Below are 121,896 nucleotides of genomic sequence, written 5' to 3' on the forward strand. Positions count from 1 at the left end.
GCGTCACTTTACCACGTCAGTTTCGTTTCCCACGAATGGGAACCACTTCGGACATTCCCGGGATTTTACAGTACGGGTTTGGTTGGGAGCAATCGGATGTTTTCGGAGATATTTCCCACGCTTTGAATTTTGACGTCTGTCAATTCTGACGGTCATGTCAGGGAATGTATTCGTGTTGTTTTGCGAAAATGTACCCAAAATCTAACGGTCGTAGAAAAGGTATAGTATGTAACACGTTCGGTAAACTTTTTAAGTCACTCGTTTATTAAACACTCGCTCCGCTCGGTCAAATAAACTCATGAGTCAAATGCCGTTTACCGCAATTGTTGCATAATATACTACTACAGCAATGAATTTTTACTTTGATATGACAATGTCTTGATGAATATTATAACCTAAAAACTGAAAATTTGGCCCAAAAAAAAATACCGGACAATTTTATATTTTACCATTGCTAAATCGTAATTTTGGTAAAAACCTGAGAGTGTTAAAATTATGTCGTCTCATGATTTTTTTTCCAATTAAAATGGAGAATATTTTTTATATTTTTGAAGAAATTTGTTTTGAAGTTTCAGGAATATTGCTTAAAATGCGATATTTCTTTTTTAAGGAAATATGTTATGTCAATTCGAAACAACCTAATAATGGCAGCCACATAAAAGGGTGCCATGTACCTCAGGTTCGCTTTTTAAAAACTGATAGTTTTATACGGGCTTTCAAGTGATATTAAACACATTGATAACTTTTAGAAAACTTGTCTTAGTCTATATAATAAAAATAAGTTACTAAAAATGTATTAACCGTAACCGCTATAAAACTAAAAGTAATAGGAAAACGAATTGAAAACTATTAGTGCGCAAATGTTAAATCTCAATTATGCAATTATACCCTCAGTTTTCAGTTATATTTATTTAAAATTTACAATTAAATATGCCTTTTAAAAATGTACAAACAAAAAAAGTTGGAAAAACAGCCCTTTGGCGGTGGTGTTATAACAATAAGCATAAGCACAAACGCTATAAAACCTTTTTAAAACAACTGAAGTAACCCACTCCAAAGGTTTTATAAATAAAGTAACGGCAGCAACGTTTTGAATGCCATTTTATAAAACTTGGAAGTCTTACAAAAAATGTAAGGCAAATTACATTTTCTTACAAAACTATAAAAACTATTATAAAAGTTAAGGCTTCTTATAAACCTCCTTATCTTATAATAAAGCTTTAGCTTTCGTTTAATACTATTTCTAACATTGTTCTGTTTAGTGCATATTTTTAGGTTTTTCTTGTACACTAACAAAACATCCCGCGCGTGGGTAAACCGTAGTATCAATTTAGCAATGACTTATCCCGTATAAACGTGTATTTCTAAAACAACGTTAATTTTTCGACCAAAAAGAATTCAGAAAGAAGTACATTTTGTTGTTCAAATATTGTGGTCACTACAAACAAACTCAACTAACATTTTTCACAACTTAAGATTTCATTATAAAGTAAAGATACATAAGGAATTTATAAGAAACATTTTATAACAGTTTTTATAGTTTTATAAGAAAACCGTTACAAGTTTTGTAAGATGTCTAATAATTATAAAAAAGTTTTATAGGGATCTTATTATAACACTTTTACTCTTAGGCTTTTATAACCTAGTTTGTAAAACTCTTACAAATCTTAAAGCATCTATTAAATATTGTACAGATACTAGGAAACCTGGTCTACGAAATGCTTGGAACGACTGACAAAGACTGTTTTCCCAACTTCTTTCGCACAATTTTAAAAGGCAAGTTTACTTTCATTGTCAACTTTAAATATTTATAGAAAACTAAACAAACTTCTTTCAACACGAAATAAACAACTGAAGAGTGAGGTTACGAATGCATATTTGATTTTTGACATTTGCGCACTAATGATTTTCAATAGATTTGCCAGCTACTTTTAGTTTTACAGCGGTTTTGTATACTTCGACCTGAAATATAGTGTTTTTACAACCGACCCCATGATTAACTTTGCCTACTGTTTATTACTCCAAAACCGTAGCTCCTTATAGAACACCCTGTAGAGCAAACCCTTACCCGTAACAATTCCAGGACCGTTCTAGGAATTTATATACCTACACTAACAAGCGGGATATAAGTATGTTTCCAATCATTTGCGCCGAGCAATTCTTAAAAGTATCCAAAAATTAGTACAAAGTAACAATTTACTACGTTCTATTTCATTATATTTCATAATATACAAAATATTAAATAAATCGTCACTATGGCTACTGCCGTCACCTAGTTCAACAATCAACTCGGCCACTAATTTTTCACAGTTAGACCAGCTTTGTACTGATATTTTAGCTACCTCTTGCCGAATTACGTTTATGGTACTATCACGAAATTTTGGTGCAGTGTTATTTCTTCTTATATGCAGTTTCAACTCAGACTAAATCATATCAATCGGGTTAAATATACAATAATACGGGTGTAATCTCAAGATTTCCTGTCCGTTATGTTGTGCTATCGAATCGAGTTGTAGTCTTTATTAAAATATTGTATCAGGTACATAAATACGTACTTACTGCAAGGATCACAGTCAAATATATCCACAATATATACGAACATACTTAACTTAATCAAATTTAAAACGGTCCATTTACGTTTCAAATAAAAATTTCAAGTTTCTACAAATATTCGTTACGGTCCATCTCAGGCAAGACCCACTTAATGCAGAATAAACATCTGTTGGGATGAAGTTTACCACGGTCTTGCGCAGGTCTGCGATTACGGTACTGTAAACTACTTAAAACTTCAAAACAATAAATGCACTATATTTTTGGTCGTATTATAATAGTATTTTATGCAATAAGTGTGGAAACGGAAAAGTTTATCAAACGTATTGCGTACTATACTTTTTCTACGACCGTTAGTTTTTGAGTACATTTTTGCAAAAACAACACGAATACATTCTCTAACATGACCGTCAGAATTGACAAACGTCAAAATTCAAACCGTGCGGTAAAATCTCCGAAAACATCAGATTGCTCCCAAACGCGTGCGGTAACATCACAAAAATATCCGACGTGGCTCTGATCGGTGGGAAACAAAATTCATGTGATAAAGTGGCGCTTTCCGCACGCTAGATTCGTGAGTAATTAAGTATTTTACAGAAGTGAGTAGAAAAACCATATTGTAAACAAACGATATAGAAAAAGGCGATGCGAAAATGGAGCGTTTTTTGTTTGGTGCTTATATACACCTATTATAAAACCTACCTTTATAGCGATAACGAAAATGGTATTCCTTGCCGTTGTAAAACTTATTTATGGATTATAACGGTTAGTTACAAATAAATGGAGGTGTGTAAAAGTTTTGTATGAAACTAAAATTTAGTTACCGTCACATTTACGAGATTCCGCATTTAAGTTCTACAGAAGTTTTATAAGAGTAAGGCCAACATTTTGCAAATAATTGATGGCTTTTCGGGTTTTATAAAATAGATAATCGAAACTCAACCGTTACCATTACAAAATAAAAAATATTGTTCGGAAGCTCTGAGACCAGGCTTAACAAAACGAATTCCCTTTCTCTTGTGTTGTCCTTACCATAATAGGGTTGGACTCTGGGTAATTTGGATCGCCATATCCCATATTTTTTGACCACATCTACGATATCGCACACATAAAACGCCTCTTCCTGGTTGTGGTCACTGGCGATATCCCTGATAACCGACCACGTATCGGTGGTCGGTTCGAGGATGTGGATGCGATCTTCGACGTTTGCGATTTTCATTTCGATGGAATAGGGATGGAAATGTTAAATATAATTATAAACGTTTGGTTTAATAAGCAAGCTGGAACCAAAAAGCAATGCGTTATGGGTACAGGCGCGCCAAAATCGATGGGTGTGGCTACAATTTTTCAAAGAAACTTCCGCAGGCTGGGGTATACTTCTTCTGGATTTTTGCTGAGTCGAGTATTGACTGTCTCGCTGTCTCACTTTGTGAAACTAAGGGTCGATTGCTCTCTCATGCACTTTAAATAACTAACGGCGTCAAAGGACTGGGGTTTAATTTCTGCGGAGATGACTGAATACTTCACATGTAAATGGACAAATTTGAGGAACAGCTTTCGGTTCCCCACTTTTCTCTGTCATCGCGAATATACTTATGAAACGTTTAGATAAACTAGCCATGGATAAGTTCCAATTAAAGTGGAAACTTTATTATTTGGCAACATGAACAGGAATCTGAACTCCACACAGTCAAATATCAACTTCACTATCGATTTACAAGATAACACTTTGTTTATCTTGACTTAACCTTTGGTCATTCAATATCACATCACCATCCAATCCTAAACTCTTCTGTGATTAATTCCTTAGTTTTCAGAGCAATCACTGTCTATAACCGAATATCACATAAGTTAACACATCTCGCTTCACATTCGATGAAATAATACACTTCACCAGAACACATAATGATCAAATATCATAAATTCTGATAAAACGTAACATCAAAAGTAAATTCTCTATTTTTTCCAAAAAACTCTCAACATCTGCGATAGGTTAAAGTTGAAAATTATCTCCAGACAATGTGCCGTCCAGTTGTGGTCAAGAATCTTCGGCGAACAGGCCCTAGCATATTTAGGAAACGTCAGCAAGACAGAATCAATATCCGACGCAGGAGAAATCCAAAAGAAGTGTACCTACAAGTTCCACAGCCCGCGGATGTTTCTGGATGTGTCTATACTCACGAGGCAGCCCGTGCTCCAATTTGCGCGTGACGGGCTTGGAAAAAGGGGTTGTGGTTTACAAGTTAGAGTTGGGGTGCTAGCAGCCTGCCCAAGGCGGTTCGCCGTTCAAGAAGATCTTGTAGTTGTATGGAAGAAAACACCCTCTGGTCACAGGGGAAGCTTCGTCCACGTTACGACCCTGCAACATTTATGTGGTCTAGCGGATTGACATGGAACTAAGCTTCGTAATGAAATTACTCCCTTAATGGGTTTTGATTAGTTTACTTAGATATTGTTTTTTGTCTTTTAATTTTGCGACTTGCAATTTAAGTAATGTACGTTCCTACTAGGTAATTTTACTTTTAAATTTTTTACATTTAAAAAGGATTTCAAGAAATATAGGCGGAAAATGTTAATATATGGTTAAGTCAAGGATAAGTAAGTTTAATTGAGTTAATTGACGTTTCAAATTTCTAAAAAACAAAAGCGTTATCGCAGTGGGTGTTACTATCGATTGTACATCGATGACGTCATAGTTTTTAACCGGAATTAAATTAATCTCGGTTATTCTCACTCACAAAGAGTTAAAGATTATGTGTGACCTCCATTTTTCTTTACTAAAATTGTTATAAATATAATTTATATTATTATTACTATTTTGGGTCTGAATCTGTGTAGTCCCATTATTAGTCATTATTTTTGTTGCGAATTCACCGAAACCTTTTTGTACAGTTACAGTTCACTTATTCGTAGCAGATAGAGCCTCATGCATCTACCGAACTGTATATCGTAATGCTGATAAATCGCAACCTTTTTTATAATGTCTTAAAAAGCCGCGATTTTTCGTCCATAATAACGCACACTACTTATAGATAATCAATACATTCAGTGTTACTCGTCAGCAATATTTAAAAATGAGTGAATGAATGAATAGAACTGATTTTGCTACAAAAAGGAGAAATTGATAAGTAAAATCATGCTCTTTAGAAAGTCAAAAGTAGATAAAAAATTAATACAAATGTTGAAATTATATGCCATTTTATATAAATTATTGCAGGAGTGGTGTGTGATCGATAGAAACAATTAATTGGTAAATTATTTAGATTTATTCTCAAAATAAAGCTTATATTTTAAATCTCAGCTGGAACGCGGCGCCTCTAGCGGAAAGTTTAAGAGGCTTTAATAATGATAATAATATCTATTATTTCCGACAAAATCATATTAAATGACAATCAAACTTGCCCTAATAAAATTAAGCATTTACAAGATTACAAACATTTAAAAGAAATAACCTTTTAGAATAAAGTTACACACTAAAAAAAAAAAGAAAGTCCGGGGGGCGGCTTGAGAATACACCTAATAATACTATTCTGGGTCTTAAAAGCATTGATTACATACTTGAAAGAGCCCCAAAACAATTCTAATGCTAATTGCAAATATTGATTCACGTAGTTATGCCAAAATTTTCCAAACTTAAACACAGCTAACTCTCAATATAAAAGTTGCTGAATCACGGAAGGTCAAAATCTAGATTGGAAAAAAACCACCGTGAGAATTTATCGTCCGAAATAAACTCATCATGTTTTCTTTTACTAATATTAAGACAAATATTAAGAAGGCAACTTATTAACATGGACCATGCTAAAATAGCAAAACAGCAAAAGATAGAAGAGGACCCTTTTGAGCATATTCGTTCGACCTGAGACAGAATGAATCATATAGATCTCACTTTAATTATTAAATTTTACCAATAAATATTTAGTCTACTGAAATTAAGAAACCAATAATTTTAAAATCAAACTAAATCAATTTCTGAAAATGGCTTTTTATAATACTTTTTACAAAACTTCTGGATTCCTCTGAAGAAGCCAACAGGATTATTGGCGAAACGTCAGCAAGTTCGACTCGGCAAAAACCGACGCAGGAGGAATCAAGAAGTTTTGTAAAGAGTATTACAGTAGCCTGTGGAAGTTTCTTTGAAAAATGACTTTTTATAATCTTACTGATTTTTTAATCTCTTTAAAGTACTGTTTGTGTAAATGAAATATACCTTACCTTATACCTTATGAACTTTATATTATAAAGTATCGTTGTTGTTATTCAGTTTGCCACGTTTGACCTTTTTCAAACACTGTAATGTCTGATGTAAATAAAGAAAGATAACAGTTTTTAACAGATGACTCCTCAAAAATAATCAACCTAAGATAGTCCTACTTCATTGTTTGAATAAATCTTTACCAACACCGATTTTTAAAAGGGTTGAAACTGTACTTCCATACTTCAAATGAGCAAAATAAAACAACAATATAAAAAACCAAACGCATACGTATATTGTAGGTCAACGCGTATTTAAACATGTTCTAGTTTTTGAAGAGAAAATGTTCAAACATTTTAATATAAAAAGAGCTTTAAAACTTTGCCGGTATCTGCTCCCTATATATTCATAGAGGGTGTCGCATAATTAATGGTGTAGATTTGCTGGATAGAACTATAAAAAATTAGTCTGAACGTTGGTTGCGGTTGCGGTCCAAGTGAAAATCTCAGCGAACCACATTTACTGGGTATCTTTTGGGAAACAAAGCAAAGAGGAAATAAAGGCTGCTGTGATAATGAGTATGGAAAAGTAGCTGAAGAAAAGAAAATGTTAAGACACCTCTTACTAGCTAATTAAAGAGAGGACAATAAAACAAAATTTAGAAATAAAACAAAAACATTTTAAAGAATTTGTAGAGCAAAAAAAAAACAATGAACATAAGATTAGAGAAATGGAAGACGCATTTCAAAGCAAAGAAATCAGATTACTCTATCAAGAAGAAAAGAAAACAAGAGAAATAGTTGATAGGGTGGAAATAGTTATATCAAAAGCGAGTAAGCATTATTAACAGTCGAAGAGGGGTGGAGAGATTATTGAATGAACAAACTACGCCAAGGAAAATAAAGTAATAGAAATCCCCACAAAGGCAGAAATAAAAATTATCATATCGTTGACGTTGACATTCGTAGACGACTTAACTGTAATATCACGAACAAAGAGGAAATTAGAGAGAAAGGGTAATAATAGATAAAAAAAACCTACCAAAAGAATGAAAACCGAGCTAGAGTCTGAGGAAAGACTTAAGTAAGATTATTACTCCATAGTAATCAGACCTACGCTTGTGAAGTATGTAGAAACAACAGATGGAACGCTGAGACAGAAACGGTTTGAGAACATATGGTGAAGTCGGTACACAAGCAGGGTGGAGTAGGAGAACTAATAAGGAACTGGACCGGATATGACATGTTCTGTGAGAGCGCAAATGCTAAGATCGGTTGCTTGAAGCGATTGGAGAAGGAAATAATGCCGAAACTGGTACTATACTAAAATCGGACAGGGAAAAAACGAAACGGTAGGTCAAGACAGAGATAGAATAACAAAACTTTGAAAGACTTAAGAAGAAAAAAAGTTATTAGCCGAAAAGAGAAATTAAAAACAGGAGTTTTTCACAGGCAGTTTTCCACAGGCTACTGTAACACTATTTACAAATCGTTTGGATTTCTCCTGTCGGCTGTTGTTAATTAATCGAACTTGCTGACGTTTCGCCAATCATCCTGTTGGCTTCCTCAGAGCTTAACTAAAACTGGCCCGCATACTGTTCTGTAGAAAGGGGGGGGGGAGGGGGGGAGCTAAAGGAAGTGTATGAACATTGTCTCGTATGATTGATTCCCATATTAGTGAAAGGTAAAGATATGAGTCGCGGTTAAGGTTGTTTAGTTGCTTATAGATTTCCAGCTAAACTAAAATTCTTGAATGTAATCAATTCTTCTAAGGAAGATTTGTAAATACCAAAAAAGTGGAGAATAGTCGAAATAATATTAGAAAGAAGAGAACAAAACAACAGAAGCAAATAAATATACCTTTTTTTTCGTAAAAATGATCAGAATTTTAATAGGGAACTCAACTCAACTGTGTGACAATAATTAGGACAACCCGAATATTTATTTCATTAATATAAGATGCGTTGCTGTAGAAGTTAGATATCTATTATCCGGAAAAACAATAAAACGAAAAAGGAAGGCAAACATTATGCTTAGAACTCAATTTTTTTGCCGTGAATGATATTTATTAAGAGTTCAGCTTCACGCGATAACTTTTTAATATGATTTCGTCTGGGTCATCACATGAATGTCCTTAATTAATTACAAAGATATCTTATCGGATATAAAAGAACAAAGTAACATTATGGTGTTTTTTTTTTACATTTTGGGTGGCCCCCCATCCTGTAAGTAATCATATTCAAGGCAGAATCCACTAAGCAAATATTTGCCCCACTGCGAGGAATTACCGAAAAATATAAGGACAATATTAAGGAAAATGTACGAGGAAATATGGTAAAATATTTTGTAGAAATACATACACTACCTTAAATTGCTATAATTCATAGAGGATACAGTTAAAAGTTAAAAATATGGCTATTAGATAATGTGGTCCTAGTAGGGTAAACATTGATGGATTGCATGCCTTTAGATTTCACCCACTTTGCCCCATTTTCTTTCTAAACAACAAACTACAGACAATTAACTCATGTTTCCCGAATATTTAACGAGATCTGGACATATTTCGAGAAAATACTGGCGTAAAAATGCTACACCTAAACTGAAACCTTTCGAATTGATGAATTGTCAACGGCCACTTAGGTGTTGAACACCGGTAGTTAAGTTTTATTGGTTGAAAACGAGATTTCAATATTTTTTTCATTTTCAAAAATTCTTGTATCACCATCATTGTTTGTCACCAATATAACCATTACAATTCCGTAAGCATCACTCTTTGTTCGCGCAAGAAGCCTGTTAATTTCGAACTCATTCTGGAATCGACGCAGGGATATTTCGTTCGAAACGAATGGTAACTTTTAACTTTATTGGTTATTGTTTTGGATTGGCTGAGATGTAACGTTTTTGGTAGAGTAGAAGCCCATTCCATTTGACTAAAATAAAATCAAGACAACAATTGGTTTGCTTTAGAAATCAAAATTTAACACGATGAGAAGATGTTGTAATTCATAATTATTAATACTTTGTATTATTCTATTCTATTATATTTAACAAATTCGTACCTATACATTCAAAATTCAAAATAACGTAAACGGGCAGCAAACCTACACGTTTTTAAGAAATTAACAAAAAAATATGTTTCTTGACAGCGCGGGAGTCTCTAGACCACAGATTTTAGCTTGGACCATCGTCTTTTATATTTTTAATTCAGTATATCTGACAAGTATTAACTTAATTTTCAATTCAATTCAATATTTGATTTGATTTGATGTAATAACGCTGCATATAACTAACAAACACGGAGAGCGGACAATATAAAAAAAGCTATGGTGTTAAGCTAACATCTAATGAGTTATGCAACAAAATATAATCCCCTAATTAGTTTCTCTTTTTCTGGGTGTAAATTTAAAGGCTTGCAAACCTAAAGGTCCATTTTTTAACATTGTAATCCTTGAAGTATGAGAGTAAACTTAAATATACTGCAATTTTCGTTTCCCTTCTTACTTCGGTGAATATGAAGGGACCTAGTAACTTTCAGAATCTTACCTTCAGAAGAGCAGGTCCGGCTGAAGCCTCTTTACATAAGAACATGAAAAATATTGTAATTCCTATATAGACTGGCTGGTCATCAATAGAACCAGCAAATAAAAACGCACAAAAAAAAGCGAAAATTGTTAGAAAACGGCACAAGCTGCGCTGGCGCTGTAAAAAGATGCAAAAGTTTAAAGAACTCCGCATAAGTAAATGATGGTATAGCGGATACGATATCCCCTCTTCACGTTTCGAACGTTATCCCGGATAATTGATCTTTGGCATGTAAAGTATAACATAAACGACGATAAGATAAGTGAGTATATAGTGACTTCACGCGATTCCACGTGACACTGAAAGCCGAGCCAATTCTGATTTTCTCTGGGTTTTGTCCGTACAGTGTGTCAGAAATATAAACTGTTTTGGTTTCATTTTCGAATTTTTCTGGGACGATTCGCACATGAATAGTAGTAACGAAATGTTTTGTTTTATTCAGAGCTTGTTTTCTTTTTGGGTTATCTTTCTATGTGCTGCAATAAATAAAAAAGGATCTTTTTTAGCGGTAACTGTGATTTTTATTTGCAGTGCCGAATGGTTTTAATAATATTCAATCTAATTTAATTATTACATAACAAGTGATCGTAGTTTTACAGAAAATTTAATAATTTATTTTATTATTCATCGTTTATTGATTTTACATGCTGTATTATTGGGAATAGTATATTTTGATGATCCAACTTTAGGTTTATATTTTTTGTAGTATTGTATTAAAGCTTCCCGGTATGTGGCGACTGGTTGGCAACAAAGACAATGACGTAATGTCTGGTTTATGCGTTAATTTTCTAACGGTACCCGAACAATTGGAAGGAAGTATCATCAATCTGAATCAAACATCGGCAAAATCCATAGCTTTTGTTTTCTTTTTTTAATTATTGGAAATTGAGTTTCAGCAGCGACTAATTTGGATGTTAAAGCATTTTGTTAATTATTTTAGACCTTTAAGTCTTTAAGATGGAACTGGAAAAGGTAGTTTATTCCATTTTGTTTAATATTAGGTTATAGTTCACAAGTTTTATTTATTTTTGTTGTATTTTATGTGGTGATTTTTTAAGCAACGTTGTGGAACACAAACTGTAGTAAAGTGCGATAAACAAAATATAATTTCGAAAATATTGACAAAACAACGTACAAGCTGTGCTTTATATGACATACTTGCATGATGTAAAGTACTGCCAACTTTAGAAAACGAAAAACTAAACAATCTTAAAATTTTTTAGGAATAAACTGACTTGCCAATTTTGTGTAATGTGTAATGCAATGTGCAAGTAAGTATAATTTCTACATTGTATACTTGTTTTTTTTTAATATGTCCGCTCAACTAAAGAACTGTGTATAATGACTATTTTTGCAATAGATAAATTTTTATTACAGCATAAGTTTAATGTGCTGGTTTTCGACCTGCTAACGGGAATTCTCACTTTGATATGTAATAAATCTAATAAAATTAGACGAATTCCTAATGTCATAGCATTTTTCGAGTCTTAAAATAAGTTTTTCTTATAAAGTTAAAGAGCATTGATAATAAACAAGTAAATTAAAGTATTATTAAGAAAGTGCTTTTTAGTTGGTTTCCAACCACCGGTTACAATTCTCGGCTTTTATCAACCTGGTTCCCAAGGAACCACTGGATAGTGAACTAGGTAAACCCAGGTCTAATAAAATACCAAAAAATTAGTTACTTCTTAACGTTAATTAAACTTATATTACTTTAAAGCGACAATGTCGTAAGGGCTGTTATTGAATTCAGTGCCGTTCTTATGATTATTGGCGCCCTGGCCTAGTTGGTTGCCGAATGCAGCAAGGTCATTGGTTAAAAAGGAAATTTTAAAGGTCGCGCATGCGCACGCTGAATAGACCTACTCAATTTTGTCTTTCATGGTTGCTTCATAAGTTCCTGTATTATCAACAACCTTAGGCAGGGCCTCGATATCCCTAGAAGCTATATGCATAATATAGTAGCCCTACTATGGTCCAAGTTGGTTATGGTTACACGTCACCCCTCCACTGACTGCGCTGCGACGATGTCGTAATTTTTCTACAAAATTGCTATTGCTATATTGCCACAGAATACTAAGCAGTCTGTATCGTTTGTTTATAGTTTAGGCGTTTGGTTAATATTTCTGTATCTTTTTTGTGTTTTTGTCACAATAATGTTCACCCACTGGAAAACTTGTGTTTGTGATAAAAACTATAAGGAATAGAATAGAATACACGGGTAAGTATGCAAGTTAATTTAAAAGATTTAAAGGTGATTTATATAGGACTCCCATTCACAAACTTTTATAATGAGATCATAATAGTTTCTTAGATAAACCCGAGTGTAATCTATTTATTTTTCATTTAACAAACTCGGCATTTGTTGAGAAAATAGTACTGTAAAAATGCCGCATACAAACTTCTTGTCGATCTCTCAGCGGTCATGTTGGTGGTTGAATGCCACAAGATCTTATTGGTCGAAGGCCAGAATTTGCAATTATAAGTGTCATTGGTTAACAACGAATTTTAAATCTCGCGCATGCAATTTTTTTTCATAATTGCTTTATAATTTATTATTATCATTATGATTATTATTATTATTAAATTTATGTAGTTATGTAGTTGGTATGTAGTATTAATGTAGTTATGAAAAAGAAATGATGAATAAGGAAAAAGGGAGTTTTGTAAGATTTAAAAATTTGTATATAGTTTTTTACTATAATAAAGACAAATAGTGAATAAATAGGCATGCATATTATTTCCACAACATAATATAAAAATCATATTTGAACTTTTCACCGAAGAGCCTTCATATAAAATAGGGGTTGCAAAAAGATTAAAATTGATTTATCTCATTTTCGCATATGTGCACCGCATTCAACTCGTTTTTTCCGTGAAGGTTAAATGAGATTTGCGAATATTTGGACAAAATGCGGCTGAAACAACGCCACATTCATTGGTTGAAAGAGTTTTGAAATGAATCTTGCATGCTCACATTGAATGCCAGTTTCCCATGGACTTTAATACAAATGCAAACACATTGACGATGATTAACCAATAAATGGAAAAGGCTTGGACGTTTTAATAAAAGAAAATATAGAAATATAGAAAAGTTCAAAGAAAGTTCAACCTTAAGTTTCAGGAGAGTAATAAAGATCATCACGAATAGAGAGGTTAGAAAGATGGGGAGGTCTACCCATGCAAAGAACATTACTGGGGGCCCATTTTAGCCAAGCTACCTTTTAGGAGAAGGAAAAACATGTGAATCAAAACAGAATATGAAAATTTCTATGTATTACGGACTTTTAATGAGGGGTTCTTTTTAATTTTATTTTAATGTGACTCTTGGAATACCATCTCATACTCTGGATGAATGGAGTTAAAAACTTATTTAAGTATTAATACTACTTTGTATTTTTTCGAGCAGTATTTCTATTCTATTCTTCATTATCGGTTGTCCTTTTTTCGTTTTTCTCGATAATTTCTTGAACTTCTCAAGCTTTTTTCTTTTATACTCTCTAATGGCCTCTTGCTTCTCAGCCTTCCTCTTAAGCCATTCTTCCTTTTGCGCCTGTTTTCTGGCATGAATATCTTCGAAACGCTCCCTGGCATTTTTAAACCTCTTCTTTGACGTCGACTGGCTGCTGCTTTTTTCCCCCTCGTCGCCATCCTGTTCAAATTCTTGGTAGATTTTTTGAACGTCAAATTTAGAGTCCTCGTGTTTCAAGGTTTTTTGATAATCTCGCAAAACCGCTTTTTTTCGCATTTCCTCCCATTGTTGCAGTTTGTATTTGTTACTATATTTTTTCAACCTCCAAAGTTTCTTATCAAATTTTTTAGAAGTTGCTTGCGGATTCTGTCCATTGTCTGACACCACTGAATTTTTAACCGTTGATTCGGATTTTAAAAAGAAACTATCTTCCTTAGAAGTGTCGGGTACCACCCTATTGGCCCTAAATTTACTGTGACATTGGTCTTGTTTTACCGTGCAATTGAATTTCTGTTTGCTTTTAAATTTCAATTTTTGAGAAGGTCCGCTTTTTGTCTCGATTTTTTCCCGGATCTTTTTAGCCATTTTTATTGCCACACCTGCAAATAATGGCACGAGCAGAGATTATTAGGAAAATTATATACATAAGTGACCTTTACCATAGAGAAAAGGCATTTTTTCTATTTGAGAAGATTGTGAATTGACCAGATAAAAAGCTGATAATAATGAGCAAAACTGGCATTACAAATTCATTCAAAAAGCAAAGAGTAAAAACAAAGAAAATATCAATTTGGAGCCCCTCAACCACCTTCATAAGGTTTTGAAGATGGTTAACTTTTTTTTATTAAAACATACTAGTGCAATGCATGTTGTGATAAAGAAACTCTACAAAAATTTAAATCCCAAATGAAGCAATTCCACCAATGTATCTTTTCAATTATTGGTTATACTTTATCCTCCTCAAAAAATGCATGTGTAGCAGTAAAAACTCGCATTTTACGTTTTATAAAGCTTTACTTACAAAATAAAATTTGTTTTTAACACTTTCTTTGTTAACATCATACAGATACAAGAGTAATCATATAAAAAATTTTGTTCAATGATATAATACAAATTTAAAATAATGTTGAAGATATTAAATATATGACACATTGTTGATTGTACGCGAAATATGTTACCGACCCACAGTTTGGTGAGCTATAGATTACGCAACAAGTAAAAACTCAATTCAGTATTTAAAAAAGCATTATTTTAAACTGGAAATTTCGTGATTATACGGAATACAAAAATGTAATAATATAGAAAACAAATTGTCTCGTTAAATAGGTAGATAGACAAGTTGATAATTTGGTGATAACAAGCTAGCAATATTAGTTAAAATTTCATATAAAAATACATCAGTATCAATATGTAAGACGGAGTAATTAGTTTAAATTAAAAAAAAAACTTGAAATGGTAAGTATTTCAACTTTAAAAATACTAACCAATACCTTCAGATATTTCCTACCAAAACTTTGTGACCTCCAAATTATCAAAATCTTCAAATGAGCAAAACGTGACCTCGGATCTGACTCCAAATTGTGTACTTACTTTCGGAAGCCACCCTATGGGCCCAGTAAAGCTTTTTGGCGGAATCTTGACTTTTTGGGAATGCTGTCGTGTAAAGAGCACGTTGTCGCTTTGTCAATCTGCTAAATAACACATTTGTCTTCTGGACTGACGATGTAACATGCCGTTTAAATGAAAATTTTCACAAACCCCCCGTCAATTTAGATGACACACGACAACAACCACGGAGTAAAATTTGGAACCAAAAGGTTAACCATAGAATAGAATTGTAAAGATTATTTAAGCTTTGTGAAAAAATAATACGTTATTCGAAATAACCGGTAACCGAAACATATCCTAATAATTTAACATAAAAAACAAAATAAATGTGCGATTTGTATTTGGAATTAGTTTTATTTGCATGTAAATTCAAAATGTTTTGTAGTTTTCTCTTTAGTTTTGGTTAGTTTTGATTAGTTTTGTCTATACGCACTCCTCGACGGAAGTCGATAAGGGTCAAGTGTCCGTGAGTAACTTGGCCAACATACTGTAAAAATTAGAAGATATGTGATGTGACAGTTTTCAAAGCAGTTTTTCAATTTTCTAAAACTTTATCAAAGAAAAAAAAGAAGGTTCTATTTTAATGGATGTTGTGTCGATCATTATGCTAACATATTAGTACTATATCGTCAGTAGCATGGTAAGTTCGTTGAAATCATAGTCTAGCTTTAAACTGAGTTTTCTATTTCAGTCGGTCGCCCAGTTTTTAGCTGGTTTGCCTTCATACAATGAAAACAATTTCTCCAAATTTCATGTCGATGGCAACAACAGATTGTCATCCAAGAGGCCATCAGTTTATATACCCACAAAAGATTATCCCCCCCAGCAAAGTAAGACCATACATTCTTTCAAATTTTCATCTAATGTAATAAATTTTCAGTAATTGTTACAGAAAAGACCAGTATTCTGTTGAAATATATGCAGCAACATTGGGACAAAAAGGTAGCCATGAAAACATCTCCAATAATATCTCATGATTCTTTTTAATTTTAACAGAATGCCACAAAGAAGCGAGAGGTAACTCCAACAGAAGAACCAGCGCGCAAACGATTGAGGCTGGATGGGGACCATAGTTAAGAGGACAAGACTGTTGTTTTTTTTTATAGGAAAGCAGTTTACACATTTTTTTCTGTGAGCCTACATTCCATCACATTTAAGCAGAATTGTTTAAATTGGCCAAACTGTTGAAATTTTAGCTTTGCCTTCCTTTCGTATATTACTATGAAGTAACTTCATCAAAATTGTGTAAATTTGCTTAGACTGTTATAATAGACATTGAGTTTTTCAACTGGTTGACTTTTGTTGTGTATTTGACTTTTGATAGTTTTGGTTTGTGTATTACGAATAATTACACTATAGCAAACTAATTTCTTGATTTAAATATCCATTTCCACTTCCATGGCAGTATTTGTAAGATTTTGGTTGTATGTATAAGCCCTAATGAATAAATTTGTACATAAAGCTCGATATCAATTTATTTGTCTCCAGTTTCGAAGGTGTAGGACATTTTTTATTTATTCTTCATTACATTCTTAGAACTATTCACATGCTGGTCATGACTAATTGCCCTGTGATATCAGAAAAAAAACTTGTCTTGCATGTATTTTCGTACCAAGTCTATGTACCAACATTACTTGACACTGTTTTATTAAAAATTATAGATTACACTTCTCGATGATTGTTGGTATATACATTAAAGTCAAGTGTTGGGAGAGCTCTTAAGTTTTCCCAATTAAAATAAACACCTTGTGGATATTGATAATTAAATTTATTATGTAGCAAGTAAAAGAGTTTAAATATCATAGAATCTAATATATTACAAAGTTTAAAAAACATTAGGCTACATTTTTCTCTTGGTTTATTTGATAATACAAATTAATATCGAGGGTTTGATATTATACTAGCAACATAGATGTTTAAAATTAATTTGCCTTAAATAGCGGTTATATAAAGTTAACAAACAGAATCAAATATTTTTTTAATATAACACATTTGTTAATAACTAATTAAGCTACACATTTTATGAGCAATAAAATTTTAACATACTTATAAGATAATATAACATCAAAACCTCTTTCTGAATGCACCATTTTTCTCTTTCCTAATCCAGACTTGTACGTTTTTATTTTTTAAATTCATGTACAGATTTATATATGTCATAGTAGAGTTTTACCATAGCCCAAGGATCCCATGTGTACAATTTCACTTCACACAGGCGATAAATTACAATGTTGTTATAAAAGTTTTGAAATTTTCATAAAAAGTAGCTATTTCAGTTTTAATTTACTTAAACCATTTTCAGTAATTTAAAATTTGTTTTATTTTTTTAATTGCAATTGAAACTTGCCAATTTCTGCGCTATTTAATTTGCGGAATAGATTATTTTACGGTAAAAAAAAAACGAATTCTATCTGTATTCATTCTTTGTTCACTTATTCCATAAATATAGGAATTTGTTTGAGAAGTTTTGTCACAAAAAAAGCTAAAATTGTTTAGAAAACCCTTTCATCATCTTGACGTACTACAAAAAAAGGATCAAAAATTTTTAAACAGCTTTATCAATATATTATTTATCTCCTTCCATAGTTACGATACAAACTCTTGGGTTATGGCCTACAATTGCCAATTTAACACATTTAAGAAGGTTACTATGAATAAAACCACTTTTTACATGAACTTTTGAAGACGATGTCCCGAGAATATTATGACGTCAAAATTAGCACCTACAGTTTTTTAGCACCTAATTTCATCGGCCCCGCGGTGGCCCTGTTCGCTCTTCGAGCCTCTAACTCCTTCTGTTTAATCAGTTTCTTTTCTTCACGTCTTTTTTTAGCTTCCTCCAACCTCTGGCTGGACACGTTTGTCTGGTCTTGCAGCGGTTCAAACTCGGTTTCTTCCCAGTTCGAGTAAATCTCCGGTTTCTGCACATTGTTTGCTTTATTTTGTTCGATAGGACTCCACGCATCTGAAGGGGAAGTCATTTCGGCTTCCGCTTCCTAAAAAAAGAAAGTTTTACGTCCGCGAACGCGAGCAATCCCGCCACTTACTGGCTCTTCTTCTAGGCTACCCCATTCTTCGTTGTCCCAGCCATCTGTTACCTTCGCCCCCGATCCGGAAGGAGGACTAGTTGGATCGCTGTGAGTTCCTGTTATGCCCGGGCTACCACTGCTGCTCGCCATTTGCCCCTCAGTCTTCCCAAGATATCAATAATAAATCAATCAATAGTAAAAAAAAAATTATCAATAACTTACCTCCATGTCGCCCCAATTTTCGTTGTCTCCCCAATGATCGTAATCATAATCAGATACCGATTCATTACCCCTACTTCCCTCTTCATGTTCCAATGACGTCATAGAAGTTACACTGGATGTGGTCGTCGATATACTGCTACTAGATGGTTGTTCTGATATAATAGATATATTTAATAATATATAATAAATGAAAACAAATAATTCCAAAATCACAATGAAGGCATTAATCACAATACACATTTGGTATTACTAGAAATATTTTAGCGCACAATGGCAGGTTAGGTGTGTAGTGTATGCGCACGCATACAAATCAAATTGAATGTATTATACATACATTAACCCGGCAGCCACAACAATTGAACTCTAACCTTTAACCACTAGTCCATAATTCAGATTTGATTCTACAAGGAAGGATAGACACCTTCAAGGTTCCAAACGGTAGTATCTTTCGTAGTTTATAAAACTTGTAGATTAATTTCCTAACCCGTTACATACTGTACATGTTCTTTTCATGTAAAATGTTTATCAAAAATCATCCCCAAATATATAATATTGCTTTAATTGAAATTGACATACCTAACGAAGCTGGTTTATTCAGCATCCTACTGGCGATGGTATTAACAGACTTAACAGTTTCAGACTGACTCCGGTAAAATTTAGCTGTAACCGCCGTCACCGCCCAACCGGCCCACGTGGCCGCAGCGTTACCTAGGCTGGGCGTTGCTGTATTGACGTCTGCTTCTGCCAAACAATAAAAAAAATGTTAACCGGACTAGTTTTATCCGGCAACGATGCCCACATACCCATGCTTTCTTTCAGGCTCGGATCCTCCGACACCTTTTCCAATTTCCCCAAAAACCCTTTGATTGTACGAAAAACTGAGTCCCGTACAGACTTTTCCGGATCTAGGGTTAGCTGACACAAGGCCGGCAGTATCCTTTGGGATACTTCAACGAGCAAGTAATACTGCTGCGTAGCTGCCAATGCCAACACACCTTAAGAGAAATACATGTTTCAAGTACAATTTTTCACACGGGGCCGGATCAAATTAATAATTACTATTAGTCTGCTGTGGGGACTATTTCATTGCAAACTTAATTGACTATAGCTTATTAATAGCTCCAGGACACTGCGTCCATTAAGTTTTTGACTTTGATATCCTTTATATACCCATGTTGCATTTATCTAACTGTTTAGATACGGCATGTTTTTTTTATATAATTTTTGCCTCCTGATTTATGAACCACGGTTCCGACGGCACAGTGGGACGATCTTGTGGAAAACACTATGACATTTGTATTTAACAACAAACAAAAAAAAGAGTTTATAATTGAAGGCGAACTAAGTTACTCTAATAATAAAAATTCAAGCTATGCAAGATTGTAGTATATACAGGGTTGTTTTGGTGAGATTATCGAGAGATGACGCTTATAAGAAAATGTGACTGAATGCCTATAACGCGCAATTCAATTAGCAATTTAGCAATTTACATGCCCGAGAGCAATTGTAATATCGATAAACTTAACTTTATGGCGGTAATTATGTTTATTAAAGGATCTGATCTTCGTTATTTGATTGATGATTTTCTTGCGCGGCTTTTTCTATAGTTCTTAAAAAAAGAATTCAAGCATGACAATTCAAACGAGCTTGACAAATATAACAACTCATAGAAGACAGAGTATTTAAAATTTTAACGTAGATAATGGTAAAACAAAATACGTGTTCAAGTTTTATATCGCCATCATATTTCAAATTTTTAATTTAATTATGGATCAGGTGAACTGTAGCGAGAATCAATTTATTAGGTTCTTTGGAAAATTAAAATAATCCACATCACATTGTCATATACATGTCGGGAGGGAAAGAAATGGAACACAGTAATAGAATTGTACAAAAAGCATTCACTATTATGGGACCCTAAAAATCAGAACTACAAAAATGGTTACAAGAAAGTTGATGCATTACAGGGGATTTGCTTAAACAACTGATTCGTAACAACTGAATTTTGTTGCAAATTTATCGTAATACCTGAATACCTGCCATGCTATTGTTTCAAAATAATTCACGTTAACTCGAATTTATAAACCGAGAGCAAAATTAAGAAATTTAAACGCTGTATTCAATCAAATTAACTTATAATTAAACTAATCGTGTTTTTATAACATATATTTAAGGAAATATGTTTTTTTAGTTAATATTTTAGTATTATAATTTTTAATTGTAATAATATTTTCTGTGATTTAAAATGGGCTGAGTAAATAAATGTTGCAATCAGTTAAATAAAAAAAATCAAAATTATGTGATTAAAAAATTAGTTATAATAACAGCTCATCGTGCTTGCCAATTCAGAGCCTTTATAGGAAACTATATGTGCAATTCTTGTGAGAGGGCAATTTATCTGGGCCGCGAACCTAAAATACAAGTAAAAATACAAGCCATAAACCTGTAAATAATGATCCTATTGTTGATATCACTGAGCCAGAAGCAGATACAATTACAGATGATGATAAAAAAGATCCGACTTTCAAGTGTGGTAATCAATTGAAAATTGAAAACAAATTGCTGTCGGAAGTTGGTGAACCACCGACAAAATTGAGACGAGTGTCAAGTGTTGCTGAGTGTCTAAAAAAATTGAGTGGTAAAGATATTAATGATAATAACTCTGGTGACTTTCTTTTAAATAATTTCAAGTCTGCTTTTGATAAAAAAACTAGTAGATCCGAAAAAAATCAAGTTTTGACTACTCTTCCGCTGGATTGGTCCATCAAAATAACGACGTGAGTTCAAAGTGTCAAAGAGAAGCTACTAAAAAATATTAGAAAAAATTCAGGATTTGTGTTACAGCCTGACTCTAAAAAAGGCAAAAGTCTGGACAATTCAACACTTGATTGCGTGAAAAATTTTTATTTATCAGATGATGCTAGCCGTGTGATGTCTGGAAGGAAAAATTATGTTACGGTTATTAAAAATGGTAAAAAAACACAGAAACAAAGAGACTCTTACTATTTAACATACATGATTTATATAAAAAATTTAAAGAAAAATTTGCTGATGAAAAAATTGGACAGACTAAATTTCAAACTTTAAGGGAATGTTGGAATGCTGGAAACAGTGGAACAAATAATGTGTGCAAAATTCACAAAAATGTAAAATTACAATTACATGGACTAAAAAATGAACTGAAAAAAAAGGTGTTGATTTTACTGAAAGTTATAATGACTTGATTCAAAGCTCTATTTGCGCGCAACCTACATTATCATGTCTTTTTTGGGCCTGTAAAAAGTATCCAGAAGTTAATGTTGTTATTGATGTTAAAATTATTAATTGAAAGCCATGAGAAAAAGGAAATATCGTTTTGTCAATGGAAAAGTACCGACAGGTAAGGAAAAGGGCAAAACATAAATAATTTAATTTCATCAATTTGTGTAATAATTGATTTTTGTACACAATTTATTATCTAATACATTCTTTTGAAATTTTGCGGACTGAAATCGTTGAAGCGTATTTAAAGGAAGATTTTTTGCCTTAGTTGGGAAATAAGTGGTCCGATCTGTCAAAGCATGATTTTGTGGCTCAAGCGTCTTATTTCTTTAAACAAAAAGAATCTGATGATGATGGAGAGTTTATAGTATGTCTCGATTTTTCCGAAAATTATTGTTTTTTTTCAAGATGCTATTCATTGGTCCAATGATCAGGCTACACTTCACCCTTATGTCTTTTATTATAAAGCAAATGGAGAAATGAACCATGAAAATTTTCTTGTGATATCAGAAAAACTTAGTCACGATGCAAGTTCAGTACATTTATTTAATACTAAATTGATAGAATTTTTGAAAACTAGATTTGGTGCCGATAAAATAAAAAAAAAATCCGATGGAGCAGCTTCACAATATAAAAATAAATATAATTTTGCAAATTTTGTTAATCATAAAAATGATTTTGGTCTTGATGCTGATTGGACTTTTTTCGCTACATCTCATGGCAAAGGAGCGTATGATGGCTTAGCAGGGAGTGTAAAAAGACAAGCTTACAGTGCTACTCTCCAACGTGATAAAAACAACCACATAACAACCTCACTTTCCTTTTTCCAATGGGTCCAAAGTTCTTTTAAAAAAATTGATTTTGCTTTGTGTACTATTAAAGATCATGGGCTACATGAAAAAAAATACCAACCACGATTCGAACGCTTCACTACAATAAAAAATACTCGCCAATTTCATTATTACAAACCATTGGAAACTTTTTCACTAGAATGTTGGCTCGTTTCAGTGGATAAAAAAGTATGTATTAACAAAGTTTAAAAAAAAATAATAATAATAACTGACGACCAATTTACAATTTAATTATTTAAGCTTGCTTGTTCTATTTAGTATGTTATGATTGTAAATTTTATTAATAATAATTATAATAAAATAACATAAATAATAAAATTTGTTTTATAATACTATTTTGTATTACTATTTTAAATTACCACTGATAAAATCTTCAATGCAGTTCGAGATGCTCGGCAGCGCGGCGCTTCCACAGCGCTCGGCGCGCTGTCATAAATAAATTCATTTTTCATAAAACTTAAATGGATAAAACCGATAAAAAAAATGTTTTTTTTACCAAGAAATCAGTTAAATTTCCATTTGTTAACTTAAAAGTTAGTTAACAATATGAAAATAAACAAATAATTTTAAGTCGTTAATATATTCTTAAAGTATAGACCATGGATGCTGAAAATTTCATAAAATTATCTCTTATGCTTGATTTTTAATCCATTTTTTAATTAAAAGTGCTTAAAATTTTTATTATAAAAAAAAATGTTAAAATCAAAAATTTTTAAAAATCGATTGTAGGTAGTTATAAATAATATATATAGATTAAATTTTTATGATCAAGTGATAAAAACATAGCACAAAAAAACACAAATAATAATAAAACAAAAAAATGGTGGCAGAAAAATCTTAAAATAGCGAAAATATTTCAAAAACAAAAATCAAAAGGTTAGTTCTATCCCGCACGTGCCGGCTGACTATGTGGGTTATTTAAAGTGGAAGCGTATTTTTCTGCTCGGAAATTCGGCCTTGTGTGGGATAGGATTTATTGAAGCAAATTGAATTCCGCTAGTGGTTAGATATATTAACTTTATAGTAATAATACAACTAATAATATTCTTTATTGCCGGCAAAATCGAAATATGACAAAGCAACATCCCAAAAAAAGAAGTAGCACAACCTACTCAAAAGATATATTTATTTATATATACATTTAAAACAAAATTTTACTAAATACAAAATAAGTGTTTGCATTTAGTAAATTTAAGTTTGCCTATTGGCGATTTTACAATTACTATGGTTTGGATATAAACACAACATAAAACAACAAACACAAAATAAATTGCTCTGTTGATGGACGTCACTCAAGAGTTATTAAGTAATAATATTAACCTAATATTACTTTCTCATGTAAACATTTTATTCTTTAAACCTAACAAACAAACTTTAGCAATATATTTGCAACTTACCAACAAACCAGCTTTACGACTGGATTTATGAATCTTGACCTTTTGCAATATTTAATTGAGTCTTAATTTTACAGACAGTGCTTTTAATTTTTCTAGATTGAAGACGAACTGTAAAAATATAATTCAAGTTATCAGTTCCTGCTGAAGATCCAATTAAGTTTTGCATTTAATAATGCTTCGCCTTCTACAAAACACCGGTTTTCTCATTAGATTTTAAATACAATGAAAATGGATTCCATCTTAAATTGTTGCTCTTGAATCATCCTCCGCAAACCACACACAAAAAAATTAAGTAAAAGCGGCACGTTTATTTACGTTTAGGTACAAAATTTAACACAAGAAACTTCATTGGATTAAAAACTTGGTTATTTTAAAAGTTTAGATTAAAACTTTTTTAGATCGGAATTATATGAACATAACTTTGCATAATTAAGATAATTAACATCTAGTTCGTTTTGAAATATGAAACAAAAAACCAATGAAATAACTCAAATAACCTTGATCAATCTTAGTGGTAGCGGTTTATAAAGGGCTATGCGACTCTACGCAGGACGGGTCCTTGTACTATTGTTCAAGAAACGTGATAAAGTTAACAGTTGCATTTTTTCCCCTTTTATTGAAGACCCAGAGTTTTCAGCCAAACACATGTAGACAACCTTCTAATATAAAATTATCCAAGCTAAATAAAACTAAACAATCCAAGTTGGCGATTGGAGATCTAATGGTGTTAAGTTCATTTAAATAGATTAAATATGTATTTCTATGTCAAATGAAAACTTCATATTTTACCTATTCTGGTGCTGCACTTTTAACAATTAAAAAGTTTTGACAAACAAAGAATTTATGGTTACAACTGTAACTTACTCGCGTTTCTAGCAGGCGGAAATGGGTCCCTCATGGCACGAGTAAATGCCGATATCAAAACTTTTTGCCTTATCTGTGGGTGTAAGTGCTGTGCGATCTTGCCCAAACACACTGTTGTGTTGGTTCTTATTCCACCTTGGTCATCCTTTGCCTGAAGACGGGCAAAATGCCTTAGCACTTCTACATTTAAATGGTTGTAACTTAACTTAGGAGCTAGATGTATCACAGACTAAAACCAATCATCATATTGAAAACCACAAGCTTGATCAAAACAGAAATTACTTTGACAGTCTGTTCACGAATGGTTGGATTGGTATCCATAAATCCATGAGCAATTTGGGGGAAAATCTGATCGTTGACTGTGCTCGCCTGCAAGTGACCTATAAAATGTTCCAATTGTTGCAGGAGGCGAGAGCGTGTGGCTCTGTCATTGCTGCCAAACAATTTTACTACACATGGAACAATTTTCCTCTGGTATTCAGTTTCCTCTAGTAACTTGCCCAACTGCAAAATTATACCAAAAAAACATCACCAGTAATTCCCAGTTTCCCAACTATGTCATGCAAGATGGCACCTTCAGAGAGCATGTCATATTAGTTCGTAATTATAATTTTTGAAGCGTATAATTGTACAGGTAAAGTGTGTCTCAAAGTATAACGTCTTGGCTTTTGACGGATGCTCCCCCAAAAAGTAAGTACAACCTTCATACTTATTGCTACTGAGCAAACCCAACCAATGGGTAAGGGACGAGTGAGATACATGTCAGCCGCGTGTGGGCTGATCAGTGGCAGTATTGAATAACCCATTTTACCGCGCGTTTCGAGCAAGCTTCTTAGGAGTATATCATTATTTTTTCTGTTATGTCACGTCGCAATAACCTGTCATTAGGGGCAAAAGAAATATATAAAAGGTGTATGGATGCTTAATAAGTAGAAGATTCATTAAACAAGGAGCTTTAAAAGAAACTTGCGTACTTGTAAAAATGTCAATATCTTCAAAAAAGGATATTGTTAACAATGACTTCTTAAATCTCACAGTTTGGACAATAGTAAAGAAGATATGAGAAAAATAGTTTCTCTTTGTCAATATCAAATTGTTCCTACTTTGCATCAACTAAAAATATTGGTTCAATACACATGATCCAGTAAAATATGTCAAACAACACTTCACTAAAGGAAAACACATCACTATAATTCGCGCTGGTTCAGAAGAAGGATTTACTCCAAACTGCTTGCTGTTGTCTGAGAACAATATTAAGAATTTGGACTATCATGAAGATAAAAGTGCAGAACTTACACAGCCGCCTACAAAAAGGGCCAAATTTTAATAAACAAAATATAAAAAAAATAACATTTTTTACCCAAATGATGTTTATTGTGAATACAGTTACAAGAAAGGGCAAATTTTGGAAGTGTTAAATTCTTATGCTTTAAAAAAATAACATCCTGATGAGCCGCAGGCCGCGCATGCCACTAACCTAAATCTTGCGCCATTCTGTTTCTAAACAGTGATTTCCAAACAATAAACCCGTTGCATGCTATATATTAAATAAAATCAAATGCAAAATAATATGGAGCCCATTGTAATTTATCTTAATGCTAACTGAGAGTGAAACAATTAGATTTTCAATATAATATAACAATATAATGTATATATTTATTTATATATTTAGTGTCACTGTATTTTCTAGTAGTACTAATGTGATCAGATCTAATATCATCAGAGCTAAATAAACATAATATAATATTTAGTCTTCATGTTTAAAAAAAAAAACCTTAAAAGTCCGTCCCTAAGGCCTCATCCTACAATAGGGGCTGGTCAGGTGTTTTATTGCCATTGGCAGATACTCGATGTCAAAAGCCAAGGCATACTTTGAAACAAAGTATGCTTAATTCTAATGTAATGCAAACTGTGATTTATATTATTTTCTTCTTACTGACAATATGTAAGTACGTTTGTACACCATCACATGAATAAATTGATGCCGCAAGACCTACAATCTAGAGGGCTTACTTTAAACATAGGTGCTAATACAGCAGATCCAGCATCTCCATATTCAAATGCAGTTATCAGCTGGGGTAGTATCTTGTGCTTGCAGACACTGTCTGGAAAATTATCTAAATGTGGGGTCAGATTGGAGAAAAATCTGTTCTTCTCATTTTTATCTTTGATTTGTATCTCTTCCAGGAACAACAGAGTATCAACTAAGTCATTTTTGAAATAGCCTCCTAATTTCCGACATCTAGTAATAATATCCGCTGGATTAGGTCTTGCAGATGGATTTGGACTCACTAACTCAGAATAAAGGGTGATTAACTGCTTTGGTACCTAAAAAGCACATTGTCTTTGAAATAGCTAAATGGATGGACAACACACTTTTTCCAGATTTTCCAAGTTTTTCTTTTGATAAAGGGGGCCATTAAATATCTCCCATATCAAGCACCCAAGACCCCACATGTCAGAGGAACTAAAATTATTAACATTACATAATGACAATTTTATAACAACCTAAAATATTTGCCATTTAGTAATGAGACGTTGCTTTGTAGGATCATGTTTCTCAGGGGGATCATACACCTCAAGAGAATGGGTAACTTTACAAACTGTAACATGATTATCCTGAACATTGCTAACATACTCAACTCCACCTAATTTCCATTCCCCCGAGGTATTGACAAATACTGACCAAATATTAACATTATGGTGCCTAAGATTTCCATCGTTGTTTAAAAAAGACAAAGCTCTCTAAAATAAAAATTATATAATCTCTGAATTAAATTACCAATTTAAATACCGTTATCTGAAATATACCCCAGGCTATGTACAGTTCCTTTTGTGGGGTCTCTAGCGTAAGTTTCTCTAAATGTGGAGCTAATGGCTCAACATATTCTGTAGCTAGATATAAATTTTTGTCTGTCTCTAGGCTATCTAAAAAGGTTAAAACACTTGGATGACGAAGAGTTTTTAACCGCTTAATTGCAGATTTTGCTAATTCCAACTGTGCATCAGATCCAGTTTTTATGTCATACACAAACACTGATACTTCCTCGTTAGTGCCCTAAAAAACATTTTGAATTCCTTCTGTTATAAACGAAAATCAGCAGCAACCAGTTGCTCATCGGAACAGTGATTTCTGCTTCCATTACTTACTCGCTTTTTGCCCTTATGTTGGCTCCATACGCTTTTTGTTTCCAAACCGCTTACCAACTCTACGATTTCGTAATTAAAGTCTTTAGATGGATCCCGAGAGAAAAACGACCACATATTGAAGTATTACCAAAATTTAGTAAAAAACTATTGTTTTCATATTTACACTTTAACCTAACCTAAAATTTTTGGGAGGCGTCAAACGTCAAAATAGACAAAATTATACCTCTGCCACTGCCCTTTCGCAAATATAAGAAAAGAACGTAACACTAACTTAGAAATTACCTTGTTTTGAATAAGCGGTTTCAAGGTATTGTTTTATTATCAAAATTATTCAAAAAATTCAGATAAAGAGATAACATATTTATTTTGAAATTAAGGTGCCACTTTAAACTTTTTGTTCTTTGCTTCTATTACAAATTTTGTTACGCCACTGCCAGGTAATCAGCTGTGAATGAATTAGCAGCGGACCGTCCAACGCTCAAATAACAAGGGAGTGTTTTTATAAAGGGAGCTGCGTCTATTTTGTAACCACTATCGTTAAGGGTAAACTCCGTACCGTTATATTTAAAAAAAAGTATATAGTTTTCTTAGAGATATTTCATTATGGCCGACGTACGAGATATCTTAGAATTAGGACGTCCGCCCACCCCCGAAATCACAAGAGAAACAATAATTGGTTCCGAAAAACAGAAAAAACGAAACCTGATGGGTCCTAAACAGTCAAAAAGACCAGAAGGCATGCACAGAGAAGTATTTGCCCTTCTGTACAATGATAATAAAGATGTTCCCCCTTTATTTCCATCAGACACAGGTATATTCAAAAACGAAGGGGTTAAAGTCATTTTAAATTATATTTTGCAGTTGGAAATGGCTATAAACAGATTAAAATCAAACTAGGCATGCGAAAACCAAGGCCTTGGAAGTGGATGGCATTCACAAACCCAGCTAGAGCTGACAGTGCAACATTTTATCATTGGAGACGACCTAGTGACGAACCTAAAGAATATCCATTTGCGAAATTCAATAAAAAAATTGAAATACCTGCTTACACAGATGTTGAGTATCAGCAACATTTAACTTGCGAGGCATGGACAAAAGAGGAAACAGATCATTTGATGGATCTGGCACATAGATTTGATCTTAGGTTTATAGTTATGGCCGACAGGTATGACACTGAAAAGTTTACAAAACGTTCGGTTGAGGATTTGAAAGAACGGTATTATAAAATCACAGGTATACTTGGCAAGGTACTTTTTCAGGAGTGTCATTTTCTTAAAATATAAGGTTATACCTTTTAGTTAAGTGGTGAGAAAAAAATCTACACCTATGATGCTGACCATGAAAGGAGACGTAAAGAACAATTGAAAAAACTTTATGATCGTACAACTGAACAGGTTTGGTACATTGTTTCATCCAAAAAGTTGTTCTGAAAATTCGGTTTTAGATTGAAGAAGAACAATTTCTTTTAAGTGAATTGAAAAAGATTGAAGCTCGTAAAAAAGAGCGGGAGAGAAAAACTCAAGATTTGCAAAAATTAATTAGCCAGGCAGATAGTCAAAATGACACTCCAAGAAAAATAGACAAAAAGAACCCTAAACGGAAAATTGTGAATCCTTCTAGGCCATCGAAAGTTGACAGCAGCGTAAGTAGAGTTGTTTAAGAAATATAATGTAGAAATGTATTTGACAATAGACCGTTTAGTATGTGTAGCTTAATAAAAGTTTATTTATAGGTTTTGGGAAATAAGTATTAAAAAATATTTTCTGATGTTTAAAGCACATTTTACAGGCTGTTGAGAGCGCGGGTATCAAATTTCCAGACTTCAAGAACAGCGGAGTTTCACTCAGGTCTCAGCGTATGAAACTTCCGGGCAATGTTGGTCAGAAAAAATCTAAAAATATTGAACAGACCCTTCAGGACATGTCATTAGGTTAATAACAATTTTATCTCGATTTGGAAATATGGTGATTAACCTATGTTCTAGAGCTTAACCCCACTCCGACCGAAGAAATTTGCCAGAATTTCAATGAGCTCCGCAGCGATATGGTGTTCCTAATGGAGCTCAAGTCCGCACTGAGCACCTGTGAAGATGAATTGCAATCCTTGAGGCATCAGTATGAGGCTTTGAATCCTGGCAGAGTATTAATGGGGTACTTTGTTGGGAATGTTTAATCTGAATATTTTTTTGCAGACCTTGACCATTCCTCCACAATTATTGTCCCAACAAGACCCAGACTCCAAGATGACAACAGCAGAAATAATTGATGTCGTGGGTTCGCCAGGAACGCCTTTAAATAATTAATTTACCCAAAGGAAAATTATTTTGCAATAATGGTAATATATGGTCAGCACCATTTCTCAGTTTCTTTTTCCCCCTACTTTGACTACACAAAGTAATATGCGAAATTCTGATTATTATACCTGAAACCTGAAACAAAGCTGTGGTTGCCTAATTTCTAAACTACCATAAATAACTCATGTTGGTTCTTATTTTTATATTTAACATTTTCTGTCAAAAACGACGTTTGTAAATTTTCCTATAAGGAATCCTTTAAAATTTTACTTTATCAACTTATTATATAACAAAAAATATTTGTAACACCTTTTCAATGCTGCGCAAGTCCTAGTGGACAAAAAAGAAATTTGAAATATACAATCTAATACAAAATAGTCCTTATTTTTAATTATATAGATAGAGCATTTCCTACAAGGTAAGGTAATAGAGTAAAATTTTAATGGATTCCTTATAGGTAAATTTACAGTTGTTATTTGGTCTGCAAACCTCATTTTTGATATAAAATCTCCCAGAAACTGTAAAATTTAAGACATCAAATATATCTAGAATTTTTTGAAGAATCCAAACAACCAATAATGGTGCATTTTATATGAAAAAGTTGATGTCCACTTCCAGTATATCCGGATGAGCAGCCATCTTGAAAATATTTTAGTTGTATTGCTCCCACCAACATTAGTTTAATGGATATGGATATGAAAACTCACAATTGAACAGTTCTAACATACTAAATTTATTATAAAACAAATGTTGCTTAAAATAAATGAGTAATACAATAAAGCTAAATATATATACTTTTTACAAAAATATAATATGGTTCAGGGCAATGTACTCTCAACTAAAACATAAAGATACTTCACAATATATGTATATACATTTTTCAAACTATGCTTTTGGAGCAATCTTCAAGCTACATTCATTCACTGCAACATTAAATTGCTCCGAAACTCTCAATATGTGCAGCATCCAAAAATTTTCGCGAAGTCAGCCAGCCCGGCCCAACCATTTTGAATTGCTTCAAGTATTGAGCAGAATATTTTATTTATAGTCTTTGGAACCCTCGTTAAGCCAGGAAAGAAGGCCGCGGGAAATGCACATTAATTAATCAAGCCTCAACTTACATAACTAAATACTATAAATAAAGGTTTGGCGAACCTAAACATTAAATCTAGATATTATTGAGAAAATTACACTTACCCTGATCCAACGCTAATGATTCGCGGGGTTTGCTTAAAACTTCTTTGTATTATTTTTTATAAAGCGGTCAACAATATTTGAACGTGTGGATTTTTGCATTATAATAGCATAGAAGAATCAACGTCTACAATTTTGATTAAATTTTGAGTTTCACTCAAACGAAATTCAAAAGCAAATGTTCTATGTTATAAAGGTGTTTCAAATTTTTGTTCTGTACATTTGAACTACTTAATATAACCATCGTCAGAAGTGTAACTTGGTCAACGCAATATAAAAATATCCTCATTTTCTTTATCAGTAAATAATAATAATTTTAAAGTTGAAGTGTTAGCACCAAACTTATTTTTACTAAAATTTTATTATATAAAGATTACAAGTTTGTATCAGAATTTCAACTAGCAAAACAATTTATTTAATGGCAAAATTCAAGGGGCATAATAATTAACCTACCAATTTTTATAATTTTTTGTTATTTACCTTTAAATAAATATCGTGATAAATCCCGACTAAGGAGATATTTTTCAAATGAAATGATCTGGATTTAAGCTATGTACAATCTACAGTGAATCACAATGTATATAACAATTTTTGGTAAAAACGCCATCAAGTGAAACAAAAAATTAAAATGTTCAATCAAGATCCAGATTTCAAGAAAAATAATACCATATCTTTAATTCTTTTTTAAAAAGGATAGGACAACTAAAATATTAAAAACAAATACTAAAAAAGTTTTAACTAGTTCAGAAAATTTTAGAATAAACGCGACATTGTTCTTCTAAGCACCCTTATTTTACTAGCGTTATATCTAAAAAATACAAGAAATTGTTAAGATGACACCAACTTGTGTTTAAAACAGAAACAAAATTGAGGATTATGGACAACAAAGGCACCATCGGGACACTGCCTAAAAAAAACCTAACCTAACTGAAATTTAATCCTAATCAACTAAATAAGGATTTTCATGTTTCGATTATGATGCTCTGCTATTAGCTTTTTTTGGCGAGTTCAATCTCAAAATTACCAAATTACAGTTCAATATTAGTTATTTTCATATGATCCCATAATGGGCATAATTTTTTTTTTAATTTGTTCACTTTTTGATCAGAAACCATACACAGACGGTCTCCTCTCCATTTCCTGCTCTTACATCCAAATTCGATTTTTAATAAAGATAAATGAATACATTAGTTCACCTAATACCATCGAGTTATTTCCTAACTGCTTAGTACTTTAAATTTTTCCCTCCTGCTTTTATATGACTTCAAAAGTAGAAATAGAAAACATTAAATATTGTTGGCACTAAGCTACCTAACCTTTGTAAAAGACTAGCATTTGTTGACGTCTGGCGGCGTAGAAAGGTATTCATCTGCTCGCTTGTGACTATTCAGCGCGGTTACTGTGTACTGGTCCTGCGGTAGTTCAGACTTGCGACGCATCAGGGGCTTATTTGCGTTGGTCTTTTTTGCCTACAAAACGACTAGATTCAGGATTCTACCATAACTATTGTATCATATTACAAAATGTCGTCCGTAATGAAAACCGTGATATTGAGCCAAATGCGGTGTGTTAAAGTTTAGTTTTCGAAATTGTTATTTATTTATAGCTCAAGCTCAAACCTAGATTCGGGGATTTTTCCAGAATAAGGTTACATCCTATTATTCATAAAGTTTAGTTTCCGAAATTGTTATTTCTGTATGGCTTAAGCAGTTTTTAAAATGACATGAAAACTTGGATTCCTTTTTTTTTGAGATAGCGAATACGATGACATTGTATTTTTTCAAATTATATGTAGAGGGTGTTAGTTACACCCTATAATTTGTCGATTTCATGTCATAATTTTTTTGTTAATAGACGTTTTTTTTTTAAGATAATATCTGAATGAGCGGAATATATCTAGGCATACTAAGCAGTTGAAGTGATTTTCTATTCACTTTTAAAATATAAAAAGATTTTTTGTTTAAATTAATGAATATCAATGCTAATGTGGCCGTGAATGTGTTAATATCTAATCCATAGGCTATGAACTGTTTTTGAGCCAGCGATATGACTTGGAATAAAATATTACAATGCAAATATCTCAAAAACTATGTGTTCGACATAAATGTGGTATGGTATAAAAAGGATCATCAAAATGAAATGAACTCAATCATAATCTTGAAAAAAAAACGAAGGGTATTAACAAAAAAGTTGTGATATTAAATACCGAGATTATAGGGTCAAAAAAAAAGCCCCAAAGAAACAACATTTTCGAGAACGAAACTGTATCTTGCTAACAGGCGAAACTTTACTACAGTATTTTTGCCTCAATATTATTATTTTCTCAAGTTTAACCTAGGTTTGCTTCTTTTTGGCGCGTTCACTATGAACCACCCTATATAAAATCAATTTCAGTTTTGAATTCACGGATAAATACAAAACAATACAATACAATAAGTGAAATTTAGTGCGTTTGCCGTTTTCTGACAATGTTGACAACAGTGATAAATATAATGTCCATGCTGTGTTGATGTGATAAAAAGCTTTTTGAACAACAACTAACAGGAGGTGCAGATAGATTGGATGATGTGAGATCCTCTGCCACTGTTGGAAAGCAACACTGAGCCTTACTTTGAAATGCTGATTAAGGCACGACGAAAAGTTTTATCGAGGCTTTTAGGTCAACAGACTATTTTGAAATAAAACTAAAAATTTTCTCTGAAAGGAAACTAATCAAACGCAGAATAGAATCAAAAGCAGTTTGATTCTATCCCTTCTAATTAAGCCACAGAATGCAATGGAACGTGGACATAGACACTGACACTTTGCGAGCTTTTTTGAGTAAGGTCTGGTCTGCAGCTATTATCACTATACTGCTGAAAAAAGCTCTTCCTAAATTGTTTGAAAAATTGACAGCAAAAAGCAAAATTTTCCAAAATATGTTGCAAACTTTGTTTATTGATGCAGGGTAAATATTGCCCAAGGTGTTGGAGACAATCAAGGAATGAAAAACTTTGTTAGGATGCAATTATACAATTTGTTTTGCCCATTCCAATTTGTGTACAAATGATGACTTCTGGTTAGCCTCAATTTTATAGATGAAAGTAATTATGAATTCTCTTCACAATAAAAAGCCCCATATTTAATTAGAACAGTACCAGAATATAAACATATACAAGTTTTATTACAATTGTCATAAATATAAAAAGCAAAATAAGTTCTATACAGTAAGAGGTTTATTCTATTAGAGTGTCATTAATTGTATCTAACTGTAAGTATCAATCTATTGCCGTTTAAAGATATTGTGGTCTACGCGAAGGGCCGTAGAACCTAATTGCTTTTAATAGCCATACATATGCAAATGGGACTTACTAAAATAATTTCCCAACAATCATTACTTAAACCTTAACATTACCAACTAACCAAATAACTAAACAAAAGGCAAATCAAGCATAAATTTACTTTTCTTAAGCAATTAATCAATACAATTGAGCAAAAAATTGGTTTGGGGGCATGAAAAATTCAAGGGAAATACTTACCTCGCCCAAAATTATATGTCGATTTACAAGAACACCATCCTTTTTATATCTTAGGAAACATTATAACTTCAGGGAAAAACATTAAATATTTAAATCACAACAAAGAAAATCACTAAAAACGGTTATTAAACTGGAATTTGACCTAATTTTATAATTGTTGGCGAATCCTAGCACAATTTTCTTGTTCTTACATTTTCAGCCATTTCGTTTTCTAACTGTCATATCCAGAACAGGAAAAAAATATTTGGGTAATTCCTTTCTCATTTTGAAGTCCGTTAGTCTGTGAGTTTTCTATTTACAGTCACCAAACTGTTTACTTAGTGGCCAATTAAGAAGTTCGCTTTGCCCTATCTCAAAAAGCCATAAAGACTAAAGCACCCTAGAGAAAAAGCTGGAAATTAATTTTAAATTTCCTAGAATGGCCGTAAGGTGGCATAATCGCATTCTAGAATTTTTTATCCTGTTTTTTGAGAAATAATTTTATATTACAGATAACTAAAGTGACCGTTTCAAAGTTGAGAAAAATTCAATTCTTTAAATGTTAATTGCCAATAACTTCAGAATGACTGAACACATTTTTCCAAACTTAAAGTCGTTCAAAAGGGCTCTTCTTAGGCCATCAACGCTGCCCTGAACGGATTGATAACTAAATCATTTTTATTGCACCAAAAGGACATCCAAATAAGGGTCTCAGACGCAAGTGAAAACCTCATTTCAATATCCCTTTCCTAACCTATATCAGTAAAAGAAAAAACAATATAATGTAGCAATCTTTGGATATATCTTCAGGATAGGTATCATTATTAAATACTACTATTCGCGCTTTTAGCAAGATACATTAATAAATAAATTAATATGTATTATGTATTAGCATATTGCTTGAATATTGCCATATAATATAATAAAAGAATGAAAAACAATAACAGAGATTAAACATTACACATTAGAGTCTAACAGAAACAGTTGCGTTGTCAATGTTTTGAAAATAAACATGAAACGCACTTCAACTTATGGAAAATGTATTTTTTGCAAATAAAGTCCCCAAATATACTATAAATAGTTGCAATCTTAATATGACTGCCACTTAAATACTGCAATTATAATTTTTGCTATTTTGTTTTCCAAAGCACACTTGGATTTGAAAATTTTTGAATTTTGGGTGGAGTGATGGGCAATATTTAATAATACTGAATGAGTATTGTTAAATGAGTATTATTGACATTTTAAATATTTTTTTTTTCCAAATTAAATTCTGTCTAAACATCAGATAACTGATCCTACTCTAGGATCAAACAACGAACGGATGAATGTATGTATACATATTTGCAAAAAAAAGAAGAAATTAGGATTTAAAAATAGCAGGTATGCGATATTATTTCCAGTTTTTATTTCTTTTGGCGATATTATGTTACAATAAAGATTTCGAAATACGGTTTTCACTAACTTATTAGACACTTATTTGGGTATATTTCATTGCAATTAAAGTGGTATAGTTCTTTTTTTTTTTTAATAAATTTTACTTATAGTGATGTAGCAAAACACCCTTTAGCGGCGTTACAAGCAATCTAAATCTTTGGGATGACAGCCTTGATAGAATAAAAAGTGCCCTTTTCAACAACTCCAAGTTTGAGAAAACGCGTTATCCGTTTTGAAGTTATTAACATTTATTTCCAAAAATCTTTGAATACTCCCACCTTTTTCTTAATGAAATAGGGAAAAACCAATTAACAAAATAGAAAAAACGCAATTTTGAAATCAAGAATGCGATTACGCTTCCTGGTGGCCATTTTAGAAACTTAAAAATAATTTTCAGCATTTTCTCTTGACCGACTTGGTTATAAGTTTTATCACCCCCCCCCCCCCGCAAATATTTACAATTACTTTTCGAGATACGGCCCAGTGTCCTTCTTAATTGCCCACCATGTGTAATTTATTTAAGTTCATTGAAAGTTTTTACACAGACACCTATTATTAAGAATTCCAAGAAACTATTTCCAAAACGGATCATGCCATAATAACTTTGGTCTCACTCAGAAATGGGCAAAAAAAAAAAACGATATTCGTTTCATGAGAAAATATATAATTCCAACAAGTCTGCCAAAGTAACAACAATCAATATTATATCCAAGCGATAAATTATTATTAATCTTAGTGTCTTTAAACTCTAAATCTGCCATCAGCGATCGTACCTTGTTGCTCAACCCATCACCATTAAGCTACACAAACTACTAATTTACCTCAATCGCTTCTTGTTCCAAATTTTCCAAGTTAACGTCCTCCTCGAATTCGGGACTCGCGATTACGCTAGATATATCCAGAAACATTCTGCCCCTCAGCAATTCAAATTCAGGTCTGCTCATCGCCAAAGATTCCACTTTGCACCACAACTCCATCCTTTGGTTCTGCCGCTCCCGTTCTCTGTAAGTCATAATAAAATAATCTCGTCATTTCAAATGTCTGCAACGAACTTTTGCCTTTCCTGACGATATTGCTTTGTGCACTCATCAAAAAGCTTCTGGTTCATCTCCATGAACAGTTTTAACGCGTTGTAAATGAGCCCGTGAATGGTTTTGTTCCAGTGACTCTTGGAGTTTTTGTAGAGGCTCGGAAACATAATCGGCAGTATTTCGGTAGCATTTTCCGCCACCAAAGACATTACGTATTCATTGTTCCAGTAGTACAGCGCCCTCTCGGCCACTTGGAAGTGCGGGGAGCTTACGCACTTAGATAACTGACGGAAGAGAGGAACCATAACCTAAAATTTTAAATTGGAAACTCTGTTTAAAAAAAATGCCTTTGTAAAACATAAAATCGTCACTTAAGCTTTTTTTTTAAATTTTAGATATAATAGAGCAGACACTACTCTTCGTAAGAAAATATCATACAGTTTTATAAATCAATATCGCTTGAGATACGCAGAAATTGCTTAGACGTAATTTTTCTTTATAAAAACCTTCTTGTACAAGTCACTTATCTTTTAATGCTAGTCCTTATTTAGTGGGCACTAGGCTAACTTTTTCTATAAAAAGAATCAGATTTAATTACTTCCTAAACTTTCCGCTTATTAGATGTATAGTAACTGTATTTTTCTGAAAAACGAAGATACAGACTTATTCAACTTAAGCCTACGCCTGTTTCTAAGAAACATGGAAAATTTTGTAACATTTTTTTAATTACTGCCTATTAGCTTAGGAAATATCTGGTTAAGTTTCTTTTGTATTCCCGACCATGTGTAATCTTATGTTAAATATGCGCTATCCTGTAATTGGTTGGTTAGCCTTTGGGTGTATAAAATAAAATAACAAATAAATATTGTCATACCACCCAAAGTATTTTAGATAAACCCCCAAAAAAGTAAGACAGCGGTAAGATCTGGGCTATTGGCTAAACATAGTATCGCTTAGCTTAATCCATGTTGGATATGTATTATTCAAATATTTTGTCACTGGGGCAACAATTTCCGCTATTTAATTGATTTGTGTGTTTTCTAAAAGATTTTTTTATAGATTCCCTTAAAATTCTTAAACAGATTTCTTCAGTCATTATAAAAAATGAGTTCAATAATTTGGCGTTTTTTTAGACCACCCCAAACGTTGAAGGATCCATATCCTGAACGTTTAACTTCTAAATATCTTACGCATTTTCTACCGACCAGTGAGGGCATCCCTGCTGTGGTAAAACTAGATTCATCGGTCCATAAAATTTTATGAAAAACCATTAATCATTGTTCATCAGTTGCAACATTGTTTAGAAAATGCTAATCCCTGAGTATTATTGTCCTCAATCAAATGCTGAACTTTGCTAAACTTAAAAGAGTGGATTTTTCACTTTTAGAATTTAATGGATTTTCAAAATATTTTTAAATATTATATTAATTATTCCTAATATAACATTTAAATTTGGCAAACCACTGGGGGGCAGCCGAAGATTTTATTTTTGGCTAATTTTGGAATTAATGTAAATTAATAACAACATTTTTCAAATTAAAGTAAAAGAAACTTAAATAATATACAGCTTTTGGTACACCCTGTACATAAATAAATAAATAAATATTAAATCTCCACATTAAACACTACAACTTTTGCATTATTTTTTCTAATGCAAAATAAAACATTTATTTATTTAAAATAGATCAATCCTGTACCTTTTGAAACTCAGCCGGTTCAATAACGTCTAGTATTTCTTCAAGCTCGTTCAAGAACATAACCTCTTTGGGGCTGTGAGTCTTGGGCCAGTATTTTAGCAGGCTCTGGATTACAGGTTGCGTTAGGGACGGGTCTTTTTCCAAGAATTGTACCACGCAGTAAGCGAGCTGGGGATGGTATACAGACAGGGACTTAACCTTGTGTAGAGGCATCAGTACTCGCAAGAGAAAAACCTTGTGTTCCTCTTTGAGAGGTAAAGCAAAACCATTTATGATTGATCCCAGGATCTCTAGGAGCTCGGCGATACCATTATGGTGTTCCGTCTCATAAATAAATCTACAAATTGCCATCATCCTTATCAGGAATAGTTTTCAAAGCCGCTTAAAATTACCGATAAAACACATTGTTGATTTGTTTCCTGATGAACGCCCGCAGAGCTAGAAACTTTCCATAAATCCGGTGGAGGGTTGTTTTTAACAAATCCCTCTCCCTGGGGTCCTCGGAATCAAACAAGTCCAGAAGCTGCAGAACAAATTTTTGATCGATGTATTTCTTCGCCACGCTTGCTTGAAAGTCTGGCGCTTCCAATACGCGCAAGAATAGTTCATATATCAGTTGCAGATGTGGCCAAGCCGCCTCCAGTGTGGGCTCGTCCTCCTCAGGATCGAATTCTGCACCATTGGGGTTAGATGATGGCGGCAAAGTTCTAAACAGGTTGACAGAGAACTGAAACGAAAACACCATTGTAAAGTCAAAATGTGTTTGCGAGAGAGAGAGAGAGAGAGAGAGAGAGAGAGAGAGAGAGAGAGAGAGAGAGAGAGAGAGCAAATTTTAACCTACCATATTTACTGCTTCGGGATAGACGCTTTCAGTGATTACACCCTTATATTGAGTCACGAATTCGACCATTTCTGTAAGTGCTGTTCTTTTCACTTCTTTCCATTTTAAATCTGATAAGGGATCAGCAGCAAAGTCGAAAAGCACGCAGCACTGCCTCAGCTTCTGTATGAAAAGTTCTTCTCTATCGCTTGGAGCTGCTTCTATAATGTTTTGATTTTGATTTATAGATAATAGTATTAATTAATTGTATTATTAATTAATTAAAAAATATTAATTGTATATTATTGAAGTATTGTTGAAGAGTTTGGTATTTGGGGTTTGTGATTGTTACAGTTGTCAGGTTATCTGAATGAATAGATTTCTCTCCTCCATAATAAATGTATTATCGGGTGTGTCTCAGGAGTCAACTACCTACTTTTTGCAGATGATCTCAAAATATTTCAATGCATATGCTGAGGTGAAGCTGTGATATGAAGTATGAAGGATGCAAGGTGTGTATGTCCTTTTCTAGTGGTAACAACATATTTTTGAGGTATCTAAAGTGTCTGGGCTAGAAGAGTTTTCAGATGGAAATTGATGAGGTAGGTGAGCTTCATAGATTGGCTTCCTTGAAGAATTAAAGATCAGTGCTTTGATTTTAAGGGTATTATTGCTTCTTGCGTTTTGTCAAGTTTTAATTTCCATGTTCCTCCCAGAGAAATGAGGTCAATTTTTGTCTACCGCACTGACTAATACTCGACATGCCCAGAATATGCCTCTAAATAGTTTGATCTCCTGTGGTAAACAAATATGCCCACGAATTATTATGTGTTTACGTCAATAATTATAAAATCAAGCTAATGCATATTTTGTTAAATAATTTATAGTATTTTGCTCAAATTTCACCCATACTTATGTTAGTAGGTATTGTCTTTTACAATTAGCCATCTTGAAATATAGTTTGCCATCTATAGTTATGTTAGATTGATAAGATACTTGCTATTATACATATCTGATCTGATAAATCTTTAGCGGCACCTAACTTCCTTATTTTAAATGAAACACCTGGTTTATTTCGTTTTTGGCTTTCAGGGGAAATTTCATAACATGTCCTTATTCCTTATTCTTCCTTATTTTAAATGGGACATTGGGTTTATTATTTAATTTTAATGTTTCTGAGGAAATTTCGTGGTAGGAAACACCCGGTTTATTATTTCGTTTTTGGTTTTTTGCGGAAATTTCGTGGTAGGTTCTTCTAAAATTGGCAAACACAGTAGGTTGTATGTACCGAGTAAGAGGTAAAAAAGTCATTGGGGTGAAAAAATTTGACCAAAGCGACCAAAAGAATTAGCTGCAAATTATTTATTAAATTTTTAGATTGTCCGTCAGGGAACGAAATCGCATCGAATTTTAAATTCTATTTAACTAACTAACCTAAACAGTTATAATTCCGTCATTCGTAATACTGTGGACCCATGGGAAACCACTTTGGTATTTTTCGGAACCGAACGAATCGCGAACCGGCGAAGGCTTTATAAAAGCACTGGCTAAGTCGGATTTTGAGTAGCTCCGATAGATTATTTTTGATTGACTATTTTGTAGTTGATCTAGCGGGTCGCGGATCATTGGACTCCCTATAATAATCCATTAAGTGCTTAGATTATTCATTTGTTTTAAGCACTGTATTGTGCGTTCTTTTAATATCTCCGAGAAGCCTAACCCTGTCGCCTCGCTAACCATCAGAGCCCGCCACTCAGGCTTTCTATTTCTATTTTATTATTTTTATTATATTATTTTAATTATTTTTTACGATTTCCGACATATATATCTACCACATAGAAATTTGCCACACAGGCTATGATATGACATCGCGTTATTCATACCCGGGGAACCAATATAATATTGTGGCGAGTAATGGCCGACTTCGCATCGTTTATAATATCGAAGGAGGAACACACCAGAGCCTTCCAAAACGCGGACCAAAATGCAAAATGATAATGATTATAATTATTGCGGATTGGATCGCCGTGAGGCACGTCATATTAAATTATTGTTTAAAAACAATGATATATTTTCCGATAGAGGTAGTGAATATCTACCAAATTAAGTGAACACGGATCAGTGGGAAAGCGAGGTAAATGAAAATATAAGTTTTCAAGATACAGATTTGTCAAATGTCGAAGTTAACGACTTTCGTGCGGTTTAATAAAATAACATCTGACGGAAGATTCATTGGAGATTAAATTTTTCTTAGATATTTTCACTGCAGATGTTACTTAGTATATAGAAGTAGAAAATATATGCAATACAACAAAATGAAAAGTGGAAACCATGATAATGTTTAGAAGTAAAAAACTGGAAATCCACTACTATTCAACCCAGTTTTTAGTAAGTCAAGAGACAGATATTTACAAATCTTTACAAATCTTCATTTGGCAAGTTGGGTAGTTTGGTGAAATTTGTTGAATTATTTTGATTTTAAATACCATTTGGTATACTAAATAATAAATTAGCGTTTTATTTGCTAAATTCGGGATAATTATAAGGTTGTTCGGAAAGTCATTTCGTTTTTTCCCGTCAGAGGACTTAATTACGTTTTTTCGAAACCAACTTCACACTTAAGCCGCATAACCATTATATGTCTTGAGAGCTGATATTGCAAGGCTTGTGTGTGAAAAAGTTCTATTAATTATACGCAGTAGTTTTTGGTTGGTGCCCTTTTAAATATGGAGAGCAATAAGCAGCATTTTCGTCATATTTTACTTCAGAAAAGGTAAAAATGCTGTCCAAGCGAGAAAAAAATTCACGGATGTGTATGGAGAAGGCGTGTTAACAGTACGCCAGTGCCAGAACTGGTTTGCAAAATTTCGATCCGGCAATTTTGATGTCGAAGATGCACCACGGTCTGGAAGGCCGGTCGAAGCTGACAAAGATGCGATAAAGGCATTAGTTGATGCAAATCGGCGAATAACCACAAGAGAGATCGGTGAGAGATTAAATTTGTCGAATTCGACTGTTTATGGCCATTTGAAAGGCATGGGCTTAACCTCGAAGCTCGATGTGTGGGTGCCCCATGTCCTTACGGAGCGAAATTTGTGTCGTCGCGTTGACGTGTGTGATTCGCTCCTCAAACGTCAAGAAAATGATCCATTTTTGAAGCGGATTATTACTGGGGACGAAAAATGGGTTGTATACAACAATGTTAAACGCAAGAGGTCATGGAGCAGAAAAGGAACCGGCTCAAAGCGTGTCAAAAGCCAACATTCACCAAAAAAAGGTGATCCTCTGCGTTTGGTGGGATGTCAAAGGAATCGTTTTTTTTTTGAGCTTTTGCCGGACAATACAACGATTAATTCATAAGTCTATTCTCATCAACTGGACAAATTGAATGATTCACTTAAAGAGAAGAGGCCCGAATTAATCAACAGGAAGGGTGTAGTGTTCCACCAGGATAATGCGAGACCTGACACAAGTTTGGTCACTCGCCAAAAACTTTTACAGCTTGAATGGGACGTACTGCAACATCCACCATATTCTCCAGATCTGGCGCCTTCGGACTACTATTTGTTCCGGTCCCTGCAAAATTTTTTGGATGGCAAAACCTTTACCTCAAATGAAGATGTCAAAAACCACCTGAACCAGTTTTTTGCCAGCAAGGACCAAAACTTTTATGAGAGGGGAATTATGTTACTGCCAGAAAGGTGGCAAAAGGTGTTGGACCAGAATGGCCAATATATAATTTAATAAAATATTTATTCATTATACGAAAACTGTCTTTCATGTTCCCCAAAAAAAACGAAATGACTTTCCGAACAACCCAATCCATATTAATAACAACCGCGAAAATGTTTTTTTTCCCAAAAATCCAACTATTTTTAGCGTTAAGCTCTCGTATTAATATTTTATGTAAGGATGAAGATGCGATTATCACTGGGATGACAAAAAGGGCGTATCGTCAGAAAACGCCACCTGGTGCCAATTGCTTAAAGACTCTTTCACGGGGTACTGTAATACTATTTACAAATCTTCTGGATTTCTCCTGCGTCGGTTGTGCGAAACTGTATTGCGTATATTGCCAAAGAAACCTATATTAACAATGAGCATTCTCTCTACATAACTTTTATAGTACTACTATTTGTAGTATTTATTTGAAAGAATGACTAATTCTCATTTTCAAAATTAAACCATTCCTAAAATAGGGAGATACCGCTTATGAACGTTCTGATATTTGTTTAGTTATAGAGTGGAAAGATCTAAGAAATGTTACAACGATCATCACTATGCACGAAATTGTGTGCAGTAGACACTCAACTCAAAATGGATCGATCCTATATGATGATTATCAGCATTGACACTTTACATAAATCTAGCATATGGCACACATGGTGTGTTCTCTGCTAAACAGACGATCAAACATTCACTTGCAAAATTCTGACTTTGACTTAACCTTATAGATTAACTTTTGGAAAGTGTAAAGGAAAAGTTTGTGTTCCTTGTTACCTAAAACTTAATAACAATATCAAATCCATTATAGGTACTGACAAGCAAATCAACCTTGGTAATTTTGTCATGTCGAATCTGATTGCAAGTTTATAAATGTCAAATTTTGGTCAGGGGCGTAACTTCTCACAGGTACAGGTAACAAAACTGCACTAAATTTATGTGAGTTCACTTTAAGACTTTTTTCTTATAATTTCGGAGACGTTGTGTTCTGTTAGGAGAAAAAGTTACACTTGATTGATATCGCTAAGATGGATCGTTTTCGAGAAAAACAGATTTCAAAAATACAGTGTTTAGCATGACGTCTTATTTATTCACAAAAAATTGAAACAGAATCGACATGATTGTTATTTTGACGACCGTTGACGTGTTTCTTTTTTCACACTGTCTCTGAAGTTTTTTTTTATTTGGTTTTTATAAGTATGGAGCGTTTTTCGAACAGAGAATTAGCAGATAATAATGTTATTTGCAGTTATTGCAATGATAATACGCATGGAGCTGTACAAGACTACAAAAATCTAGCAGAACGAGAATTGTTTAGTCGACCTCAGCGGCAAGGAAGGTCTATAGCAGTGGTCGCCAACCTCTTCAATGTGTTGAGCTACTTTGTTAATTTTGGAATAAACAGTGAGCTACACCTATGACCTGTCTATAACAATTAGATTGTTTTGTGGAATTTTGAAGCTTCTCTGATTTTTGCAGTTTGTATTTTTAAAATTAAAATTGTTGTGAGAGCTACCAGAATTGCCTCCGCGAGCTATCGGTAACTCGCGATCGACAGGTTGGCGACCTAGGGTCTATAGGAAATTATGATTATGAGGGAGTTCCAACCAAAATTGAGAGAGGGAAATTCTCAAATAGCATTAAGACTCCAGGCAAATATCACCAATTTCTTCACATCAACATTTTTCTATCAATTATTTTCCGCCGTTATTTTCCAGTTTTGTGACGTAGATAGATGCAAGAACTACTCCAGCATTATCTAAGAGTACAGAATTTAAGACCACAAAACTTTCCAAATCGTTTACAATTTTGCCAATGGATTTCCAAAGATCCAAAATATTTCGGACAAAAGTTCATGGCCTTATGAGGCAACATTTTTAACAGATAAAACTTTTAACACTCACTACGAACACTTCCGGAGTAATGAGAATCCAAGGGTTGTTTGAAGAACATAGTAATAGGTAATAGGTAATGCAACAATACATTAGTAGGCCCTTTTATTTTGCAAATAGATTAAATGCCTACTTCAATTTCCTTACAAATGATCTGGCAGAATTGTTAGAGAACATTCAAAATAATCGAAATGTGTTTGAGAAGTTAATGTAAATAATAATTTTTCATTGTTAGGCTCTGTATATGCAGATATGACGTTGGAACAATAGAGCAATAAGTGTTATTTTAAATAGAAGTGAAGACTACATGCAAATGAGTAGAAAATGCCTGTAATATTGAAAATCGCGAAAGACGACGATTATTTTTAAATAAAGACAATAATTTGAAGTAGTTTAAATATGTTAGAACCAGACACTTCACAATTTTGCAGTTTAAAAAAAGGGAGTATGGTTGTGTGCAAGCATTCAATGAAAGTAGACATTTTAGTGCTGCGTTTTATTTTATATGCTTGTGAATTGTCAGCTTCCCAGTGTCGAAAAGACACAGATTTCAAACTAGCTGTTTAACCATTGAATAAACAAAAAATGCTGGGTGGTATTTTATACGACTATCAGCAGCTTACCTTTTAAAAGGGGTAACATTTCCAATTCTCTGTTTTTGGTAATGTTGAAACGAGAACTGGAATGTCGTTTGTCTTTCTTAGTCATAGGACCTTGGATAGCTCCTGCGGTTAGTTTAGTTTTGTTGAGCGGCGTCGGAGGTGGCGGACCACTCCCTAAGTTATTCTTTGGCTGCAATTACAAAAAAACTAGAAATTGAAACTATAAAGCTAATGCTAATCACACATTGCGCGCAGCTTAGACTAGCACATAACAGAAGTACCACTACAGAAAATCGTTCATATGATAAGTGAAAAAAATACAGAATTTATTATATAGCATTTTTTATTACGAATACAAGGTGGTGTTACACCAAAACATTGAAAATTTAATAAAAAATCTTATTTGTGATTAAAACAATGTAGAATCATATTTTGTCGTACATTGTTATATTCGTATTAAAAACTGCTAATACATGGACCATATGAATAAATAAAGTTGATGATGTCACCAAAACGAATCGTGGTGGCATTTATTTCTTTATATCTCTTTAACCGACACCAGAAGAAAGTAGAAACGAAGATTTTTTTTTACGTATCTTCCGAAGTGATCAGAAATGTTTAGTTTTCTCAACAGCATTAAATTTTGCAACTTTTTTCTAATTTAACCTTCTTCGTATCTCTTATTGTTTCCAATATCCCCTTAATAGACATTCCTATCTTGGACACACTGCATATAGAATAATTACAAATCTTCTGGAAAAGCCAAATAGAATGATTAGAGAAACGTCAGCAAGTTCGATTTATCAATAAAAAAACGAAAGAGTAATCCAAAAGATTTGTAGATGTGTAACTGTGTACCTTCTCCAGATGAAAAAAAACACTAATGGGGAATTCGAATAATCTAGTGAACTAAGTAATAATCAAATAAAAAAAAAAGACTATATAACATAATTAGAATCTAAATATAATTTTTAATATATTACAACAATAGTGAATAATAATTATTGTCACTAGAGTTGTATAACATTATTATCTTCCCTTACACTATCAATAAAAATTAACTACATTCATTAATTTATAACAAATTTCACGGAGTTCATTTTTACATAGGTTCATATGTTCAAGTAAAAAACAAAAAAAAGTAAAAAAAAAACGGAAGGCATCATAGAGAAAGTTGCAACTTATGTTTAATAGAGACGCGAAGTGGGGATAAAACTAACAAACGATATATTAATTATATAAGTAAACAGATTAAATGTGCTTTGTTAATTTCTTTATTTTTCAGACAAAATGGTGTATTTTTATAATCATAGTTGTTTCCATCTATGAAAGAAATAAAAGAAATGAGAATACTATAGAAACTATTTAAAATTGTAGTATTGATTAGTTCAAAAAATTGACATAAACCTAACAAAACGCGACAATAGATGAATAATAAAATAAATTAATAAATGAAACTGAATTACCCTTTATGAACATTGTAAAACAAACTAAGAATTTACAAATCACAAATAACTTTACACCAATAAATTCCTCAAAATACAAATCTTGGACGTCACAGGTACTTACACCATTTCTACCCAATAGGGTGGACAAAAATGAGATGAAGACAAACAACACAATGACGCCGCCGTACAACCACATCATGTATCGCACAATACATTTTTTAATAGTCGGCAATATAACGTCACCAGAAAACTATCGGAAAAAAAATAACAAATGCTAAAAGTAAATTCGTTTTACTTAAATAAATGCATATTGTCGAAACACGAGCAATTTGCAATTATACAGATTACACTTAAATACCCGTCTAAACGGTGTAAAACAAAATAAAATTAAGTGTTCCTTTTTGTTAATAATCAACTGGGAAAAGGGACGTGTGTGATCTCATATAAGATATACATAAAAGAGAAAACGGTTACAACTCCATAAACATGGAAAATGGATGACAGAAGATTTCAGATTTACTTTAACCCATGGGAGAGGTAATAAGAATAATAAATAATTGGAAAAAGCTGAAATCAACTGGGGAGGATGAGACTCTTTCCTTAAAAAAAAATCTGCTAATATACCTCTTACAGATAGTGTAACCCTTGTTAGGTACAGGAATTTAACCCTGATAGCTTAACAATAGCACTTGTCAACCCAATATACAAAAAGGGAGAAAAATATTAAATAATAAACTAAACATTTGTGATCAGAATAGCTTTATGAAACCCAAAAGCACAATTTGTGCCATCTATCAAGCATTACTTAATATACTTAATATATTAAACAAGGCAATACTCTTTGACAGCTTGTCAAATGCTGACCTTTCTCGCTATTGCTTGCATTAAGTGTGAACCACAAGACTGCCTTACATAAAATTGGAATTATTTTTTGGGGTAACTCTGTGGACTTCAATAGGGTATTTGTTACATAACAACAATGTCTGAATGCCATATTTGATATTGGTCCCAACACAGTTGAGTCTATTTTAACTGAACACAGGGTGTTTATTGTTACATACTGGTATGTGCTCGGGGGGTTTCTCGAGTCTGGACCAGTACATGTCGCCTGCGAGAGGTTGTTGTTGATGCCATCTTGAACAGTCACTTCACTGTTTCTATTTCATACTGACATATCTTACATGCGACATCCCCTGTTAGATATTTGAGAGAACCCTCCCTTGATGGCATTATATTATACTATTAAAAAATGAAGACTCGTTCTAAGATAATTTGCATGAATATGAATATAACAAATGCCAACTAAAACAAAACATATTAACCTTACATATATAGAAACATAACTAACCAAAATTAACCACCTGCCGCACTAAGGGATGACAAGAGGGTGTTAACCAACATAGTTGTAGTGTGGTTGAAATGAAAGGTAAAACAAGAACCTATAGTATACATCATGTTCTTGACAAACTTTAAAATCAAACTGTCAGTGTCAAATACCTTGACTTTTGTTGTGCGCATTGACTTCAGGATTTCAGAATATAACAAACATTACTTCATTACCAGTATTTTTATAGTATTCCTAACAATATAAGTTTTAAGCAAATACCAATTTTTGGTTGAACTTACCTCCATATCGCCTTCGCCGTTTCGATTTTTGTCAGTTTTAGGTTTTCCTTCCTGTAATGAATGCAAAAACTTAAATCCGTCAAAAAACTCGGATATGGAAACTCAACCGATTTGAACTTACCATATTTCTGCTGGGTTATTTGAATACTTGATGGAGTAAAACGTTAGGAGCGCACCTTAAAACATTCAGTTTATTAAAAAAAACTCCGAAGAAAACAAAAAAGGACCAGATTAAAAACTAGCATTAGTTGAGGGAAGGTGGATCACAAAAATTTTCTGCGCATCAGCTTGTAAATAATAAAATACACGTGAGTGGTAATGCTGTTTTGCATTCAAACAAGAAAAATACTGAATTCAAAGAACTCAACACAAGGGTTAAAATGTACACCGGACATATTTCCACAACATAAATACCATTTTCTGATTAGACTGCCATCTATTCCGCAAAGTCGAAGCAGAGAATGCAGACTTTGGTGTTTGGTAAAGCAATCGTAACCCCTAAGAAAATTTGATTTGCCAATTATTTTAAATGTTTGAATTCTGTGACAAAATGGCTCACTAATCCGTGGTAAAGAAAAGGAGAATCAAATATCAACAATTAAACTTAATTTATTTTTCGTTCATTTAAAAACCACTATTATCCAGCATGCGCAAAAAAATATCGTCATAGTACCATATCTGTTATATCCTTACAATTTGGCAGCTGTGATCGTTACGATTCTGTCGGGAAAATGGAATAGTTTGTGGACGAGCAACATATGCATTAAAATGTACAGTCATCGTTTTAAAACATGTAACGATTCAACGGAAGCAGTGTATTCAAACAAACAAAAAAGGAAAGTTACTTCCGACGCCGCATAAGTATACATGCATAAGTGTTTGCGCCGCACTACATCCCTTGATCGAAATATATAAGCGCCAACATAATTCGCCTAAGGCCGTGGGTGCGATTGCTGTCGAGACCCTTAGGTGAGATTGGTCGTTGACCAAATATTAAATTAAAAATAATAATAAATGTGGGGAGTATTTGAAATAGGTGTAAGCTCATAGAAACAAAAGTTTAAAAAATAAATAAATAACTTCTATTGGCTTAAAGTTATCACCAATATCACCTGTTAAATTATGATTTTGTATCTTAGAGTTAAGTTGGCAATGTCTAATTTGTATTCTGTGCCTTTTCGTTGTGGTCTGTGTTTTGTTTGACCAGAAACCAAAACGAACAACAGAACGATAGAACTGTGGTGGTGCACACGTTTTGTAATAAAAATTCAGTTAGAGGAATCCCGTTTTATCATTTTAACATGGTAGCAGAGGTTTGTGGTTATTGTAAAATCAAAAATTGAGATAAGAGATGAAGTAAAAGAGAAAAGTAAAATGGCTTCTGAAAAGAAGGACGAACTGATCTTGCAAGTGTTTGATGGAACCAGGTAGGACAAATGGAAATTTCGACTTATGTTGCTGCTGCAAATGAGGGATTGTGAATATGTAATTAAAAGGCAAGAAAGACCTGAAAGAATCACCGAATTTGAATGGAACAAAAAGGAATTGAGAGCAAGGAACTACATAGTAAGTAGTCTCAACAATACACAACTGGAACTAATTATATCACAGCATACGCAAAAAAGATTATACAAAAATTAGACGAAGTATGTAAAGAGTAGTGCTATTAAGCTGTTATGTAACAGAAAGTTGTTAGATTTAAAAATGAGTGAAAGAGATAACCCAACGAAATTTTTCAATGAATTCGGGAAACTATGTAACGAACTCAAAAGTACAGAAGATATAACCCACGAAGACCAACTAAACGATTTACTGCTTGCGATGAGAGAAAGTCATATCAAAACTAAATATAGAATTTCAAAAACGAGAGAGTAGTAGTGGAAATAAAACGTCACAAGTTTTCAATGTTTCTCGTGGAAGAAGTCAGAGAGGCACCTCGTGAGGAGCAAGAAGTTACTCAAACACAAGTCAACAATCAAGAAGTCAAGGAAGTTCAGCAAATTACAGAGAGAGTGAAAATCTACCAAAATGTTACAAGTACAATCAGATAGAGCACATTCAAAAATATTGCAGAAGTTATTCATGAGGCCAACGAAGAGAAGAAGTCAGTTGACATGTTGCAAGTACATCAAAAATAGAAAATATCAACAGCAATTACACATTCCATGTGGAGGTTATTATGACAAAAACTGAAGATTCCCAGCAATAGAAGATCACATTGCATGGCTGTTGGACAGTGGCTGTTCAGAGCACATAGTGAACGCTGATAAGTATTTTTCGGAATTCATAAATCTTACAAAACCCGTAAATGTAGGTGATGGTTTTTCTCTAACATTGGAAAAAATAGGTAATATTAATATATATTTTGAAGTTTGTGACAAAATCATAACAACAAATATTAAAAATGTATATTTTCTGCCAAATATGAAACATAATTTGTTAAGTGTATTGTATTACTAAGCAGAATAATTTTATTACGTATTCCAAGTATAATGCCAAAACTTTTGATTGTAAAGTCACAAAAAGAAATAAGTTATATGAACTAACTACTAATGTTTATGATTATAAAAATGCAGAATCTTATCCTACAAATGTGCAAGAAATGACAAATTTAATTTACAATTTACAATTAGCCGAGCGGTTACTAGAATTTGAACACAAAAGAAGTAAAGCAAATGATATACTAGGGATTATTCATACAGATGTGCACTGTCCAGTAATACAGGAAGGGTTTTGTAAGTTTTATTGATGATTTCAGTAAAATTGCGCTAGTTCATTGTATTAAACACAAAAATGAAGTATTTGATCATTTCATGCAATATATCAAATTAGTTCAAAATCAAATGGGAAAGTAAAAAAAAAAGAAATTCATTGTGTTAATGGCAGAGAATATATAAATAAAGATTTTTACCAGTTCACTAACAATGAAGGAATATATCTACGACCAGAACCTCCTTATACTCGTGAGTTAAATGGCATAGCAGAAAGATACCACAGAACAATTATGAATCGTGCTAGATGTTTATTAGCTGAAGCAAAACTTGATAAATCTTATTGGCCAGAATGTATTCGGACCGCTGCCTAAATAGGAAATTGTTTGTTAGAAAGCACAAAAGTTCAAAAAACACCTTATGAAATCTTTTTTAATAAAAAAACCCAATGTTGGAATTCCAGAAAAATGTAGAGATACAAAATTAAATCCAAAAGCAGTCAAAGGAATATTATGTGCTTTTTACAGCAACGTCAGCAATTTCGATTAATCAAAAACCGACACAGGAGGAATCCAAAAGTATTGTAAAAAGCATTACAGTAGCTTGTGGAAATTTCTTTGAAAAATTAAAGGAATCTTAGAAGGATAACTGACCTGGGCTACAAAATTCTCGTTAACGGCAAAGTGATAATTAGTAAAAATGTACAATTTATTGAAAGTGACACAAAACATATAAGCCTAAGGGAAAGTGTCTCCTATGAAGGTGACGATTCAGAAGAAAATGTAGAATTTACAGAAAAGGACAGGGATAAAGTTCAGGAGGTAGACAGAACAAAAAAAACAATGAAGAAAGCACAGACAGATTAGATTCAAGTCGACCAAAGAGACAAGTTAATCTACCAAAATGATATGATGATTAAGACGTTTATGTTAATTTTACAAAGGTTTTAGTTCCAGAAAGTTATGAAGACGCAATAAATGGTGCAGAAGCAAAGAAATGGCAGAAAACAATAAGTGAAGAAATAAGAAATTTAGAGGAGAATGAAACCTGGACAGTAGTTGATATACCCGAAAATAAGAAAATTATCGAAACTAAATGGATATATAGAATTAAAACAAAAGGACAATATAAAGCACTAATAGTCGCAAAAGGATTTCAACAATTATACCTAGAAGAAGAAATATACTCACCGCTAGCAAGAATCTGTACTTTCAAAGTTTTATTATCAATAGCATGTTTGTTAAAGAAAGGTCTTTATGGTCTGAGAGAAAGTCCACGAGATTGGTACAAATGCATTTATAATTTCATGTTAAGTTTTAGCTTTGTTCTCTCAAATTATAACTATTGTTCATATATATATGAGAAAAACTGATCAAAAACCAATATATGTAATTTTGTATGCTGATGACATTAATTTTTAGTTGAGATTTAAATGCAATAAACGAGGTTAAGGGTAAATTAAATAAGAAAAATAAAATGACAGATTTAAAAAATTTATGAAGACAACACAGGAGCAATAAGGCTTGCAAAAAATGGCAAATTTTCAAAGAATTCAAAGCGCATTGACGTAAGTTATCACTTTATTAACGATTTTTAGAAAAAAAAGGTCTAATTGATGTCTTCAAAGTAAACACTGATGATCAACTCGCGGATATACTTACAAAAACACTTGGAAAAGACAAATATAACAAATGTGTTTGGCAATTAATAAATCTCTTTTTTTTTCAATACAAAATCCAGGAGGTATGTGAAATTATGATTTTGTATCTTAGAGTTAAATCGGCAATGTCTATTTTGTATTCTGTGCCTTTTGGTTGTGGTCTGTTTTTGTTTAACCAGGAACAGAACGATAGAACTGTGGTGGTGCACCTGTTTTGTAATAAATATTCAGTTAGAATAATTCCGTTTCATCGTTTTAACATCACCAATACAGAAGGCTCGGAGTCACTAGCAGGTTACTTAAATGCATCAAGTTGTCGAGTATAATTTCACAATCACTATAATAAAAATTTTTTTGTTTAATATGAAAAATATATATTCATTGGCGCATATGATTTGAACCCAACTACACTAAGGATAAAAAACTATTTTATAACAGAAAATTATTTATGTAGCAGCAATATTTTTTGAAGTTTTATACATTTCATATGCAAACTCCTCTTGGTTATTGGGATCAAATTCTAATCCGATATAATCAATTTCTAAAGAAAAACTACCATTATGTTTTTCTCCCGCAGTAATACCGAAAGATGTAATTTTTTCTAATGGTATTGACGTTTGACGATCTTGTATTCTACCTTTTGAAGACAAAAAAAATCTTGAAAAGGGAATCTAAAATCCAAATTATAAAAACAAAACGTACAACTATTTTACTTCAAATTTTACCCTAACTATTTGCCAATAAGGTCCTCCTCTAGTATACAGAGCAAAGTGGTACATATCATTCCAGGTAATATCCCAATACCCTCTGGTATGGATATTTAACAAGTAGGAGCGACCATCACCTCTCACCTTCATCACTAACATATTGTAAGCACTCCAATCCAAATAAGTTGTCCGCTTAAATGATTTCTAAAATAACAAATTTAAAGCTTATATAAAAAGGAGCACTTTTAAATTTACTCTAGCCCTCATAGTCTTTATATTACAATAACCTGCTCTTTTAATTTTTCCATCTTTAGGCAATTTGGTTGAGAGAGTTCCAGAAAAGAGGCCTTTACCATAATTTGTCAATTGTAGTGAACACTCGCTGTAGCCTTCGTTATGATCTTTATCAGAGGTCACAAGCCACTGCTTTAAGGAGTCCTTTTTATTGAAACGCCACACAACATCAACTTCTCCAGGACGATATGCTAACAAAGGGTCCCAATCAAATGTCTCCTTTACTTCGTCAGTCCATAACTTTATTTCACTTTTTAATTCTTGCAATCCGAGTCTCATACGCTCTTTAAAGTTTGGGTATGGTTGGGTGTTTTTATATCCTCCTTTATCATCAGGTTCCCAGAATTCGCATAGTCGACTAGACACTTGTAAAGTTCTGCGACCCAATTGGGCAGTCGTTTTTTTAAAACAGCGAATCTTTCCAATTATAGCCGTCATTTGAGATATGTCTACTGCGCCAGTTTTCTAAATAAGACGTAATTTTTCATTATGTTAAAACGAATTTCGAATATTTATTTAGTAAATTAATAGATCCACAGATTGCAGTTATAGTTAAATGGCCTATAAATATATCGCTGTAATAATTTAATTATACTTAATACATAACCTAAAAATATAGCCTTAAATAACAATGTTATTAAAAGTTCTTCTTTTTAGTTCAATTCAATTTCAATTCAATGATGCGTTTCACAGAAAACTGTTGGGCAAGACTACCAGGATCATTCGCCCATTGCCGACTTCCGTCGAGGATTCTCAGATCTTCTCCAGGAAGGAGACAGAATTTTGAAGTTCTAAATGTCGAGGATTTTCGTATCTTCTCTGGCGAAGAAGACTAATTTTTGAAGTTCCAAATGTCGAGGATTGTCAGATCTTCTCCAGCGAAGGAGACTAAACTTTAAAGTTCCAAATGTCGAGGATTTTCGGATCTTCTCCAGCGAAGGAGACTAATCTCAGAAGTTCTAAATGTCGAGAGTTTTCGAATCTTCTCCAGAGAAGGAGTTCTCATGATGATTAAAACCAACCCGTAGACCATGAGCTAGCAAATCCAAAAGCGGTTATAAGCAGGTACCACATGCATCAAGGAATCTAACCACAAGTCGTGCAACAGAATCCATACATCCAGGGTGAAAAAGTGCAGAAAGGGCACTAATAGGAGCGGGTAAGCTGGCATCAATGAGGGACTCATACAAAATTTGGGAGTTATTCCGATGCAGAGCACAATCAAACAAAATATGTTCAATATCTCCCACCTCTCCACAAGCACACAGGTTAGATATTTTTACGTTTATCTTGTAAAGATGTGCTGGGGAACTACAATGATTACTCCTCATTCTGCACACTGTTGTAATCTCCTTTCTAGACAGCTGCAGTTTGTGGAACCATGGAACTGTTGGAGGTGTCTTATAAACTGCACTATAAAGTCTGCCCTTGGAACGGCCCCACTCTCTCCACTTGATGGCCCAGATGTGCCACATCTTTGCTCTAATTATCGGGATAAATTCACTAAAAGGGGGCCTTAAATTCAGCGGGTCTAAAAGTCTAGCTTCTGAGGCTATTCTATCCACCGTTTCATTATGTCTTATCCCTGAATGGCTTGGAATCCAGCATAACGATATTTTCCTCCCAAGTCTGCGCTTCAAAATATCAATCTTTGCTTTAATCTCTAGTAGAATGTAGCTGTTGGAAGCTTCAACCGCTCTGCTCTGCAGGGCACTTTTGGAATCGGAGACAATTACTGCCTGTTTAATATTATAATCTAATATAAGATCTAGGGCGTAACTAATAGCTACCATTTCTGCAGAGCAAATACAAAACGCGCTATTCAACCCATGCCCGACCCTAACATTGAGAGACGGAATAAATACTCCAAAGCCAACTCTATCATCTGGTCCCTTTGAAGCATCGGTAAATATAAATGTCTCTTCCCCGGTCCACATTTTAGAACAAAATTCCCGAAACTCAGTTTCATTTAGACCCACCCCTTTCTCAATTTTGGAAAACAAAATTAATAGGCGTAAGCTGAGGGGCCAGGTCCTTATTAAAACACGCTAGAACGTCTCCACTATCGATAATATTATGATATGTGGCGGTGTAGTCAAATGCCTCAACTAAGGGTAATTTCGCCTTCCTTCTAAAAAAGTTATGATTTTCTTGATAGGCAATATATAACCGTTGGGTAGCTAAGAAACTAGGATTATTTCTGATTATAAGGGACTTGACTAAAAACTTAGAAGCCAACATAATCCTCCTCACCTCCAAACTTGTTTCACAAGCCTCTCCCAATAGAATATTAATTGGAGTTGATTTCATCATACCCAATGTCACTCTTAAAGCCTGATATTGAATCCTATCCAGACCAGACAGGGTTTTTTTCCCACAGCACCCCAGTACCATAGAACCATAATCAAGATGGGAACGCACAAAAGCTTTATAGAATATCAAAAGAGTAGACGGATGGGCTCCCCACCATGTCCTAGATAGGAATCTCATAATATTAATTCCACTAGCTGCCTTGTGAATCATTCTGCCAACCTGTGGAACCCACGTAAGCTTAGCATCGAATGTAACTCCCAGGTACCTAATTTCATTTTTCCAGGGAATATTTACACTATTAATTACCAAGTCGGGAAGTCCAACCAAAACAGAGAATAAAATAGCAGACGACTTTGGCGGGCTAAGCTGCAAGTTAAACCTATGCATCCAATCAGCCACTGCCACCAAGGCTTTATTCATCAAGCCTATAGCAAAGGGGACATTGACATCGCTACATAAAAGAACAATATCATCCGCATACTGGAAAATAGAAACCCTATGAGGAATTACTAACTTAATTGAATTTACGTATATATTGAATAAAAGAGGCGCTAAGGGAGATCCCTGAGGGACCCCCTTACTGGTTGATCTAGGTCCGACCAAAAGGTGCCCAACAGCATCCTTAACAAATAGGTTCCTGTTGAGGAGAAGTCGATTGATTAACCCTATAGCATCCCTAGGTATACCCTGCTTATCCATCTCTTTTATTAGCATGGAGATGTTAACATTATCATAAGCACCCACAATATCCAATGCAACCATAACAGTAGGAACACTTTTGCTCTGAGCACACAAAATATGACTTGTTATGATGGAAACATTATCCATAACGGACTTACCGCGCCTAAAACCGGTTTGACATTCTGATAACAATCTGTGATGTTCAAGAAACCACTCTAATCAGCACTTTAATATTAACTCCAACACTTTACCGAATGTAGATGACAAATTAATCGGCCTATAAGAACTAAGAAGATTAGGATCCCTAAACGGCTTTAATATTGGAACAACCAGCTGCGTCTTCCAACTATCAGGTATACTGCACTCATTTCTCAATAATTTGTTGTAAAAATTCACTAAGAACACGGCTCCCTCTATTGGTAGATGCTTTATTAATTCAAAAGAAACTCTCCAAGCCGGGGCATGTGTTTTTACGACTTCTAACTACAGCGATAAACTCATCAAGAGTAAACAAGGGAGAAACTGCAGTGTTGTTTCCCCCCTCTAAACTTGTCTCCTCTACGACAACATCGGCATGACCCACTAAGGAGTCCAACAATTCCGCCGGTACTGAAAAGTTAAGTGGGAGGTGACAATTAGCCCGGTTAATAGCCTTTGAAAATCTTTTCACACATTTCCATACATACCTAGCACTCTCATTGGGAGATAAACTCTGGCAAAATTTTTTAAAGCCCGCCCTTTTCTTTTCCCTAAGAAATTTTCTACAACTAGCCCGAGTTCTTTTTACATTAACATAATTCTCTAGAGTAGGGGAAATTTTATAATTTCTAAAAGCCTCTCTCTTTTTAGCGATCATTAACGAGCACTCGTGATCCCACCAAGGAAGTCCACATTTACGCCCGCTCTTATGAAGGGGGATGGAAGCATCAGCCGCATCCATGACTACCTTGTAGAACTGGTCGTATGACGTAATAAAGGGGTTGCTTAAACCAATACTCATCAATTCAGAGAATTTGTCCCACTCTGCCTTAGAAACATTGTGCTTCAGGAGATACGCTTGAGCAGGATGATGTAAACTGTCCGGTTTACAACAAATATGACACAGTATCGGAAAATGATCGCTAAACCCTCTGTCGAGTAACACCCGGAAATCGGCAACATGAGCCAATTCGTGTGAACAAAATACCAAATCGGGGACAGAACGGGAGTCATTCCCTGTAAATCGGGTGGCAGACCCGTCATTAAGAATAAAGAAGTTGTTATCATTAATAAAGTCTGATAGTAAAGAGTCGTTAGCCAGACCGACATAGCTTTTAATTGTAGAGCCCCACTCTTCATTATGAGAATTTACATCACCAGCAAAGAAAACGGGTTTTGACCTAAATCTATCAACCAAAGTATCTAAGAACAAACGAGACATAGGAAGGTCAGGAGGATTATACATCGAAACTAGAAAAAGGCTGTCCATCTCCAACACTATAACCTGACATCTATCCGGCCTGGGGATATCTGACACATCTAAAACATTATACCCAATGTTTGAGCGTAAAAAAACAATAATCCCTCCATACCCATCCATATGATCGTCCCTAACAAAGGAGAAACCAGACAAGGAAAACTTGATATGTGGGAGTAAAAAAGATTCATTAATCATGACTATATCCGGACCAAAGTCACGAATAAGTCCAATAATACTATCACGATTACTTCTAATACCGCAAGTGTTCCAGTGAATAATTGAGAAATTACTAATTTGAACAGAAATATTTGACTGTCGATCTGGGAACATTAATAAATTAAAACCTGTATCCTCCGGGAGGAGGCAGGGAGTTAAAAAGACTCTCAATTTTATGGTACACACTTTTATTTGGTATATTGGACAAAACTTTTTTCGTTAAATTTTCAAACCGATACCAAAATTCACCAGAGGAAGAAACTCCTGGAGAAGCAGTGTCCATCTCGGACTCTGACGATAAGTCATTTAAATATGAGGGAGAAGATTGACTTTTGCCAGTGTGATTCAATTTCTGCCTAGTCAAAGGCGGCACGAGACAATCCCTGTGGGCGTCCCTATCATACCCTGGTTCTATTTGGGGGGACTTACGCTTTTTTGCAATGACAGAATAAGTTTTAGAAGCAGATCTAGGGGAAGGCTGAGAGACGAGGGCAACCGTGTTATAAATAGGAGGGAAATTTTCATTAGAGCGATTAAACTCACTTGATTTGGGGCCTCTTGGGAAGAGTTTGGCCGCTTCAAAAAAGGATAGGTTGTACCATGCCATAGCCTCATTAATTTTCTTCTGTCTGTCCATTTCCGGACATGATCTATCAGTGGCCTGATGAGAGCCTTTACAGTGGATGCAAGTTGGCTTTGGAGATATTTCGCAATTACCCAGGCTGCATTTACCTTCATGATTTAAGTGGTCTGTCGGGCATGGTTTCTTCTTATAAAACTGTTCTTTCAGTTCACAATGAAATACTGGATGATTTCCAGCGCAGAAACTACATCTACCCTTGCTTTTGCATTGGTTTTTCCAATGACCAAACCTGCAACAATTCATACATAAAACAACAGGACTAACATATTTTTCGATTGAACACTCATTTTTATAGATACAGATTGATTCTGGAAGAGTTTTACCCTCAAATGTTATTATATAATCATTAGATGGAACTGTCTTGAAACCAAAAGTGCCAGGCAGAACACCTGGGCATTTGACCCTTTTAGTTAGTCTGCGAACATTAACAATCTTCACGCGTTTTAGCGATCTTCCGATGTTAACCTTGGCTTCTGCCTCAGAGTAAAAATCATCCTCATCAATTAAGTCACCAATGTCCCTCACCAACCCTCGGCAAGTGACTAGTCTTTGAGGTATATACTTATTATACCCACCAGCTGTCGAATATGTTTCATTAGATAAAAATTTATTTGCAGACTCAGAGGTGTTAAACTCCAAACCGATTTTATTGGCTCCTTTTCTGGAAATTTTCAATATACCTTGAACTTTCTGCGCTTGAAGTAACTTCCCAAAGTTCATAGGATGAAGTGTCCCCACCTTACTTGCAATCCCCTCCATAATCACCATAAAAGGCCCCTGGTCAGTAATTTCATATTTTGTTTTCCGATTTACTGTCCTTATGTTTGCTGAGATTTTGGCAACTTCCCGCAGGATTTCAGCGTCTTGCTCGAACTGATTCTTGATAATCTGGATCTCTGCCGATAACTATGACAACTCTTCACCTGAGGGCACATCAAAATACTGGAGCCTAGAAATATCTTCAGCAGTTTTTTGGCAATCGGGTGGCAAAATGTTACAAATAATGGCGTTCAACGGACGGTTTTGAGAATCATTGGATAAACTGTAATTTTCTTGTGCAGCATTAACCGTCGGGGGGCCCTCGCCCCCCGAAGAGTCCCCCATGGATAAGGTTAGGGGGCCAAGAGGAGGAAACTACCAGCCACAGAAACTGATATATAACTGGATGCGTTAAATGGACTCACCAAATAACAGAAAACAATTAAAATTAGGGCCGATGCCTAAAGATTTGCACAACAATACTCAGGTAGTCTTCACTCCTTCGCTGTTGTACCGAAAAAACCGTCTTTTTAGTTCTAAAAACAAATATGTTATAATGACTTTCGATGGAATCATTGCACATGGCGGACGTTGCTCCTGCCCGGTTTCAATAAAATTGTAGAAATCTGTTGAATTTAGTGTCGTGTAAAGAAAATTTTGTTTTGTACATTTGTTTTCTGATGTGATAGAGCCGCAGTGCCTATAATTCCGTGAAATAGTGTTCGTTTTACGCGGATGTACACGGATTTGTCATTGTTATTCCATAATGTATATGTTAGCACGGTTTCCGAATGTTCTGTACTCACGCTGGTATCCAGGCCGGATGGGATCGGATATCCCGTATAGGATAATTGCCGGAGTCGTATGAAGAATCGGTCGTCATTTTAAGACAATATTTAGAAGTTGGTCCCGTTTTTGTAAATGTTAAGCAACCTGGAGGATGATGGATTGGTCCAGGCCCCTCTTTAAGGAAGGCATTCTTCAGGATTTTTGTATATGCTAAACTTATTGTAAGCTTGCCGAGTGACCTATTGCAGTCGTGGCCATTAGAAGTAAAATCCAATCCAATATATTATAATGATTCGATCATTTTAATTAAATTGCTAAATTAAGGTCAACCATATATGCTGATAACACAGAGAAGGTCTATCCAACATGTGCAACATTTAAAATTTTGTTATTAAGCAATGACCTAATAATAAATAAGTTTGGCTGCAGGATTTTTAAAGCAGTATTTTCTCAAAATCTGTCCAAATCCCATTAAATATTCAGGCAAAAAGTTAAGTGAGTGGATATTGCTATTTAGAAAGAAAATCAGTCTCGTAAAAATTTATGCGCCGCAGGGAATATACTACCGCAAAAATTCCGCATTCAAATTTATTGACGATCTGTTAGCGGCCATGTTGGTTGTCGAATACGGCAAGGTGATTAGTTAAAAACAAAATTTTATGTCTCCCGCATGCGCATGTTGAATGGACCTAGTCAATTTTTCTTACATAGTTGCTTCAAGAGTTCCCGTACTATCAGCATAGACCAGTCGTCCATACGTCTAGTAGCTACATGGATGCACCGCACGCTACATAAAATTTTTGTAGAGAAGGTAATAACAGCGATATGCACACATATTTTGAGAAAAAACTACCTTAAAAATTTGCTTGAAAGTGGTAGACAATGATTCAGTAAAAATACTAGGAGATTGTCGAACTTCCATCGTCTTTATTTTTTGTTTACACAACCTTTCTGGTAGATCACTACCTGCTATACTGCAGATTAAAAAGTCTATATCTCTAGTAGCTGTGGTATAATAGATAAATGGTTTAACCCTGGCTGCTTTGGGCTATCCGTCTTGCGGATTCAGTAAGAATGCTGTGAGAGCTCAGGGATTGCAGAGTAACGTGACATTACTAGGAAAAAAAAAGAAAATTTAAACCAAAAACTAAAATAACAAAATATCAATGACAGCGCTGGCTCAATTCTGGTCCTTTGTAAATCCTCGGTTCTAAGACATCTCCCACTTTTCTCTGGTTTGTGTTCTAGAAAGCTGAACGACCAACAACAGTCTTGGTTTCTAATGTGTAACGGTGAACTTGGCTTCCGAAGTAAATCATTATGCAATAATTACTTTGTTAGCAGGCATATTAAAAACAATAGTTTGAGATTATAAATCTGAAATCATTTAAATTTTTATGCTTACGAAGGCACACGAAAACATTCAGGAGGTAAGTTCGTCGGCAGACCAGACGCTTCTTTCTCAGAGGTGGATTTTAATGTAGGTCCACATTATTTGCTGCGTTGATTCTTGTTTGATTGAGTGGACTGAATTTTTTGATAACTTTATTATTAACTTTTACAACTAAAAAAAAAGCGGAAAAATATGAAAATGAATAATGAAGCTTAACGTCTGCTAGCACCTGTTGCAGCATCCCTCGGTCTATCTTTAGTGTCGACAGTCGACAGCGCCGACCCCCTCTGCAAGCGACCTTTTTTAGGGCGCCCGCGGTGTTGCCGTTGCTGGGCAGTTTTAAAGATCGTCCACTCAGATTATGGATTCGTAGCACTACCTCGTGTATAGTTAGCCATTACCTTTTTGGAATGACGTCACACTGGTTTTAAATACCGTTTTTCTTATATTGTTTATATTTTAGCAATGATCCCTGACATTTGACGCATTTGAAGCTCTTTCAATTACATTATCAATTTGCGAAAGAAATCCAATTTTAGCTCACCAATCTTTTTCTAACTGAAAAAAGCCAAGATATTCAAAACTATTAGTAGCAATTGGTAATTATATGTTCAGGGCATTTTGTAAAAGTTTACAGTCACGACAAATCAATGTAAATTTTGACGAACATTATCTAAAAGACAAATAACCAAAACCGGCATTGACTGTTATAAAATAACGACAATGATGCGAAAACTACCCATGCGCCGTATGAATTCAATAACATTATATCCCAAGGCGTGCGGGTAGTCCCACCACCGTTAAACCTAAACAAAATTTCTGTTTTTGATATGTATCACCTCATATTACATATTGATTATTTCACAGTCTGTATTATGTGGTCACGTATCTAATTGACAACCATTCAAATTTAAATCATGTAGCACAGTGAGCTTTCTCGCGCATTGCTAATTAAAAGATGGCGCTGGCGATACCACTTTTTAATTGAGGAGCCAGAGATGGCAGCACTATGAACCAAAGTCCCCTTACATCGTTTCTAAGCTGAGCAATTTTCTGGGTAAAGTACTTAACTTCTAGTATTTTCCCTGATATTTGATTAACGTGTTGGATTCTTTTTTATAGATTTGCATTTGATATAGACATGGCAGAAAATATGATTTAAATTTAGTTGGTTAAAAAAAACGTGATGTGTAGTCGAATGCCAAAATCGGAAGAGCAGGGTCACCCTTTTTCAGAAAATTCTTCAAATTTATTTAAGTTATGGGTCGAAAGAGGTAAACCTGGACGTTGCGAAATTATGACACTGGAAGAAATTTATGGCAAATACGTCCTTTGTAATTCTCATGTTTGTCTAGATTTACAATTTAGTTCCAAATATAATTCGTTTTTTTTTTTAATTTAATTTAAAAACTAAATTCGTTCCTTTGATAAAGAAGCAATCTAAATAAAAAAATAAATAATTGGACGGAAAAACACAAGATGTCACTTTGTGAATGCAATAAGGCGGCAAAAACCGTTTCAGTTTTTCCTTGGTGGTTTGTGTCAAACACAGCTTGGAAGAGATTGGTGAGTTGAACTTCCTGAATCGAATAGGATCCCTAGATTAAACCGAAAAAGACGTCAAAGTGATCGATCGTTGGTCAGCTGAGATTTTACTTTTTTAATTTTTCGGGTAAAATAACAATAACGGAGTAAAATCGCGAAGAAAAAGCCTGTGTGCGTCTAAAATCCTGTTTAGTTATTGTAATTGTAACATCGCTTATAATTTCCTTCTAATTGAAGAAGTTTTTATTTGAAGTTTGTTTTTTTTTATTTGTTGGCAAAGCAAAAAATTTCAGTTTAGGTATCAATAGATGTGTTCAGGGGCTGAACAGTAGGTATTTAACAAAATGGAGGATGAAGAATTTAAAAAGTTGCCCATCGAAGAAAAATGTGTTCATAAATTGTGGAAAACTAGGGTAAATGGATATGAAGAAGTGACTAAGTTGTTCAGGCATCTGGACGATGAAAAGTCCCCCGAGTATTCCAAATATTTGGGTTTAGTGAAGAAATTTGTAACAGACAGTAATGCTTTAGCACAAGAGAAAGGTCTTGAGGCGACTTTAGCTTATGTAGAAAACTATGGGTTTGCTGGTAAAACTGTTTCGGAAGTAATGTCTGGCATAGTCATGAAATGCATAGCTGCGCCGAAACTCAAGACCAGAGACTTAGCATTGCAAATCATCCTTATGTATATTGAGATAGAAAAACAAGAAGCTGTGAGCTAGTCACTGTAATAGTTCTAGGGGATGTTGAATATTCAAGTTTTAGGTTCTGGAAGAGTTATTAAAGGGCACAGAGCAAAAAAATCCAAAAATAACAGCAGCTTGCATCCAAGCTTTGACCACGGCACTGCGCGAGTTTGGTATAAAGATTGTAAGCCCAAAACCAATTTTGAAGAAAATTGGAGTATTGTTTTCTGATCGTGATAAAGCTGTTAGAGATGAAGCACGTCTAATGGTCATTGAATTGTATAGGTGGATAGGCCCTGGCTTAAGGTAACTTAAAATTTATATTTGGTTTAGATTTGTTATGTCTGTATTGTAGGGCTCATCTGCAGAATGCAAATCTACAGGCAGTTCAGCTCACTGAACTAGAAACTGAGTTTTTAAAAATTGATGGAACTAAATCTTGCCCTTTGAGGTATGTTCGTTCTCAGCAGCAAAAACAGAGCAAACTAATGGCCGATGCTGAAGAAGTTGATGGTGAGTTCCAATAAATAAGTATTGTTGAAATAATAGTCAATATTTCCACAAGGTTCAGTGATAAATTGTACTATGCAATCTTATTTTTTGGCCATCTAAACTTGTGACTGGCATCAAAACAAAATTATTATTATACTTGTTACAGTAAAATGTACATAGTGCCAGTACCTATTTACACAGCCAAATGAAATAGTTCCCTAGATAAACCTTTTTGTAAATCTTCATGTATCATGCAAATAATTATAAGAGACTGCATTTGTACAATTGTTTTCCAGAGTCAATAACATTTTTTAAAAGCCTGGGTGCTTGTAGTAAAGAACTGTTTATTTCGAATAGCTCACTAATAATGTTATTGAAATGACATCATATGAATGAATGATGCAATGTGACAAAACTACTTCTTATAATCATTACTGCCTTGTATTTCGGGAAAATTACTCCACAAATTTTGAATAAAGTTCTTTTGGGGCCACTGAATTTTTGGTCAAGATAAAATAAGCTAGCCAAATGGTCTTCCACGGTGCTGAGTTGCACTGCTTGTGCTGAACTTATTATGTTGCCTACTAACACTACAAAGGATTCTCCATTAATGTTTAGTAAGGACATTGCTAATAACATAAATTCAAATCCCAGAAAATAATTTCTTCTATTTTAGTGTTATTAAACTCCAGCCAAAATTAGTGTGGTTAGTTAGAATGCCAAATATTTAAAAAATTCAAATATCAAAATAGTTGTACAGTGTCTTTGGTATTTACAAATAAACTCTGGTTGATCACTTTTATTATTTAGATTTATTAACTGCCTAAGCTTACAACAACGCTCTCTAATGGGATGTTTTGCTGCTGGTCACTGTTGTAGCTTTACTTATATAGCTATTAGATAATAAGCCTCAGGGAGGCTATAATATTTTTACCAAATTTTATCCATCTTCAAATAGTTAACTCGTTTTCTCTGATCATTTAACTATGTGCATGGATGGGGTAGATAAGGGGACATTTTTTATAAAAGTTTTTGCTTGCTTTAAATATAAGGTTCGGATTTTTTTTTTTTGTACAGGAAAGGAAAAAATGCAAAAATGTAATTATTGCTTAAGAATAAAGTGACCTTTTTTACAGCTTAAATACAAACGTTTTAAATTTCAATGTACATCACATTACAGATTTGCAAGCAAAAATTTGAAATATTAAAATTTTTATTTAAAATCAAAATATATCCAAGTTCAATTATCACCTATTTTATTTGATTGCACCTTTCATAATTGTGATGTGTGTGTGTTCATGTTGACTTTAGAACAGAGAATATTTATAATTGAAAATGGGAAACTCATAGGGGTTGCAAACAATCGCCTATGCAGTGTTAGCTAATAATGATTGTATTCAACGAAAAACATTTTGTTTCCATTACTGCATATTCAAATAAAGAAAATAAAAAATAAAAATAACAATTAGATAAGTGAACATAATTTTATATTTAACAAAATGTTCCACTGTTGAAATTTGTCAAAAGTTCTTATTTTTTCCAGCACAATTGATTCTGCTGCATCCAATGTTTTCTGCTTCAAAACTTTTTTGGTTAGTTTTCCTCCAATGAAACAAATCGTAATCTTGTCCTAAAAATTTATCCATTGCGGCCTGTCCATAGATTTCCATATTTGCCATTTTTGTTTCACATCTGTAGAATACGGTACACTGGTCATGCTGAAAATACATATATTGGCGATACTGAAGAAGCAATTTTACCAACTTTTCTGAATAAAATGTTTCAAGTATGTACAAATAAGAATGTCTGTTACACGTGTCATCAAGAAAGTATATTATAATTCCAAAGTAGGAAATGGAGCACCAAATATTGGTGGTGTATTCATGTTCTTATTTAGAAGTTTATTGCCTATACCCAAAAAGAAATTCATGCGCTCGTCACGGTCCCCATGTTCCCAGGTTTGGTTAAAAACTGGTTTATATGGAAGAGTTTTATTTTGCTTGCACACATTTCCAATATGACTTGTAAACTGTATGCTCATTAATCGATTACAAAATTAATTGGGTTAAAGTCGTCTTTATATCTGCAACAGATCCAATTTGAATTTATTTACCAAACTTATGCACTCAATTTCTGCGTAATGCAATATTTGGATATTTTTCTTGAAAGTTTTCACAAACGCAGCGATAAGAATTTTCGAGTAATTTTATTATAAATAATTTTTTTTGTCTTGATGAATAAGTCACAATTATGAAAGGTGCAACAAAATAAAATAGATGATAACGAAATCTAGAAATATTTTTGCTTGAAAATCGATAACGTAGATATAGTTTTAACATTCAACATTTCGTGTTTAAGCTTTATTCTTTAGCATATTTTATGTTTTCTAATTTTTTCGTACTCGTAATTGGAGTGTTGTAACAGAAAAAACCTATTTCTGAACTAGATAGAGGAAAATCGACATGCATGTCAAGGACTAGATTTTTGAGAAACATTTAATGACCGAGATATAGGGCGTTCTTGGACTCTTTTGAAAATTGCCCATAACTTTTTATTTATTAAAATTTTGAATTCGGATAAAAACATTACTAGGGCATTAGGTACTCAGACTTCTTCTACAGTTTCTCCGTTTTCTTATAAATGAATTTATAGTTGACAAACGCAGCGATAAGAATTTTCGAGTAATTTTATTATAAATAATTTTTTTTGTCTTGATGAATAAGTCACAATTATGAAAGGTGCAACAAAATAAAATAGATGATAACGAAATCTAGAAATATTTTTGCTTGAAAATCGATAACGTAGATATAGTTTTAACATTTAACATTTCGTGTTTAAGCTTTATTCTTTAGCAAATTTTATGTTTTCTAATTTTTTCGTACTCGTAATTGGAGTGTTGTAACAGAAAAAACCTATTTCTGAACTAGATAGAGGAAAATCGACATGCATGTCAAGGACTAGATTTTTGAGAAACATTTAATGACCGAGATATAGGGCGTTCTTGGACTCTTTTGAAAATTGCCCATAACTTTTTATTTATTAAAATTTTGAATTCGGATAAAAACATTACTAGGGCATTAGGTACTCAGACTTCTTCTACAGTTTCTCCGTTTTCTTATAAATGAATTTATAGTTGACTATGGTCTTAAAAAAATGCCGTGCGCTGTTCAGCCATATAAATTTGGTATCTGAAAAAAGGCGGAAATATAGGGTATTTTTTTACATACCTTTTATTTTGTATTGAATTTTGTGTTCTGTCTCATATAATTTTAGTGGCCAAACTTAAGCTTTAAAATTATGAAAAGTACGAAATTTCAATACATATCCAGAGCGGCACCAAACAGACAAGCGATTATTTCGGACGTTAAAAAATAATTTAACCAATTACCAAGCATATCCCCAAAGTTTTGACTACTTTAAAAAACATAAATTCAAGTCATATCGTACCAGAAAAGTTCACCAATTACATGAAGAGGATGCCGGAAGAAGAATACAATTTTGTAACTGGTTTATCGGAAAATGTTTGGAGTGATAAAGCGAGAATTAACTGTTTCGGAATATTTAACAGATACAATTTTTATCGCAGAAAATCCTCATGCTGTACTTTATCAAAATCGGCAAGGTCACTTTAGATTCAACGTATGGGTAAGAATTTTCCAAGGTAGATTTTTGGAACCTTTTTTTTAAATAAAAATCTGACAGCGCCTGGATATATAAAAAAAGTCGTACGTATAAAATAACAAAAACCTCTTTTGCTTATAATAAAATAAAACAATTTTTGTGCAAACCAGAGTTTGTTTTGTCCGATTTTTCGTTTAAATATAATAAAAAATCTTGCTAATTTTTAATAACATTTAGGTTTCTAATTGAATGTTTTTTATGAAAATATCCAAGACTTGTTCAATACTTTTGCCTTTTCTTCCGACTCAAATGAAGTTTATAAGACCCTTCAAAATTATCTTTTGTAAAATATTCAGAACAAACCAGACAGTTTTTGCCATCTCATTTACCATCCCATATTTGTTGAAGTTCTTTATCTTTAAGGAAAATGAAAAAATGCATTTCGCTTAAAATTTCTACTATTCTACTACCTACTAGCACTGCAAACAGCATTTCAGGTATATCTAAAATTTAAAATCATAAGATATTTTTTTGATAGATTCCTACTATTCCGCAAAGAATTATTATTTAAGAAATAAATATTTACTCTATAATGACGATAATTCTATCAACTCAATGTGACCGCACCTCTCCGCACCCTTTACTCGGTACTTGGAACGTAGGGCAACCTGTTGTGTTTACACCACCTGCGGTTGCAGTCATATGCCGCCTTCAACACAACATAGCTTTAAGCAAATGATTATTTGTCTGAACATTTCCGCTTACTTTGAGCTAAGTGCAAACGGTTTGTTTAAAGGTCACCATTTTTTTTTCAAGCGTAAAATAAGTTTTTGATCAACAATTGCGACTAGATTTAAGTAGAAAATAATATTTATAGACAGAGTGTACTATGAGACATTGGAAATTATTGAAGAAATAGTTGAAATATTTATTGTATTAATAAAAAAATATATTGGGTTATGTATGTCATCCAAGTGTCAAATAATGCAGCACCAACCGTCAACAGTCCAGCGAAATGCGTTTCCTATAAGGCCAGGTAAGATTACGAAAAAATAGATTTTTTTTATCTGATTTGGATGGAATAATTCGATATCAGAGTGAGGCCACATTCACTAACTAGATTATATGATCTCATTTCATTAACACCCTGTATTTCTCTTGCCCACTTTGTTTATAATATTTTTTTCTAACATGGGCAAACATGTGAATCTCTATTTTTCAATTATTTGGCATAATATGTAGCAATTACATTTCAACTTGTAAGGCGCCGACGACGAAGATAATGAAGAGGATGCGCCTAAAGAGATCGATCCGTACGACCTTGCCGACCCTGTCAATATTCTCTCCAAATTGCCAAAAGATTTTTATGAAAAAATTGAAGCAAAAAAATGGCAAGAAAGGAAAGACGTACTCGAGATCGTCGAAAACTTGCTCAAATCGCCGAAACTGGAAAATGGCGATTATGGCGACTTGGTTAGGGCCCTCAAAAAAGTAACAGTTTTCAGATGCCGTCTTCAATAAATTTTAAATTGTTCTTCATTAGGTGGTCCAAAAAGATTCCAACGTTATATGCGTGGCGATGGCCGCGAGATGTATTGCGGGCTTAGCTGCCGGTTTAAAAAGACAGTTCCAGATTTATTCCGTATCGCTAGTTTCCACCCTACTGGAAAAATTTAAGGAAAAGAAGCAAAACGTGTTGACTGCACTCAGAGATGCCATTGACGGCGTGTATCTTACAGTAAATCAATTCTTGGTGTCTATGTATATTATTCTTACTTTTCATTACTTTTAGACAAACATCGAAGCCATTCTGGAGGACGTTCTTGAAGCGCTTAACAACAAGAATCCCTCTGTTAAGTCAGAAACGTCCCTGTTTTTGGCTAGGGCTTTTACCAAAACATTGCCCAGGGCTATCACTAAAAAACATCTAAAAGCCGTCGTTGGAGTTTTGGTGAAAAATCTAAATGAACCGGGTGCGTTTTTATTGTTGGCTGTAGTTTTGTGTCATAAAGGGCGCTTGCAGATCCAACTGTGAGGGAATCGACTGCTGAAACCCTTGGCACGTTAATGAAACTTGTTGGTGAAAAAGCGATTGGCCCGTTCTTGGTAGAAATCGAAAAGGACACCCTAAAGATGAACAAAGTGAGAGAGTATTATGAAAAGGCGGTGATCTCTGTCAAGGTTGCTGCAACGAAAAAAGCCCCCATCAAAACTGACAAGGCAAAAGAAGGAGGAATGGACAAGGCGGGTTTCAAGGCGCCTGCAGGTAAGGTTATGGCGAGTGGTGATAATAATAAATTCCTTACTAATTCTAAAGGCCAGCAAACATATAATAGTGGAAATAATAAATATACTTCACTCAGAGCAGTTGTGCAATTACGTCACGTATAGTGACATAATAAAAAAAATGAACCATATGTCTTAGCTATTTTGCCACCATTTTTAGGTGAGTTCCGATTTTAATTAATTCATTAGTTTAAAGTAGGTACGTTAGGATACCCAATCCTAAAAACTTAATTAAAATTCTAATTTGCAAGGGTTTTTGCAACGTGGACGTTAGTCATCATGTTATAAATGGTAGAACCTACTAGAAACACGGTAATAATTTTCAGAAACTTAAATTGCTAATTCGTAAAAATGACATGACACTTAGCTTGTGGACGGCGTTTAGGGTATAAGCGGTTTTCCCGCATTTTTTTCTCTAGTGAAATAATCAACAAGTTTTAAAATAATTTAATAATTTAATTAAAAAATTTGATCTTGACGCTGCTTTTGACAAGGATTTCAAAACTGACGAAACAAAATTCCTGTCAATTTACATAATTAACATACTCCGCACATGATTTCTTAAAACTTATTACATATATGAATACTTAATACAAGAGAGTGGTTACAATATAAATTTGTAACCACAGGGATTATTAGGCCGGACGGGCCACTTAAAAGTTATATGATAAAGTTCAGACCAGACACTAATTAGCGAATAATAGGAATATCAGTTTGTTGAATGAAAGTGATATGACAGCGGCAAAGCGTTTATGTGGAGAAATAATTTTCCTGGAGCTAAGAAGATAAAAGTTTTTTTAGCTTAAACAATAGCGTAAATTGTTGTTCTTTATGTCATGCCCAATAACATCTACTTTTTTTTGAAAACTGTTGATTTTATTTTGTTTGGATGTACACTATATAGTGGAATCCACCTATATAGATAATTAACCATGGTAAAATAAATTCCACATTTTATAAATTGATTTGCTATTTGAGCCGTGCTTACACTTGTATTTTATTTAATTTGTTATAAAATAGCTCAGCAAATGTAACTATGCCTTTATATTATTACCTAGTGTTGTATCAATCGTTCATTTTACAAGGACCGAATCAATCATTGACCGATTTCGAAGAGGACCGAATCATTTCAATCAATCGTTCATTTCAATACTTTCTGACGCCAACATAAGCGGCAATAGTCACTGACTCCTAATCGTCCGAACAACCGATTCAGATTCATTTGAATTTGAATTATTGTTGTGTCTCTATATTATGTTTTCTGTTCTAGTTAGTATAATATTTAGCTGTGTTCTGCTTTTTGTGTAATCATGATTTTATAAAAATAGGTGCTACGTATTGGGTTGTACCAGTAATACATTAATTTGTTTAAATACCTGTGTGGAAATAGATATTTCATTCAATATTCAATTCAACACATAAGCAAATCTACCAATCAATGTCGCCACTCAATACTATAGAATAATTATAACAATATTCCCATTCCTTTTCCGTGGCCTGTTTCAGTCATGCATTTAAATCTTAAACCATTCAAATGAATCGTATTCCGGCGAATTCGTTTGTTTTGGTACGGTCGGTCGATCGGTCGTCCTGTATTCGGTTACTTCAGAATGGTCAGGGCGGCAGCGAGGGCGAACAAATTTATAGTTTTCAAAAAGTCAAATCGTTTGGTAGATATAATATTCCTACTTAACATTAAAATGGCAGTGTGATGGCAGAATTACTTTCAATTTAAATTTAAACAAAAAAATTAAGTATAGTTTTTTCGCATTGATTGGTACTCTTGTAAGGAAACTAAGAAGATATTTAGAAATAAATACTCAATCATTTAATTGGTAAAAATTTTAATATCACTATATTCAATGACAGGTTAAGAAAATAGGGGACTATCTTTAAATTAATAACAATATATTTACAACTAATGAGTTTGTACCTACCTATGTACACAGTAAACTAGTAAAATTTAACAATTTAGAAAAACCTGGCAAAAATCAAAGAAACATCCATGCATAGTTGCTGTTACCACAGTACCATTAATAAAATGGGGAAATATCTCGGTAATATGATGATGTAATACAGCTTCATATAGAGACTTCAACTTTCTCTTCATAAATACATGTAAAATGGCAAAAGCCTAAAATATTGAACTACTAACAGTAAATGTGCTGGTTAAATATAATTATTATTTGTAACCAAATTGAGACTTCCACTTACATGATCCATGCATGTGGCAAAAAGTCAGAATCTGTGCAAATCCTGATCTTCTTGGAACTGCTTTGAAAGTACCATTTATAAAGGTATATTGGGAATGACCAAAGTTGCTGATAAATTGGGTATTTCCAAAAACAATTGCTCTTTGTTCGTCCCTGGTCACCACAGCAATTGAAAAACAGGCCCACTTGAAGAATTAGAATATCTAGACCACTCGCCTGTTTGTAAAATTTCCGCCAATCCCTCAAGGCTCCCTGGTACATTTGAAGTTGTTGTCCGCCACTATCTTTGCAAGGATGTTCTAATTGAATTATAAGGCACATAAACTGCCCTTCTGGGTTTTTGAAATACATAACGTAAAGGTAGTATGTCATAATAGGTATGTATATAATTTGGTCAATGGATTTGCAATGTAGCTTTGCTTCAATTTAACCTAACTTGTATCTCTTGTTTTTGCCAGTTTATAACACGCTGTGTATCTTTTATAGGTAATATAAACAAAATGAATATGATTGTCAGTTTCGACAAATGAATCTTACTCCTACCCCACTTGTCTTACTGTGTAGCAATACCATCATAAATAGCCTTTACATTTCTTCTGTCTTGCAAGCAGTAATATTTTATTATTTTTATATTTCCTCTAATATTGTTATCTTCTCTTGGATGGTTGTAATTAGCATTAGCAATAATCAATTCTTCTGCAGAGGTACTCTTTCCTGAAGCTGTACAAAAAAGTTTCCGGAACTGAATACACCCTAAATACCTATAAGATAAGTTACATGAAACAGTTTATTTTAAATCAGAAGTTAAAAAGACTAAATACATATAAAGATATTATATAAACGCAAACTCGTAAAAAATCATTTTGTGGTTTCCGCACACTTTTTAGTTTTATTAAGATCATCAAGCAGTCTATAATTTTTAGTGTCATATGCACATTGTTTAGTTAACCTCGATAGCGCATTATTTGGATTGCCTAGTGGACTGTATTTCACTTTTCTTTTAATTTTATTGAATTGAAATCATTATATAAGAGTCATAAAGCTCTTCTAACCAGTGCCGCTATGGTATGCTTCCTGGGCCCCAGTATGAGATCTTTAACCGTTAACTGTATCACTCATTTGATTCTTTTGATAGAACAAGTAGTTATGATACACGAAACCGATAGAGACTGCTAGTAATTTGGGAATTAAATTATAGGTAACAAGATATGTTTTATTTGTATATAAAGTTCATGAAACATGAAGCAGAAATCTCTTTTCTTAAAAAGAAAATAAAAAAATTCTAAATCACTTAATAATAACAATGATAGTAATAATAATACCGAATAAAATAAATATGAAAGAGGTGTAAAGTAAATCTACCGTGAACGCGTGCGGATGTCGGTGCTGTTGCTCTGATTAGTTTTTTGCTTGCAACTAAGGCTCGGGTTGATTCTTATTGCTGAAACTTCGTTAAGTGATGTGTTTAGTGTATTACGTGAAAATACTCCTCTTAGTTAGCAGTTTAGGCTAAACACATTTGATTACCACCAGCTCGGTTTGACATTTTGTGGCGTTCAAAAAAGGTATAACTTTTTCTGGCTCTCGTTCACTTTGGCCGCTACCAGGACCGCTCAATATAAAACGCGATGTGCTGTAAAGAGTGCAATACGTCGCTGTCTTCTCCAAGGCTCAGTGGTAAGTGCAGTGACTGGGACTTGCATGCCGTCTATGTGGGGCTGTCGAAGGAGGCAGCTTCTTGTATGACGCGCATTAAATTTTATAATATTCTGCGGTAAATGCAGCAAGCAGGAAGACAAGCTTGATCAGCTAGTTAAAAAACTTGAGGCGAGAGATGGACAGTTAGATGAGTAGAATAAGAGGTTGGAGAGAATGGAAACAACCTTCAGCAGTGGCATAGCGGCTCTCGAAGCTGCGATCGTTAATTCAGCTAGTTCTCCTCCCACCCCTGACATACGGGAGGAGATTTTATCTGAAGCATATGAGCGCTTTAAACGCTCCGGCAATATTACCATTTCAAAACTTCCCAAGTCTGATCGAGATCAAGATAAGCAATCGACAACGGAGATTATACATCATAAAACGAATGAAGTTCTAAATGTCTCTTTGCTTCTGTTGGGAGCCCTTCATGCTGATGGGGAAAGGTCTAGAGTTCGAGCGCTAAGGGTCGTAGTTGGAAATCCTGAAGTGGTTAAAAAAATCCTAAAACAGAAAAACAACCGGACCGTTTAGAAATTTTAAGATATTTGACGACCAAACGCCTTCTCAGCGCGTCAACACGCGGACAAACACGAGAAAGGTGAGAAGGAGTTAACAATAAAATATATTAAAGGTGTGCCTTCAATCGTCAACATCTCGGCTCCAAAAAAGTAAGCGTTAAAGCCTTCCATTCCCGATTGCACCATATCTATTTTAGGATATACAATTTATCATTCCGATAGCAGGTGGGGCGGCGACGCTTGTATTTACGTTGCTGATCATATTGCCGGTACTTACAGGATCAAGCTCTTAGATTTAATGATGGGTCAGATGATAGACGCTGTTTGTCATTTACCAGTTCTGACTTTAGTTTTAAGTCGCCTGTGTATACAGGCCGAGCGATACTGATAATTATTCTAATCTATAGCTCTTACAATCCATGAACAATTTTGTCACAAATTTCGTCAACCCTGTTATTGCTGGCGACTTCAACATCCCAAGAATATCCTGACCTGTTACTTCAAACGACTTTGTCCCGACTTCCATGAAATACATGTTCCTAGATTTTTTGTCAGATTGTAATCTTAGTCGACTTGTTGAAGAACACGCGCGCTTCCGAGAGAACTACGCTCCATCAACTCTCAATCTTGACAAATTGAAACTTGATTCCCCGATCGGCAAATCTGATCATGTCGTTATTGAGTTTTGTATTCAAGCCTTATAACTAGCCCAAGCAAGTCAATAATCGTAAAATGTTATGCAAGACAAATTTTGCAAGATTAGCTGCAGACCTTTCCATACATGGAACTTTCCTGATAACGACGTTAATGTTGCGTGGACATATTTTCTGTCTATTCTGGATTATTACTTAGGCACAAGCTCCAAAACTCATTTTGTTAAATCCAATTCTGAATAACCTTTGTTAACTAGAGGCGAAGTTAGGATTCCTCCTCATTCGGCTCAAAGGGTTTTATTCCTATGTCAGACAACACATATCGTCTAAGGTATCCCTTCCTGTCTTTAGAGATACCTCGGGAGAGGTCTCCTGTAACCAGCACTTCATTTCAAATGAATTTGCTTCATATTTTGCTAGTGTCTTTGCTGATGAACCAGCTAACCTATCTTCTCACTATGATGGTCCTATAAATCTAGATTTATTAGAAGACATTCACTTTGACCAAGAGGACGTAAAAAAACTTCTTTCTGAGTTAAAAGAATATTCTGCTCCCAGACCTTATGGAATTTCCAGTAAAATCTTAAAAGCGCGTGCCGCTGTGCTTGCAGAGCTGATTTTTGGAGAAAATCTTTGGACTCTGCCACACTCCCGACCCAGTGGTAATCCGCAAATGTAACACCGATTTATAAAAAGGGTGATATGCTCGATGTTTCAAATTACCGCCCTATCAGCCTAGTGAGTATTATATGTAAAGTTCTTGAACGCCTTATAGTAAATCAGCTGTTACCGTTTTTGATCGACTGCCATATTATACCTACAGCGCAGCATGGCTTTGTTCCCGCCAGATCATATTAAATACATTGACATGCTTAAATTACTGGACATTATCTCTTGACTCAGGTGATTCGGTGGATATTATTCACCTCAACTTCAGCAAAGCTTTCGACAAAGTGCCACATCGACGCTTGTTATTCAAACTTGAAAAGGTCGGAGTGGGGGGTAAACTGCTAGAGTGGATAGAGGCGTTTTTAAGCGACCGGTCGTTCAGAGTTCGAATTGCCAACGCTTTTTCACTGCCACAAAACGTGCCTAGTGGTGTTCCCCAGGGATCGATGCTGGGGCCAGTGCTATTCTTAGTGTATACCGTGGATTTGCTTTAAAGCATTGATTCTCATGTTAGCGCTTATGCTGATGACACTAAATTATTTGCAAATCCTTCAACACGTGCGGACGTATTGGAGAGAGGCTTGAGTACTATTTCCAAGTGGTGTTCAACTTGGCTATTGCCGCTGAATGCTCGAAAGTGCTCTGTGCTGCATGATGGCAAGAACAATCTCGGTTTGAACTATTATATCAATCAAGTGTCGATTCTCAGATGGACCTAGGTGTGACAGTGTACACATTGCAAAGAAAGCAAACTGCGCGTTATTTTTGTTAAAAAAAGACTTTTAAAAATCCAACGTAAGGATGTGTGTTTAAGGATGAAGATGTTGACATGCGAATTTCACTGGGTTGACATTAAAAAGCCATATCGTTGCATTTATTAATTTCGTTGATCACTTTTTGCGATTATGTCAGAAAACGCCAGCTGGTGTCAAAGTAATACTATTTACAAATCTTCTGGATTCCTCCTGCGTCAGTTTCATTAACAGTTTTAGATGAGTTCTGAAGAAGCGAACAGGATGATTGGAGAAACGTCCACAAATTTGATTTGTTAAAAACCAACGCAGTAGGAATCCAGAAGATTTGTAAATAGTAAATCCTAATCACGTCAGGGTGCACGATTGGTAGCCCTTTTTACGGACTCCAAGTTTTTTTTTAAATCCGTTAAGCATTAATTAAAAAAGGTTTGAAATTGTCTCAACTTTACTATACAGTACTATACAGACAATACTCACTTTAACCATAATTAATCCTGGATTTTTTTATAGAACCTAGTTTTAAAATTGATGATAACAATTACGTTCCCCGGTGGACATTTCAGAAACTCGAAAATAACTTTTTCTGATTTACTTACTGCCCGGTACAATCCTTTGGTTTTACTATTATGATGTACTTTTTTATTTTAATGCAGTACCCGAGTTGTAATTTGTAGCACTAGTTTATAGTTTCAGAAGCGGTAAAATTTCCATAGTTCTCACAAGTTCCTAGTTTCAGAAGCGGTAAAATTTCCATAGTCTTTACAAATTCCTTGTTTTTCACTTTCACTTTTTACAAATTACATTTAAGTAGTTGACTTTAAATGAGTTAATTCTCCCCCAAAATTTTTTACTTTAATTTTTGGAAATAAATAGACTTTATCTACAAATAGATTTTTTGGCTTAAATTCATTGTCTTGAACATCGTATCCGTAGTACCGAAAAAGAAACCGTCGGTGACGAATTTAACGGGAACCGCCACCATCGTGAAGTGTAAGGGAGTGAAAGCTGCACCGAAGCCGGCTCTTAAGATTGAAAAGGAACTCGACGATGTGGAAGTGGATAGTATCGTGGAGGACCTTTTCCCTAGCGGCATCGTTAGCGAACTCGTGGACTCAGTATGGAAGACCAGGTATTTCTGTGTAGGTGGTTCGTCATCGGATGTGCTCAATTGGATGTATTGCAGACTGGTGGCAGCAGAGCAAATAATTTCAAAATTACGAACTATGGACGGAAATTCTATTCCGACGCAGGCTATCGTTAAGACCGTAATGAAGAAGCCAGGCTTAAAGGACACTAACTTCCAGGTACTCAAAGTGAAACTGGACATTGTGAAGGTAAGAATATTGGTTTTTATGACGTTTTTAAATGTTTATTTCTGGCTTCAAATGCAATCACATCACTTTACAGATAATGGTAATAATAATAATAATAATAATAATAATAATAATAATAATAATAAAAGGATATTATTGTTATTATTATTATTATTATTATTATTATTATTATTATATAAACATCTACAAGATTACAAAGAATTAATTAATATAATAGGATAAGATTACAATATAAAAAAGTAAAAATTGATAAATAATAAAAAGACAACCGACAATTGCAATCCCTACTACCCATTAAAAATCATAGTTAAGTCCTATCTTAGCATAGTACATTAAAAGAAGAAGGGTCGTGGAAGGTCGCGAAATGGTTTTATTACAATTTTAACTTGTTGATTGGTGGGATAATGGGTATGGACAAATTAATCCAATTAATTCAGGGACGTCCAAGTGTTTGGGATAAGAGGGTGGATGAATATAAAGATAGAACGAGGAAAGAAAAGTGCTGGTGGAAAATTCGTTAGTTGATGGAAAAAGAAATTTGGGATGCGAAGAACTTTTTTCCGTTAGCGCAATTTCAGGGTGTTTTCCATTTTATCAACTGTGCTAGTGTGGACTCCGCCGACGGAAATTCCGCCTTTACTCCACCATGTCTGGGATAGACCTAATTTTTTTTTTTTTTTGCTTGACCGACGTCAATGTACGATAGTTCTCGGGCGCCAGCCTAAGTAATCGAAGTGGCTTAGGCTCCGCTTACCCTTGATAGTCGCGGTGGAGAACGTTAAATTTCCATTAAATTTCGTATTTTTTACGATAGCGGACTATCGCAGCTTTATTTCTAAAATTATAGCAAATAACCACTGTCCTTAAAACTACCCGGCCTTTCAATATATTTACAACCTAAAAGTCCAAGATTATTAGCCCTTTTCGAAAGGGGGTTGCGTTTTCCGGAGTTCCAATTCCTGCCTTGCTGTCTCTGTTTTGGTGGGTGGGGGGCTCGGTCAGCCGAAATACTCCGAACCCATGCAGGATAGGAACGGGTAGTGTGGCACGAAATACTCCGAAACCACAGGGGCGGTTGGCCGAAATACTCCGTACTAATGAACTGACGTCGGGGACCAAAAGGATGGTTTCGGCCGAAATACCCTGATGCGGGAGCCGCTCGATGAAATACTCCGAACCAGGGCGCAGAGGAAGGGAATATATCGGTCCAAATACTCCGAACCGACTGAGAAAACGGAACGTGTTTCTGGCGGTGCGACGGCAGGTTCGGAACTCCTCCGAAACGCTCGATCGGTCGGCTCACCTTGCAACGCGTCGTAATTAATCTTCTAATAAGGTCGTACTACAACGTCAAATTTCTGTTTTTAACCCTAACTATGCCGCTAAACAAAGAGTGATATGGCCTTTATCTCCCGAAAATTTGTATCACCATCAAAAAACGCACAGGGATTCAGAGTCCGGTTCTGTTCCTCGTAACAGTCTTCATTGACTTAAAAGTGAAAGTTGTGGCTAAGGAGACTAGGATTTTTCTTTACGAACATAACCATAGAAAGATAATATACTTTCTCCATCTGCTTATAGTGCCAAAGCAAAAATGTTTTGATTGGTTGATTTTTTGATGTGATTGAGTTTAAAATTTTATTTAAAAATTATCTGTGGCAGACGTGCACAATAAAGCAAAGTAAAAATAGTGTTATGTTGAGACCAAAGTTAGTATGCAACAAGTTTTATACTTTTTTACCACCATTAGCTAATGGATACATTTTTGGAAAACACAATATAGGTGGTGAGTCACATGTGAAGTGACCATCAGTACTGAGAAATATTAAAATACCGTGGCTAAATTTGGAAAACACAATATAGGCGATGAGTCACATGTGAAGTTACCGTCAGTACTGACAAATGTTAAAATACTATGGCTAAAATCTACCCAAATCCGTGATTAACGTACCAAAGTGGCTCGCGACTGTCAGTAAGGAAACAGACGTCTCAAAGTATCACTTTGTGTATAATTGGGTATTTTGGAGTAGGGAGGTAGAATAAGTACATTTGTTGCACTAAGCAGCAAAACAGTTTTTAGAATAATTTAACTAATGTATGTAAATGACCAATATACCACCCTAAGTAGTATTTGAAATTCATTTTCTTCGTTCACTACAGTTTTGACTCTTTCGTTCTTTTCATAAGCAACACTTCCAGTTTGAGTAAAATGTTTCATCAAATTTTCAACAGGCTGCCTTCTATCGCTTGACATGTTTTAAATAATTATTTATTTGCATTTACATTTACATTTGTAACCTACATTTGCATGGCCAACTTATATTTGCACCAAGTGATGCGATCTTAAATAGTATATCATGGAACAAGTGTGGCAAATGGCATTTGAGTCACGAGCGGAGCTCAGCGAAGCCAGTGTTTAATAAACGAGTGACTTAAAAAGTTTAATAAACCTGTTGCATACTACACTTTTTCTACGAATGTTAGTTTTTGAGTATATTTGAACAACAACAATAGAATAATAATTTCGTCACATTTCTACTTCTGTTCAATTCTCTTGTTTTTAATAATTAAGTTAAGCATCATATTCAATTATGACTTATATACTTAGCGAGTTGATATGTTAAATTATGCAAATCTATGTATTAAGTATAAAACAAACACAGGCACTTTAATTTTTGTTTATAAATTGTTACACTAGCAATTTCTTAAACATTTATTAAATAATTCTTCATTTGGTAGAGAACATGAATATAACACAAGTCGAGAAATAACTTTTACCTACGTAAAGTAAATAGTATCAAAATAATCAGTTCTATATGGGTTCAAAACAGTTTAATGAATTATCTGATTGCATTAAGAAATGTAAAAACTTAAATAGCTTCAAATGCAATAATGTAATTTAATGTAATGCAATATGTAAGGGAAATAGTTTATATTTGTGATTGAAACCACTAATTTGATTGTAATTATTGTTAGTACAATTATATAGCCACTTGTGATGACTGTGGGATTTGCATATTTCCAAACAAAATTGTACGTTGAAAATTTATTAGTTAATTTTATTTTATTTATTTTATCTATTTTTGTCTTTTGACTAGCTAATAATCAATATTATTCTGATTATGAATCAAAATAGAAAAAAAAATCATGGGGCAGTTTTATTTTTAGTTGCTTAATTTAAAAAATAATAATGAGTGGTTAAAAGAAATCAGCGGCGTACCTTAGTAGTTTCTATGACCAATTATTAATAGAAATTCCATATACACATTAAAATTAGTATTATATTTAAATACAAGAAATCGAATCCTTTAATAAATAAATAATAATGCTATTTCCAATATGTGATTTATAATAATAATGATTCTAAAAATAACAATATTTGTTTTTTCAATTAACACGCAGGGATACATAAAATTCATACTTTAATATACTATTTAGACTAAACTATAAAAAAGATGCCAAAAACACTTAACAAAATTATATTTAAATTACTTAAACAACGAAATTATATATGTAATATTTGTTTGGAGAAAAGGAAAGACTAAACATATAGTAAACAAAAAATTAGGTGGGAAGTAGTATACATAATACAAAATTTTTTATTCTCTAAAACTTGGTAGGAGGAGATCTTTTAGTATATCTGACATGTTATTACATTCTTTTTTTAAATTTGCTTTGGCAACTAACAATAAAAAGAGAGATAGACTGTTTTTTTTTTGGGGGATGTTATTGGACAAAGAAAAATAAATTAAAATAGGATGTTCCCTTTAAATAAATCATATGTTGAGATTTTTCTTATGTTTTGTATCTATCTATCTATTTGTAGAAAATCATTTTGAAAACATCAGACTGTTAAAAAACAAAATTTGTTTTATTCGATATGACCATATATATAACATTAACGAACTAATTAGTAGTGAAATAAATAACTTTATAATATAAATGGTGGTCATTAGAGCTTTAGGTAAGTTAAAAAGAGTGTAGCAACTGTGTGTTCAGGATATTTTCAACAATCTTATTTTTATTTCTATTTATTTATCTACTTTGAACAATAGAGATATGCCACAACTCTAATAATTATATAAAAGACGATGCGTTCGCGTGAGGAGATGATGTATAGCGACGGTTTTATTTTTACCTAATTCTAGTCTTAATGTATAAAATAACTAAAATATGTTACATATTTTGAAATCCTTTTTTAAAATATACAGTGCTATACTACCATATAAAAATAGGTGTGTAATATTAAATATACGTATTAAACCGTACAACTTCTGCATTTCTAAGATCTAAAATGTAAAATAAAAAAATTAATAAAATAAATATAGTAACTGTGTACACACGTACATACAATGATTTACAATTTGTTTTGTGCTGCAGCTCTGAAAGATTTGTGCAGCGAAACTTTGTTTTTCAGTACTTGGCTGAAAATGGCATATTTTCCACAACGACAGTCGACTGTTGCGTTAACGACATATGTGATAAAATTGCGGACGTCAAAAATGGACCCTACGTCGCTGAAACCTTAACCGCCATGGCTGACGCAACCAATTTGGGTCATGTGTCCACTGCGGTACTGGAAACCGTTTTCTCCCAAAGAAGCCCGAAATTGCAGCAGGAGGCGTTGAACTGGTTATTGGTTGCCGTAAAGGAATTCGGAATATCGTAAGAGAGCTTGTTGTCATTCCATTCCTAGGGCATTTCATTATTTAGTCATTTTAATTATTTACTTAATATATTTTTAATTTAGCTGCAGTTTATGAGTTACTTTTATTATGTTAGTTATTCATTGATTAAAAAAGTATATAGAAAATATATGGTACTTACCTGACACAAAAAAAGGGTAGCCTAGCAATTTATTCAGCAACTAAATTATAAGTATAGTTAAATCACCTGCCTTTCCTTGGTTTTTAATGACTTTACAGTGTGTCCATTTTTCATTGTTATTGCAGGGTATCTCAGTAATTATTAGGGATAGAAGGATGCGGTATTCACAATAGACACAGAGAGGATTATTGTCAAAACGACATCTTTTGTTTTATGAAAATCGAACACAGTATTGTTAAAACCGCATCGTTCTGTCTCTAAAATAGCTGAGATATCCCGCAATGACGAAAACTGAACACACAGCAATAAGTAAATCAACTTCATCGGTAGCTGACACATTAGCGTCACAGGATTATCAGTGGTGTAATTAGTACTATGAAACTTTTTTACACGATTCTTCCTTGCAGGAATAGAAAAATCAACTGATGCAATTATGACACAGACGCAATTATCTATGGAGTAGTTTTTTGTAATTGTATATTACTTTTAGCAATAATTTAATATTCTACAAATAACAAAATTTGTGTCTACGATTATTCTCAAAACGACATCTTTTGTTTTATGAAAATCGAGCACAGTATTGTGAAAACCGCATCGTTCTGTCTCTAAAATAGCTGATATATCCCGTAATGCCGAAAACTGGCCACACACAGCAATAAATAAAGCAACTTCATCGGTAGCTGACACATTAGCGTCTCAGGATTATCAGTGGTATAATTAGTAGTATGAAACTTTTTGACACGATTGTTTCTTGCGGAAATAGGAAAATCGACTGATGCAATTATGACACAGCCACAATTGTCTATGGAGTACTTTTTTGTAGTTGTACAAATAACAAAATTATAAAGTAGCAACAAATATAGAGCGCTGCAGAAGTTACCTTTATATCTACACAAGAGCGGATCATTGAGACATTGGGACACAATCAACAAGGTCATAAAAATATTTAGAATTCAACTTGTCATTTACATTTGGAGATAGGTCACAACAGATGCAATTCCTAAAAAGGATGTAAGGATTGGAATTCTTAAAGTTATTACTAAAAATCTTTAAAATGCGTACCATTGCGTACTGTTTTAAGAACTTAGACAAATTCAAATATGTCACCAGGAAGAGTTTTTTGACAATTGCAAGCTATGCAGTTGCAGAGACCGGGTTTCAAAAATCAAGGTGACAACTATACCTGTTGTCGGCCATTTCACAAACTCCATAATAATATCCAGTTTTTTGCTTTCCAATTTGCTTAATAAATTTTGTTTTCAAATTCTCCGTATTGAATATAAAGAATATATTCACTCATAAAAATTCAGAATTAATTTCAGATTTGCTCCGCTCTTAATCTGATTAAATTAAATTTAAAAAAATTAAATATAAAAATAGTAATCAAATCACAAAAAATCCGACGGAGCTGGATTTTTGTGGAGACCTCGGGGACACCAGTAGAAATAAAGTGCCAAAACTCCGCATTGATTCTATGTGTGACAAAAAATTGTTCAACGTCAAAAGTAAAGATTGCGGTTTTTTGGATTTTCTCGAAAACGGTAAATTTTATTAGAAAAATATCTTAGAGATATATTGTAGATCATTTTTCGGATTTCGGATTTGAAATGTCTAGTTCGATCGACTTATCTTTGACGTAACTTAATAATCATATAATCCAGATAAACAGATACTTAACAACGCAGGGCTAACCAATATTATTTCGCGAGTATTTTTAAAATAAAGGGCACACCTGATTTTTTTTCTGCTGCATAATGTTTGTCTATGGCTCAATTTGGATAACTTCTTTTTTGTTAGATGGAATACAATTTATTGCGAATTTTTTTAAAGAATAAAGTGTGAACGAATTCTTATTCAGAACTATATAAAACCTAACTATACTAATTTCCATGAAATTTGCTTAAGCATTACTCCTGTAGAATGTTTGTTTATGGTTCAATGTAGAGTTCTTAAGTGAGACATCCTGTATATGAGGCAACGGAGGAAAACGAGTTGTAGAAAGATTTATTTCTTCTTTCAATCGTTGCCTGATTTTACATATAAAACTATTTTAAAAATATGAATATAATTTCAACTTAGAACAATATACAAAATACATAACAATACAACAAAATATTCCTTAACTTAGTTTTAACTTTTGAAGGAAATAGAAAAATTCGATAGTATATTTACTAACCCAGAAGATCAACACATAATTATGGGCATGTCGAGTATTCCTCAGTGAGGGGTCACCCTTGACAAAATGCAAGGAGAATCAATAACACCATCTATTACCCTAAAAACAAAACAGATTGTGAAATATCCTACGATTCTCCAGGATAGCCAGCTCATAAACCCATAAAGTTCATCCTATACCTAAGATACTTTAAAATATCTTCCATATAGCCTCAACTCAAAGGATAACGATTTTAAGCAAAACAACGCGTTTTTTTTTTTTCGATCAGCAATCTGAACGTGAAGCTGATCATCGAGAACTCTAAGAAGGCCTTGAGCTCGACGAATCCGGGGGTACGTCAATCTTCCATATCGTTCCTAGGAATTCTGTATCTTTACATGGGCTCAAGTCTATACGTATTTTTTGAGAACGAGAAGCCATCGCTGCGCGATCAAATAGTCGCCGAGTTTGACAAGTATAAAGGTCAAAATCCACCCGCTCCAACTAGAGGTAAGTTTTCTCACGTTTTGGAAAAGTGTAGATCTGACGTGGAGTGGTGCTCATAGGTGTTCCAAAATCAGCAAGCTCGAACAGTCTCGATGCTCTAGAAGATGAGGCCGGTGAGGTGAACATACAAGACTTGTTGCCCAGGGCGGACATCAGCGGAAAAATAACAGACTCCTTAATAAACGAATTGGGCGACAAAAATTGGAAGGTTGGTAGTACATTTTTGTTATGCCTAATTAAGTTTGCGACATTGTCCATATTTCGTTTATTACGAAATGACACCTATTCTCAGAACCTGTCGACAATTTCAAAAAACTTCAAAGGCAAAAATTTTTTTGGATTCACGTATAATTCTAAAATGTTATATCGTACTGGTGATAGTGGTTATAACGGTCAAATTTTTGAACAAACGTCGGGAACAGCTATGGGTTCTCCACTATCACCAGTCATTGCGAATATGTATATGAAAGCCTTTGAAAAGAAAGCTCTCGACACCTTTCATCTAAAACCAAAATGATGGAAACGCTACGTCGATGATACATTTGTTATTTGGCCTCATGGTCAAGAAACCCTAGTAGATTTTCTTAGACATTTAAACTCAATACACCCTAACATACATTTTACCATTGAGTTGGAAGCTAATAATAACTTGCCATTCTTAGATATTATCAATAGAAAATCAGACTTAACATTGGGTCATTGTGTTTACAGAAAACCTACGCACACAGACCGATACCTTATCGAATGGTCACATCACCATCCGGCCCAAAAATCATCGGTTATCAACTCTCTTGTTTACAGAGCCATAAAACTATCTCAGTCCGAGTCACTGAAAACAGAATTAAAACACCTTACCTATGCTTTTCTCTCTAATAATTTCGACATTAAAGATATTAAACGTTCCATCAAAAAATACACTTCACCACAACTTTCCAATAGCAATGAGGCCGAAAAGAATCCTACACTTGCCACTGTGGTCCGTCCTTCCTTAGATTCAAAACATCACTGACCATATAGCAAAAGTTCTAAAGAAGTATAACGTCAAAACCAGATTTACCATTTGTCCAAAAATCTCTCAACATCTGCGGTTCGTCCAGACAAAATTCCATTTGAGACGCCAGGAGTTTACAGCATTCCGTGCATATGCGGCAAAGAATACATTGGAGAGACCGGACGAAAAATACTAGGCTCAAAGAACATGACAGACAGATAAACTCATCAGCTGTTGCGGAACACACTCATGAAACCGGGCATAAAATCTTATTTGATAAAACTAAAATTCTTGCATGCAATCAGTTCTTCTGCCAACGAAAAATCCGAGAGTCTATAGAAATCTATAAACAACCTAACAATCTCAGGTCTCTACCTGTCCCCAATTTGGAAATCAGTCATCCGAGACGGTGTTTATACCCTTCATTAGCCCCCCCCCCCCACCCCTTAAGCAATATATAAGCAGGTACAGAGTAAAATACGAGCCACTTTCAGTCAAGCTCTGAAGAAGCAAACAGGATGATTGGCGAAAAGGCAGCAATTTGGTACATGTCCATCATAAAGATCTATCAAAAGACATTGTGTTTCTGCTGCACTCTCAAATTACAAATTGTCATTGTTTATATTTTGAAAAACCATTATGTACAGAAAGAGACATCAAATAACGACTGTTTTTAAGTGAAATTAGATAAAAAAAATTCTAACCTACCGCCATTTGTTATTAAATCGCTACGAATTAATTCCATAATAGTCAAATAGAGTCATAAAATGGTGAATACAAATACAAGCTGTTTTCTTTTTTTTTATTAAAACACCTACTGGAGAAATTAATTTGTACAAATTTTGAAATGACATAAGAAGTTAGACAACTTTCACGGACTACATTGGACTCTAACAATTAACATGTTCCGCCCCATATATATTCGATGTCTTTTAATTAATTAAAGAATTTTCGTATTATTCGTCGGGGGTTGCTAGTCCCCCATCGGGCGCCTCCCCGGGTGGCGGATAGGGGAACGCCTCTCAGATATGAGTGGTACCGGGGAAATGAAATACCCGGGGTGGACCAAAATTAGCATGGCATAGGGAAGCAGCTATGACATTACTGGGTCGAGGCTACCGAAGAAACTTCATTTAAGGCTCGATACCAGAAAATCTTTGGCGACTATCACATATTGATTGCAACGGCAAAGACGCTGCGATGAGGAAAGCAACTGGAAACTACCTCATTAAACTCCCCAGGACAAATCATCAGCATGACTGGAAAAGCTAAAGTTACGGCCCTCAGTCCCCGGCAGACCTTTGATGGTCAGGGGGTGCTAAGAATCTCCGGGCCAGTCATGAGGAGGATTGCTACATGGAATGCGCGAAGTATGTTTGAAGCTGGCAAAGTCCACAATGCTATAAAAGAAATGAGAAGGTTGAACATCGAAATCCTTGGGATTAGTGAAATGCGATGACCAAGGTCAGGTCAAGTTCAGATAGAGGGGCATCAAGTTCTGTATGCAGGTAATGATGACCGTAATCATTATAACGGTGTGGGCATCATCGTGAATGAAGAATTGAAAGGGGCGATCAAAGCATTTGCTCCAATATCCGATAGAGTGATCTTACCGCAATTAAACGCACATCCATTTAACGTTAATATAATTCAGACCTACGCACCGACCTGCGATCACTCTGATGAAGAGGTGGAATTGTTTTACAAGCATCTAGACTCGGCAATGGAACTGGTTAATAAATCCGACGTTACTATTGTAATGGGTGACTTTAATGCGAAAGTCGGGAACAGACCGAGAGAAGGTATAGTTGGCGAGTACGGTCTTGGTGTGCCAAATGAACGGGGCGATAGACTGGTGCAATTTTGTCAGGAAAGGGAGCTCGTGATTACAAACACTTTCTTCAAGCTGCTTTCCCGCCGCTTATACACATGGAGATCAAACGCGGAAACCCTGGATAGAATTGTACGAAGCCAAATTGACTTCGTGATGATCGGGAAGCGTTTTCGCAACAGTGTTTGTTCAGCGAAGGCATACCCTGGAGCGGACTTGAACTCAGACCACAACCCCGTCATAGTGTCTGTGAGAATAAACCTTAAAAAGTTAAAGACCAAAACAAAAACTAGGATGATCGATACATCTAAACTTAACAACGAAGAACTTAGAACGGAAGTCAAAGAAATGCTCAACGAAAAGTTGCTAAATACTAGTACTAGGGAAGAAGACATAGAAACATCATGGAATGTAATTAAACATGCCTTAGTTGAAACTAGCAAAGCCAAGCTCAAGACAGAAACCCGACGTAAGAATAACTGTTGGATGACGGACGAGATCTTAGACCTGATGGAACAACGAAGGCTTTTAAAAAACAAGAACCAAGTAACGTACTCTCTGCTTCAGCGAGAAATTAGAAGGAAAATCAGACAGGCAAAACAGGAATGGTTGTCCGGTCAATGCAGTGAAATCGAAAGTCTGCAAGCCAAACATGATTTCTTTAACATGCATAAAAATATTAAAGAAGCGGCCGGATTATATAAACGCAGGTCCACAGGATTACTAATGGACCAACAGGGGAAAGTCATCCTTAATACCGAAACAAAATTAAAGGAATGGTGCAGTTATATAGAGGAACTTTTTGGGGACATCAGAGACGGGCTCATGGACTTGCCAGGAGAAGGACTTGATATAACCAGGCAAGAGGTGGAACATGCAATACGCCTTGCAAAGAGGGGCAAAGCGCCAGGACCCGACGAAACACATTCTGAACTCCTAAAACTACTTTTAGAAGAACAATCACTTAACGTTGTGGTAAGGCTATTTAATTTAATTTACAGGAGTGGTAAAATTCCCAGAGATTGGCTGCTTTCGACATTTGTAACAATACCAAAGAAACAGAACGCCAAATATTGTAGTGATTACCGCACAATTAGCCTCATGAGTCACGTTTTAAAAATATTCCTGAAAATCATTCATGCCCGTATTTACAACAAATGTGAAGAGAATATGAGCAATACACAGTTCGGTTTCCGAAATGGGATGGGTACACGTGAGGCCTTATTCAGCATGCAGGTGTTGGTGCAGAGATGCCGGGATGTGTCCGTAGATGCGTTTGCGTTTTTCATAGATTATGAGAAGGCTTTCGACACCGTCCAGCACAGTAAACTCATTGAAATACTAAGGAAACAAAACCTAGATGAACGAGATATACGAATAATAGCAAATCTATATTGGCACCAGAAAGCAAAAATAGTAGTGAACGGAGAGATGTCGGATGAGGTTCGAATCATGCGTGGTGTGAGACAGGGCTGCGTGCTGTCGCCTCTTATTTAACCTGTACTCCGAAAGCATTTTTGAAGAAGCATTATACGAGAAACACCAAGGTATTATTCTCAACGGTACAGTTATAAATAACTTCAGATACGCGGACGATACTGTGCTTCTCGCGAGTACGCTGGAGGACCTGCAGGAACTTTTGAACTGCGTGGCAGACAGAAGTAGGGAGATGGGACTCAAGCTGAACATCAAACAGACTAAATGGCTAGTAGTAAGCAAACATAGAGATGTGTGGGGTGATTTGGAGTATGACGGAAAACCCATAGAACGCGTCCAACATTACAAATATTTAGGCTGCATACTTAACGCAGAGTGGGACAACACACAAGAGATAAGATCCCGAATAGAGCAAGCCCGGGGCGCCTTCGTTAAAATGAAGGCCGTGTTATGCAGCCGCGATATCGATTTAGCTTTGAGGATTCGCATTCTCAAATGCTATGTCTTTAGTGTGCTCATGTATGGGGCCGAATCGTGGACGCTGACCGAAACCATGTGCAGAAGACTGGAGGCTTTCGAAATGTGGACATACAGACGCATGCTGCGAGTCTCGTGGGTTGACAGAGTCCGAAATATAGACATATTAAATCAACTAAACAAACAAACAGAAGTCATACACACTATCAAAAAGAGAAAACTAGAATATTTCGGACATATTCTACGCAACACAAAGTACCAAATACTCCAACTCATTATGCAAGGGCAAGATAGATGGTAGGAGAGGCCCAGGCCGTCGCAGAACTTCCTGGTTGAAGAATCTGCGGCAGTGGTATGGTGTTAGCGCCAGGACACTTTTTAGAAGAGCGGTGGACAAAGTCCAGATTGCGCTGATGATCGCCAACGTTCGATAGGACAAGGCACGCTAAGAAGAAGAAGTATTATTGATAAACCTTAACCCTGGAACAACTCACAGCATTATGCGCGTTTCAAGGTTCAATAATAAAAAAAGCCATTATATTTCTAAATTTCTATAAATTGCACTTGGTGCCCACCTCCTCTCCAAATTTTAATAAAATTTAAAAATTTTAAGAATCTTGCTATTATTGAATAACCTCAACCCAAGAACAACTCCAGCATTATGTATATAAATATATAAATTGTTTGTGTGTATTCCTTTACGGATGGAAGGGTGTATACTGGTGTTGATCCGGGTATTCTGAAACAGGTTAAGTGCGGACACGTACAAGTGACATGGACGCGCAGTCTCTGACGATGCCAGATAGAATTCTGGCGAAAGGTCAGGCGACCGATCCCAATCCAGGATCAAACAACGAACGGATGGATACCCGGACCAACAAAAGTACAAATTTATATATAAACACTTTCAATTTACGTTGATAAGTTGTTCACGTAATAATATACAAGTAGATATCACTTCTCCACCAGATGGTATATTTTCTCGCAGTTCCGTACGATTTGGAGACAGTGTATCTTTTCAGTTTGTTATTAATTACAGATTTTGGTATTTCCACGTTAATACTATTTAAATCGAATTTGACAACTGACGGTTAAATTTGGCATTGGCAATAGGCATTTTAAAAAAGATTTTGTTTGGTTAAGCACCGAGGAGAACTATAATAATAATATAATTTGAATTTTTGGATTTTTTTGGATTATAACTTTCTTCATTAAAGTGTGCAAAATTCAGTAATTCTAATGGTACAAGAAAGTTTTAATTTGGTTTTGGATGGTCATAACTTTCCCTAGGAATTCACCTTACAGCATTGATCGATAACCGGGCTACAAAAAAGATGTATAAAAGTTTTTTTTCGCCTTTTGGTTAGTTAAGTAAGCTTTCTGTAAAAAATATTAAAGATTTTTGTGCGCAGGGGCGATAATGACTACATTTGATCAAATTTAAGGAGCGTATTGAAGCTTTGAACAAAGTCAACTCTATCATTCAAGAGGCGAAATTCATCAAACCCAATCTAGGTGATTTACCACAAGCGCTGGCTGCCCGTTTAAGCGACAGCAACGTGAAGATAGCTCAGACCACGTTGAATATTTGCCAGGAGATCGTAAAGGCAGTTGGGCCAGAGTCCAAACAGTATATTCGCACCTTTTTTCCAGGATTCTTGCAATGTATGCAATGATCATTGCGTTAAAGTCGTGCGATTTTATTTGCTGCTTTTTGAGGTCTCTCCGATAACAAAGCGTGGATGCGCACGACGGCCTTAGAGACGATCAATGCCTATAGCGAGAAGTGCGGTTACAAGGAGTTTTTCGACTGTGGAATGATCGGGGATGCTTTTAAAACCGGTTCGCCGGTTTTGCGCGCGGAACTCTGGAACTGGTTGGCCGAGGTGTTGCCGAAAAGTAAGCGAAAGTGCAGGGAAAATCAAAAGTAGTAGCGCATATATCGTAATTTTAATTATAGCAATGGATAGAAAAAATGTTGAAGACATTCTCTTTCACCTCTCTTCACCTTTCTTTCGTCTTCACTTCGTTATTTCTTTGATTCTTGGTGATCCCGACCAATCTTTTACTTCACACCCAAATATGGTAAAACGTAAAATGGTAATACAAAGGTGTGTTTATATTGTCTGATTTCAAATCTAATTTTCCATTAGACTATATCAACTTAAAAAATAACTTACAGTAGACAAACGGATTGGGTTTTGAAATTCAGACTGAATTTGTTTTATTTGATATTCTAGCCCATTATCTCAACATTAGTCGTATTTTTGTTATTGTATATTGTATATATTTTTTATTTTATATTTATTTATATTTATTATTTTGTATTTATAATAAAAAGAGTATATAGCAATTTTAAACAATATCATCGAGATCTTTCGCATGCGCGTCCATAAGAAAAGTAACCAATTGAAAATGAGATACAAAATAGAAACGCGCGAGTCAAGTGTAAAATATAATGAATTGAAATGACCCACGATGAAATTTCACCACAGAACCCGTCCTTATTGTCAAGGCTAGCCATAAATATTTGTTACAGTTTATTTTTGTGCCGATTACCATATATGAATATCAGGCATATAAATCTTAAGGTCACTGTTCAATCAATCAAGTTCGCGGTAATCCTTTCCAGCTACACATATTAGTTATTGTAATCTAACAGACTGACGACGGAAGAACCCTTCGGAAACTTCACACAAATCATTCACACTCGGTTTACCCTTACCTTGATAGATAACTTACAAATTTTTGTAGTTTTACTTTGTAAATATCGATCTAATCATAAATTTGCCACATGTAATGACATAGTTCAATCAAATTCATTAAATCCGTTTCAATAGTTCCCCCGAAGACGTTGCCCAAGGAGGAAATCGTGATATGTGTTCCGCACCTCTTCAGCAATTTGGAAGATCGGAACGCGGACGTAAGGAAGAACGCGAACGAAGCTATCCTAGGGATAATGATTCACGCAAGATGCGAGGAAATGATAAAGCAGGCGGAAAAACTGAAGCCTGGTTCGAAGGCTGTCGTTTTAGCGGCTCTAGACAAAGTCAGGCCTAACCTCCCAATGAAGAAAAGCCAGCCCGTCGAAGAAAAACCTACCAAAAGCGCGTCACAACAAAGAATTGTCAAACCTAAGGTAGTTTAAAACTCGACTAATAATCTGTAACTGAAATCTATCGTTGTAGGCTGGATCCACGCAGACCAAGGCATCGGCGCCTGTGTCATCCCGTAAGAAGGAAGAGGAAGTTGATACTTCGCCGCTTTTGGTCACAAACAATCTCAAACATCAGCGCACAATTGACGAATCCAAACTGAAGGTCCTGAGGTGGAACTTTACACAGCCACGGGAAGAGTTTGTCGAGCTTTTGAAAGATCAGATGCTGGCCGCTAACGTCAACAAGCAATTGATCGCCAATATGTTTCATTCGGATTTCCGGTAATATTTTAGTTTTTTTGTTTTAGTTTCGTATATAGTTGACAATAGATTTCATTTTCATTTTGAAAACATTATTCCCAACTAACATTTTTCGCAGCTTAACATTTTATTATAAGTTATAAGTAAGAACTAAAAAAGTAGGTGTTGGTTATTTCAGATTTTATTGCGTTCTTAAAAACCTTAGTACAAAACTTTCACTCTTTTGGTTCTACATCTTGGCCCTTAAAAAGCCCTCATAAATCTTGAAAGCATCTAATAAATATTTTACAGCTACAAAGATAAAGAAAGTTATAAAATTTATAGCTATGTATGTGGAAGCCGCTATCTTTTTGAGGTTATGATGTAATAATTGATTTCTTAATCACATAAAATTAAGTATAGTAGCAGCCTTTATTGAACGTACGCTAATACCCGTGATAATGTTTTGTAAAATGCACCAGGCGATTAATCATCAAAAATTAGACGAAATTTAATAGAAATAGATCAAAATTTATAAACGAACTGCTTTGCTCGGTTAAAAGTTTTTTGTATGGCGCGTTACCTTTAATATTCTTAGATTAACTAATCCGTCGCAAATATTCCGGAGCCTTTCCAACTATATTATGACATTGCTGCCATTTTGGATTAGGCCATTTCATATAACGTAAAATTATTCTTTTTGTTTATGTATATTATATATTATTATATTTCGTGGACATTGTTATGTTTTTAGAATTGACATAAATAACTTCATAAAAAGGGAAGAATATCGCATTTTAACTTATACTCCTGAGACTTGAAAACATATTTCTTCAAAAATATGCTATTAAAAAATATTCTGCATTTTATTTTCAAAAATAAAATTCATGAGACTTGTTTAATACTTTTCATTTTTTTTAAATTTTGCTGTATGGTTAGGTTAGAGTAGATTCGTGTACCGAAATGACGATTTTTGTACAATTTAACCAACAGAGGATAGTACAAGACACAGTTTTAAATTGAAGGTTTGAATAAAAAATTACGTTTAAAATGAGAGCGCTTAAATTTTAGGAAATTAAGTCATCGTAGGAAATTTTCAAATTTTTGAGTAATCATATTTAATAAAACACAAAAAGTCCATTGTTGTCAACATCAGCGTAAAAGCAAAATATACCAAATAAAATATATTGTAAACAAATGATATAGAAAAGGGGGAACAAAAAGACCTTTTTTGGTGTTTTTAAATACTGTAGGTGGGTTTTATAGCGGCAACGACAATGTATTTCTTGCCTTTATAAAACTGGTTTATAAAAATAATGACAAGCTCTAGTTACAAATTAATACAAAGTTTCATATAGCTCTAAAATTTGGTCATCGGTACCTTTATAAAATTTCAGAATAACGAAAACGTTTCGCAAATAATTTATGGCTTTTTAAGTTTTATAAAATAGATAATCGAATTTTAATCCATACCGATATAAAACTACAAATGGGCTTAATGAAACTTCGAACTCTGTCGCTTGGAGATACTTTTTTTTTGTTAATTTTAAACACAGCAGCGCCTCAAGCGAATTTTTCATTGCTTTTAAATGTCAGTGAGGTTTTACTTTATTTAATTTATTAAAATTGTATTTTGCATGAGTATTTTATTTGAACAACTCCGGCTGCGTAAATTACTGTTCAATTAAGTCATTTCCGCTTCTCCCTTGCCTCAGGTTCCACATTAAGGCAATTGAATCGTTGATGGAGGACCTGCCCAACAATAGTCAAGCTTTAATTTCAAACTTGGATCTGATTCTGAAATGGCTAACACTGAGATTCTTCGACACAAATCCTTCAGTGCTACTAAAGGGTCTAGAATATCTTCATTCTGTGTTCAACACCCTCGTAGAGAAGCAGTACCACATGCTGGAGAATGAGGGTTCTTGCTTCATACCTTACTTAGTGCTTAAGGTAACATGATCAGCAATTATGTTAAACCCGATCAAATTAAGTCTGTGACGATTGTGACAGGTCGGCGATCCGAAAGACGCAGTTAGAAATGGCGTCCGCTCCCTACTGAAACAAATCAGCGGCGTTTTTCCTCTGGGTCGACTATCAGGGTACGTTATGGAGGGTGTTAAGTCGAAGAATGCGAGACAAAGAGCCGAATGTTTGGAAATTATGGGTTCGATGATTGAAGATTATGGTATCAGTGTCTGTATGCCGTCGCCATCGGCTGTACTAAAAGAAGTTGCCAAACAGATATCAGACAGAGATAACTCAGTAAGGAATGCAGCACTAAATTGCGTCGTGCAAGCTTACAATATCGTCGGCGACAAGGTTTACAAAATGGTGGGCAATGTGAGTAATCGTGACAGCAAAAGGAACGAGCTGGTTCCAACAATTTCTCGCGGTTGTTGCAGATCTCCGATAAAGATATGTCCCTGTTGGAAGAAAGGATAAAAAGGTCGAGCCGACGATCCATCATGCCGAAAGCGGCTCCAACTCTCAATGTAACTATTACCCAAGTAGCTCCTACCACCAGCAACGGTATAAACGGAAATGAAACAGTGACGATCGATGACGATCAAGATGTAGATGATGAAGATACTCTTCCTGGAGTTAGGTAAGCCTGTGTATTGGGGAACGGGTCCATGGTCAACTTTGTTTGTTGGTGATGAAAAAATTTGTTGCACTTATTTAAAGTTAACGAAAAACCTTACTTGATATATGCCATAACCAATATGAATTACGTATTTAACAAGTGTTGACCCAACACGCCAGTGTGCAACTAGGATTCTCATTGATATTTCTTTTGTTAATTTTTTTAAGATTTTAAAATATACGAAATAGAAACACTTGCTTTGACTCACTGTATCTATAGTCTAAACCAAATAACTTTCCCATGAACGTGTGGTTTGTTGAGTAGCAAATACTCAAATCATTTCCATATATCACAAAATCTCATAGACACACACTAAACCCTCCCAAAAATGGTCGCAAAAAATATTCCAAATACTAAAATCGCTGGCGCTCAAAATGTGAAACTTTTCCAATTTTTGTTATGTTGTGGACGCCACTCTATAGTAGATTCCAGGTTGCTGTTACTGTACACTCCCTAGTTAATGTAACTAAATCTTTAAAAAAATTGTACTGAAGTGGCTTTTACTTGATGAAAATCCATTTAAAATAGCTAAATAAGAACAAACGTTCAGATTTTCACATAAATATAATCTGTTTCGGCAACACGGTACCTTTATCAAATGCGAATATCAAACGGTACCGATGTTTATAAATACAAAACAGGTAGTAATTACTTAATGTGAGGTATTACATTAAGATTTAACAAGGGACATCCATTCAAATCTAGTTGGTCATTAAGTAATACATTCGAACCTCTCATCTCATCTCATCTCCATAGCTTCTAGTAAATTTAATTTTCTACTTTTTGAAACAGTGTGTAAAATATCGAAATTGTCGTCAAATTGTGTTTTTCTAAATTTAAATGTATAGCGTCATTAGAATCTGAACTATTGTTTTTAAATGATCGTCAATGTACGTTGATACGTTTTTTGAAAGATCTACCTGTTTGTCCAATATAAATATTAGAACATGATCTGCAATTTAATCTACAGACTCCAGAATTCTGGGATCTATTAGATTTAGATTTATTGTTTTTAACAAATTTTCCTAGGGTGTTATTAGTTTTAAAAGCAATTTTGAGGCCACATTTCGAGAGATGATCTGAAACTTTATTACTAGGTTCTCCTATGTATGTTAATGTTTTAAAACCTTGAGATTCAGTAATAGAGCGGGGATATATAGAGTTCAAAGTTTTTTGAAATTGTTTCTTAGTTAAGATTTTATCTATCAGTGACGGGTCATAGCCATTGTTGAATGCTATTTGTTTTATAATATTTAATTCTTTTTCAAGGTTTATTGCAGAATGAGAGATAGTTATCAACCTATGAATAAATGAATAAAAGGCAGCTATTTTGTGTGTATAGGGATGGTTTGAACTCTCATGTATTATAGTGTCTTGTGTGTGAAGGTTTATGGTATATTGAAAAATCTAATTTGTTTTGTGCTTTATTTATCGTTATATCCAAGAAATTTAAAGAGTTATTTTGTTAGATTTCAGTAGTAAATTTTATGCGATTGTGTAATGAGTTGATATAATTTAAAAAGGTATCTAATTGTCTCTCAGTCCCTACGAAACACGCGAAAACATCATCCACATATCTGTACCACCAAAGAAAACTTTTAAATAACGGATGTTCAAGTATAATATTTTCCAGATTGTCCATAAAAATTTGGGCAACTAGAGAACTAAGTGGGTTTCCCATAATTAGTCCTTCTTTAGAAATATACAACTGACCATTAAATTCAAAGTAATTTTGGTCTAAACAAACTATTATACTATCCAATAAATCTTGTTTAACGATTGGGTTAATTTGTTTTTGGGTGAGCATGCTGTCTATTACGTTTATTACATCAATAGGTGGAATACTAGGAAATAGATTTTGAACGTGGAATGAAACTAATAATGCATTAGGAGGGATATTAATATCTTTGACCTTGATGACTAATTCAAAAGAGTATTTTATTGTAAATTTAGGTTTGAAGTCTGTGTAATTTTCTAAAATATTTATTAATCTTGTGGACACTTTGACAGATGATGCTGTTACAAAAGACACAACCGGCCTGTTTGGCATATTCTGTTTATGTAATTTAATTAGAGAGTATAATTTTGGGGGTTGGGGATTCATTATTTTTAGTTGATATTTATCCGTCTTATTAAAAAGTGAGGAATCTTTAAAAATCTTTAAAGAAATCTAGTTTTATTTAAAGTTGAATAATGTTGCCAAATGTGTAACTGGCTTTAAGAATCTGCAAAGGCAATAATGCGATACACACTATATTGACAACAACATTGCCCTTAGAACCCACCCAAATGAAACTGTTAAAATGATAATAAAATAAGGGAAAAATGGTTTATACAAGTGGTGAAATGGTGAAAAAGGGAACAAGCCATTTTCAAAGCAGCTGAGTTTTTTTTTAGAGGGAGCAAGTGTTTGTGTTACAAGGTGTATGGAACAATTTAATATTTTAATTTTAATTGACTTATTTATTGTGTAAATTGGACTGTAAATGGACAACCATATAAAAAAGGAATAAAATATCTCTTGCGACAGAAATAATTTATTTCTCAAGTCGTCGTCGTCGCCTGTCTTTCTAGTGAAATGTTTCTAGCTTCACCATCTCAATCTCGGTTGCCATTAAAATAATTTGATTTTTATCCCAATCGCCACATATTTTTCATGTTATATGGTGCTTGTCAAAGTGTCTTGATTGCCTAACGTTTTAATTACTTCTTATTTAACTCATTGTAATCCAGTGCTACGAAAAAAACGTTGCGATAAGAAAGAAGAGTAATGTCTACTAATTTATAAAAAGAAACTTCCACACTAGATGCCTCTTGCATCGGTTGTTGATATATCGAATTTGCTGACGTTTCGCCAATCATACTATGATTCGCGACGTCAGCAAATTCGATTTATCAACAAATTGTAAAAAAGTAAAAGGTAAAAACAAAATTTTATTTTGATTGCAAATAGCATGTGGATCATCAATAATAGGTTAGCGTTTTATTTGGTAAATTCTGGACAATTAAACATTCAAAACAACCCGCAAAATGAAATTTTTTCCCAAAATCGACTTGTTATGTTTATATTTTTATTGTTTAATAAACATTTAAAAAAAAATAGAAAAAACAAACTTTCAGATGAAGTAAATGTTTAGAAACAAAAAAGCACATGATTTCCCAATTTTCAGATGCATCTAAACGTATAATAGGTTAGCTAGTAGTGTCACATTCATTGATTAAAACGGATTGCAGCACCTTGTCCAACTCAAAGTGAGAAAGGGCAAGGTTTGAAAGCAATTGAAAACTTTTATTAGTAATTGGTACATAATTAGGTATTTTAGAGTGGGGAGTAAGAAAAATATCTTAAATCGATGAGATTATAAGGCTAAAGTCGGATTCATAACATTTATCTATTTCTTGACAAATACGATAAATTATGTTTTTTACAATTACAGCGCCATACACCGAGAATCCAAAAAAACCTCGAACAAAACCTGAAATTTTTGTAGCATAGAATCCAAATTTAAGATTTCAAAGATGCCTTCTCCTCACCACCAGAACAAATTTCTATTGAAAATTTAAGGGCATTTTATTGTCTTAGTCGTTTCATTGCGTTATTAGTTTATTCGTTTGCCGTTCAGATTGCCGCCCGCCGTCGCTTCCGAACCTCCCAAGAAAGTGGTGCATGGGCCGTTCCAGTTAGATCCGGAATTCATGAAGGAGTTGGATAAGATAACTATCAACTACGAAAGAAAACCTATCATGGAAATAGACACAAATTTCATGAATGAAGATATTAAGATGCCATCGTTTTATGATAACAAGGCTAAGTAAGTATAAGGATATTTGTATGGGGTTTATTAGGATTTATAACAATTTTTATAGTTTTATAAGAAAACGTTGGCGTAACACGTTTTGTAAGAGGTTCAATAAATACTAAATAATTTTAAGTTTTATTATATTGCGTCCAAACTGATTGAGTTACATAAAACCCTTTGGTTACTTCAAATTTTTTTAAAGTTTTGATTTTATTAATGAACTATCTAACCAAAATGTTTACTGTTAGCTTAGATGTTCTTGTTTATGCTAAAATCCGTGAGAATATTTTGAGTGCACCAGTGAGAAAACCTAAGAAAAAATAGAGCAAAATTTAGACTTTCATTGAGACAATATTATATTGGCAAATACCGAGATCTAGCACTGTTCTAATTCGGTAAGGCAGCGTTTAAAACGACCAACGTCTTCCGAACTTTTTTCGTTGGAACAATTCCAAAATGATTGAAGTTATGATTGCATAATTGACATTCGATATTTGGGCATTACTTTTTCATTGATTTTTTGGTTATTTGTATTTTTACCCATTTATTGTAGGACAATTCGGATTTGGACACTTTATATAACATAAAATTATCCATGTGTGTAAATAATATTGTTTTCAATCAGATTCAGGAAGACATTTTAAGCAATATTCCTGAAACTTGAAGAAATATTTCTCAAAATAAATAAGAACGAAAAGTTTGGATTTTCACGATATTATATATTTTGACATGACAATTGTTTCAACAACACCGTGTCTTTATCAAATGTGAAATATTTCTTCAAATATTAAAAAATATATTCTGCAATTTAATTCCAAAAATAAAATTTATGAGACATAATTTTAAATGTAAGGTTTAAAAGTGCTGAAAATGAGGGCACTACAGTTTTAGGAACGGTAAAATAAAAAATTACTCCATAAATTTATATTTATAAATTTTTCGTGCCAAATAAAATAAAGTTGTTGAAGGAAATTTACCTAGATGAGTTACTATAACATTTAATAAGACATTTTGATAATAATTTCAAAGTAAAAATCACTTTGGAGTAAAAGCACAAAATATAATGACAATAATTCAAAATAAAATATTATTGGAAACAAATGTTATATTAAAAGGTTAAGCGAAAAATGGGCATTTTTTGGCACACTGTAGGTAAGTTCTATAGCGGTAATGGAAATGTGTTCCTTGCCGTGATGTTACCCCCTCTCAACTTTTTTATTTTGCATTTTCGAAGAAAAAGTTGAAATAACAACGGTTTCAAGTTTGATGTGTATATTTAACAAAAAGAATAGTATACCAAAATTTCCTGAGCTGATTTCAAAAATATTTAACATGTTATAATTAGGCCAGAAAAAGCAAAAAAATCGTCATGCACGATGGTGCCACTCCACCGCCAAAAAAAATATGTTAAGTATTAAGGGAAGATTTTTTAGAAAATATCAGAGTCAATGAGATTCGCGGAAATTATAAAGGGTGATTCAATAAGGGTTTCCTCATTAAAATAATAAAAAAAAACTCGGAAGAATATAAAAATATACAAACATTTTTATTTGCCATTTTAGATTAGTGTATTACAATTAGGTATGAAAGATGATGTCATTTAAATGACCCCCGCGACTCATGTGGCATGACGTAATTCGTTTATTGAAATTTCCTATCACTTTTTGACACAATTCAGGTTCTATGTCGGCTATTTCGCGTCTAATCTCCTGTTTCAGCTCTGGAATAGTGTTTGGTTTATTTCTATACGCTCTGCTTTTTAGATATCCAAAAAAAAATCTAGGGGAGTAAGATCACATGATCGCGGCGGCCAATTGATATCACCGTTACGTGCGATAATCCGACTAGGAAACTTGCCCCGCAGCAATTGCATCGTTTCTCTGGATGTGTGACAAGTGGCTCCATCCTGTTGGAATCACAAATCTTCAAGGTCCATACCTTCCAACTGCTCCCAGAAAAAATCAGATATCATGTGTCGATATAACACCATTAACCGTAACAGCGTTCTCCGCAATATCCTCGAAAAAAAAAAGGGCCAATTAATCCTCCGCACCAAACAGCCACTTCTTGAGGATGCATTGCTTTTTGAACAATCTCTCTTGGATTTTCTAATCCCCAAATACGAGCATTGTGTTTGTTGACAAAGCCACCATCGCTAAAGATGATTTTCGTTGAACAATGAACCCCTTGTTCTCGTATCCATTCTGCAAACACGCGGCGCTGTTGATGATTTCGAGGTTTCAACTCCTGCGTTATTTGGACTTTATATGGGTGTAGATGCAAGTCTTTTGTTAAAATTCGCTGTGTGATTGAATACGTAAATCCCACTTACTGCGATCGATGACGAATCGATGTGTTTGGATATTCGGCTACACTTTCGCGAACAATGGCAATATTTTGATCGGACCGACCTTCACGAGCTCGTTGAGAGACTTTGAGGTTAGTTACAGATCCAGTTTGCTGAACCACATTCTAAATTGTCCTCTCAGAAGGTCGATTTTGCGCTCCGAAAAATTCACGTATAGCCCGAAATGCATTTTTTCTTGATCGACCATTTTCATAATAGGCTTGCACAATGTTTACACGCTGTTCAGGTTAGAAATCTCATATGATAATAAACAAATGCAGTAGCGTTTCAAAAATATTTCAGATTGTAATGTGGAAACTCTTATTGAATCACCTGTTATTACCCATTGAAAGAATATTTACTTAATAATATCCAACATCAGATACTGAACAATAGCCCGTATCTTACTCTTTCTGATCCTGTTTTTTAAAGGGGAGGTTGGGGGTATTTAAAAAACAAAATTTCTTTGAGCGGCATGACAATATGGATACCATTAAAGAGGTATTAGAAGTGTTTTAACTAATATTAATCATTTGCATCCTGCTTTAGCTTTAGATAAGTTAAAAAGAGGACATTTCAAATTTTAGCGGAATTTTTCTAATCAATAAATTAGTGTTATCTGTATATTTTTTATCTAATATCTTTGCATTATTGTTATTTTTTTTATATGCGACTATATTTGGAATTTTTTGTCATTTCAAAACATTATTCTTGTGCCCATTATTGAAAAATAATAATATAATATTCACAACTGTGATTATTATAGAAAAGGCGTAGCTTTGGAGTCACGCCATGTGATGCATGACCAACTAGGTGATAATTTTATTATTGGTTAATTCTGGTAAAAAATTACAAGGAACTTTGTAAATGGTTGTTCATATTTTTTTGTTTGTTAGAATAATGCCTATGACGCCTCCTAAACCTGTCCAGGCAATGAGTTACGCGATGCAGGGCGTTAAACATGGCATCAGCGTAGAGATTTCGGAGACGCTTAAGCTCGTCGGTACTCCCAATTTGGCAGTAGGATGTCAAGTAAAGTGGATTCGATAAAATGTGCGGCAGATGAAGTTTTTTATGAGCCTTTTAGGGTTTCTTACAATTACTGGAACTAATGAATAACCCGTCCAAAAGTCAAGTATTGGCCGATCACGAAAACGATTTTGTCGAGGCGTTAGTATCACAGTTGAAGCACTTGCGCACTTTGGACCCTGGCGGCGATGAAACAGTGGCGAAGCTCTACCGGAGTTTGTTTAGGAGTATCGATATGGTAAAATCTTAATTTTTTGTTCAAATTGTTTTGGTAGCCGTTGGTCACGTTTCTTACTAGTTTTACCAGCAACCACGCTCATCGAAACGGGTGACCGTACAGGCCGTTAAGGATCTTATGAACCAGCTGGTCAGCCTGTTGGTCGAACAAAAATTGGAAAGTTGCGGCGACGTCTATGTGCGAGTATTAAATCTCAATTGCGTTAGGATTATCGAGAATTCCGATCATACCGTGATTATATGGTAAGTACATAGATGACGATGTAGGATTTCCTTTGGTTGTGCTTTTAACATTGGAAGTAATTAAAGCGACGACGAAAAAAATATTAAGATGGTCGTTTCCAACTAACAAAACCTAGCGGCATTTGACAAACAACATGGGTAGATCATTTCCGTCTCTACGAAAATATCTCCTGAGGCGCATCAGTTATTATCGTATTACGGCCAATATATTCTCTAATAGGTATATAATATATGGGCAACGCTTGCCCTAAATGCGCGTCCCTTGCCTAAATGCCTATATTTGCATCACAACAATAGCAATTTTATGAATGACTTATGTCATTTTTTTTGGTTAGACGCCGATGAAACCATGGCCTTCATTATTACTTATTGCCTTAGGAACCGAGCGGGTGGCCGAATGAAGACAGGAATGGACTGATGAGCGCTCTAGAGGGAGCAAGTGTTGTGGTTACAAGTTGTATGAAATATTTTACTGTAACAATTGTAATGAGTTTAACTTGATACATTGTAATATGATTATTTTGTCCGCGTCCTATATGTCCTATTGTTTATGTATATGTATATATTTTTCGCCTTTTTCGTGAGATTAAAAATCACTACGTTTTCTCCTTTCATTCAATAATTCACTGTTAACAATATTCTTTATCGAAGATATTAATGTTTTTGTAAGGGAGTAGATTTCTTTTAAAGCTTCTTGCTTAATAAATCGTCTACTTACTACTAATTACAAGCGATTTTGACATAAATTAGTGATATCCTCGTTAGAAGTTTTTTCGAAACGCACGGTAAAATCAGCCGACACGTGGTCGACATCTACCTAACTTTTTCTTGTCTTGTCCCTTATCTATGAATAATTGGTTGTTGGGTTTACCCAGTAACAATAGTTAACAATCAGTTTTTGACTGTTGCATTGTTTGCAGCGCATTGGTTAAGTTAATTAAGGAGTGCGTAGCCGATGAAAACTGTTCGGAACGGCAAGTGGAACTCGTAATGAAGTGTATTTGGAAAGTGATCAAACTGATGCCCAATTGGGGTCATGAATTCGACTATGAATTAGTTCTGGTAGAAGTTCACGAATTTCTCGTAAAGTTTCCATCCAAGTGGTGGATTCGAAAACCGGCTGACACGCCTTTAAGAACAATCAAGACCATCATACATTTAATGGTAAAAATCAAAGGGCCAGCCGTGACCCAGCTGCTAAGTAAAATTAGCAATCTTGGAGAATCAGAAATTGAAGCTTACATTTTAAAGCTGCTGAAAGTAAGTTCTACTATTTATTATGAAAAATACTTTAATTTATTTTCTTTCTAGACCCTAAAAATCGCTCAGGCTCAGGAAATTCCTGTCCAGTCTCAGAGAAAATCGCTCTCGCGGGCGAACCACAATATGCTCACTGAGATATTCCAAAAAATCGGCAGTAAGGAGGAGACCAAGGAGGGTCTAAATCTTTTGTACGATTTTATCCAGCAATATCCTGAAGCGGACATAGAGCCGTTCCTGAGCAAGTCGAGCAAATTTTTCCAGGACTACATCAGGAAGGGGCTGAAGGAAATTGAGGATGCTAGAAAGATTACCAACTTGGCACATTGTGGTAACTAAGTAAAGTTGCTTTGTGATTTTAACACCAACGTTAGCAGTTTGCTTTTTAAATAAATTAATATGTGGATGTGTAACAAGCATTACCGCTGATGTACTGAATGGCCCAAACTCTGAATTGTGAAATAAAACTTTTGGTCTTACACAGGGCAAGGTAATTTTTGCTCTATATTGATTCGGACAAAAATTAAATAAAAATATACGAAAACTAAATGTTAAGAAACAATAATCAAGAGTTCAGCTACACAGTGACTAAATCCTTTAAAAAAATTATTATATTAGTATTAAACACAATTGAAGAGTCAATTTTCTTTTGTTTTACGGGATGTTTAAAAAAGCGTTCCTCCAATTTCCAGAGCCAATAGAATATTAAAAATGACTTAGTTGGGTTAATAAAAATGTGTCTGAAAACGCCTTTTTCGGGGCTCTATAAAGAGTAAATTATTTCTGAAGTGGTTTAAGATACCTAAATGAAATTTAGACCCGAAATGACTTAGATATTGGATCATAAAAGTCACCTCTAACAAAATTTTAATACTCTGTACTAAAGCGGCGCTAAGAATAATAATAATAATAATAATAGGGATGTTGACAAAAAATATTTATAGAGAAATCTTGTCAATATTGTGGAACAATGTTTAATATAAATTAAAACAAAAAACTTTTCTTCTAAAAAAGGAAATGTTTTCTTACGAATCTTTTTAGAAGAGTGATATCTGTTCTTATCTGATTCAATGTCAAATAAATAAAATGGTTCGCTACTTTCATTATTGAACTGGATGGCCAAATGGACAAAGGATGCTGTCACTAGTATGATTACTGTCACTACCATCACTATCATTAAATATAACCTTTCCTCTTAGGAACCGTAACCCTAGGGGCAGGAAAGTTAATTGGGGATACTTTGTAGGCTGGCTTCCTTCTGCAGTGATACTTCTACAGCTTTACTTAGATAATTCTTCTTGCTGCTGCAAACGCTTTCTTTTTCACTGGAACGATGATAAATATTTTATCTGGACTATTCTGTCGTGGATTTGACACTTAGGAACACAGCATGAGAAATTCATATAAAAAAATATTTTATTCAAAACCCATTTAAAACATTTCATTACTGCCATGTGCGTGGAACATATATGAAAGCGGCTTCAGGCTCGAGTGTGTAGCGAAACTCACGCCACAATTGACTAACTTCGTGGTAAAAAAACATCAGTGGCCTACGTGTTTAGGGGTCTTAGATCCACCAACTCTATACTAGTATACATTTGGAAGACATTTAATTTAATTAAATTTGCAAGACATTTAACCATTCACACATTTAAAGATATATAGGAAAAGACAAAACGCAAAACAAAAAAAAAGTAACAGTACCTAAAATAATCAGTGAAAAATCCACCTTTTAATGCTAAAGTAAAGTGAGCCGGTATATCACTACAAGTACAATTAAAAATACAAATTGTTTGAGTCGCTATTTCGAATCGTCACACCCAAAGAGAAACATTTAAAAAAAAAGAAGTTTTTCTAAACAACTGACATATTTATTAAAAATAGAATATAATAATACTTCAGCTTAGATTCAATCTATGCTGTTGAGTTTACACCAGAAGTTAGCATAATTACAGAAAAATCTAAATATTTTCATACCATCTGCAAATACTAATAATTTAGTCGACATAGCACTAATTATGTCATCAATAAAAATGGAAAATATAAGAGGCGCAAGGCTACTGCCCTGTAGAACCTCATTTTTGGCAATAAATTCAGGTAGCTGTCTTGACACCTTGACTTATTGAACTCTATCTGTCAGATACGACTTAAAAAAAATACAAGATTTGCGTCAAACTCCATTTGTGGAGAAAAATGGGATGGGGATATTTTTAGTTTGGACAAAAATAATATTTTTTAAACAATTTTCCATAAAAAAAGGTACTCTTGGTTAAATTAAAAAAGACTGATTTTGGAGTTGTTTGAGATTTAGCTAGTAATCTAATTATTAAAGTATTTTAAGTAATTTCCATACTTGAGAACAAACTATTTCAGAGAATATAGATTTGTTTCATATGAAGTAAAAATATTGTTGATTTAGTCAGCAGTGACTTTTATTATCCAATCAAAGGTATTTGTGGTCTAAATACAATTTAGATATCTTATTACCATATCTTATCTTAAACATTTTTTACTGTTCTATTTCGACTACAACATGAAACATAGTGTGATTTTTGCGTAGAGGGTGATTAGATTCACAGATAGTGACCAAAAATGCAATCTTGCAATATTTAGTAATTTTGAGGGGGGTATTTCTCATAAAGATTTTACTAGACACCTCATTAAAAAGTTCCAGGCTGTTAAACTCATAAATTAATTGGTCTGATGCCATGAAAAGGAAATTCAGTGACACAAGCCTTAATGCGTTTCGGCAGACAGGCGTTTTTATAAAATAAATAAGAACTAAAAGTTCAGATTTTCACGAAATTATATATTTTAACATAACAATTGTTTCGACAACACCGTGTCTTTATCAAACATTTACATACTGCTGTATATACCAAAAAATAACAATAAAACCTTAATTAATGTTGTGAGAATTTTAAGTTCAATAAAGCAGATGTATGTAAATCTAATTGATCGTTAAGCAATACATTTGAATGTCGTTTTTATACAGAATAATATTGTTTCTCCCTTAAACTTATAATTAAACGTGCTTGTAAAAGACCTATGCGCTTTTTATATGCATGCTTACCGTATTGCGTTAAAATGAGTTTTATTACTTACATTACATTATTAGGTTATCTGCTATTTTGTAGGTGAAAGAGGATAAAAATATACTTTTTTAGTGCATTATAATCACGAATCATTGTTCTAAGTTAAGTATGATCAAATTTTCAGTTTCCAAAAAATTTATGATGATTTTGAAAATAATGGGTTGCAGAACGAGAATGGTTCCCAAGAATTTTGCTCGCAACTTTTAATCAATTCATTTGCCCTTTTAAGAAGACTTTGCTTTTTTTAGGCATTTGTTTGTTCTGAACCTGTACAGGTAATACTTTTTTTATATTGTGTCTTTCGGAAAAATCTTGTCATTTCCGTAATTATTTTTTTAAGCAGTTTTGGTTACTTTGTTTCTAAATTTTGTAGCTGTTTTGCTTATTTTATTGCTGTATGGCTGTTTTACCGGAATTTGACAGCCTAACAAAGAAGATTCATAGGACACAAAATTAACATTTTAAATTTAGTGTGTTTACTTCAAGATAAAATAAACATGTTGACGTTTTGTTTACTAACCAAAACTATTTTTTTTTAATTAAGTTAATTAAGTAAAAGATATTTTGTCCACAGAAGCAAAAGCCAAATAATCTGAAAACTATCAGCTGTTGCTTGTTTGATGCCCTCGAGTTCAATTTTTGCTTTTCTACTGAAGGATTGTCTCTGTGACTACATTTGGGATGATATAAATCGGACAACCAAATATAATATAATAACACTGAATTAGAATATTAATAAACAAAAACAACTTTTGATCAAACAAGGTGTTAACTATAAAGAATGAATTGAAACTCCGAAATTGATGTCTCAAGACAGACTAATCAAAACAAACCAAAACTCCGAACTTGATGTCTCAAGACATCAGCTTTGGAGTTTTAATTGATTCTTTATAGTTTTCTTTGAGGATGGCCAATTCCTGTCAATTCAACAGTGCAGATTGTAACTCTTTCAATGTCATTATTAGAGAAATTATTTCAGTAACACTCACTTTTATGTTTTTTGTTAAAACAAACTTGGTTGCTTGAACCGATTTTTTCCTTAATACCCCGGCTTGTGGGAATATTATGATATACTCCAGATCTGAATTTGGGCCCATATTTATTGAAAATTCTGATTGAACCATTCAGTATTTCCGCATTCCTAATAGCAATAGAGCAGCACTTCTCGGCTTAACGCATATGATTAATAGATAATACGATGGATAAATAATGCTCTACATTTCCATAATGAAGGGCAGGTTTTGGTTGAGAGCGACGTTTGAAGGGAAATATCCAAACCCTTAAGCTTGAGCGCGATAGAATGAATCATTCCTGAGGAAAACTCTTTCGGATATTTCTGTTCCTTGGTTTATCAAATCGAAAACCGCATTGCACAAAAGGGAACGAACGAAAAAGGCGCGGACACTCACCACCGTTGCCTGGTGGTACATCGGTGCGCTAAATATTGCCAATAAATTTTTCATAGCATTTTTTTGATAGTACAATATATACCTAAGTAAATAAATGTGTAGTTTGCTGCTTACGTTTGTGGTGATTATGTGCTCATCGTAAAATAGTCCGAATAACTTTTACGATGAAGGAAAAGCCAAGAAAAAGCCATTTTAATTACGCCCGCACAAAAAAAGATGATTGATTCTATTCATGTATGAAGAAAAATGATCTCGGGAAAATTGTCGGCAGCTTATACTAAAGAGTCAACGACGCCCAATTGAATGGATGGATGGATGGTATTTTGAACAGTATTGCAGAAGACCTAGCTACAAAATGGAAAATATGGAGAAAAATCAGTTTTTAGGAGTTTTTCGATATTTTAAATTTTTTTAACAATAAAATTAAGATCTCCAGATTATATGTCTTTTTTAGACAGGCCACAATAAATGGGTCTCCATTGCCATTGGATAAAATTAAAGATTAAATTAAAAGATAATATCACCATTAATTTTTCAAAGGGTGTAGAACTACATAAACATCTTAATGGTAAGGGAGACAGAGTCAACACCAGACCCGTTAGAAGTCACATAATAATATAATATTAGCAGTTGCTATAACTATAGAGAAAATACGAATGGCGCACTCACACGCAACCACGCCCACGTTGTCATGAGTTTTCTATTCTATCGCGGTCAAGAATAAGGATCCCGGTTATCAACACGCTTAAATTCAATTTATCTAGAAGCTATTTGCTGTTTAACCCAATTATTAGACGATAGCTCAATAAGCTGAAATACAAAACCAGTTGCAATTGGAAAAACAATAGTCCAATTTTAGATTTATCGAACACCAACGTATGCGAGGAAGATTGTGATCCGGGCAAATTATACGAGCACTACAGTGCTCGACTCAAAAAGTGGCAGCAAATTTGGAAAGATTTGATGAGCGGTAAAAAGGTCGATCACTCGGAATGGCCCCTGCCACCGCCAGAATGAGCAAAGTTTCTCTCTGCGCTTAGATTTTTAGATCCTCAGTGTCCCCTACACTTTATTTACGAGAACGTATTTATTCATTTATTTTTATTTTTTCCGGACGCCTTTTATTTAAACTTTTAAGAACACTTTTATATTATTTTTATTGTGATTATATTTGTAAGTTTTGTAATTCAATATTGATTAATATACTCCTCTTGTTCATTTATTTACTTTTTTTGTTGCTTTGCGTTGATTACTAGGAAATGTTACTAACCGTAGAAGTGACTAGTTAATACGAGATCATGATTATATAATAAAGTCTTTCAAAATGCAAAATGATAGGTAGAAGATTTTTGTCTAAGGTGCAAGACAGGTTAAGGTCATTTTGGAGATTTGTTCATTTACATAAATAAGGACAATCTTTCCATGGGAAATATTTTCAGCTATGTGACATTGTTGCTTCGTTGATATTTTAAATAAAACGTGAAATATATTATTACATTTTTCGCTACGCCGTCTGTGATTTTTCTAAAAATTTCGTGTTTTTAAGAAATTAATTATTTTCTTTATTTTTTGTTGAAAGCATAGCATGGTTGTAATTTTAGGCATCGTTGAACAAACCTATATTCAATTCAAATCCAAAGTTCGTTTAAAAATATGTTTGCTAAAATAATGACTTTCACTGCGAGAATACAAATTAGATAATTCAACAAAAATGTAACTTATGTTGAAATTTGTTGTAGTTAAATGTAACTTGAAGGTATTGAAATATGACACATAAAATTATTGAATACCTGGAGGTTATTTCGTGGCATAATATGCATAATTCCCCAAACTCAATGACTTATTAGAAATATATGGAGAATGGGAGAATAAACCAGACCATAAATTCTTTGATAAAATGTAAATACTACTATATTTTTGAAAAAATATGCTTTTAATCCCGAAACGGTTCAAAGATCAAGAACGAATCGCGCTCTTTTTATTAGGCGTTCTATTTTAAATTGCAATGTTGCAAAATAATTTAGTAAACAAACGAACCGAATGTCTTCACTTAAATCACATGTTATAACATGACGAAGCAGCCTATTGACAAGGCATAACCAAAATTCCAGATCTTTACTTGAAATGGTTGAAAGTTAGTTATTTTCATGTTTTTTGGCGAAATTTTCTCAGAAATAATTTTGTTTGAATAGCCTGAATTTTCCAGAAAACCTCAAAACATATACATGGCATTCGTAAGCAAGTAATAAATAGAAAGTGTTGAAAGTAAATTAGCATACCTACCTATAAATTAATGTTTTTTCTTAATAAACAAGCAAGGAATAGAGGACAAGAAAATACCAAACGGGAATAAAAAATGTAATATCGCAACCCAGTCAAAAATGAAACAATTTAATAGTAAAAATATCTACAAAATACAATGTTTTTCAAAACTCAAAATTACAGTCTGTGAAAGTATATAAAATCAATACAAGTAATGTTAAACTAATTTGCAACAACAGTATATGAAATTCAGTTTTTCAATTTGAAACAACATTATGCGATAACCTGACCCCACAAAGTATGCACAAAACGTTGTTTAAAATTAAAAACGAATTTTTTTGATTATTCTATACACATTTTTTTCGTTACATTATGGCTCGCAGCAAAACTTAATGCCGAAAACAAGGCCCTGTGAGGGATTGAATCAATTGTGGAGTTTTATGCTCTCTTTGAGTATCCATACTTTGTTATACAAAAGTGGGATTTTTTTGAAGGATTTGATGGCATTCGACGGGAAAGAAGATTAATAAAAAACAGGAAATTAGTATAAACGGTTAACAAGAAAATGCATTGAAAAAATTTGATATTAATGCATTATTATTCTGTTGAGAATTTGCAATTTGCATAACTAAAGAGTCAAACAAAAAATATTTCATTTGTTTACCTAATTTAGTTATACAATATTTTTATATATGTGAAGTGTGTTCAATTTATCTTCATAACATTTTGATTGGTTATAACTTTCTTGTTTTAAAGATCTTTGTATTTTATCGGTATAAAATAGAACATGTTATTCGAATAATTAACAGTGGCCGCCAGGGGCCCGTAATCGCATTCTTGAATTTTAAACCCCGCTTTTTGAGAAAGAAAACCCTGAAGTGTATAAGAACTATAAGAAAATTAAATAATTAAGATGGGAAATACTCTGATTGCTCAAGTCATAAAGGGTCTCAAACAGGGGTGCTGCCTCGAAAATTCATGAACAAGGACGAACAGAGAAATAAGTTGAACATTGAATTATGAAAGCAAAACAAGTAATCAGCTGCTTGAATTCCTTGCTTTGGTCCAGATGTATATCTCGCGAACGAAAATATCTCCTATATATTAGTGTTTTCTTAAGTACAACCTTGTATGGATGGACTTAGATTACTTGTATCGCCGCTAGACAGCGTTTTCTGGCATATTCATCACTTTTATTGCAACAAAGGATAGCCAAATAAAGGTCTGTTCTGCTTAATGAAAATCTCATTTCGATATCTGTTTTTTAACATATAATAGTAAAAAAAAAAAATTGAACAAGTGTTGCTTATTGTCATTATTCTAAATTTCAGTCTTTTAGAATTTACTGTACTGACAAAAAATATATTTAAAATGTCAATAATAATTAATATTACTTTAATATGATTGAACATTGCCCATCACCCAAATTAGAAATTTAAAAAATCCAACTGCTTTGAAACACACAAAATAACAAAAATTATAATTTGAAGTGTCAATTATATTAAGATTGCAGCATAGTGTATTTTGGGGTGGCCTTATTTGTAAAAAAATACCTTTTCCACCTGTAGAAGTGCTTGATAAATAACAATAAGCAAACGCAAATATTTCTGTTGGAATTTTTGTGATGACATATACTGCATTAAAACGCAAATATCCTAGTGTTTAAAGTTTTAATGTTTTTCATTATTGTAATATATTGTATTAGAAATCATATAGGAATGAGTACTAATTATTATTGATTATTCATTATAATAATGGTAACAATTTTAGTAATGAAACTATTCAACATTGTTTTCTCTTAAGAGGTAGAGTACAAACTATTCTATGAATTGAATTTATCCCAACTTTAAATGAGCCTGTTTAGTTATCTGTAATATAAAATTATTTCTCAAAAAAAGAGATTTTACATTTTTTGGCTAATGGCCATTATAGAAACTTCAAAATAATTTCCATAATTTTCTCTTGACCGGTTTAGTCACCCCAAGTCCTTATGACAATTATGACACATCATTTTAACAATAATAATTGTGGCAATAACTTATCATTTAATCCATATCGAACTATATGTGAAAATTTTGCTATTTTTGTCAATATCTCGAAAACAAGTGGTATAAAATATAGAATTCTGATCATAATAAGGTTCCATTAAAAAAATATATAAAATGGGCCCATATCTGTTTTTTGTTTTATATGTCTTTTAGGAAAAAAACTTTCTGCTAACAATTAGTTTTTTATTTGCATTTTCATCTTTAAAAGTAAAAAAGTTACAGCCACTCAATATGGTATCAAATGGAAGGCACCTACCTAGGGTTAATAGTTTGACCTACTTTGTAAGCAAACATCTGCAGAGTGTTTGGATTGTTTTGTATTTCAGTTGCTTTATTTGAATGCTAAAGATTGTGGAAAAAAAAGCTGCAGGCATAAATAAAATTACGAGTTTTTTACCTCTGGCTCCATTCAATTATCCAGGAGCTTCATCACCATTCCGTCCAGCACACGCAATCTCGAATAAAAGTGCTTTAGGTCACACAAATCTCGGGCTACCAGTAGTATGCAAACGCCGCAGCCCATGCGAGGTTGAAAACAGCGAGTACAACGAAACTGGCGACGAGGTACCACAGAAATGCCCACGGCGAGCGGTTTGCCAAATGCTACTGGCCTTCCGAAGAGTTGCCTTCAACATTTGGCTGGTCAGAGGCTAAATCGGGGTTGTTTCTATGTTCACTACTTTCACCTCCGGCGTCCGGTTGGTTTTCTATGCTCCTCAATCCCCCTAAAAACAGAATTTGTGTTTAAATTTTTGAGTAAATCTGGGACCCTAGGTACAAACCTCTAGGGTTGATGGGACCTTTGATACGGCAAGTGTTGTAGGACCCGCAGTGGTTGCACTTGAAGCCCACTACATGGAATTTAACAGCCCCTTCTTTGTGACAGTCCTTGCATAATATATAAACAACATAATCTTTGTATTCAGCCGGCATGGGCGTATTTGCCACCTGCGTATCGAGGTAATTCCACAACTGAGTCATGTCCATAAGAGACGTCTGACATATAGGACAGGCATAATGACCTGCCTGGAGCAGCTGTTCGAAGCAAGTTCGATGCAGTAGGTGCCCACACATTGGTATGTGACAGGGTATCCGGGAGGTGTGGATGTCTTCCAGGCATACAGGGCAGTTTGCCCTCGATACATTTTCAACACACTAAAATGCAATAATGAAAATAGGTCAAAATAATGAAATAATATATATAACTGTTATAAGCCAACGGTAGGAGGAATACAAATATGCAAGCAGAAGACAGAGACGAAAAAAAAAAAGAACAAAGAATATTAATCAGGGAAAAGTATAGTATAAAATATGAACATTAAAATGTTATTGAATTAGTGATATTATTGAAAACAGTGAAACAAACGTGTCTTGTTGAATAAAGTAAATGTGATGTTTAGAAAGTTCCAAGTTTAGGTATAATAAGAATATTTTTTATTATAATATTACCATTATGCACCTGTACCTGGGACCAATAAATAATTTTGTTTATCAAATATGGCTTGCCACATTTAAGAATCTTGTGAAAGAAACTGGTCAAATGAAATATATGAGGATTATGCATATTAAGCCAATTTAGGTCCTTAAGGATATGAGATACATGCCCTCTTCAACCAATGCTGAAGATTGACTTTAGACTTGAGTCTATTATCCAGCCTTTTCAAATGCATGGTCCATGTCCATTGTTGCAATAATTTAGTGGTGAAAAAACAAGAGATTGTCATAGCATCTTTATAGTGCATATGAGAGTACAGCATTTTCAGCGGGTAATGCGCCATCTTTAATTTTTATTCAAAGTATTCCTTAAATCTTATATGTTAAAAAAAAAATTTTTTTGACGACTTAGCGGATCATCACCAGACAGAACTGTAGACAGACTGGTTTATAGGAAACATTATAATCCTTAAAAATATTCTTTTCCCCTACCTCATTGTACACAAATTAAAAAAAAGTTTTTAGAACCAACAAAATCAAATATCTTGCCTATCACCGATTGTTAATTAGATTGTGTTTTAATACTTTTAGATTAACTGGGTGGTGTTTAAGGCGATTTATAGAACCAGGCAATCAGATCATTTTTATCCCAGCCAAATTTCAACCCCATTAATCATAAATGTTAACGCAACTGTGGATCAATTAATAGATATCTAAAAGAATGAAAAAAATAAAATATTCCTACACCATGGCCATCTGTCCTTAATTGAGGACAAACAAACTACAACAAAAATGCTTGAAGTAAAAGAGAACAGTGTTTCTCACCTTATGTCCATTCTGCAACTGTACTGGCAGACACATATTGCACTTCTCGCAGTGAAAAAATCGGTCAGCCCCTCCAATTCTGCAAATGCCACAACCTCGACAATGGAACTGATTTTTTTCTTCATCATCAAACAAATTACATTCCAGACAAACATACTAAAAATTAATTCAAAAGGTAAGGAAGAGTTCACATAATTTAATGTTTTTTTTTTAGATAATTAATTTAATTTAAAAAATTAAAGGAGGGTATATAAACATCTACCTAATATCCTTAAAAAAACCATGAACCTGTTGAATTTAAAATTTATAATGCAACAGAAAATTAGAAAATTCTACTACTATGAATAATTTTTAATTTGAAAACATAAAAATCTCATACCTAAACAATTTTTACTATTGTCATGTTAATATTGACAGGAATTTATGAATTCATGAATTTCAAGCAGTGTTTGTTAAACTTGTTAGCTACTTTGTAGGAAAAGAGAACAAAATACACATCAAGTACATGACGAGTGAAGAATTAATAGTATCTACACAGTTTTCATTTGATTCTAATATATTTTAAGAAAATGTGGGCTTATTGTTTTGTTTGAAGTTAGTTTGCATTTTACAATTAATTTTTTTCTAAATCCAAAAATTTTATATCAATAGCACTCCAGTCAAATTATGATCAAAAAAATTATCTGCTACCAAAACAAACCAGCAAATCTATTAAACATATCACATCATACTTTGCCAAATCGAACCCCACAATTCCTACATTCGGCTTGTACAGGTTGCCTAGTTTCACATAGAGTGCACACAAGTTCTGTCACTTCTTTTCTGTTAACCGAATGGTCCTCTTTCTCATCGTGACAGAACCTGCATGTGTAAACCTTGTTGCAACAGGGTGTCTGAAACACAAATACTATTGCAAACCAAGCTAAAAATAAATCCATTGTTTTAAATCAGTGTTAAGGTACTCACCACAAATTTTGATTTTCTTTTGTAATGAGCGCAGCCTACAACTTTAATAACTTCTTCTGGAGGGCCCTCCGCACCTGGCGTGGCAACCAAATCCATTATTATTCTTGAATCAGGTATTTAGATCCACTGGTCCAAATCTAAACGAATTAAGTTCGACAACGATTCGATGTCAATAAATGTGTTTAAATGGGTTTAATTAAAATCAATATAGTTCAATTAAGCTGGGGTACAAATTCATGCAACTTTCAGCTGGGAACTAGGAACAAACTTGAAAGTTGACATATGACTGGGAAATATTCGTTTTTATTCTTCTTCTTTCTTCATTTTATGTCATACACATTAGCTTAAATACAGTGATTATTTGCCCATTTCCGATATTCGTCGATGGTAACACTCCGTTGGTTTCGGGCATATAGCTATAATATAGTGGCCCTACCACGAATAAAGTTAAAAATTGATCAGCTGGAGGTAGATAAAATTTTTTCGTAGAGATGTAGAGAAGTTGCGCATGCGTCACCTTCAACTGACTGAGTTGCTACATTGCCGTAATTTTTCTGGAAAATTGATTAATTAGTATAAGAACGCAACATCAATCTCTGAAATCCGAACATAATTGGCAACGCCCAGCTAAATAATTATTATTATCGCTGAACAGTCTGTGCCCTGTGCCATTGTTGTTTTCATTTTTTGGTGTTAATACCTCAGTACCGTACTCACTAACTTGTATAATTTGTGCTTTCAATATTTTGTTCTTTCACGAAATTATAGCAAATGTAAGAACAAGTGATGCCTATTATATTTGACATTTTACAAAAATAGACTTTACACAAATATTTACATGTGAATTTACTAAACAGAATTTCCTATATCTTTAGGTGCACTTAAATAGCTACGAAGGATGCTTGGCTAATATGTTTTAGTGTACAAGAATTACGTGACATATAAGAAAGCAATTAAGCTACAAGCTAAATTTTTACTAGAATAAGAAATACCCCTTGTCAATTACTGTTGCTTCTTGAACATTTTTTCACTTAGATGTTTTGTGCGATATCTAGAATTTCAAAGTTATTGCAATGGAGATTAGACCTATTAGTTTATGAAAATTAACACTTTACGCCGATTTACAAAAAAATACATATAGAGATTACATACTATCTACAGTGTTAAATGGTATGTGTATCAATAATCACTGGAATATGCTAATTATTATTAAAAGAGAAAACTTTTTCTTAAAACTCTGTGGTCCGAAAACAAACCGGCATAACAAAATTGCTCTGTTCCTCTTCTTCCTTTGTTACTGTCTACAACCACTGCGGTTGTCGGGCTTCAGAACTTGGCAACGCTGTGAAGCTGCGTGTCATTTTTTGGCATGATATTTTGTTCTTACTTTTTTCTTTTCTATGTTTGTAAACTGAATCAGCTTAAAATTGGTGTCATATAGGAAATTTTATTTCAACTTGAGAATTTAAAATGATTTTTTTGCTTTAGATAATAGATAATATCCGTAATGAACTACAATGCAAACGCGGGCCCCCGTACAGGTAGCCATTACATCCCTTAATTCACATTTCTTAATCCAATGGTGTTGCAGGCGGACTGGGGCGCAAAATTAAAAGAGTAAGCGATGTTAACGCTATGGGGTACAATCCGTATAACGCTGCGCTTAATTCGAATGTCCAGCAAAATATATATCCCAATATAACTGCTGATACAACTGCCAATTTTCAACAAGGTTATCAAACACCCTCCTCTTATGTGGACGAACCCTATGCGCAACTCAATGTCTCTAGGGGACCTACGTCCCCTGTTTATGGAGGTCAAACTCCTTCATCACCCCAGGCCCCCTTTCAGAATGTACCGAGTAATTTGGTTGGGTTAGGACAACCTGTCATGCAAGACCTGGCAATGCAGTATGGACAACAAGTGAGTCCCGAATATTGATTTATAATGGAGAAATAACATTGAAATTGTAATTTTTAGCTAGCAGGAGCTGGAAAAACAATTATTAAACAGGAGATGGAGAAGTATGTTCCTGTTACAAAATTAAAGTACTATTTTGCAGTAGATACAAAATATGTTGTCATGAAATTGATGTTGTTATTCTTCCCTTTTACACAGTCGGTGAGTTGTTTAAATAGAAGTAAATTAAAACTACTTGAAAATATGGTTAGTTTTAATAATTAATAATATTAACTTGTGTTTAAAGTAACATTTTGATCAATATTGCGATAACTGTAAAACAGGTTATAATTTTAGAACTGGTCCATGAAGAATGAACAAGAAGGGGCTATACAGCCACGTTTTGAAATAAATGCCCCAGACTTATACATACCCTTGATGGCTTACATAACCTATGTCTTGGTGGCTGGTTTGGTACTGGGTACTCAAAACCGATTCACACCTGAACAAATTGGGGTAACAGCTTCTTCTGCACTGGCCTGGTGGGTCGTCGAGTTGGCAATTTACTTGTGTACCTTGTACATAATGCAAATCAACACAAGCCTTAAAACACTGGATCTTCTGGCTTACTCGGGATATAAGTTTGTAGGCACCACCGTCAGCATTTTGATTAGTGTGGTAACCGGAAAAACTGGTTATTATGTCACATTAAGTTATGTCAATCTGGCATTAGCTTTCTTCCTTGTTGGTAATCTAAAGGTGACCTTGCTCCCTTCCCAAGGTTCGAAGAATGAACAACACTACTACAGCCCAGGTAATGCTGCAGGCCACAAACGGAGGTTGTATTTCATGTTCTTTGTGGCTGTGATGCAGCCATTGCTCTCTTGGTGGCTGTCATACCATTTGGTGCAGACTGGAGAAGGTTCTAATAATAGAGTTACTGTCTGATTTATAAGTATATATATACATATATGACTTAATTTAATAAAGGAATATTTTTGCAAAGCCGCTTTAATTTTTGGAATATATAGATCAAAAATTAGCTGGTGTAAGTGTGGAGAGACGTTTGGAGAAAGTTACAACTTTAAGATTTAGGTTATTGCAATACAATTTAGATTTCAGAAGCGAGCAATTTTAAATTTATGAAATAATTTATAAAGGCCTAGACATGAAAAGCAAACTTCTAGTCTCCATATTTTTTTTTGCTTTTTAATTATAAATTAAAGTGCCAGAAC

General features: G+C 34.0%; 9 protein-coding genes across 13 annotated transcripts in view; 4 read left to right on the forward strand and 5 right to left on the reverse strand.

The window, feature by feature from the left end:
• LOC132708585 (ornithine decarboxylase 1-like) overlaps positions 1–15,596 on the reverse strand; it is a 21,663-nt gene extending 6,067 nt beyond the window's left edge. Inside the window, exons 1-3 of the mRNA XM_060680985.1 lie at positions 15,389–15,596; positions 4,732–4,909; positions 3,583–3,830 (exon numbers count right to left, since the gene is read on the reverse strand). Of these exons, the coding sequence (XP_060536968.1) occupies positions 3,583–3,769 (187 nt within the window). The 5' untranslated portion in view covers positions 3,770–3,830; positions 4,732–4,909; positions 15,389–15,596. The remainder of the gene's footprint in view (positions 1–3,582; positions 3,831–4,731; positions 4,910–15,388) is intronic.
• A 289-nt stretch (positions 15,597–15,885) lies between these two features.
• LOC132704009 (DET1- and DDB1-associated protein 1) lies at positions 15,886–16,863 on the forward strand. Its single transcript, XM_060673612.1, has 4 exons — positions 15,886–16,046; positions 16,098–16,236; positions 16,287–16,348; positions 16,403–16,863. Exons 1-4 carry the CDS (start codon positions 16,044–16,046, stop codon positions 16,481–16,483), a joined length of 285 nt encoding a protein of 94 aa, XP_060529595.1. The 5' UTR covers positions 15,886–16,043; the 3' UTR covers positions 16,484–16,863.
• A 296-nt stretch (positions 16,864–17,159) lies between these two features.
• On the reverse strand, positions 17,160–28,575 carry LOC132708335 (N-terminal kinase-like protein). Its single transcript, XM_060680607.1, has 13 exons — positions 28,463–28,575; positions 28,181–28,356; positions 27,825–28,088; positions 27,552–27,775; positions 27,407–27,497; positions 27,044–27,358; positions 25,313–25,534; positions 25,031–25,259; positions 19,461–19,652; positions 19,234–19,398; positions 18,658–18,809; positions 18,454–18,597; positions 17,160–18,402 (listed from the first exon to the last, which is right to left on the reverse strand). Exons 2-13 carry the CDS (start codon positions 28,292–28,294, stop codon positions 18,130–18,132), a joined length of 2,385 nt encoding a protein of 794 aa, XP_060536590.1. The 5' UTR covers positions 28,295–28,356; positions 28,463–28,575; the 3' UTR covers positions 17,160–18,129.
• A 14-nt stretch (positions 28,576–28,589) lies between these two features.
• Positions 28,590–30,528, forward strand: LOC132708337 (DNA methyltransferase 1-associated protein 1). Of its 3 annotated transcripts, XM_060680612.1 has the most exons (8): positions 28,590–28,723; positions 28,772–28,991; positions 29,042–29,427; positions 29,479–29,574; positions 29,625–29,822; positions 29,957–30,110; positions 30,165–30,319; positions 30,372–30,528. In XM_060680612.1, the coding sequence occupies exons 2-8, from the start codon at positions 28,784–28,786 to the stop codon at positions 30,480–30,482; spliced, it is 1,308 nt and encodes a 435-aa protein (XP_060536595.1). In that variant the 5' UTR covers positions 28,590–28,723; positions 28,772–28,783; the 3' UTR covers positions 30,483–30,528. The 3 variants fall into 3 exon arrangements, with proteins under 3 accessions (XP_060536595.1, XP_060536596.1, XP_060536593.1); XM_060680613.1 differs by having other exon boundaries at positions 28,632–28,991; positions 29,969–30,110; XM_060680610.1 differs by having other exon boundaries at positions 28,633–28,991.
• A 654-nt stretch (positions 30,529–31,182) lies between these two features.
• Positions 31,183–49,889, reverse strand: LOC132708336 (serine/threonine-protein phosphatase 2A 56 kDa regulatory subunit gamma isoform). Of its 2 annotated transcripts, XM_060680609.1 has the most exons (9): positions 49,562–49,889; positions 49,441–49,491; positions 46,388–46,556; positions 40,171–40,370; positions 39,722–40,056; positions 39,330–39,666; positions 37,654–37,940; positions 37,423–37,603; positions 31,183–33,136 (listed from the first exon to the last, which is right to left on the reverse strand). In XM_060680609.1, the coding sequence occupies exons 1-9, from the start codon at positions 49,562–49,564 to the stop codon at positions 32,996–32,998; spliced, it is 1,704 nt and encodes a 567-aa protein (XP_060536592.1). In that variant the 5' UTR covers positions 49,565–49,889; the 3' UTR covers positions 31,183–32,995. The 2 variants fall into 2 exon arrangements, with proteins under 2 accessions (XP_060536592.1, XP_060536591.1); XM_060680608.1 differs by lacking the exons at positions 49,441–49,491; positions 49,562–49,889 and adding an exon at positions 47,936–48,050.
• A 3,826-nt stretch (positions 49,890–53,715) lies between these two features.
• LOC132697245 (complex I intermediate-associated protein 30, mitochondrial) lies at positions 53,716–55,430 on the reverse strand. Its single transcript, XM_060662587.1, has 3 exons — positions 54,774–55,430; positions 54,537–54,722; positions 53,716–54,482 (listed from the first exon to the last, which is right to left on the reverse strand). The coding sequence occupies exons 1-3, from the start codon at positions 55,248–55,250 to the stop codon at positions 54,258–54,260; spliced, it is 888 nt and encodes a 295-aa protein (XP_060518570.1). The 5' UTR covers positions 55,251–55,430; the 3' UTR covers positions 53,716–54,257.
• Positions 55,431–64,599: 9,169 nt separating this feature from the next.
• LOC132697118 (protein mini spindles) lies at positions 64,600–112,449 on the forward strand. Of its 2 annotated transcripts, none has more exons than XM_060662419.1 (26): positions 64,600–65,323; positions 65,376–65,602; positions 65,652–65,809; positions 70,674–70,900; positions 70,953–71,147; positions 71,202–71,382; positions 71,433–71,675; positions 79,138–79,333; positions 79,388–79,538; positions 83,956–84,203; positions 86,810–87,030; positions 87,087–87,235; positions 93,209–93,428; positions 93,483–93,662; positions 94,604–94,902; positions 94,952–95,202; positions 96,876–97,113; positions 97,174–97,503; positions 97,566–97,768; positions 101,431–101,619; positions 104,851–104,986; positions 105,042–105,221; positions 105,282–105,463; positions 106,384–106,723; positions 106,775–107,062; positions 112,087–112,227. In XM_060662419.1, the coding sequence occupies exons 1-25, from the start codon at positions 64,955–64,957 to the stop codon at positions 107,060–107,062; spliced, it is 5,601 nt and encodes a 1,866-aa protein (XP_060518402.1). In that variant the 5' UTR covers positions 64,600–64,954; the 3' UTR covers positions 112,087–112,227. The 2 variants fall into 2 exon arrangements, with proteins under 2 accessions (XP_060518402.1, XP_060518395.1); XM_060662412.1 differs by having other exon boundaries at positions 64,602–65,323; positions 106,775–107,054; positions 112,087–112,449.
• Positions 112,450–113,602: 1,153 nt separating this feature from the next.
• Positions 113,603–119,036, reverse strand: LOC132707985 (RING finger and CHY zinc finger domain-containing protein 1). Its single transcript, XM_060680038.1, has 5 exons — positions 118,763–119,036; positions 118,528–118,689; positions 117,797–117,952; positions 116,320–116,692; positions 113,603–116,262 (listed from the first exon to the last, which is right to left on the reverse strand). Exons 1-5 carry the CDS (start codon positions 118,856–118,858, stop codon positions 116,141–116,143), a joined length of 909 nt encoding a protein of 302 aa, XP_060536021.1. The 5' UTR covers positions 118,859–119,036; the 3' UTR covers positions 113,603–116,140.
• Positions 119,037–120,120: 1,084 nt separating this feature from the next.
• On the forward strand, positions 120,121–121,664 carry LOC132698855 (protein YIF1B). The gene is made up of 4 exons (XM_060665206.1): positions 120,121–120,303; positions 120,354–120,685; positions 120,743–120,883; positions 121,019–121,664. Exons 1-4 carry the CDS (start codon positions 120,270–120,272, stop codon positions 121,607–121,609), a joined length of 1,098 nt encoding a protein of 365 aa, XP_060521189.1. The 5' UTR covers positions 120,121–120,269; the 3' UTR covers positions 121,610–121,664.
• The last annotated feature ends 232 nt before the right edge of the window (positions 121,665–121,896 follow it).

Source organism: Cylas formicarius, unplaced genomic scaffold, assembly GCF_029955315.1.
Source record: "Cylas formicarius isolate icCylForm1 unplaced genomic scaffold, icCylForm1.1 PGA_scaffold_10__41_contigs__length_53128322, whole genome shotgun sequence".
NCBI lineage: Eukaryota > Metazoa > Arthropoda > Insecta > Coleoptera > Brentidae > Cylas > Cylas formicarius.

Excerpts from the sequence above, each read along its gene's own strand:
- LOC132704009 (XM_060673612.1), top strand. Across the intron at positions 16,237-16,286 it reads AGATTATCCCCCCCAGCAAA|TAATTGTTACAGAAAAGACC; the intron begins GTAAGACCATAC and ends ATAAATTTTCAG. Across the intron at positions 16,349-16,402 it reads AGCAACATTGGGACAAAAAG|AATGCCACAAAGAAGCGAGA; the intron begins GTAGCCATGAAA and ends TAATTTTAACAG.
- LOC132708336 (XM_060680608.1), bottom strand. The coding sequence starts at position 48,013 with ATGATGTGGTTGTACGGCGGCGTCATTGTGTTGTTTGTCTTCATCTCA. Across the intron at positions 46,557-47,935 it reads CCCTATTGGGTAGAAATGGT|CCAAAGAATAACTTAGGGAG; the intron begins GTAAGTACCTGT and ends TTGTAATTGCAG. Across the intron at positions 40,371-46,387 it reads AATGTTACCCCTTTTAAAAG|AAGCAGCTCCAAGCGATAGA; the intron begins GTAAGCTGCTGA and ends AAAACATTATAG.
- LOC132708335 (XM_060680607.1), bottom strand. The coding sequence starts at position 28,294 with ATGTGGTCGTTTTTCTCTCGGGATCCATCTAAAGACTTTAATTACGAA. Across the intron at positions 28,089-28,180 it reads AACATAAGGGCAAAAAGCGA|GGCACTAACGAGGAAGTATC; the intron begins GTAAGTAATGGA and ends AATGTTTTTTAG. Across the intron at positions 18,810-19,233 it reads GAATAAACCAGCTTCGTTAG|AACAACCATCTAGTAGCAGT; the intron begins GTATGTCAATTT and ends CTATTATATCAG.
- LOC132698855 (XM_060665206.1), top strand. The coding sequence starts at position 120,270 with ATGAACTACAATGCAAACGCGGGCCCCCGTACAG. Across the intron at positions 120,304-120,353 it reads AAACGCGGGCCCCCGTACAG|GCGGACTGGGGCGCAAAATT; the intron begins GTAGCCATTACA and ends ATGGTGTTGCAG. Across the intron at positions 120,884-121,018 it reads TCTTCCCTTTTACACAGTCG|AACTGGTCCATGAAGAATGA; the intron begins GTGAGTTGTTTA and ends TTATAATTTTAG.
- LOC132707985 (XM_060680038.1), bottom strand. The coding sequence starts at position 118,858 with ATGGATTTGGTTGCCACGCCAGGTGCGGAGGGCCCTCCAGAAGAAGTT. Across the intron at positions 117,953-118,527 it reads GTGGGGTTCGATTTGGCAAA|TATGTTTGTCTGGAATGTAA; the intron begins GTATGATGTGAT and ends ATTAATTTTTAG. Across the intron at positions 116,693-117,796 it reads AGTTGCAGAATGGACATAAG|TGTGTTGAAAATGTATCGAG; the intron begins GTGAGAAACACT and ends ATTGCATTTTAG.
- LOC132697118 (XM_060662412.1), top strand. The coding sequence starts at position 64,955 with ATGGAGGATGAAGAATTTAAAAAGTTGCCCATCGAAGAAAAATGTGTT. Across the intron at positions 71,383-71,432 it reads GAAAAATCTAAATGAACCGG|ATCCAACTGTGAGGGAATCG; the intron begins GTGCGTTTTTAT and ends GGGCGCTTGCAG. Across the intron at positions 71,676-79,137 it reads GGGTTTCAAGGCGCCTGCAG|TACCGAAAAAGAAACCGTCG; the intron begins GTAAGGTTATGG and ends TCGTATCCGTAG.
- LOC132697245 (XM_060662587.1), bottom strand. The coding sequence starts at position 55,250 with ATGACGGCTATAATTGGAAAGATTCGCTGTTTTAAAAAAACGACTGCC. Across the intron at positions 54,723-54,773 it reads TAAAGACTATGAGGGCTAGA|AAATCATTTAAGCGGACAAC; the intron begins GTAAATTTAAAA and ends TTGTTATTTTAG. Across the intron at positions 54,483-54,536 it reads CTTATTGGCAAATAGTTAGG|ATTCCCTTTTCAAGATTTTT; the intron begins GTAAAATTTGAA and ends TTTGGATTTTAG.
- LOC132708337 (XM_060680612.1), top strand. The coding sequence starts at position 28,784 with ATGGCCGACGTACGAGATATCTTAGAATTAGGACGTCCGCCCACCCCC. Across the intron at positions 29,575-29,624 it reads ATGATCGTACAACTGAACAG|ATTGAAGAAGAACAATTTCT; the intron begins GTTTGGTACATT and ends ATTCGGTTTTAG. Across the intron at positions 30,111-30,164 it reads CCTTCAGGACATGTCATTAG|AGCTTAACCCCACTCCGACC; the intron begins GTTAATAACAAT and ends CCTATGTTCTAG.